This window comes from Nothobranchius furzeri, chromosome 1 (assembly GCF_043380555.1).
Source record: "Nothobranchius furzeri strain GRZ-AD chromosome 1, NfurGRZ-RIMD1, whole genome shotgun sequence".
In the NCBI taxonomy this organism is placed as follows: domain Eukaryota; kingdom Metazoa; phylum Chordata; class Actinopteri; order Cyprinodontiformes; family Nothobranchiidae; genus Nothobranchius; species Nothobranchius furzeri.
The window spans coordinates 63,437,084-63,556,545 of NC_091741.1; the positions used below are offsets into that span (position 1 = coordinate 63,437,084).

The 119,462-nt window shown below is 43.3% G+C and overlaps 5 protein-coding genes across 5 annotated transcripts; 1 reads left to right on the top strand and 4 right to left on the bottom strand.

The window, feature by feature from the left end:
* Positions 1-11,497: 11,497 nt before the first annotated feature.
* LOC139068916 (uncharacterized) lies at positions 11,498-33,975 on the bottom strand. The gene is made up of 3 exons (XM_070549717.1): positions 33,738-33,975; positions 25,772-26,612; positions 11,498-14,025 (listed from the first exon to the last, which is right to left on the bottom strand). Exons 2-3 carry the CDS (start codon positions 26,037-26,039, stop codon positions 12,077-12,079), a joined length of 2,217 nt encoding a protein of 738 aa, XP_070405818.1. The 5' UTR covers positions 26,040-26,612; positions 33,738-33,975; the 3' UTR covers positions 11,498-12,076.
* A 4,257-nt stretch (positions 33,976-38,232) lies between these two features.
* Positions 38,233-67,091, bottom strand: ttll12 (tubulin tyrosine ligase-like family, member 12). Its single transcript, XM_070549736.1, has 14 exons — positions 66,863-67,091; positions 64,894-65,045; positions 62,821-63,019; positions 61,824-61,983; positions 61,531-61,664; positions 61,192-61,268; positions 60,566-60,682; positions 59,089-59,283; positions 58,863-58,974; positions 58,188-58,339; positions 58,002-58,083; positions 57,078-57,146; positions 40,783-40,921; positions 38,233-38,735 (listed from the first exon to the last, which is right to left on the bottom strand). Exons 1-14 carry the CDS (start codon positions 66,983-66,985, stop codon positions 38,584-38,586), a joined length of 1,863 nt encoding a protein of 620 aa, XP_070405837.1. The 5' UTR covers positions 66,986-67,091; the 3' UTR covers positions 38,233-38,583.
* A 1,154-nt stretch (positions 67,092-68,245) lies between these two features.
* LOC139068919 (sorting nexin-4-like) lies at positions 68,246-77,222 on the bottom strand. The gene is made up of 14 exons (XM_070549747.1): positions 77,062-77,222; positions 76,784-76,908; positions 76,538-76,676; positions 74,291-74,440; positions 74,153-74,200; positions 74,025-74,080; positions 73,025-73,097; positions 72,344-72,405; positions 72,191-72,256; positions 72,023-72,112; positions 69,818-69,917; positions 69,352-69,497; positions 69,099-69,213; positions 68,246-69,010 (listed from the first exon to the last, which is right to left on the bottom strand). The coding sequence occupies exons 1-14, from the start codon at positions 77,143-77,145 to the stop codon at positions 68,963-68,965; spliced, it is 1,302 nt and encodes a 433-aa protein (XP_070405848.1). The 5' UTR covers positions 77,146-77,222; the 3' UTR covers positions 68,246-68,962.
* Positions 77,223-79,098: 1,876 nt separating this feature from the next.
* pnpla3 (patatin-like phospholipase domain containing 3) lies at positions 79,099-94,952 on the bottom strand. The gene is made up of 9 exons (XM_070549737.1): positions 94,654-94,952; positions 93,985-94,217; positions 93,831-93,896; positions 87,805-88,014; positions 85,973-86,033; positions 85,710-85,880; positions 81,711-81,843; positions 81,211-81,318; positions 79,099-81,088 (listed from the first exon to the last, which is right to left on the bottom strand). The coding sequence occupies exons 1-9, from the start codon at positions 94,838-94,840 to the stop codon at positions 80,842-80,844; spliced, it is 1,416 nt and encodes a 471-aa protein (XP_070405838.1). The 5' UTR covers positions 94,841-94,952; the 3' UTR covers positions 79,099-80,841.
* A 1,508-nt stretch (positions 94,953-96,460) lies between these two features.
* On the top strand, positions 96,461-115,050 carry sult4a1 (sulfotransferase family 4A, member 1). The gene is made up of 7 exons (XM_070549773.1): positions 96,461-96,760; positions 99,166-99,305; positions 100,525-100,605; positions 100,857-100,983; positions 101,100-101,194; positions 110,903-111,041; positions 114,790-115,050. The coding sequence occupies exons 1-7, from the start codon at positions 96,592-96,594 to the stop codon at positions 114,900-114,902; spliced, it is 864 nt and encodes a 287-aa protein (XP_070405874.1). The 5' UTR covers positions 96,461-96,591; the 3' UTR covers positions 114,903-115,050.
* Positions 115,051-119,462: the final 4,412 nt, after the last annotated feature.

Here is a 119,462-nt window from a genome sequence, read left to right on the forward strand (position 1 = left end):
GAATCCGAGAGGGAGACGAATGGAAGACTGCCTTTAAGACCCCTCTCGGACATTTTGAATATCTGGTCATGCCTTTTGGACTAACCAATGCTCCCGCTGTCTTTCAATCCCTGATTAACTCTGTTCTCAGTGATTACATCAACAGATTTGTCACTGTTTATCTGGATGACATTCTCATTTTTTCCAGATCCCCCACTGAACTCCATCATCATGTCCGAGCAGTCCTCCAACGCCTCTTAGAGAACTGCCTTTTTGTCAAGGCAGAGAAGTGCAAATTCCACTCCTCGTCTGTCAAGTTTCTCGGCTTTGTTCTGGAGAGCGGGAGGTTGAAGGCAGATCCAGACAAGATCAGAGCAGTGGAGGAATGGCCCTCACCCACAACCAGAAAACAGCTGCAACGGTTCTTGAGCTATGCTAATTTCTACCGCAGATTCATTAAGGACTACAGTACCATAGCCACCCCTCTCACACAACTCACCTCCATTAACAAACCTTTTTCCTGGACTCCTGAGGCGGAAGAAGCTTTCCTGACATTGAAGAACTGTTTCACCCAGGCACCCATCCTCACTCAACCAGATCCTCTTCCGCAATTCACCCTGGAAGTGGATGCGTCTGACACCGGAGCAGGTGCCGTATTATCCCAGGTCTCCCCAGTCGATAAGATCCTGCATCCGTGTGCTTTTTTTTTCTCATCGTCTGTCCCCAGCCGAACAGAACTATGACGTTGGAGACCGGGAACTGCTGGCCATAAAACTGGCGCTGGAGGAGTGGCGTCACTGGCTTGAGGGGTCGGGACATACCATCCAGATTTTGACAGACCATAAGAACCTAGCGTATCTGAGGGAGGCCAAGAGGCTTAATCCCCGCCAGTCCCGTTGGTCTCTGTTTTTTTCCCGATTTAACTACCTCATTTCTTACAGACCCGGAACCAAGAACACCAAACCTGACACCCTATCCCGCCTATACGCACCGGACAAGGAGGTTGAGTCCACCACTATCCTTCTGCCATCCTGTGTCCTTGGGTCTATTACTTGGGATGTCTCCACCAAGGTTCTAGAAGCCCAGCAGACGGAACCCGACTCAGGTACGAGCCCCCTAACAGAACTTATGTTCCCTCCTCTGTTCGCAGTGCCGTAATTAAGTGGGCCCACACCTCCAGGTTTTCTATCCACCCTGGCGTGGGAAGAACTCTTGCCCTCATCCGTCTGACGTTTTGGTTGCCGTCTCTCTACAAGGACACTAAGGAATACATAGGCGCATGCCAGGTTTGTGCCCGAAATAAGTCCAGCAACCAGTCACCTCATGGTCTCCTCTGTCCCCTCCCTATTCCATCACGCCCCTGGTCCCATATAGCATTGGCTTTGTTACCGGGTTACCCGTCTCCAAGGGTTTTAATACCATACTTACCATTGTCGACCGTTTCTCCAAATCCTGTCATCTTGTACCCCTTAAACATCTCCCAACTTCTGCAGAGACTGCCAACCTCCTCATCTCTCAGGTGTTCCGTCTTCATGGGATCCCCTTGGAGATTCTCTCGGACCGGGGTTCTCAATTCCTGTCACGAGTATGGAGGGAGTTTGCCGCCCATCTGGGGGCTCGACCGACTCTGAGTTCTGGCTTCCACCCACAAACCAACGGCCAGTGCGAGCGGATGAACCAGGAGCTGGAGGCCATGCTGAGATGCGTCTGCTCCAACAACCCGTCTGGATGGAGCGACCAATTGGCATGGATTGAGTATGCACACAACTCTCACATCTCCTCCACCACAGGTCAGTCTTTGAGGCCTCCTCCTCCCCCTTGGCTGGGCCGCCGGGTGGCGTCCCTTGAGGGGGGGCATTGTCATGGTTTTGCCTTCTCTCTGCTGCTGTTGCTCTTCTCCTTCATTGTTTGCAGGTGAGCTGGTTGGGGAGCCGCAACTGCAGCTAATTACCATCAGCCTGGCCAGAGGATTTAAGGAGCAGCCCTGCCACGCCTCATCGCCGGTTGATACTCTACTGTTGGGTACATCTAGCCACGTCCTGACCTGTGCCGTAGCTCTGAAATGCATTTTACCTGTACTAATCCTGCTCTGCCATCTCGTCTGTACCAGCCCTGGATTTTCTCCACCTGCCGTAGGTGTGCCTTATCCCAGCGTTGTTCAGCTCCCCTGGCCTCCCGCTCTCCACTGCTCACCTGCCTTCCTGGATCCAACATCTCCTCCAGCAATCATCTCCACCCTGCATCAACCTGACTTGCCTCTCCCTCCTGTCCTCACCCTGCTCTACTCTGTAAGCCCGTTCCTCTGATTGTTATACATTTCCTGGTTCTCAGCTTCTAGTCACTCACACCGCTGTTCTTCTTTTAGAGTCGGAGTCGCCTCGTTTCCTGTCCCGTTTGGATCAGCGCCCTTAGTTACCCCTTTTGTTTCTTTTTCTATAATAAAAGTATTAAATTATTATCTCTTACCTTCTCCGTGTGTGATTCTTCATGTGGGTTAAGAAATTACCACCCATCATGACACTTCCAAAGTACCTGACAGCCATCAGGGACTTCCCCACGCCTACCTCGACCACGGTCATCAGGAGCTGGTTTGGTCTGGTCAATCAGGTGGCCAACTATGCACAGCTGCGTGATATAATGGCGCCATTTAAGCCCTTTCTGAGCCCTCAATGCAAATTTGTGGGGTCACCTGAGTTAGAGGCAGCATTTCAGGCATCCAAGCTGGCCATCGTGGACTCTATCCGGGCAGGCGTAGAGATCTACGACATGGAGAGGAGCACTTGTCTCCGCCCAGACTGGTCCAGGCGTGGCATTGGATACTTCCTCCTCCAGCAGCACTGCACCTGCAGCTCCAGTGTCCCTGGCTGCTGTCCGGATGGATGGAAAATTACTCTGGCCGGCTCACGTTTTCTCTCCTCCGCTGAACAGCAATACGCCGCTATTGAGGGGGAGGCCTTGGCTGTAGCATGGGGTCTGGAGCAGACCAGATACTTCACGCAGGGGTGCGACAACCTGGTCGTGGTCACCGACCATAAGCCCCTGGTGAAGATCCTTGGGGACCAGACATTGGATGAGATAACCAACTCTCGCCTGTTCAGGCTTAAACTGCGCACACTCCCATGGCGCTTTGATATTGTACTCTTGCCTGGCAAGAGCAACTGCGCTGCCGACGCAGCCTCCAGGTATTCCTCGCCCTCTGGCTCTGATGAGGGCCGCTGCATGGGTGCTGTCACGGCTGCCAGCCTGAAGAGGGAAAAAGCAGCCAGGATCACTCAGCTCTGGTGATTGACTGGACACCGCACCTCCTCCTCCTCTCTTCCAGGCTGCTGAGGAGCACAGCTGAGCTGAATCCTCCTGATGAGCCACACCTAGGATAAAAAGGCTGTGCCTTCAGCAGTCTGGGAGGCAGCAGTGCAGGGGTTCTGCTGGCCTCCAGGCCTCATTTTGTTTTCAACCCCTTCCAGTAGAAGAGTTTTAACTTTTATAGTTTTAACTCTGAGTGATCCAGAGGGATCGTTTTAAAGGTTAACTCTGTGATACAATTTTATTGACTTTAGTTTTAAAACACCTTCTGTTCTGGTAAAACTTTTAACATAAGTTTTAACCAGGTGTTTTATGTGAATGAATTGTTTTAGAACTTTTATCAACTTTGTGGATTTAGAAACACCTTCTGTTTTGGTGAAACTTTTAATAAGTTTTAACCAGGTGTTTTTAATGTTGGTAACTGCTCTTTTAATGTTAACCTTTTTGAGAGTATTTTTGTTTAGCATTATCTTAATAATGCTCGCCATCTGTTTGCTTGTGTTTTTAATACCTTTTTGTACAAATAAACCCATTTTAAACTCCTCCGCCAGTTTTTATGTTATCCCCATCCTTCACATTTTACCATCTCATGTCGGGGACGTAACAGGTGCATGGAATGTGACCGATAGCGAGGAGTCGGCGCATATGGCGTCCATTTGCAGCGACGCACTGGAGTCTGCTGCCATTGCATGGCCACTCCTTGCACAGGAGACGGCCGCGGACGCATGCCTCTCCCACCTCCTGCACCTCATTGAAGACGGGGGCAGCATTGACCCAAAGGATCCCGCGCTGGCTGACCTGTCTAAGGTCTGTGAGTCAGTGTATGCGCAAGATGGGGTCCTGCTGTACTGTGACCGTATCGTTGTCCCCACGTCCCTTCGTCGTGCGGTACTTCAGCACCTCCACGCCACCCATCAGGGCAAGTCGGCAATGGAACGACGGGCCTGCTCCATCGTATACTGGTGTGACAGTGTGAGTGTCCTGTCACAGTGTCCCGATTGATCATGCGCCCTGGCTACTTGGCCAAGGGGATGTCCCTTTGGCTGACTGGTTAGAGCGTATGACTCTCACCCGGGAGTCTGGGGATCGAATCCCACCCGGGCCCTCATTTATCCACCTTGCCACACTGACCTGGGATGTCTAACGACATCCAGTTGACCAGGGAGCGATGCACAGACTGTAACGGCAATGTCCCCCAACAAGCGGCCACACCTTCCATGCCGGCATCACCGCCATCCACGCCATTTGAGGAGGTGTTCGCAGGCTTCTTCGACAACAGGGGTCACCACTACCTGGTCGTTGGCGATCGTCTCTCCGGCTGGGTGGAAGTCATGAGCTCTCTCACGGGCACCAATCTCGGGGGCTCCATTGGGCTTATCCGTCACTTAAGGGCTTTCTTCGCCACATTTGGTGTGCCCGAGGAGTTGTCAAGTGACGGAGGCCCGGAGTTCTCAGCAGGGTGCACAGCAGACTTCCTCTGCTTATGGCAGGTCAAGCACCGCGTGTCCTCGGTTGGGTTCCCCCAGTCTAATGGAAGGGCGGAGGTGGCTGTCAAGACAGCGAAGCGCCTACTAGTCTCAAACACCGGCCCGACCGGGAGCCTCGACCATGACCGCTTTCTGCGTGCGATGTTGTAACTGCATAATACGCCTGACCCCGACTGCGACCTGTCGCCCGCGCAAATCATCTTTGGTCGCCCCCTCAGGGACTCGCTGTCATTTGTTAATAGGCTAGAGAAGTTCTCCAACCCTCAAATCCGTCCGCTCTGGCGTCAGGCATGGGCGGCAAAGGAAGAGGCCCTCCGGACTCGGATGGCCCATACCACTGAGTCTCTGAGAGAACACGTACGACCGCTCCGCCCTCTCGTAGTCGGGGAGGAGGAGTTCCTCCAGAACCTAGTTGGCTGTAGCCCGCGGGCATGGGACGGATCTGGGGTGGTAGTAGAGTCACTAGGACACGACCAATACCGTGTCAGGGTCGAAGGATCTGGCCGCCTCACCCTGCACAACCGGCGCTTTCTCCGCGCCTTTACCCTGGCCACCCCTCGCACTCACCCAGAGAGCACTGCGCCCCTGCCTGCATCCAACGACGAGACACACGACTTAGGTCCCACCAACCCGGGGTCAGCGGGACCTCTGCCAGGTCACACACACCACCCGAGCTCCAAGGCACAAACCCCGGCACCGCCCAGCCGGTACCTTGACGCGACTTCGTGTCGGCCGAGAATCCTCCAGACGTAGCCAACGGGGATGCTGCCCCAGCGGCGCAGACCCCGGAACAGTGCCCATCACCCCACTCTTCCCAGCCAGTGGGCTCCGGTAGGGTAAGGCGGCCACCCAAGCATTATGTACCTGAAACTGGCCAGTGGGTTAGGTCATACGTCCACTGCGCCGGTGTGTCACACGGCTTCCTGGACTGGGGGGATGCAGAGGTCACCACTGGCCACTAGGGTGTGCTGCGATCAAGCTTCGAGGGAAAAGGTGTATTCAGGGATGTGCCTGAAGTCAGGTACAGGTGACTATATCCCCTGCAGGGACGTGCCTGAAGTCATGTACATGTGACTATCCCTCACTGTACATACTGCTGCATCTCATTTGGATTGCTGCTGCTCAACCATCACACTGCTGTCTATCCATGCTGCTGTTCGACTTGTATCTGTAAGTCTTCACCCGCTTGTTAAGTTAATGCAATGGTCACATTGTCAGTATGCATGCTAAGCCGCGCTGCATTTATTTACCTATTTTATCGCATTGCTTAGCTTTGGTCTTCAGCCCATGCTGCTGCTTCACGCTGCCGTTAGGTTCTGCTCACTCAGCTTTGTACGTCACCGCAGGGCTCCATCCTTGTCAATAAAGCCATTTGACATTGAGGAGTGTATTTCTTCAGGGGTGAACTCTCCGTCCGCTCTCGCTCGGTTCTCTGTTTCAAGTCACACAAGTTCTGTTGAGTGTATGTGTGTGCGTGGATAGAATTCATGTCTAAACATAACATACAATCTCGGTTGACTCTGTTGTGGTCATGCTGTGGGTTTTCTATGGTTATATGACAGAGTTCATAGCAGTCAACAGTGAGTAACTCCACTTTATGTTTGCTCCAAATTCAATTACCTTTTATTTTTCAATTCCTAGTGATTTTGATCATATTTGCAACTTTTAAACATTTTGTGACTGATTTGAGTTCATTTTATGCTTCGTTTTATCTACTAATCTCTGATTCCTACTATGGTATACACATAGCTACATATAGTAGGTTTGATTACTAACAACACTGATTTACATTTTAGTGTTCCTTCTTTATATTACTAGTAATTATATTATTGATGCTGTTATTATTCTGTTAAAGATATATTCAAGGATATACATTTCTGCATTATTTCATTGCAGCTGATTTATTTTCGTCATTTCTATTATGATCTATTTTATTTTGGTTTTTATCAATTATGAGCTACAGATTATTTTGCCCTTCTGTTTTGATAACATTTTTGCTCAAAAGAGTTGATTTTCCCTTACATATATTATAGGGTTATGTTGATTTTGTTCTTTTTGAAACACTTTTCCAGTATACGTAGTTTACTGCATTCATTTCTTTCACCTGAACGCCGTTCACATACTTTGCTTCACACAGCACATAGGGTTCACAATCTGCTTCACATAGCACATACAGTGCTAGGTTTATTTTTATATTTTACATCAGATGCAATCTATGTGTGTCTACATTCAAGTGACCTGCATGTGTGCTCTTCTCCTCTACTGGGTTTCACCTGTGGTCGTCGCTTCCTGGGAGGACCTCTCTACACCATCGCCTGATTCGGCTGCCTGCTGCCTGAGGGTCCGGTTCACGTGGGTCTGGCCGTCCTGTGGTTCCTGCCGTGGTTGCTGGAGTTCTACGGTTTGCCTGGATTATTTTCCAGTCCCTGCTCGTCTGCTTCCTTCCAGAGGATAGTGTTAAGTGGAATTACCCTTTCAAGTTTGGGGGTTACATGGACTATTCTCTGGTGTGGGGGTTTGCTTTCCTCACTCCTGAGGCCTTTGCCTGAGAACTAGCCTTTGCTCTCTCGACTGAGTCCTTAGGGCCTCTGAGATTGTTCAACGACCCGTGGTTTCCACCAGGAGCCCGTGTCCTTGAAAAAGGGGTTAGGTAACGTCCAGCAATGGTCAGTTTTTAAGTGCTGTATGACCATTCAACATCTGGTCAAAAAGGAGACACAGGGCTGCATGTGTCCCCTCTAAATCAGCTTGCCTTCATCCCACCAGCTGGAGCTCAGAGCCTCCAGCTCCGAACACAGATAAAGTGTCAGTAACAATGTTCCGCAAGATTCAAGCTTGAACTTATCGTCCTACATGATTCTTCATGCCTCCAAATAAGTGAGCACTCGCAGCCCGGATTAGTTGCTAAATCAAAGAATGACTAAATCTTATAAGCTAGATAAGCAGCAAATAAATGTTTGTTTATTGCTACTTATATTTATAATAAAATGAAATGCTTTCATTAATCTGTGCTCAATGATTGAAGGTTGAAATGAATGTTATGATTACATTGATTGATTGCATGTTTATTTGACAAGGTCATCACCATTGGCACTCACACAAGAACAAGTTAGGTGAAGTTAAACCCATGACACATAAATAGCCTTTACCCCAGATCAGAGCTTCCGGATCAAAGAAGGCGCGTTTCGGAGTTGTCTTGGTAACATTCCTCAACTAGTCAACCTCTGGTTGGCTACACAAATCATAACATAAGAACATTAAAACCAGATTACTCTGGTGGTTCCTCAGTTCTAGAAAAAGCTTCAGACCGGCCATCTGAAGCAAAACCCTCTTTAACCATCAAAGCTTTTGACACGTCAAAACCTTTTTGAACCTGCGAAGCTGATAAAGCAAACAGTTCATGCAGAAAAAGCTGATATTGTTTAGACTCCTTCAGAGTCCCAGACGCGCAGTTCCATACATTATGACCCGAGACATCTCTGGACTGGAAAAGTCGGTGCTGTGGTCAATCTACTAGATCTTCGGTGCCAGAGGTCATCCGACCTCTCTGACCTTCGGATCCACCAAGAGGGTCTCTGAAACGGGTGAAGTACACACACAAATAGTGTCTGATGTGCTTTTGATAATAAGCAACTTCATAGCTTAACGCAAACCAAATTCTTTTACATCCAGAACTCAGCTCTCCTAGCTACAGAAGTTCTGACTAACATCGCATTCACACATAGGTTTCATACATCACATCTAGTTCCATCAATCACAGTAAATGCTTAGGTAACTTGTCATGTTTTAATTGCTGGTAAAAAAAATTCTTACTTTTATAAATCTTCTGAATCAAAACAAAGTGTGTACAATCCCATAATAAATAAAGAATCCTAGAATCTTCTGATAAGCACAGTAAAGACCAAGCAGGGTTGATATTCTATATTTAGAGTATCACAAGCACAGTGCGTCACACAGACAGCTGGTGTGATCAGCTCTGAGAAGCATTGATCACAATTTGCAGATCACTTTAATTTTTATTTTTCCAAGGAAATTGGCCGTGGATTCTTCTTCTGTCTGCATTCTAGAAATCAAAACTAGGAATCTAAGTGAAAAACTTTGAACGATTCTGGGAAAAACTTAACGGTTGGAATCTAATGAGCTTTGAAAGAAAAGCGTCTGGACTTCTTTGAGTTGCTTGAAGACGTTTCACCTCTCATCCGAGAGGTTTCTTCAGTTCTAAGGTCAAATGGTGGAGAGTCCCAGATTTAAACCCAGTGGGAGTTTCCCCCCGAAGAGGGAACAAAAGACCCCCTGATGATCTTCTACATAAACACATGAGCCAAGGTGTGAGGGTGGGTGTGGGTCCTATTCAGCCAGAGTTTTGGGTGAGCTCATTGTGAAACCTGGCCCCACCCTATCATGTGAATTCCTGAGGTCAGATGGCCCAGGATATGCGTGGGCGTTGAGGCATCTGGGAAGGGATCTCAAAACTGGAATATAGATGGCAGACAGTTGGTGTTGTAAACCACCGCCTCTGTTCAAAGATGGTTGCTCACAGTGGACATAAATGGCTTCCTTTATTCCTCTTTCAAACCATCTGTCCTCTCTGTTCAAAATGTGAACGTTGGCATCCTTGAAAGAGTGACCTTTGTCCTTTAGATGCAAATGAACTGCTGAGTCCTGTCCCGTGGAGGTGGCTCTTCTATGTTGTGCCATGCGCTTGTGAAGTGGCTGTTTGGTTTCTCCGATGTAGAGGTCTGGGCATTCCTCGCTGCACTGTACAGCATACACCACATTGTTCAGTTTGTGTTTAGGAGTTTTGTCTTTCGGGTGAACCAGCTGAATAGGACACACACCCACCCTCACACCTTGGTTCATGAGTTTATGTAGAAGATCATCAGGGGGTCTTTTGTTCCCTCTTCAGGGGGAAACTCCCTCTGGGTTGAAATCTGGAACTCTCCACCATTTGACCTTAGAACTGAAGAAGCCTCTCGGATGAGAGGTGAAACGTCTTCAAGCAACTCAAAGAAGTCCGGACGCTTTTCTTTCAAAGCTCATTAGACTACAATGACCTGGATGACTGAGAACCTTCACAGACATATTAACGGTTGGAACCGGTTCCAATCGATGCCCAACCCTAATTCATCTTTTAAAAATCTTTTTTATATTTCAAATTTTTTATCTTGTGAAGAGCTTTGTGAGATGCACTATATAAAAGGTCATTTTCTTTTTTTTCCCCTCTTCCTTTCTTTACCAAATAATCCACACTTCAGGAAGGTGTTGAAGGCTCTGTCTCCATGAAGTTGCTGCAGTACGAGTCTGTTTAGCAACAAGCAAAGCCACTCAGCAGGCTCTAGGTGGCTGCAACAGGCCCAGCCCGGAAGGTCGAAGCAGAACCAGGCTTTAGGTGGGTACAGCAGCTCTGGGAGATACAAAGGAGTCAGGATCCAAATGGTGTTGCAGACACAAGCCAACTCGACTGTAGTAGCGATCCAGTCCGCAGATGATGGAAATCCCAATTCAAGCCAACAGAAAGCAGATAAATCCAGACCACAATTCCCTGAAGAGCCAGGCAGAAACCTGCAGGATCCTTGTTGAAAATGGTGAAAGGGTCTGAAAAGGCCAGCCAAGGTATGCGCCACTGACAAATGTTCAGAGCAGGACCCAGCTGAAAATGGTTGAAGTTTGTTGATTTTAGGAATGTGGTCAAACAGGACCTGACTGCAGGCCTCAGTGTCGCTGCAACAACGGTTGGGGTGGAGAAACAATCCAGGACCATCTGTCAAATTGCATGAATAAAAACTTCCCAAAAATATTGAAAATGTTAATAACATCAACTCAAAATTTTCAAATAAATAAATAAAAATGGAAAGAAAATATTAACTATAAGAGCACACAAACACAAAAAGGTTTGTCAGGGACCAACAGACAAACAATAGACTGGTAGGACTGCCATCTTGGAAGAAAACATTCTTATCAACCATCTAACACAGGCATATTCAATTCCGGGCCTCGAGGGCAGGTATCCAGCAGATCTTGTTTTAACTCAATTACCTGCTGATTGAAATCAGGTTTGCTAACAGGTGTCTGCAGCAAACCACTAAATTGTGCTGGATACCCGTTCTAATATAGTGTGTAAATAAAAAAAAATTAAGTGGTTCTCTCACATTTGTCTACAAACCTCTGCCAGTTAACACAACTCAAACTGAAAGCAATCATTGGATCATCTGGTTCTGGGTCTCACTGAACCACTGCACTTCCACACTTTCCTATGTCCACCGTCCACTCCTCCGAATTTTGCAACAAAACACTGGTGCGAGATTCACCTGCTAAATATCAGAATGGGAACAGCCGACTGCTACCACCTCAACTTTAGGATGAATTACTAAAATCCCAAAAGGAAAAATGCCATTTGAAGTCACTGACATCAAGACACTTGAGCAAAAAAAATGGCTACTTGTGTTTAGTGTTCTCTCGTTTCCACTGGCAACATGGGTTCCCATTTCCAGTGGACGCAGAATCAGTGGTTACCCAAAGGGACGGGTGAGCATTCTGTGACTGTTTGCATTCAAAACCTAGCTCGTTTGCAGATTTGCTATAGCAGCTTCAACTCAAACAGTGTTGGTATTAGTCACTCAAATGCATACTCTGAAATCGGTACGATTGCATGCAATATTTCCTAAATTTGACCAAGACAGCCATAATTCTATAACTCTCAACATAATTCTGAAACAAAAAGCAACAAACAGCATTATTTTTGCCTTTATTTATTGAAACGGACACTATCCCATAAAATTATAGGTCAATAAGCAGCCATTATAAATGACATTAAGACATTGAACACAGCTGTGAAACAACTGCCTATAAAAATTTGGCAGGTAAGAGCAAATTTAACAAAACACAGCTTTGACAAAAATGATTACAACCTATTATAAGCATGTGTAGTGATGATTTTAAAAGAAAATAGAACAAACAGTTGTTACCTGAAATGTCCTTGTGATTTTAAAATACAAGCTGACCTTACTTTATCATCTTGACATCGAAGTACAAAAAAGTAAGTCAGCCAAAAATGCAGCGGTTTTGTTTTGTCAAGAACTGTGGGTTACAATTGCGTGTAAATTACTATTTACAAAATATAATTTGTACAAAGGAGCATATTACACAACTCAAACCTGTAAAACAAATTTGAGGTAGTTGGTAATACCTCCATCTACTTTCAGCAATTGAGATGCATGAATGCCAATATTAGGAACAAGAACCTCCTTCTCAAGAATACAAAAAGAAGTGTTTGCATGGCTTATTTTATTATGGATCACTAAAAAGTTTTAGAGAGTGCGTCTTAAGTGTTTGGCTCCCTTGTAGAATTTTCTCTCCTTCCTGAGTGGTACATGTTGCTTCTCCCAGTCACCAAATATTTTGGTCCTTGCGTGGCTTGTTCCTTGAATTGACTTTGGGGTAGTCAAAGATGTGCCGTTTTGGGGAGCGAAGGGAGAATATGATGTTGCGGACTTGAAAAAGGGAGCTCGTTGTTTAGGTGAAACAACACGTCTTCTAGGTTGAAGTGAACTCTGGTTAAATTTGACTACTGCTGCATTGTAGACTCCTGGAGGCTTTGTTTTTTTGTTTTGTTTCTCTCTGAGAAAACGCCTCAACCTAGATGTAAACAAGTCATTTTTGCTAGTGGCTTTGGAGGGGTCTGAAGAGAATCCACCTTTGTCTAGACTCAAATGAGATGGCTGAATATTCACAGGACTGTCACCTAGTGGGGTATCTGGCTCTGCCAAACGCTTACTTTTCTGGTTGCTTCTTGGATTATAAACAGTTGTCTTAACTCTTTTCCTTTCAGCAGAAAGATCACTTCTTGGAATGTGTAAGTCATTGTCATCATCTTCTCTTTCTGGCGATACTACTCTCTTCTTTTGAGAATCATTGTTTGCTTTTCTCTTGCTTTCATAGCAGTTTGCAGGCATAACTTCTCTGCTGGTTTTTAGTTTCTCGTGTTCAGATGCATGATCATGTTTTGGCTTAAGGAAATCTGCTAAAGGCTTTTTATTCAGCAGTGTACTTTTAGCCATTTCAGAATTGCCATTGTCCATAGACTCTAAAATAGAAGTTTCTTTTATGTTAGATATTTCCCTGTAATCATCATCAGAGTCTGACAGAATAATTATTATATGTTCGTCATTTGAAATTCTTGGTCTGCACTTTTCATTTTGATTTAGTCCACATTTTTCAGTCCCTTGTGTTAAGTTAGTATTTACATGGTGCTGTTGGTCTACAGGTAGACGCATTTTGTCCCTTTCTTGCTTTTCCATGCAATCAATGTCACTTTCAGAATCAGAATCAATGATAATTATACTTTCTTCTTGTGGGTCTTCTTGAGGTCTTCCCCAAGCTTGACTTTCTTGCAAACTTGCCATCTTATAGCTCTTTTTTTCAGATCCACAATAATCAGTTTTTGGTTTTACAGGTTCAGAAAATCTTTTCTTCAAGTCTCTGCAAACAGTCAAATTGTTGATTTCTGGAGCAGGCGAGTAATCAGCGCCATTGTCGGTTTCACAGCAATCTTCATGTTCTGAGCTTGAGTCTTTCCTTTGCATAAATGACTCATAACAACAGGAAGATGGGACAACAAAGGAAAGTTGACCACATTTGAAAGTTTGATTCTGTTCATCGGGGGTGTCAAAGACTTCCATTTTCAAAAAGGCAGAAGCAGGGACTGCTTTTGTAACCCTGCAAACTTCATGTTCACACTTGTATTGTGAAATGTATTCTGGGGTAGGCTGGTAATCGGCTTGCTCAAAACTAAGGTTATCAAGATTTAAGGGTATGACATCCCAAATGTCATCCTCATCATCAGTCTGGCTTTCAAACTCATCTTTCAAACCAAAACAGGAACCTAATTGTCCTCCAAAATCTCTCTCGCTGTGACACTTGGGACTCAATTGATGTTCAAATTCTTCACCAGAACATGAAGAGTTTTGACTGAGTGATTGTTTTGATACATGTACATTTCCTTCAAAGGCAAAATGACAATGTTGTTGGTCTTCAAAATTTTTGGTGATTTTTGAACTCTCTACACCTGTTGAATCATCACTCCTAACATCTTGTTTTTCCAAATCCTTTCTGCCATGTAGCTGTGATGAGTTGCAACTAAGTGTTGAACTTGGACATTTCTCTGGTACTTTGTCCCAAGTCGTTGCAGAAATGTCAGACGGAACCAACAAGCTCTTTGCCAAAGTGACAGTTTCTTCTGGCAGGATTTGTGGACAACCTGTAAATAGGAGGGAAAAAAGAATGTACTGACTAAATTCAAATACTGTTGTGAATATGAAAAGGCACACTAAGGCTACATTCACACTGCAGGGCGTCATGCTCAATTCCTATTTTTTTGTGAGGTTGTTCACATTATAACTGTATTGCAACATCAAGCAATCTTCAGTGCGACCAATTCACGATCCTAAAGCACCCCCATGTGCAGAAGACAAGCCTCACAGTGGGGTTTGAACCAGGAGAGGTGGAGTTGTGATGGGAAATACTTCACTGACAGAGTTCAACCACTATTTCAGGATCATACCTGTCAAGTTTCCTGTTTTGGCCAGTAAACTCCTGTATCACTTTCCCTAAAAATGTCCTGCATTACAGATGTCCTATATTTGTATTTTTAATACATCAAATACATCAGGGGTATTTGCCTGATCCTGGATCAGAGGGCTTTGAACCAATGCCTCAGAAAGTACAAGTTTAAAATGCTCACGCTCTCATCCAATTTGTGTCTGACTCACCAGGGTGACTGGTTCACCTCAACTGACCTGAGGGACACATTCTTCCACATTCCCGTGTACACCTCACACAGGAAGTATGTGAGGTTTGCTTTTCAGGGAGTGTTATGAATACATCGTGCTTCCCTTCGACCTCTCGTTGAGCCCGAGGGTATTCGTCAGGTGTAAGGAGGCGGCAACTGTCCCACTGAGAGAGAGGGGTAGTCGACTGGCCATTAATTTGGACAACTGACTCCTGCTGGCACAGTCCAGGGAGACCACGACACACACGCTGATCAAGATCCATCACTTGTGTGGTCTGGGTTTCAGAATAAACTGGGAAAAAAGCACTTTGTTCCCCTCACTGAATTTGGACTCAGGGGTGTTCACGGCTTGTCGCCGTACTTGAACACATGTCCTGCCTTGCGCACTTCCACCTACACAGTTCGGTGCAATTCGCATTATGCTCAGACTACTGGGTCTTATGTCGTCAGCCATTTCAGTGGTACACCTTGGCCGTCTGCACATGAGATTTTTAGCACTGGGTGGTTGCCCTGGGACTTTCTCCAGTGTGCCACAGAGCATGCAGGGTGACGGTTTCTTTTTGCTTTTAAGCAGAACGCTCAGTATTCCGTTCTTCTCCCTGCGCAACCAAGACACTCCACTAGGCGTGGACCTGTTGACGCACAAGTGACAACGGGAACTGCTTTATGCATTTCCCCTAGGTTGGATGGACCTTAAGATTCTGTCTCTTATGGTGGTGATACTCCTGGCTTTGGTGTCTGCAAAGCAGGTTAGTGACTTACAGGCTCCCTCTGTGCACCTGTCCTGCACTCAGTTTGCGCCAGGTGACATGAGGGTATCTTTGAAACCTATCTTTTTTCCTAGGTGCCTGTCTGTTTATTGGGCCCCTTTATGAGGGCTGTCTGTCCAAGACATTTGTGCTGCAGCAAGTAAGGCCTGGTTCATGCTTCTTCATCAGCTCCGCAAGGGACAGACATGCACGGATTGACGGAAGCGTTTTGCTCTCATACTTCTCAGTCTCCTGGAGAGTGTTGCAAAGCAATTCCCCGGCAGGACAACAGAGGGCGTAGCGCTGTTCTGTGGTATCATGTCATGTATCAGTCCAAGATAGTGTGTTTATATTGTGTTTTTTGTATAGAAGACTTTTTAACACGGACAAATTTGTCTCTCATTCTCCTCCACCTCTTCATGCGCTCCCCACCTCTAAACCCACGTTTCCTGTCATTTCCGTCCGCAAATAAAACGCTTGCTGCGCATCTTTTCACTCCTAGTTTTTTCATGAGGCATTCTTCAAGCTTCTCCGTGTCTGCTGCTTGTTATCCTCGGCTCTCTTTATGTTTTTGAGGGCGCAATGGCAGCGCCCTGACCAATCAAAAGCTTGCGTTGTCCGTCTCGACTGACGGATGTTTAGAAAAGAGAGCTCGACTCCGTCCGTCCTTGCGGAGCTCTCCGGCAGGCAAGCAAGGATGTTGCGTGTCTCCGCACTGACGCAGACGGAGAAGCATGAATCAGGCTTTAGGCTTCTTCACTTCATTTGCATGTTTCTATAAGCTTCACATCTCAGCTCCTACTTAAACCCACACAATTCTGGGTGTAGAGTCCTCAGCAGGCCAAGACATACTTTAGGCCTAGGTACTGTAGGTTGGTGACCGCTGGATAAGCTGTCTAGCACTACGAGAGTCTCCATATCCCATAGTGAGACATTGAAACCAATGTTAAAGAGGGACTGCACACCATCAGAAAATGTAACTCCACCCCTAGTCAAGATTTGAAAAATGGCATGAAAGTGAGTGTTGCCAGGAGGCACAGATTGGCATGGCCAAGTGTGGGGAATTTCCATCCTGGGAGGGAGAGGGAGTGGAAGGAGACTGTACCGATGACGTGAAATTGTTCCAGCCTCAGTCAATCACAAGTTTAAAATGCAGTAGCCGCAGTTCTGCCACGGGAGCCGCACTAAGACGTTTTTAGACATAGATTTAATCATGTTTACACAAACATGTCTACAAATAAAATATTTCTGTTTCTGTTCATTTTTTTAAGACCCGATTATACAGTTAATTCAGGATTTCCCCCAGAAAATGAGTTAAGCCTCGCGGCTTCGGCCGTCGGGGCGGGGGAATTGCGCACCCCGTCCTGCAGCGCTCCTCTGTTAGAGCGGGGGTGAGGTGGTTGCACACATTCCAATGCTGTTTCTCACCAGTATGAGCTGATGGAGGGCTCTAGTTTTGCTGCGCCGTTCGTGTCAGCGGACACGGTAGGGTCGGGGAGGGGCATGATGCTTAGCCTGGCAGGTGGGCAAGCAAAGCCAGGCGGCCCGCCAGGCTTATAAAGCGCTGGGGAAAACCCTGGCTAATTAGCAAATAAAAGTTATTTTGGGGTTTAGTTACTCATTAAGAAAGAGAACTTTAGGTCACTGTCGTAATCCAATTTCTCTGAGTAAAATGAGTGAGTTGTCTCACCAGACAACCCTTCTTGCTGGGCAAAGTGAGAAGAGGTGTTTATTTTAAATGACGCGTGTGCTGGGATGCTTGCTACTTCTAGTAGCAGGTGACATCACTGGCCAATCAGGACAGGCATATTGAGATAAGTGCTTCTGAGGAATCCCTGGAGGGGTTCATCCCATAATGACACATCTCACTCATATTACTCAGAGAACTGGGGTTATGACAGTAACCTAAAAATATGTTGCGAACAAAAAGGCTTCACCTTCTTCTGGAAATGTATTCTTAAAAAGATTGACTGAACTCAACCAAACCCCTCAACACTCATCACTGTCTGGGACAACGGTTGAATCATCCTTGTTAATTAGGCCCGAGCAGTGAAGCTGCGAAGGCCTATTGTATCTGCTCCGTTTATTAGGCCCGAGCAGCGAAGCGCTGCGAAGGCCTATTGTATCTGCTCCGTTTATTTTTCTTTTTTTTTCTTTTTTTTTCTTCCGCGTCTTTGGGTGGCCTTTAGGGGGTCTTAGCATATCCAAAAAGTCACCAAATTCTGGCCCAATATAGAAAGTGCGTGAAATTTACGTATTTCACTGTCAACATGAAAGTTGGTATAAAAATGTTTCAACAGCGCCCCCTGGAAAATTAAAAATACCCCTCCGCATTGACCTTTTTTCATAGTAGAGTGATGAAATTTGGTACACCTGTAGAACTCAACAATACGCACAGAAAAGCCTCTTGCACCCATGGTCAATATCAAACAGGAAGTCGGCCATTTTGGACTAAAGTGGCCATTTTTACCCCGTTTTGGCCATTTCTAGGCTCTATATTTGGTTGAACAGTTTGGTCATTTTTCGCACGATTGTCTCAAAAATAGTGTGCGATCGAACAGAAGCGATGGACGATTAAAATGAGAAAATAAAACTGACTTTTCGTAAATACTGAAGGGGCGGGACCAGGCCTCAAAGTTCGAGCACTCGCCAAAAAAATTCAAATATCTTTAATTTCATAAATAAAAGAATTACATTTAAAGTAATTTTCTATGGACAATCGTCATCGCCCCCCGAAGACAAATGAATGGTTGATTGATGATGTCACATAAGCCCCGCCCCCTCAGGCCTTAAAAGGTCAAGTTTTACTGGGAAATTGTCCAAAATTCGCCCTTTCAACTAATCACCCCATATTTGTAGCAGGTAACTGTAGACAAGTTGGGATTGCTTGGCGTCACTTTATGGGAGTTTTCTCCAGAAGGCGGGGCTGTGGCGGCGCGGCGAAGTCAGGCGTACCGACGTGGCCTTACGTTTGCCTCCCATTTCGTCATTTCTAAAGATATCGCCACAAAACCTCTTGTGAGTGATCCTAGTCCAGCCCCCCAAAAAATTTGATGTGAACATCCGGTGGGCGTGGCCTATTTTATGAAATAGCGCCCCCTAGGACCATTAAAACTGTCAGCCCCAAGCCATGCTTTGACTGAGGATTTCGAAATTTGGTACACTAATGTGGTGTCTCAGGACCTACAAAAAAGTCTCTTGGAGCCAAGTGCAAAGTTGCACAGGAAGTCAGCCATTTTGGTCCAAGTACGTGATTTACTGGTTTTCGCACACGTTGTTTGGAGAGTGATGCTCCATCGCCCTTTTCACCAATCGCCTTCAAACATCTGCTATATACTCTTAAGACATAAAGTAAAAAATTCAACCGTCGGATTTTAAATAAGTATAAAGGTGTGGGCGTGGCTAAGCCTCAAACTTTGACCTGTCGCCACGCCACTCTTTTTTTCACAGCTCCCTATTGGACTCCTTTTACGCAATCACCAGCAATCTCTGGCAAATAAAAGCTGACAAGTTGAGGTCACTTGGTCTACAGTACTGGCAGGTTTTGAAAAAAGGCGGGGCTTTGGGAGCATGGCGAAATTCGCCATCACGCCATGGCAATACGTTTGCCTCTCATTTCTTCAATTATCGTGACATCGCCACAAAATGTCTGGTGAGTGATCCTAGTCTGACCCCCAATAGAATTGGGCAGCTGAGATTTGTGGGCGTGGCCTATATTCTGAAATATCGCCCCCTAGGACCTTTAAAACTGTCAGCCCCAAGACAAGGTTTGACTGAGGATTACGAAAATTGGTACACTCATGTAGGGTCTCTGGACCTACAAAAAAGTCTCTTGGAGCCAAGCGAAATTTCGCACAGGAGGTCGGCCATTTTGGTCCAAGTACTCGATTTAGTGGTTTTCGCACACGTTGTTTGGACATTGATGGCCCGTCGCCCTTTACACAGATCACCTTCAAACTTATGCTATGTACTTTTAAGTCAAAGGGGAAAAAAATTCAACCGTCGGATTTTAAATAAGTATAAAGGTGTGGGCGTGGCTAAGCCTCAAACTTTGACCTTTCGCCATGACATTACTTGACTTAATAACTCCCATGTGCATGATCAGATCTAATTCAAACTTTGTCTGTGTGATCACTGACCACATCTCAAGACAACGACAATGTGGACAGCTGACATCACCTAAGCCCCGCCCCCTGACAACAGGAAGTCTATTGTTTTATGGTGAAATGGCCATATTTGTCCCCTCTAATTTAGTGAAAATGACACTCAGGTCATACATTGTCTTCATGATGTTTTAATGACCATTCAGATCTGATAGCTTTCCAGAAAGGGAGGGGCTTTGATGCCATGGTGAATGCTGGCGTGACGCCATGACCTTACATTTGACTGTAACTTCCACAAACGGCCTCCGATTTGCCCGAAACTGAATATGGCAATGAACAATCATGCCCTTTAGCCAATGAGGCACAAACGGTTGGTGAATGTTATATAATGTCACCAAAGCTGACCTCAATGGGACTTTTCTGTAGTTGGTCACAGCGCCACCTAGATAACGTTATCCTTCGATAACTTTAAAAAACATGGTCAGAATAGCATTAAAGTTGGTCACTGTCATCACACCACCAGTGTGGTAAAGATAGAGGATTCCCTAGTGGTGAGACATAAAATGTAATGGTGAGCTCAAAGGGGATGCTGAGTCAGGGTGAGGTGCGGACAAGGTGGCCGTTAGCCGTTTCTGGTGTTGGGGTGGTCGACGTTTGTGTTCTGCGGACGTGCCCTGGTGCCCAGGGCTGCCGGCCAGGCCGGAGCGGCGCGGAGCTGCGAGGGCCGAACGACGCTGCTTGCAGCTTTAATTTTTATTTTTTTTCTTCCGCGTCTTTGGGTGGCCTTTAGGGGGTCTTAGCATATCCAAAAAGTCACCAAATTCTGGCCCAATATAGAAAGTGCGTGAAATTTACGTATTTCACTGGCGATGTGAAAGTTCTTAAAAAAGTGGCTGAACAGCGCCCCCTAGAAAGTGAAAAATACCCCTCTCCTTAAAGCTTAGTTTATTGTACAGTTATGAAATTTGGTATACTTGTAGTACTCAACAGTCCGCACAGAAAAGTCTCTTGCACCCATGGTCAATATCAAACAGGAAGTCGGCCATTTTGGAGTAAATTGGCCATTTTGACCCCGTTTTGGCCATTTCTAGGGTCTATATTTGGTTGAACAGTTTGGTCATTTTTCGCACCATCGTCTAAAAAATAGTGCGAGATCGAACAGAAGCGATAGACGATTCAAATGAGACAATAAAATTGACTTTTCGTAAATACTGAAGGGGCGGGGCCAGGCCTCAAAGTTCGAGCACTCGCCAAAAAAATTCAAATTGCTATAATTTCATAAATGAAAGAATTACAGTTAAAGAAATGTTCTATGGACAATCGTCATCGCCCTCCGAAGATAAATGAGTGGTCGATTAATGATGTCACATAAGCCCCGCCCCCTCAGGACTTAAAAGGTCAAGTTTTACTGGGAAATTTTCCAAAATTCGCCCTTTCAAATAATCATCCCAGATTTGTAGCAGGTAACTGAAGACAAGTTGGGGTTGCTTGGCGTCACTTTATGGGAGTTTTCTGCAGAAGGCGGGGCTGTGGCGGTGCGGCGAAGTCAGGCGTACCGCTTAGGCCTTACGTTTGCCTCCCATTTCGTCATTTCTAAAGATATCGCCACAACACTTCTTGGGAGTGATCCTAGTCTGGCCCCAAATAGAATCTGATGTGAACATCTGGTGGGCGTGGCCTATTTTCTGAAATAGCGCCCCCTAGGACCATTAAAACTGTCAGCCCCAAGCCATGCTTTGACTGAGGAGTACGAAATTTGGTACACTAATGTGGTGTCTCAGGACCTACAAAAAAGTCTCTTGGAGCCAAGTGCAAAGTCGCACAGGAAGTCGGCCATTTTGGTCCAAGTACACGATTTAGTGGCATTCGCACACGTTGTTTGGAGAGTGTTGCACCATCGCCCTTTTCACCAATCACCTTCAAATTTCTGCTATATACTTTTAAGACAAAGGGGGAAAAATTCAACCGTCGGATTTTAAATAAGTATAAAGGTGTGGGCGTGGCTAAGCCTCAAACTTTGACCTGTCGCCACGCCACTCTTTTTTTCACAGTTCCCTATTGGACTCCTTTTAACCAATCACCAGCAATCACTGGCAAATAGCAGCAGACAAGTTGAGGTCACTTGGTCTATAGTACTGGCAGGTTTAGAATAAAGACGGGGCTTTGGGAGCATGGCGAAATTCGCCATCACGCCATAGAATTACGTTTGTCTCTCATTTCTTCAATCATTGTGACATCGCCACACAATTTCTGGTGAGTGATCTTACTCTGACCCCTAATAGAATTGGACAGCTGAAGTTTGTGGGCGTGGCCTATTTTCTGAAATAGCGCCCCCTAGGACCATTAAAACTATCAGCCCCAAGCAATGCTTTGACTGAGGATCACGAAATTTGGCACACTAATGTAGTGTCACAGGACCTACAAAAAAGTCTCTTGGAGCCAAGTGCAAAGTCGCACAGGAAGTCGGCCATTTTGGTCCAAGTACTCGATTTAGTGGTTTTCGCACACGTTGTTTGGAGAAGGATGCTCCATCACCCTTTTCACCAATCACCTTCAAAAATCTGCTATACACTCTTAAGACATAGATGAAAAAATTCAACCGTCGGATTTTAAATAAGTATAAAGTTGTGGGCGTGGCTAAGCCTCAAACTTTGACCTGTCGCCACGCCACTCTTTTTTTCACAGCTCCCTATTGGACTCCTTTTAACCAATCATCAGCAATCACTGGCAAATAGCAGCAGACAAGTTGAGGTCACTTGGTCTATAGTACTGGCAGGTTTCGAATAAAGGCGGGGCTTTGGGAGCATGGCGAAATTCGCCATCACGCCATGGAAATACGTTTGTCTCTAATTTTTTCAGTCATTGTGACATCGCCACACAATTTCTGATGAGTGATCCTACTCTGACCCCTAATAGAATTGGACAGCTAAAGTTTGTGGGCGTGGCCTAATTTCTGAAATGGCACCCCCTAGGACCATTAAAACTGTCAGCCCCAAGCCATGCTTTGACTGAGGATCACGAAATTTGGCACACTAGTGTAGTGTCTCAGGCCCTACAAAAAAGTCTCTTGGAGCCAAGCGCAATGTCGCACAGGAGGTCGGCCATTTTGGTCCAAGTACTCGATTTAGTGGTTTTCGCACACGTTATTAGGAGAATGATGTCTTGTCGTCCTTTCCACCGATCACTAGGGCTGGGGGTAAACGATTATTTTTAAAACGATTATTCTGACGATTATTTTATCGAATAGTCGACTATTCTAATGACTATTTAGAAAACTAATCTAATGATTATTTTTCTATTGCACAATTAACAAAAACCAGAAAATCTCAAATAAATTCCTCAAAAAAATTGATAAATTCTTACTGTAAGAGAATAAACACTACAGGCCTTCCATTTTGTATAACACTGCTTTTATTGTGTTGCGGTTGGTTATGTTCTGATGACGTGTATAACTTGGGAGTGCAGGCTGCTGCCTGAGAGGTGGTAGAAGATGGAGTGTCTCCATGCTTCTTTGTTTTGGTCACTTATGTGCGTGAGGCGAGTGGTGTTACGGGTTAAACCAAACTCAGGTGATATTTTACACTAAACCGAAAACCCACAACACTCTAAATGTAATAAAAGGGAGATCTACACCACAAAAAACATGAACTCTAAACCAAAACGTAACAGCTCATCCCAACGCAAGAAGCTGTTAGCGAAGATGCTAACAGTAGCTTTACCAACGTTAAGTTCAAGTTACCAAGTTTAAATAAACCAAAAACACCCAGCAGCAAACAGACCAGCACGGAGGAGAGACTGCTACCACCAAAACAGCTCTCCTCATGTCTGAAAGAAGCTCCTTTATGAAGGGAGAAACGCTCCCGGTGATTTTCTACATCTGCGATAGACACGAAGCAGCGCATCTGACCCCGGAAGTTGTTGTCCGTTGCCGGGAGACGAAGGCGGGCAAAACAGGAAAGGAATCTAGTAGTGGACGGACATTGTTCCGGGTCTTCGGTATTTGGCGGAGATGTTAGTGAAGGTGGAGAAGAGGGCGAACTAGAGGAAAAACGGGCAGATTCCTCCTCTATTTACAAACTCCTGGGGATGCAACAAGTGGGCGCGGTGCGTCGACTTCCGGATCTGACGTCGACAAATTTTTTAGAATCGAGCCGTCGACTTCGTCGAGGCTTCGCTACAGCCCTACCGATCACCTTCAAACTCCTGCTATATACTCTTAAGACATAGAGGAAAAAATTCAACTGTCGGATTTTAAATAAGTATAAAGGTGTGGGCGTGGCTAAGCCTCAAACTTTGACCAGTCCCCATTACGTTACTTGACTTAATAACTCCCATGTGCATGATCAGATCCAATTCAAACTTTGTCTGTGTGATCACTGACCACATCTGAAGACAATGACAATGTGGACAACTGACATCACCTAAGCCCCGCCCCCTGACTACAGGAAGTCTATTTTTTATGGTGAAATGCCCATATTTGTCCCCTCTAAATTAGTCAACATGACACTAAGGTCATGCACTGTCTTCATGATGTTGTAATGACCATTCAGATCTGATAGCTTTTCAGAAAGGGAGGGGCTTTGATGCCATGGCGAATTCTGGCGTGACACTGTGACCTTACGTTTGACTGTAACTTCCACAAACAGCCTCCAATTTGCCCGAGACTGAACATCACATCACCAGTGTGGCAAAGGTAGCGTATCTCCTAGTGGTGAGACGTGTAATGGTGGGCTCGGAGGGGATGCTGAGTAAGGGTGAGGTGTGGACGAGGAGGCCGTTCACGGATTCTGGTGTCGGGGTGGTTGACGTTTCTGTTCTGCCAGACGTGCCCTGGTGCCCCCAGCTGCCGGCCAGGACGGAGCGGCGCGGAGCTGGGTTTGGAGAGCGTCTGGGATGGAGCGGAGGGGGTGCGGACGGAGGGCGAGCAGCTTCGCTGCGAGGGCCGAACGACGCTGCTTGCAGCTTTAATTTACCTTGTTACTGCTTTTTAGAGTGTGTTTTCGGCACATGATTACTGCTGATTTTACATTTTTAAACACAGCTGATTGATTTGAATAAATGAAGAGCTTCTCTTGGTGTAATGAAGTTATCTCGCTGCAGCAGAGCTGAAGTAGCCTAGTGAACTAGACCAAATTCTTGCTTTGCAAAGAATGGTCTAGGCATGCTCCATTGGAACCTCAGCAGCTCCTACCAGGACTCTGGCTAGCCAATCACAGCTCTCTAGAGGGGTTTCAAACACATAAAGAGCTGTGATTGGTCCATAATGGTGGGCCAATCATAGTGCTCTATCTGCTTAGTGAACAAATCACAGAGCTTTATCCGCTTTGTGGGCCAATCAGGGCACTCTATATGCCTGGTGGGTGGGATGATGCAACAGAGTGAAACAAGAGTATGTCACATTCATTGTCCAGTGGAATGCGGAGATCATTTGAAAGACAACGGTAGATCCCGCCCCACAACCGAGAGCCGTCAATGGAGCTTGGCCATACTAAATAATACATTTATTTAGTCTGGCTTGCCAGGCTAGAGCTGAAGAGGAAAATCTCAGAACTCCAAGCTAAATGCGAGGATCTTGGAAGTGGTCGAGAAGATAAAACATTTGATTGGAGTCTAGCTTTACTGCAACTGTGGCTACGACGCTAACCAAACTTTCGAGCGTTTGTGCCGCTTAGACGCCATGTTTCCTGCTTCCGTAAGCTACACAACTTGCACAGTGACGTCCTTCGCCGACTGGAATTGATAAGGGGAATCGTTTGCAAAAGTGGCGAACAATTCCTAAGAATTGAAACAATGGGAACCAGTTTTTAAGAAGAAACTGTTTTTGATTCCCAACCCTAACACCCCATGTTTTCTTCTGGCCAACTCGGGGTCCTGTGCCTGTCGATCAGCTAAGTTAACCCACACTGTACTGAGCCGTTTTAGGCTGAGCAGTGCTATTGGACAATTGGCTTTTGTGTGGCCAGACAGGCCAAACCACTCCCACCCATCTAGTCGGGAAGAAATAGTCAATTGCCTTCGTAACTTTTATAACTCTGTACTGCATGATTCATGCGAGGATCATTCTCTGTAGTGGATGCAAGTACATCATGAAACTAGCTTTACATTACTGAAGGTATTTAACAGGAGGAAAATTATTGAGATATACAAGATATATCGAAATTCAGCTAATGGATATAGATACAAGTTTTGGTCCATGTCATCCAACTCCATCTCTTCTGTATTGTGATTTCTAATGCAATGCCAGATTCTTGCCAATTATGCATTCTTTGTATATTAATGTGTTTTATGTACACTTGGCAACTTAATTTATAAGAGCAATGATTAGCCTGTATGTTGAATGTCTGTGTTGTGCAGATGATTTACCTTTTTCTGTAGGCCCTGGATTCAACTCGGCAAAATGAAGACGTTGCTGATCCATGTAAGAAGTGGAAGTTTGGTGGAGTTCTTCTCTTCTATCTTGTGGCATGTTGTTGTCAGCATGAGGGAAAGACCCCTCTCCCTTCTGGGACATGGAACTTGCCCTAAATTTGGCAATCTTTTCAGCAATTGAGCCACATATTTGATCATTTGTACGCAGCTTGGTGCCTATATGTGTTGATAGGTGTTGGCCAAAAGAGGGCAGGGAGACCATATCTGGTGAGATAGTGCAAAGAGCTTCTCCAAAACTGTGTTGGTCTAGTGATTTTGAGGAGAAAAAATAAAATAAAATCACACTTTGAAGAATCTATAAGACTTCACTTGAAGACTCTTCATATGTTCTTTATTTGGAAGAACAATACTGGTGTTGGATTAGCTTTAGTTTTCTTTGGTAGATGTGATGAGCTGTTGAAAAACAGTTTTTCCCTAAATTTCTTTTTTGTTTAAATATGATTGTTCTCTCAGATAAACTGCATGTTGTAGATCTTATTAGCTTTACTCCTTGTTTCGCAGTGCATCTACTGATTTTAGGTGGTGGGTTTCAGACACTGCAATGGTCTTTTGTGGCTCTTGTTGTGTGTGGACTTTCTGTAAAGTCTATCTCCTTGACTCTGAACTAGACTATTAGGCACGGTTATGTCTAAAGTATATCAAGTATGCCACTTCAGTTTGCTTCCCAACTCTAGTCTTGGAATGTGGGTGTTTACAGCTGATCTTAGTAGAAGGGTCACTAAGGCGATGCTGCAGAAGTCTTCATACAATGATCCAAATTAGGCAGCTAGCCCATCTGTGAAAACAAACAAAAAACAAAGAATAGTGAATGATTAAATATATATGTCAAAAAGCACATTTTTTCTAACAACTTTTGCCTTGCATCTTATTTTTGCATTTATCGTCTACCTCTGCACTAGTAATGCCTATGAATTTGTATTCAGTTAAGCCAGGCGCACACTACAAATTTGACAGTTTTTAGCAGATTTTCCTATTGTTCGAGGTCAGGGCGAGTTTTGCGTTGTGCAGTATACGTGGGGTAACGAGACGTAATTAACAGCTTGTGTTAGGGCTGGGCAATTAGGGATGGGTACCGAATTCGGTACTTTTTAAGGTACCGATCGAATTCCATAGTACCGACCGAGCACCGATTCACGTCATTTCAAACGGTGCCTCGTTTCAGTACCCGTCCTTCATAACGAGAACTTGCCAAGACAGCTGCGCATGCGCAAGAGCGATATGTCGTCGCTCACTGCGAACCAGTTGTAAACAGAGCAGCATGGTAGAAAGAACGCACGCTAAAGCTTAGGACCACTTCACTAAATGTGATGGGTAACTGGGTGATGATGAAACCAGCGACAATGATCTAAGTGAGACATCCTCATCTGCTCCGGTAGGTAAATAAAATGTTTAAGATAACGTTAGCTTGATATGTTAGCTTCCGTTTCGCTAATGGTGCGTTCGCTTTCTCCTCGGAACTCCGAATTTCCGACTAGAACACGAACGCGCTCTAAAGTTTGGCTTCACTTTACTAAACGCGACAGGTGATTGGGTGAAGATGAAACCAGTCACAACGATCTAAGTGTGAGACATCATCGTTTTAATCTGCTCCAGCAGTTAAATAAATGGTTTAAGATAACGTTAGCTTGATATGTTAGCTTCCATTCCCACCGTTGTTATCAGCTAATGGTGCGTTCGCCTTCTCCTTGGAAATTCTAACTTCCCAGTAGGAAAAATCAAATGAAAAAAGACGGCAAAAGGAATGTAGATGCACAGTAAATTTAGTTCACAGTAAAGATGTTTGCTTCAGTTTAATTATCAGCTTATAAAACAACAAGGACGATGTTAGAATACAAACAGTTGAATGTTATTTATCGTGATATTTATCAAATATTGCTACATATTGACAAAAATATATATTATAAAAGAAAATTAAAATAATAAACACTCAAAAGTATCGAAAATTGGTACCATTAAGTACCGATATCGATTCCTAGGTACCGGGAATTAGTACCGAATCGATTCAGATGTCAAAGGTACCCATCCCTATGGGCAATAAATCGAAAATGTATCGTTATCAAAATTTCTCACTCTTCTCGGGATAATTTAGCCCATGTCTTAAAATGTGATAATAAAAAAATGAAAAGATGTGTATGTTGCAACATTAATGTCTCTTTAAGAAGCTGTACAACCAGGGTCCGAAATTAACAATCGCCAAATGCGAGCAAATTGCTCCATTTGGTGAGTAAATTTTTGAGCTCTACCTACCACCTGGCGAGTAAATGTTTGCACCAAAATTAGTTATGTTTATCAGTCATCTTCCACGGATTTCTGATACTCCTCCCGCCTGCATGCAACTTACACAAACGTACGCGAAACGTGAACGCCGCATCCAACGTCATTTCCACCTATCCCATTCAATCAGTTTATCAAGTTAGCAGTTAGCTTCGTGTTAAAACTAGCGGTGAAATGTGGCGGTTTTTAACTGGAGTCAGCCAGCCTTCCAAAAGAAAACTCGTCGAACTGGAAGAAAAACCACCAGGACCAGTGGCAACCAGAAGATTTTGTGAAAAGTGGCGAACTGGAGACGGCGGAGTCGTGAGACAATGGCTACATTATGATGGTCACGTAGCGTTGCTGCCTTTCACAGACAACTGTCCCTCGGCATTCTTCAGATATCCCAAAAATGCCCATACTTCCGACTTTGTCTTCTTTGAGGGATAATAAATGTCCAGAGCGCTGCCGTCTCCTCATGCCATTATTTCAGCTTTAGCTTAAAGAACGTTTTGGTCGTAAACAACAAAGTGTGCATGTGCCGCCGGCAACTTCCAGATGATACGGTGGCTGGTAAGGGTCACCGCGCCTACACCGCAGCCACGGTAATCCACCGAGATTATATATATATATATATATATATATATATATATATATATATATATATATATATATATATATATATATATATATATATATATATATATATATTTAAACAAGACTGTTATTATTTATTGTCAACTTTTTTACCGGGGTTTACTGCTACACCGGTTACCGTGACAACCCTAGCCCTGACACACTTTCAGATATTCTTATGGTGCAGCTGTGTTCTCCAGAGATCAAGGACTAGGACCCAAATGAGGCTGTAATGCTTTGGCACAAAGACGGTGTCAGAAGCAGGAGGCCAGACTTCATGGACAGAGAAAACAAGGAGTCTGACTAGATTTCAATGAAAGAGTTCATAAAAACATCTCTAAAAATAAATAAATAAATAGTAAAAATGACAAAAGAGTTGTTTTCCTTATTAATTGATGTTTTAATTTTTTTGTCACTCTGTTTGGAATCAACATAATATAGAATTACATGCTTTAGGTAGATCTAAATCATTTAGAATTTTGGCCGGTAAAAAATATGCTTGGCCGGTAGATTTTCATCATCTACCGGCCAACTTGGCCGGTGAGTAAAAAATTTAATTTCGGACCCTGTGTACAACCTTGAGTCACGCAAAAAATGTGACTCAACATAATACATGTGACAGCCCCATCTAGTGGACAACTTTTGTTTCTGCCCATACCCGTAGTTATCGAGGTGAAATCCTCAAAATATCATGATATTGATTTTAGGCCATATTGCCCAGCCTTAGCTTGTGTCGTTTCCTTTCATTTTTACACTTTACTCTACATACAAAGACAAGGAATGTTAAGAAAACCTGTTTTCCAAGTTTACAGGTCCTTCACAAAAAATTTGCATATTGTGATAAAGTTCATTATTGTCTGTAGAGCTGAAACAGCTAATCGATTTAATCGATTATAATCGATTAGTAAAATAGTTAACATTTTTAGTCATTGATTAGTTGTTTAATAATCACATTTTACCGCATAAAGTCTATTTTTACCACAATCTCACATCGGTTACAATCTGTTCAATTTGCCGCCAGTGTGTGGCAGTAATGAGCCACTGATCTACCAGTGGAACCGTAGAAGAAGAAACGAGCCAATAAGTGCCCTCGTTTTTCATGACGTAACACGTTACTGATGCGCATCTTGCTGTGAGAGATGGCGGAACAAGAAGAAATACGGAAGAAAAATAGAAGCGACAATACTGAAGAGAAATTCTGGACAAATACCTCACGAGTATGGGAGCACTTCACTCTAGATGCCATGAAAAGACGGGTGACCTGCAAAATATCCAAAAACCATCTAGCATGGCACGGAAGCACGACGTCCCTAAGTGAACAATTGAGACGAAAACATGTGGGGGCAAATGCAGCAGAGGAAGCGCCAGCCCAGTAAGTAATAGAAAATAAACAAGCTAAGTATAGTGGTCCATCACTACACGCCGATCAAATTTGGGACTTAGTGTTTTAGCCGAGTTTGTTATAGTGGATGTTAAACATGTTTTTTTTGCCGCGTCAGTCTACGTTGTTCTACTTCTGACTGACTAGATGCAATCGTGAATCTCCTCCGTGTTGTGTATCATGCGCTTGCCAAATTTCTGTTTATAAGAATGTTCTCGTTAAGAGAAAAACGGCACAAACCCATAACTATGTTCCTCATTCAAAAAAGGACAACTCCGCGGAGAAAAATATACAGACGAGCTCTGTCCAGGTGAATATAACGCGGCATAGTTGTATGCTTTCAATTTTTAAATACAGGAGAAATTCAGAAAGTCATTTTTTTTAACTATTAAAAGGCTGTTTTACTATCTAACGCTGTAAAACGCCTCACAACACATTTTTGTCAAAATAAATGATCACTGTATATAGTTAATTAATTCAAATAATATAATATTGATTTGGTGTTGTAGTGTGTGTGCTGCTTTATTTTATATGTGTACTTATTTCAGTCTATTTGTGTTTCTCATGCAGAAAAAAAAACAAGCAACGATGGACAACTACATGGGGAACAAGACACTCACCCCCCAGCAATGCATACCACTTACAAACTCTATTCTAGATTCTACATTATTTTTTATGGAATTTACCTCTTACATTTTGATGCCAAAAAATTATTCTGGACTGATATTTTGCACTGTTTAGCTCATTTTACACTGCTGACTGTGTTCATGTGCAATAAAATAGATTGCAGTCAACTGCACAACTCTCCTATGTTTTTCTTTTTCTTAACTGAAACGTATTCATCACTTGTATAGGTTAAATAGCTAAACAATAACAAACCGATTAATCGAAAAAATAATCGACAGATTCATCGATTATGAAAATAATCGTTAGTTGCAGCCCTGATTGTCTGTAATGTACTGATAAACATTAGACTTTCATATATATTAGATTCATTACACACAACTGAAGTAGTTCAAACCTTTTGTTTCTAATATTGATAATTTTGGCATACAGCTCATGAAAACCCAAAATCCCTATCTCAAAAAACAGCATATCATGAAAAGGTTCTGTAAACAAGCTATTAACCAAATCATCTGAATCAACTAATTAACCCTAAACACCTGCAAAAGATTCCTGAGGCGTGACAATGCTGCACAATGAGAAGAGGTCACCGAACCCTGAGAAAGATTTTGGAGAAGGACCGATTCCAGACCTTGGGGGACCTGCGGAAGCAGTGGACTGAGTCTGGAGTGAAAACATCCAAAGCCACCGTGTACAGACGTGTGCAGGAAATGGGCTTCAGGTGCCGCATTCCCCAGGTCAAGCCACTTTTGAACCAGAAGCAGCGGCAGAAGCGCCTGACCTGGGCTACAGAGGAGCAGCACTGGACTGTTGCTCAGTGGTCCAAAGTACTTTTTTCAGATGAAAGCAAATTTTGCATGTCATTCAGAAATCAAGGTGCCAGAGTCTGGAGGAAGACTGGGCAGAGGGAAATGCCAAAATGCCTGAAGTCCAGTGTCAAGTACCCTCAGTCCGTGATGGTCTGGGGTGCGACGTCAGCTGCTGGTGTTGGTCCACTGTGTTTTATCAAGGGCAGGGTCAATGCAGCTAGCTATCAGGAGATTTTGGAGCACTTCATGCTTCCATCTACTGAAAAGCTTAGCCTCCATGCCACGCCGCATTGAAGCAGTCATTTCTGCAAAAGGATTTCCGACCAAGTATTGAGTGCATAAATGAACATACTGTAAATCCTCTAATATTAGCCTGTATTTAATTAACTGCCGGGTATCATATTTTGGCCGGTGTCTGAGTCGACGGAGGTGAATAATGGCCGGTTTTTTATTGTGGCCGGGTGGAATGTGGTAACAAGCAAGTACGGGGACGGTTGTGTCATCCGTCTCACTTTTGATTTGCCAGTGACAGACCGCGAGGGTAACTTTAACCGTGCGGAGACGAAGAGGAGGCGAAAATTTGATATCAAGTTCAAAGAGAACGTGCTGATTATGCTGCAGAACACTCTGGGGAGCAGTAGCAGGGGTTGTATGAACTAGTCACTAGTCGACATCACCGCTCTATAGATAGGACTTTAAACACATTGTTTAATAGAAGCTGTTTATATTAAAGTCCTATCTTTACGCACAGGCGCTGTTGACCTTTCAGACCGCAGCAACACAGCTCTGTACAGATTTGTCCATAGCGGCTATAAAAATTATTCAGCAGCAATACTGAAAAAAGCGGATAGAAAGCACTCTCCTCTGCATGAAGCAAAAACACCAAGAAGGGCCTCCTATGAAGTCCGCAATGTCCATCTGTCGTGCTAATGCTGCAGCTTTGAGACGAATGGAGAAGGTGAAGACGCTTCTGCTCGCTGCTCTGTGACCCACTGCTCAACTCGGTCTTCAAGCAGCGGCCATCTTGCCTTGTTGCCTCTGAAGCTACGCTGTGTTTTCTTCACCTGCAGCAGCTGGTCTTCCAGCTTTCTCCACTTGCAGACCATCAACTCTTAATTTTGTATTCTCTCGCTGCTGCTCTGTTTCCATGCTCAACGGTGTGAGCAATGGCTTTGAGCTTGAACTCTGCATGTAAGGTGTCTCTTCGCTGGTGCCATGGCTGGTTACCGGTATACCTGTGTAGAGCAGTGCCACACCTTTAATTTGGTGAGGGTGGGCGGTGCTACGGCTTTGTTTTCCTGCAGGTGTGGCTGGCTTCACTTACGTCCTTAATACATGTATAAAAGACACATTCGTATTAAAAGGCGCGCTGCCGGTTCAGGGGAAGATTAAAGGGGAAGATCAATGATTTTTAGTGTGAAAAATACGGTAGTTTATTTAATTATCACTCCTCACAGAAGATCACAAAGTGCATCACAATGATCAACAAAGCAGATCATAGTCATACCACAAATGCCCAATCTCATATTTGCAGATAATTACATACAGGGAAATGATTTAGGGTTAGGAAATTAAAAATAACATCAGGGCACCAAAAGGATCGCTTAATTCAGGGGTATTCAGTTCCAGGCCTGGAGGGCCGTTATCCAGCACGTTGTAGTTTGTAACCCCGTTTCAACACACCTGGTTTTAATCAGCTGGTGATTAACAGGCTTCTGCAGAGCCTGACGAGCTGCAGCACAGGAGATTCAACCACTGAATATTGTGTGTTGGAGCAGAGAAACCTACTAAAACGTGCTACATACCGGCCCTCCAGGCTCGTAACTGGCTTCCCCTGGATTAAACATTCAAGTTGATTTAACTTTATACCACAGGTTTGATAATTTTGGCGCAAACCGGTGTCTAACATAAAGTTAAGCCAACTTTGATTTGGTAATCCTAATGATATTCTTTAAAGCTTTCATGCGCATTTACACTAAACTTTTAACTCAACTTGTACTTAAGAAGAGCAGATTGAGAATCACTCGTTATTCCAACAAGCATTGCAACAGCGGAAGGATACAGAGAACGTTAGTTCGAGTCGGTTTTCATGTGTTCACTTAAGGTCTGAACGAACACGCGTTACAACTAAGTTTTAAAATGGTGTAAAAGAAAATACGAAAAACACTTAAAACATGTGTCCAATGGCGCCACTCACCGACTTCTGCAGTAGTCTCCTAGACTGATAAACGTGTTCTTCTCCAAGTAGATCTGTTTCACAACCCGACGCGGCAAGGATAAAACCCCCATCAGATTAAAAATATATATCAAAAAGTGGCTGCTATCCACATAGTTCAATCGCGGTCGTATTACTTTCGTTTTCCAACCTCGTCTTTCAGCGTCACTTTGTAACTTTCACCACTATCCAAAGAAAAACGTGTGACGGAGGGAGACGTTTATAAGACAACGTGAGCTCTGATTGGTGGGGTTCTACAAAAGGCGTGTCTAACGATGCATACTGGAGCCATCTGTGACCATAGATATAATATATATTAGCTAGATCCTTAGTCAATGGACCCGACCCTGATGTCCGTACGCGTCGGCCATCTTTATTTCGGACAGCTGCCCTCCTCTACCACTGGTGTTTAGTGGTGCATGCACTATTTAAACAACTCTTTAACTTTCTCAATTTTCAACGGATTTCATACGGTTTGATTTTTTTTAGAAACATTAGAGACGTGGCTATGAAATATATCAGTTTTGGCAGGAAACTCCCCTTATTTCACTCCACTTTCCAGCCGTTTCCCCCTATCCTGTCAATTTCCCGTAGACTTACCTTTTTAATGTCAACAAGATCTGCTTCTGATGAACTAGCTGTAGTTTGTAAACTGAGGTCAACTTATAAATATAAGTTTTAAGATACCTTATAACTTACTATATCAACTTGTAAATAAAAACTCAAAAACCTGATTTACAGAAAATAGTAAAACAAACACACACAAAAAAAATACATAGAAGCATGAAACAAAATTTAAAGTCAAAACACCCAGTCCAAAAAGCAAAACAACTCTAGAACCTCAATGGCTGGGAAAATATTTTATAAAAAGACAAATATACAAACTATATTTTATTTAATTTGACTTTAATATTTGCAAGTAACATGAACCTAATATATACTTGCTTTGGCAAGTTATCACTTTCAGCCTGCAACCCATTTAAAATGAAAGTTTGAGAAGAGGGAACTGGGATAATTGTGAGTTAAAGTAAAGGGCTAAATAAACACTTCAATGAATGAGTAAATGAATGACGGACTGACAGTTATGAAAAACTTGTTTATTACAGATTATACATCTTTTTTATTTTGAAAATAACAGATCTAAGACAGATGCTAAAGCACATTGTGATTTCCTAAAAGGACAGCTTTTGTGAGCTTCTGTCTCACACTGAAAGCTAAGAGTGGCTAATCTTGCAATGTGGTGCATCCTCAGCTTAAAGAACAGGGAGACAATAGATGTCAACAGTGTATGGGAGTGAGACTCAATTCTGTACTGTGTCTCGCTGATGTGCTCCCCAATCAAAATGTCATCAATGTAGATGACCTCCAGTGGTTTGATAGGCTGTGATCGTCTGCCCACTGCTGCCTGGCAAATTGCCCACTCTGCTGCTCTGATGACCCTCACAGTACCTTCAGATGGGACCACAAGACCCCCGTTGTTCTTCAGAGTCAGCTAATGGTAGCTTTGGTCATCACAGGCAGATGCAGCATCCATCACCAGGCTGGTGGCAGACTTCACAGGACAGCTTGGTCATGGCTCGCTGCACAACAAATCCTGAAATTACAATTACCAATGTAACTGGAGTGTGGTTGCCTTCATACTTTACACAGGCCTATAGAACAACATGATGTCAGGAGAGAAATCAGACAAGAGCTATAGTTTGACTACCTAAAGGCAAACAAGTAATCATGATTAGTAAGTGTGGAATGTATTCATTGTATTTATTTATCAGGGGGATTTGATAAGCCAGCAGTTTTTCAAAAGAATACAAACATCTTTTGTGTTTTTCTTCTGACCGCATTTTTAGGTTATTTTTGAAACACAGGAAAGGTTTTTTACCTTGCTGACAGTTTTGATCGTGACGCCACTGAGCGTCAGCTCTGAGGAAGATCGCAGACACTTCTTAGGGCAACATCCCACTGCCTCCTTTCTCCATCTTTGGGAAATCTTAAACGAGTGACAAAATGTAGGCAGCTTTATAAATCATTGTAAATAGTTTACAGCCTTTTCCTTTAACATGAACATAAGACAAACAAACAAAAGGTGTCAAGATAGAAACATGCAATGAATGATTAACCAAGAAATCTTGAATTCAAGCAATTAAACTTTTTAAAATCACAGTTATCTGATAGATCTTAAACTTTGCCATCACTGTTATATCTAAAAAGCAGTAAAAAGCAAAGCAGATGATAGTATCAGCCTAACACAGTTGAATGTTTGTTATTGTTAGTGCATCCATAGGCAGCACAGAAGTCAGGCGTGCTTGTTGGGTTTCACGTGTTTTCCTGTAAAAACAAAGCCAGCAATTACCGCTATTTTAATATACTTCAGTCTAAGTTTTTTACATTTTTTTAACAAAGTAAGCCGCCTGGAAAACAAGGGCAATTTTACCCTCAGCTTCCACTGAGGTCAAGTCTATGTATCATACGGTTTGTAATAAGGCAAACCGTTTGTAAACCCGTTAATATTTAATCTTGTTATAAGTATTTTTATTTGAGCCGTGCACTCACCCTCAGCTAGAGAACGGTTAGCAGTCCGTCGACGTCGACCTGGGGATCTAGCGACCAGCCGGAGCCCACTGATTCAGGCTTACTGTTTTTTTTTTTTTTGAGACAGCGACCTCTAATGGACCAAGGTGTAACTGCAACTGCAGATTCAAGGAAGCAGACTTGGGACACCGCAGATTGACTCCTGCTGCAGATTCAAGCTTCTACCGTTTAACAGTTACATATAAAAATGTGTAATTGCTGGTGATGCTTATTAAAAATTGTTTATTCAGTGAAGTAGTTCTCAGAATACAAATCTGAAAACTGCTGAGTAACTTTTAATAATAAAAGCTTTTATCATATTTATTTAGTTATCACAACATGCCCTATAGGTTATAAATTGTAAGTCGCTTTGGATAAAAGCGTCTCCTAAATGAATAAATGAATAATAAAAGCTTGAGCAACTTTTAATAATAAAAGCTTTTATCATATTTATTTAGTTGAAGTTGTTTGTATAAACAAAACACAAAAATAAAAACTTTTTCCAATTTTCCTGGTTCTGGACATCCTTAGATGAACCACCTCATAACTCCTTGATGGGCCAAAACACATGTGGCTCACTAATTCAATGCAGAATGCTGTGGAACTTGCCTGGCAAGCCAGGCTATATATTCGTTCACTAGGCTAGTGGAACTTTGCAATGTGCGAACTGAATACATTTTATTAAAGTAAAACGTTATTGAAAACCCAGCAGCATTTGGTCCTATTGGATGGTCCATTGTGTTTTTGGTTTTCTTCCTTACACTTACTCTCCGATCGTACTTCATCTTGGAATGCTGGCAAACAGTGGGCGCCGCTGTCTCAAAAAGAGTACAAGCCTGAATCTGCAGTCGGCCTGAATCAGCGGTCTCCGGGTATGCAGCGATGAGCGATACCCTCCTCTCTGTGACTGGAGCTGCCGGCTGTCATCCTAGATGGGTCTCTTCTATTCGCCCCCAGAGCATTCGTTTCTATTAAGGAAGGTGCTCCTTAACCAACTAAAAAACACATTTTATCAAGCTTTTTTCACAAATATCAGACACATGGTATGGCATGATGATTACAAAATAAATAAAAATATAAATTCCCATCAGGTAGGCTAGAAAAGTCAATAGTAATCCTACGTGATCCGTTTTCGCCGGTTGTTGACATCGTATCAATCAAATGTATTTATTTATGAAGTGCAACACACACACACACACACACACACACACACACACACACACACACACAAGGGTGTTCAAAAAAACTGTTGCAGAGCTGGTCACGCTTGATGGCCATAGACCCTCACATTCATTGTTTTTTGGGTCATGATTCTGTTCATAACAAGGGATATGTCTAGGAAGCTTGAAAAAGGCAGTGAGGTTTGGACTCAAAAGGAATATACAGAGTTAGCTGATCTCACATTTATCATCCTACTACCTAAGGAGTCATTGATCTCATTAGGCCCTATTGTGTTGTACAGTGAGATGTTTGTGTCCAATGCAGGAAGTTGTGAATCACACTCAGTGTGAAAAACAGGATATGCACAAGGGCCAAATGAATGGCTGACAACGCTACATTCAGTACATACTCTACTGTTTGTTGTTAAATGTCTGAATGAGTCTTGTGGCAACAATATTGACAGAAGATCACTTCCATGGTTTTGTCACTTCTTGGAGGGAGAGTGCCCAGGCCAGTCATAGCTCAGGTAAACAGAGAATTTCAGTATTCTAACCACATTTTTACTATTATTTCAGCTCAATTAGGAGAAGGCTAGTTCAGTTTGACCTCAGTCATCCAAGTGTATTTCAAATGTCCATCTTTAGTCAGACTAAGCCATTTTCTGACAAAGCATGTAAACACACTGATTGAAATGTTCTGGGTTCAGCTTCAGAGCTGAACTGTAGGTACAAGAAAGGTGAAAACAGAAGCCTCCCTCCTCTGTTTAATGCAAGTTTCCCCATTTGACATGGACTATCATCTCTCAAACCATCTACCTTTTCTGGTCAACACAACACACCTTTAGGTATGGTTAAAAGTTCAATTCAACTAATCTTAGCAATGAAGGCTCAACTTCTACCAGTGACAACCATGATTGGAACAAAATCTGGGAAATAGAAGACAAAACTGGACTTTCACCTGTTTTAGCTAAACAAGAACCACAGGAACAAAGTAAAGAAAAAAGGCTGGGGGCATGGAGATGTAATTAGGTATTATGGAAGCAAACAACACACATGAACAGAAAGAGCAGCTAATACCAACAGTATATGTGAGTAGCCAATCACATGATCTGTGTGACCGGGCATCCCTCAGGCTGATCTAAAAACAGGGTCTGAAACATGTGGTTATAGAAGTCTGGATGGTAGAGGCAGGCCCGGGCACAGTCAGGACTAAAGTTCAGCTCCAGGATCTGTGGCTGCATGATCCGCTCACCTGGAACAAAGTCAAAACATGCATAATATTCATTAATAAATTCAACAAGCCGCACAAAAACAAACAAGGACTGGCACAAGTTTCTGTGTGACAAACTGATGACAACAAAAACAGGATGTGAGGAGATAACAGTTTTATAAGTTTTTCAAAAATGTTCTGTTAGAAACAGGAGGTAAATTTAGAGGATGCCTGAAAATTAGGAATGGTAATCCAGGGCGAGATGTCAAAATATCAGGAATTAAGACTCCAAAACCTGCCGTCTAAAGCTCAGCTGTGATGTGGGTACATTTTAGGTCAGATAAATGGTGCACCAGTATAGTAATATATAGAAATGGGAGGCAGCAGGATGCAGCAGGATTTGCAGTCTAACTCATTTTTATTAATGGTAAATGGTCTGTATTTGATATAACTGATATAACTGACATAAATTTCTGGTCTGAATTTGACCAGAAAGTAACCTTTCATTTGCAAACATAAACCCACCATCTGTCTGGCCTCCAAATCCAGAAAGTTCTGCCAAGTTCCTGTTACCATACAGGAAGACAAAACATTTTCACCCAAGGTCTCATGCAGGAGCCAGACTGCTGCATCCTCACTCTAAATAAAAGTCAACTTACTCGAAGTTCCTACGTGACTTTAAAACTTATAAATTGGAATAATCATATGTGTTGAATGAACAAGATGTTTAAATCAAATGTTTGAACAATCTGTGCTTTAATCAATATCTATACACATTATAATAAGACAATTGGTCAGTTTCCAGCTGACTCCCAATTGGGCTAAATCGGGGAAAAAGCATTTTTGAAACCATCTCCTCCTTTGACCTTAAGTCAAAAGTCTGTGACGCTGCGAGTGATTACAGTCACAACAGCCCTTTTAAGAGCTACTCCACACCCCAGACTCCAACCCTGGTTGCATCTCATGGCTGGTGAAGCTGAACTCAAAGGAAACTACTACTCTTTAACCCTTTTCAGACTGACATTCTGGAATATGTGTGGACAATTCAGTCCGGTCTTTAACCAGAACTGTGTTTTCAGACACACCACTTTTGTACTGGAACTTGTCCTTTCGGCTGCCTTCACACAGCAGGGAAAAGTTCCAGATGTCTGGGGGGGGGGGGATCAGACTTATGTTAAACATAATTCTGCGCACACGAAGACGCATAAGAGACCTGGATGATGAAGCTCAATGGTTAAAGGAATCACGGAAGCGGTGTGAAGCGCTCCGTCATGCGTCTAGACGGTACCGTAGGAGGCGAGCTGCCATGGTTCGCCGCATGCTACAGGAGCGAGCTATCTAGGTGCGCACAGCGTCCCCCGGTCCCCTCCTCCCTGTCCGGAACTCGACCTCACCAGTCTGAAGCAGCCACCTTGTCCGTGACAAGTCCGGACCTGTTACTAGGGGCGGAAAACGTTATCCGGATGTGTGCATTCAGACATAAAGGTCTTACGGACAGAGTCCTGAACATTTCCGTATTCCATGGCCTGTCTGAAGGGGGCTTTAGAGTCTCGTGGTCTCGACGTCCGGTGGTCTGTATTTGACATAGTGCCTTTGTGAGTCCTGGAGCCCCCCCCCCAAGGCGCTTTACAACACAATCAGTCATTCACGCATTCACACACACGCACACACCCTAGTGGTGATGAGCTACATTGTAGCCACAGCTGCCCTGGGGAGCACTGACAGAGGCAAGGCTGCCGACCACAGGTGCCATCGGTCCCTCCGAACGCCACCAGCAGGCGAGGTGGGTTAAGTGTCTTGCTTAAGGACACAACGACAGCGACAGACTGAGCAGGACTCGAACCTGCAACCTTCCGATTACGGGCAGCCACCGTCGCCCAATGATATGCAAACATCTTGTCTCTAACTGGCTAGCAGCAATGCAACTCTTCCAATGCCTTTGTTAACTTCTTTCTTGGGTAAAAATGGCAACATTAATGTTTTATCTCCACAAATAACACAAGCCTGAGTATGTTCAGCCATTTATAGGAGTTGCTGATCCAAATGGTTATCTTCTACTAGAAATTTTAGCCATGAAAGGAAAGCTCACCGTTTTGCCCCTGACTCCACTTCAGCATCAGGTCTACAGCGTAGATTGCCCTGGACGACTGGTATGGGTGGATCCCATATGGAGCAGGTCGAGATGAAGCTGTCTCGAAGAGTTCCTTAAAAGCTTTAAAAAGCTCCACCTAAAACAAAACAAAACAAAAGAAACATTTCCATGTCCTTGAGATGATGCTGCAGGATGTTTATTATTAAGGTTCCACTTTTAATGAATCATGGAAGCTGTTTTGATTTAAAGAGACAATGTGTCTGAATAAAATTATGCCCAGTTGTTGAAAAATATTGATGGCTTTGTAACATATAACCATAAAAATTGGGTTACATAGGGCGCAAGTCTGCCATCTTTGGGGGACGCCATATTAGACACCATAATAGACTCTTGGCCAGCTCGAGGTCCTGCGCCTGTCAATGACGTCACACTAGTTAAGTGGCTGGATGTGCGACTTACAGAAGTTACATTATAGCCTCCAAAAACATTTAGGTAGTAAGAAACACAAATTTATTTAAAAAAAATTAATAAAAAAATAAAAATAAAAAACTGGTAAACTCTTTCCAAAACATGTGAAAGAACAGAATTGAAAAAGAGATGCAATATATTTTGGCCGAGTGGTATTGCCATATTGCCTTTCTTCATTCAAGATGGCGGAGTAGGAGTCTTGGCCTTTCTGTGCTCACCCTGCTCAATGCGCTAAAACAGCAAAAACAGCAAAGCAGCTTGAAGTCTAAGCCTTGAACTCTCATCAGCAAGTTCAAATTTTGTCTTTTCGGTTCGATAATGCCTCCGAAAAAGGCACTTCAATCTAAAGAAGTGTCCTCACAAGCAACAGATGACGACTCTGGCGTGTGCGAGTTGACAACCGTGTCTCTGGAAGCTATCCTTCACAGTCACAAGATCCATCAAACATTGATCATTACTCACAACACTTTGATTTACTTTGTAATCAGGTCCTGGATGTGGTTGCCCTTCTCAAGCTTTGCAAGTCTAGGCCTAGGAGGGAGCCTTGGCTCTCTTATGTCACACGGGCATGTAGGCGGTCGTGTAGATCCTCTGAGAGAAAGTGGAAAAAGGATGGCCTACAGGTTTAGCGTGAGTTGTTCAGAGCATCTCTGGTTGCTTATCAGGATGCTGTGAGGGCTGCTAGAACGGCCTATTTTGCAGACATCATTGAAACAAACTCCAAGAATCCCAAGATTCTCTACAAAACACTGAACTCTGTTCTGGTGTATCAGGAGCCCAGCTTCATGTCACTTCAGCTGCTGGAAACTCTGAAGATTTTCACAAATTCTTTGTTCACAAAGTATCGGGCATTAGAGCAGCTATTTCTGGTAACTATTGACCCTGCTCTCCACTTGCTGTTCTTCCGTCTCGTCTCTGGAAGGCTGCCTTTCCATGTCTTGGCCCATCACTTGGTCAGATTATCAATGGGAGCCTCAGCACAGGTGTGGTCCCAGCTGCTTTGAAAGTAGTTGTTCGGCTGACCCTGAAGAAACCTGGTGCTGATGTCTCTGTGATCGCAAATTACAGGCCTATCTCTACCCTGCCTTTTACATTAAACTGCTTGAGAAAGTCGTTTATCAGCAGCTGGTCTCACATTTAGCTGACTCTGATCTGTTTGAGGTTTTCCAATCAGGGATCAGGTCTGGCCATAGCACAGACTTGGCTCTACTGAGGGTCCTAAATGATATCTATCTATCACTAGATCAGGGTACATCTGTGGTGCTTCTGTTGTTAGATCGGACGGCAGCTTTTGACAAGGTTGACCCAGTGATTCTGCTTGATCGCTTGGAACGATGGGTTGGGATCAAAGGGTCTGCTCTGGATTGGTTAAACTGGGTGATGTTTTTTCTTCTTGGGAGGGGCTCCACTGAGGGGTCCCGCAGGGATCGATCCTTGGTCCTCTTTTGTTTGCCATTTATTTTCTTCCTCCGGGGTCAATCTTTCGTAAACATGGCCTAACGTTCCATCTCTATGCTGACGATTGCCATATTTACTCTCCATTGTGTCAAGAGAAAGGTCACTCTATCCAGTCCTTTGTGTCCTGTCTTAACGAGGTGAAATCTTGGCTAAAGGCCAACTACCTGCATCTGAATGAGGGAAAGACAGAGCTCATTGTTTTTCACCCCAACAGCAGGGCTGTGGGTCGTTATGTTGATCTTGGCCCTCTTTCTCCCTACTCCAAATCAGTTGTCACCAGTTTGGGGGTGAAAATTGATGCTGGACTTTAATTTGATGCTCACATCAACTCTGTGATCCGGTCCAGTTTCTTTCATCTGAGATGCCTTGCAAAAATCAAGCCTATGCTGTCGACAGCCCACCTGGAGCGGGTACTCTATGCTTTTGTAATTTCTAGGCTTGATTACTGCAACTCCCTATATGCAGGACTGGGTCAATCATCACTGCGTCGCCAACAGGTTGTGCAGAACAGCGCAGCCAGGTTTCCAACTGGGCCCAGGAAACAGGACCACATCAGTCCGGTTCTGGCCTCCCTGCACTGGCTTCCGGTCTGTTATCGTTCACACTTAAACTCCTCGTCTTTGTTTACAATTTCTTCCAGGGTAGTGCTCCACCCTATCTGGCCACGCTCCTGAACAGACATTCCCCATCACGCGCTCTGCGCTCCTCTGACCAAGGCCTGCTCGCTGTCCCTCATTCTAGGTGTCGTACCCGTGGGGACCAGGCTTTCTCAGTCCTAGCCCTGTCACTCTGGAACCAGCTGCCACCCTCAGTCAGGCTATCCCCATCTCTGCCAGCCTTTAAGAGTCACCTAAAAACCCACCTCCTCCGCTTGGCATTCCCTGAATGTGTTTGAGTTAGGCCTTCATTTATGTTGATTTTAATTCCCTGCTTTCATTGGTGTCTTTATCTCTTGTTTTACCCATTTGTTTTCTACTTTAATGTTTTTACCTTTATTTTCTCATGTACCGTGTTCAGCGCCTTGGGCTTCCCGACAGGGTCGCAGAAGGCGCTTTATAAATAAAGCTTTGATTGATTGATCAAAGTCTGAGGAGTCGCACGGAGGCTGCATGCTTTCTGCTCCACAGGTAACAACATTTACCATAATGTTTTTGTAAACTAGCAACAGTAACGGCAATAGGGTGAAAACTACCATGAAATGTATCTACTGCCCCCTAGCGCCAGGAAACTACACACTACCATTTTAATAACTGACCAACCAGATTATGTTATGGTCTTTTGTTATTTTGTTTTGTTTTTTAATTGATCTCTTTGTTTTTAGCCTTTGTTTTATCTTTAAGGAAAGCCCATTAATTGTTATTTTATTGTGTTTCCTCTCTGCACAGTACTTTGATGTGGTGGTCTCTATGTGTAAGTTCTGTAAACAAGGACTGGAACAGATCTATCAGACCCCTCCAACTCACCCACCCTTCTCGTGAACCTTCTACCATTAGGAAGACAGCTCTGGTTCAAACACCAGAACTGCCCTGTTCGCGCTCACAGCCGCATTCCTCGGAAGGATGTGTAAAGACAAACTGACAGGTGGGGGCTGACCCCGGCCCAGGCCGAGCTGACCACATGGTAAAAGCGGCCTATGTGAAGGCTCCCCCTGCCCACGTCCAACACTCTTTAAACAAGATGTTACAAATAAGTTACAAAAAAGTCAAAATGTAAAAGTAACTGAAGTAATATGATTCAACATTTCCAAACATTATTGTGGAACGAGCCTTGTGAACCTGGCCCTTTTGAAATGCAGAGAACACAACGAATGCCATGACAGTGCTCTCAAAGGACAGGAAGATGGGACTGTGTGCTAACCTCAGATCCAACCGCCCCCTCACACGCCCGTTGATATAGAGAATATTGTGGCTTTTGTCGCTCTCAGATACAAAATCACAAACGTGGGCAATGTTTTGCTATTTCACCTGTTACTCAGTTGGTTTTCCCCTGACAAGTTGCTTAAAGGTTTCCAACAGTATGTTACATGCAGCACACGTCAGGGGAAGACTCTGGACAAATGCTTTGGCTCGGTACCAGATGCATTTAAAGCCCTCTCCCTCCCCCCTCTTGGCTCAGCAGACCACAACACCATCCTGCTAGCCCCTGCTTACACCCCAGTCATCAAGAGGATTAAAAAGGTGACCAAAAGCATCCAGCAGTGGACAGTGGAAAGTATTCTCACCCTACAAGGATGTTTTGAGGCCACTGACTGGGTCAGCCTTCTTTCTTCCTCTGATGATTTCAACGATCAAGTCGACACAGTATCATCATACATCTCCTTCTGTGTAGACAACATCATCCCCTCCAAAAAAGTCACCATCTACCCCAACAACAAACCTTGGATCACCAAGGAGCTAAAGGAAATCCTTAACAAAAAAAAAAAAGAGGATTTTCTTCACCGGTTCTGCACAGGATAAGAAAGAAGTCAACAGGGAGGTCAAGAGGGCCATTACAGCTGCTAAACTGAAATATAAAAACAATGTGGAAGAAAAATTTACCACAGGGGACCTTCGCTCAGCCTGGCAGGGGCTCAAAACCATGGCTGCTGTGAATACTGTGGTCACCGCCTCCAGAACCATCCAGGTGGAGGGCAGCAACCCCACCTACCTCCCTGACGACCTCAACGCTTTCTACACCAGGTTTGAGACAGACAATATCACCCAGGTTGAAGAGTCCAGATCCTCACTCAAACCTGCCAGCTCTGCACTCGCCTTCCAGACCGAGGACGTGGTGAGAGCCCTCAGGAGGACCAGGGAGAGGAGCTCACCTGGCCCTGACAACATCAGTAGCAGAGTTCTGAGGCATTGTGCAGAGCAGCTAGGAAGTGTGTTCCAGACTCTATTTCAACAGTCACTTGACAGTCACACCGTCCCCCAGCTGTGGAAACACTCCACAGTTATCCCTGTCCCAAAAAGAAGCAACCCAAAGTCTCCTAACGATCTTCGTCCTGTGGCGCTCACCTCCTTGGTGATGAAGGCCACGGAGAAGATCATAAAAGAGCACATTGCGAGAGCAACTGAGCCCCTGATGGATCCACTCCAGTTTGCTTATCGTGCACGCAGAGGCGCCAATGATGCAAAAATCTTCATCGTGGACTCCATCCACAAACATCTGGAGCTCCCTGACTCCTTCGCCAGACTTCTGTTTGCTGACTTTTCATCAGCATTCAACACTCTGCAGCCTCACATCCTGGCTACTAAACTTTCCTCCCAATTTCATTTAGATGACCAGTTAACCCTGTGGATACTGGACTTTTTAACCAACAGGACTCAGAAAGTTCGGGTCAACAACTGTCTCTCCGGTCTCCGTTCCACCTCCACCGGCTCCCCCCAGGGCTGTGTGCTCTCCCCCCTGCTCTACATCCTCTACACCGACGACTGCAGATCCACACATCCCAACTGTCACCTGGTGAAATACGCTGATGATACAGTCCTCCTATCACTGCTGTCAGGCTCCTCACAACACCACGGACCTGCTCTTCAGGAGTTTGTAGAGTGGTGTGACAGCTCCAAACTTGAACTGAATGTGAGCAAAACCAAAGACATGGTGATGACCTTCTGCAGGAGACAGAGGGATCCGGCTGCTTCAGTAACCACCATTATCCATGGGAACCCAGAGGAGGTAGTGGATGAGTACAAGTATCTGGGAACCACCTTTGACAACCTCCTGAAATTCTCTGCTAACACAGAAGAGATTCTCAGGAAGTGCCACCAACGGCTATATCTCCTTAGGAAGCTCAACTCCTTTGGAGTCAGCTCCTCAGTCATGATGACTTTTTACTGTGCCTTCCTGGAAAGCATCATGACCTTCTCCATCACTTGCTGGTTCTACTCCCCTTAGCCTCCAGAACAGGAACAGACTGCAGCACACTGCATCAGTGTGTTCCAAAATCGCTGGCCTGCCTGTCAGAACTCTTGCTCAGGTTTTCTATCAACAAGACCTGAGACAGGCAGCCAAAATCCTCCACTACCCCTCTCATATTCTTCACCCCGCATTTCAATGGCTCCCTTCTGGGCGACGCCTATGCTGCATTTCCTGCAAGACTGAGAGGAGGAGACAGAGCCACCTTTGTCCCCAAAGCCATTCTGCTCTTTAACTCCAGCAGATAAGACCATCCCCCGATAAACCCTCTCCTTGGGCTCTCCATTTATTTAACTTTTATACAGATGACACTTTAGTCACTTTATTCACTTACTCTGTGTTTTTTGCATATTTTACTGTTTTATCCATCTTCTTGCTGCTTTATTACTTCCTTATTGCCTATTTATTCAATGTTTGTATGTCCAACATCATGCTGCTCTGCTGTTATTTTTTAATTGCCCCTCGGGGATAAATAAAGTTTTTCTGATTCCGATTCCTTTGTAAAGTGTAAACCTGAATTCACCCTGTATGGAAAATCAGGATATGTGATATGATGTTGAAATGCGTGTTTTTAAAGGTCATGTTCTATGTTTCTGTGTGTGCCTGTGTAGAGGAAGTGGTTAGGGGTGCAGAGTTCCAATCCAATCCAATCCAATTTTATTTATAAAGCGCATTCACAAGGCATTACAACCAAACAAGGCGCTGTACACTAAAAATGTTGGTTAATTAAACCGGCATTATACAAACATGTCGAACACAGATAAAAGATAAAAAGGAAATACAACAAAATTCCCAAAAATAACAGCTAAAAATCATTAAGACACAGGGTGAAGTAAAAATAGGAAAAAAAAAACATTTTACAAAGAACCTCAATAATACGGAAGTCGATAATTGTGGAGTCAGTTTATAAACAGTGCAGATGTCAGTGAGGTTCATAATTATGTTGTATAAGCTAGGTTGAAGTAGTGAGTTTTCAGGCGTGATTTAAAAATGCTAGCTGTTGGTGCTTACCTCACTAGCAGTGGTAATGCGTTCCACAGCTTCGGTGCACAGACAGAGAAAGCCCTCTCTCCACGGCTTTTTAAACGTGCATTGGGAACAGCTAGGAGGAGCTTATCTTCAGACCTGAGAGCACGCGGCGGGTTGTAGTAATGGACAAGTTCACACAGATATGGAGGAGCTTGATGGTTCAAGGATTTGTAAGTCAGAAGCATAATTTTGAAGTTTATCCTGAACTGCACGGGCAACCAGTGGAGAGATTTCAGAATTGGAGAAATGTGTTGTCTTCTGTCAGCTCCAGTCAGCAACCTAGCTGCTGAATTCTGGACCAGCTGAAGTCTAGAGAGAGCTGCTTTACTGATGCCATATAAGCAGGAGTTGGAGTAATCCAGCCTTGAGGTGATAAAAGTGTGGACCACCGATTTCAGAAGACGTACACTCAGGATGTGCTTTAGTTTTGAGATGCGTCTTAGTTGGTAAAAACATGATTTAACTGTGTTATTGACCTGGGCATCCATCTTCAGAGCCTGGTCCATTTTTACTCCAAGGTTGGAGATTACAGAGGATACATTAGGTGAGAGATAGTTGAGGTCAGGTTGTTGAGTTGCCGTGGTACTGTTAGGACTGAAAACGATTATGTCAGTTTTGGAGTCATTGAGATGGAGGAAGTTGTCAGCTAGCCATTGCTTGACCTCAAGGATACAATCAGACAGAACTTGCGTTGACTGAGTTGGCTTAAATGAAAAGTAGATTTGACAGTCGTCAGCGTAAAGATGGTATGAGACAGCGTGCTTTCTGAAAATGGCTCCTAAGGGCAGTATATAGAGGTTGAACAGTAACGGGCCGAGAACTGAGCCTTGTGGGACACCCCAACGTAGAGGCTGTGACTCTGATGAACAGCCGTCCAACATGACCCTAGCAGACCTGTTACAAAAGTATGACCTAAACCAATCCAGGGCAGTACCTGAAATACCAGCCCAAGTGTGAAGTCTTGTGATCAAAATGTCATGATCGATCGTGTCGAATGCTGCAGATAGATCCAAAAGTACCAGAACCACATGGAAACCTGAATCTAAAGCCAGAAAAATGTCATTAAACACCCGAACGTGAGCAGTTTCAGTGCTGTGCTGTTGTCTAAAACCAGACTGACAGGTGTCCATTACCTGATATTCATTTAGAAGGTTCACCAACTGTGCATAGACTACTTTCTCAAGGACCTTAGATAAAAACGGTAATTTGGAAATTGGTCGTAGATTAGAGTAATCGGTGGGATCGAGGCCGGGTTTTTTCAAGATTGGTTGTAGAACAGCGTGTTTAAAGGCACGAGGAACTTCAGCCAATGTCAAGCTACAATTTGTGTAGCGTTTGTGGTTAAGAGTTTGTGGTTAAGATGCTGAACCAGACCCAAGATGATGTCATTTCCCATTTGCTTTTGATGTTTACAAAGCCTCCGGTCAGGGACCGTACAAATAAGGAAGATATGAAGAATTAATTGCTGTCTTAGGTAGGACTTCTTTAAAAACAAGGTGCCGAAACCCAATGGTGAGTGTCCATTGTTCTGGGTTTGGACAGGGGGTGAAAAGATTCAGATGAAAACATTGTGAACGGATCTTTATGGAGATAAAAAAAAAAATTAGCAATTCTCCAATACCATTAGAGATGACCAAGAATCCACAGGACCATTGATAGTAGCTCAGGACCCTACGACTGTGGAGAATACATGAGAAGGTGTGAAGACTTCTTCTGGCCAGCATGGTTCTCCTGGGCTCAGCTCCTGAAGTAAAGATAAGCCTATGGGGGCAAGAAGGTCCCAGCTGCTGACTACACCACTAAACTCACCATTAAACCATTGCGAATGGGATATTCCTTTTCCTGCCCAACAAATACAAATGTTATAGCCATTACTATGTTAAGTAAAAATGTAAATTCTACATATTGTGTCATAAAATAAATATATTTCTATAATTTTACAAATAAAATGTCACAAAGCCTTTATTCCACATTATTTAGTTATCTTTTTCCAGAAGAGTTGTTTTGACAGCTGAGTCCAGCTGAATGGCCATCCCAACTAGACATTTGAGATTGCCCCATCCAACTCCGCCATATTAACTGGCCACGCCCATTGAACATCCGAGCCCACCCCATATCGGTCCGTGATCTGCAGCTGGGGGTATTTGAAGGGGATTCTCCAAAAAAAGCGTTCTCCTTTTTCTAATAACTTCCTATTGAATATATTTGGCTTTCCAAACTGTGAAATGAAGAGAGACCCATGGGGTTATTTTGTTTTTACTGTTGAGTCCTTGAAGGGGCGTTCTGTAATCAAAGCAGTGAGAGCAGGAGGGCTGACGCCACAAGGCCCTTCAGTTACAGTCAAAACATTTGGTTACAGAACAGAGAAACCCATCTGCGGGGTGAAAGTTCACAGCCTCCTCATTCAAAATGAGGATTACCAGGACTTGTCAGAAATAATCAACATCCTAGAACGTTTCAAGACCCAACAGGGTCATCTCTGTGGCCAGTCCTAAATTATGAAATAGCCTGACCCTTCATGAAGACTGCTTATAGCCTTGAGCATTACACAGATTTTTACAATCTTGACTGAAGACACTTCTTTTTAAAACAAAAAACAAAAAATTAAATTAAAGAAACAACAACAACAACAACAAACACACACACACACACACACACACACACATATATATATATATATATATATATATATATATATATATATATACATACATACATATAAATATATACACACACATATATACATATATATATACACACATACATATATATATATATATAAACATATACATACACATAAATATATATGTATATATACATATATATATACACATACATATATATATATATACACACAATACATACATATATATATAAACATATATATATATGTATATATATATACAATACATACATATATATATATATATAAACAAATATACATATATATATACAATACATATATATGTATAGATATATATATATACATATACACACATAAATATATATATAAACACACACATACATATATATATATATATATATATATATATATACATACACATCCATATACATATATACATACATACATATGGTATGCCGTTCAGGAAACAATTATATATTTATACCAGAATACTTCTGAATATATGGACTGAAGTTTGAATATATGGACCGAAGTCTGAATATACGGACTGATTTTGTGCATTTTGTGCTAAAGGTGCATCAAAGCCGTGAGACGCACAGCACATTCAGCCTCGTCAGCACAGACAGAGGAGACACATAAAGAGACGATTTATCCAACGCTGTTCACATTCCCGCAATGACAGCAGCAGCACCTGAACAGCCAGTTGTTCAATGGTTAAACGCACCGACAGGCAGGAGGATGGAGCTGGACATATATCCAAACAGAAATATAGATCATTAGCAAACTCCGAGCGGGTTGGAGGAGTCTGATCGCTGCTGCAGTCAGCTCGATCTCCGACGGGGACTTCCAACTCGCGAGGGGGGTGGGGGGGTGCATTCATCCACCGGCTTGGAGTACGTAGAGCACCGGTCGTTCTTGGATTCTCCAGAACTCAGATTGCCACTCCACTTAACCTTCTCATGCTTTGAGACCACAGACTGGGAGGTAATGAAGGCCACCTCAGACAGTTTAGATGAGTTCACAGATACCGTCACCTCCTACATCCACTTCTGTCAGGATGTTGCAAGCTCTCGCATGCCAAAAATAATGGAGGTAATAAACGAAGTCATAAGGAGAAGCAAAGATTAGCTCGAGCTCGCTTCGTGCGAGTGGAATCAGGCAGAAGATAAGGAGGAGTGGTCCAACTGAACAGGAAACAGCAGAAGAGGTGGTACCAAAGAAGGCCAACTGAAGAGACATCTCAGGAAATGAAAGTCCTCTGTGGAAAGTTCTGGACTTTGGGTGGAGAAGGAGACCAGCTTACAAATATGACATCATATGGGTTTGGCTGTCTTGTTTGGCTGTCTTGTGTTGAACTAAGATATGAAACTGACGAATGAACACATTGTTTTGTTGTCTTGTATGTATGTAACTGGCAAAAGATTACATTGTTTAGGCTGTCTCATGACTGTTTGAGATATTGCTTGGCAGTTTTTTAGAATGATATAAAGAGAGACAGAGCAGAGGTAGAGAGTAGCAGGAGCGGAGACTTAGAGAGTGTGTGACAGTTAAGCCCTTTTCAGATAGACATTCTGGAACATTTGCGGACAATTCAATCCGGTTTTTAACCGGAACTGTGTTTTCAGACACAACACTTTTGTACCGGAACTTGTCCTTTCGGCTGCGTTCACACAGCAGGGAAAAGTTCCAGATGTCTGACGGCGGCGGGGGGTGGGGAGAGAGAGAATCGGACTCATGTTAAGAAGAAGAAGAAGAAGAAAAAGAAAATATCGTTTCTATAGCGCCTCTCAAGATAAAAATCACGAGGCGCTTAAGCATAATTCTGCGCACACGAAGACGCATAAGAGACCTGGATGATGAAGCTCAATGGTTAAAGGAATCACTGAAGCGGTGTGAAGCAGTGTGAAGCGCTCCGTCGCGCGTCTAGGCGGTACCGTAGGAGGCGAGCTGCCGTGGTTCGCCGCATGCTACAGGAGCGAGTTATATAGGTGCGCACGGCGTCCCCCGGTCCCCTCCTTCTCCCCCTCCCCCTCCTCCTTGTCCGGAACTCTACCTCACCAGTCTGAAGCAGCCACCCTGTCCGTAACAAGTCCGGACCTGTTACTAGGGGCTTCGTCCGGTTAAATTATGGAACACGTTATCCGGATGTTTGCATTCAGACACAAAGGTCTTACGGACAGAGTCTGGAACATTTCCGTTTTTCATGGCCTGTCTGAAGGGGGCGTCAACACAAGTCGACCAGTTCTTCTCAGGGAGATTTTAGTAACAGCATCCTCCTAAGGGGATTGGTTAATCTTATATTTACCCTTTTTTGTATTTTTTAATTTTGAAATAAATATTTTGGGAAAAGAATCCTCATTCTCAATTCTTAAAGGTCTCTTTTAAAACTTTGAGTGGGAGCCCCGACCAGACCTCCAGGAGAGGTAAGCCACCTTGAATTGCTTGTTCCTCTGCTTCAGGACTTGTTTTCAGGTTGTGACAGATTAAAAAAAGATACCTTAGGTAAGGGAGCTAGTCTCCCCTCCCTCTTGGTAGCGGGACACCCTAAGGATTATGGATCATGACGGTTCGTTGGTACAAACAGGCTCTGCTTTGCACGAAAAAAGTCTTTGTTCAGCGTGGGAAGGAACCATTTCAAAGGGAGGATTAATTAGATTAATTGATAAGTCCATGTTAGCCTGATCAACTAACAAGAATCATTTTCTAGTTACCACCACCCACATTGCTGATAGGACCCAAATAATAGATGCCTGGATGGCCTCCAGTATTAAACTTCCGCCCTAGTATTTAAAACCACTAAATAACGGGAGAGTTAAAAGAGTGTTATTACAGAAGAACAAGTATGACAATTTTCATTTCATCTGAAGCTAGAAAACGAGTTCTAAATTAGGGAGTCCAAACCAGGGTCAGTACAATAAAACTCACCTGCGGCCCCAACCTCCCTGAAAACGCAGCGTATTCAAAGGTTCTAACGGAACCAATAAAAGTACACGCAAGGACAAGGACAGCATCATACCATCACACACCAGGGCGAGTTATAACAATGACAAAGCCTGGTTTACCCCTAAACTCAAACAGCTGTGGTTAGAAAAGAGAGATGCATTTAAAAGGGGGGAGAAGGACTCCTACAGAGACACTAAATACAGGTTCAGCAAAGAATTGCTCAAAGCAAAACATCAGCATCATGACAAAATGCAGCAGCAATTGGAAAAGTGTGGAAAAGTTTCAGGAACATCACCAACTACAAACCCAGAACCCCCGCCTCCACCGATAATCTGCTCTTGGCAAACAACCTAAACAATTTCTATTGTCGGTTTGATGAGCCATCAGGCAGGCCTCACTCCTAGTTCAGCCCCAACATTGGTCAGCCACTCCCCACTACAGAGCCATCACCATCACTGTGGAATCCCCCCCCCCCCCCCCCCACACACACACACACACACAAACACACACTCCCCACCCATGAGGTCTTCACATCACATCACACACCTCCACCACAAATCTACACATTCATGAAGCAGATGTAAAGAAGCAGTTCAGGTCTCTTAACACACGAAAAGCCCCGGGCCCTGATGGCGTGGCTCCTGCCACTCTAAAGCACTGTGCTGAAGAGCTGGCCCCAGTGTTTACGAGCATCTTCAACTCCTCACCGGAGGAATCTCATGTGCCTGCCTGCTTCAAGATCTCCACCATAGTCCCTGTCCCCAAGAAACCAAGAATCACTGGACTAAATGACTACAGACCCGTGGCTCTGACATCTGTGGTCATGAAGTCATTTGAGCACCTAGTTCTCCCCCACCTCAAGACCCTCACAGCCCCCCTCCTGGACCCCCTGCAGTTTGCATACAGAGCAAACAGGTCTGTAGATGACGCAATCAACATGGCTCTACAATTCATCCTGCAGCATCTGGACTCCCCAGGTACCTACGCCAGGTTATTGTTCGTGGACTTCAGCTCTGCATTCAACACAATCCTGCCAGACCTCCTCCAAGACAAAATGTCCCAGATGAACGTGCCTGACCCCATCTGCAGGTGGATCACTGACTTCCTGACAGACAGGAAACAACAAGTCAGGCTGGGGAAGAATGTCTCGGACCAACGGACCATCAGCACCGGCTCACCACAGGGCTGTGTTCTTTCCCCTCTGCTCTTCTCCCTGTACACCAACAGCTGCACCTCCAAGCATGAGTCTGTCAAACTAATTAAGTTTGCTGACGACACCACCATCATCGGACTCATCTCTAATGGGGATGAGTCCGCTTACAGAATGGAGGCTGAATGGCTGGTGTCCTGGTGCAGCCACAACAACCTGGTGCTAAACGCCCAGAAGACAGCGGAGGTTGTTGTGGACTTTAGGAAACACACACCCCCCATCCCCCCCTTAAACCTGTCTGACACTCCCATCACGATGGTGGACTCATGTCGCTTCCTGGGCACCACCATCACCCAGGACCTCAAATGGGAACCCACCATCACCACCATCAGAAAAAAGGCCCAGCAGAGGATGTACTTCCTGAGGCAGCTGAAGAAATTCAACCTATCACCACAGTCAATGAGGCCTTTCTACACCGCTATCATCGAGTCCATCCTCACCTCCTCCATCACCGTGTGGTACGCTGGAGCCACCACCAGGGACAAGAAGAGGCTGCAGCGTGTCGTGCGCTCTGCAGAGAAGGTCATTGGCTGCAAACTCCCCTCCAATCAGGATCTGTACACCTCTAGGACAATGAGGCGTGCAGGTCGGATAATAGCCGACTCGTCTCACCCTGGACACAGTCTCTTCGACTCGCTCCCATCTGGCAGAAGGCTCAGATCCATTCGGACCAGAACCTCTCGCCACAAAAACAGTTTCTTCCCCTGTGCAGTCGGACTTTTGGATGAAAATCCTAGGGCAGCCCACTCAAGTTGACTGGTCCCAGTCACGTGACCTGATGCTGTGCTTGAAACATTCAGCAAACACTCAGATTAGTACCTACACGGGGTAGATAGCTGCTTCTCTAATTCTTGCCACTTTTTACATTAATAATTTTATCATGAGTGTTTTATTACTTCCTATATTTGCTTACCTCTTAATTAATTTTTTTTCTATCTTACCTTTTGCACCAAAATACCGCAGCAATTTCCTAATGTTGTGACTTGGCACACATATGGCAATAAAAACTTCTGATTCTGATTCTTCACTCTTTCACTCCAAAGGCCCAACAACATGAGTACTTTTGACTCCGATGGTCAGTGCCACCCCAGATCCAGTGTTATGAGTGTTAAACAGAAAATGACAGGGAGAGAAACGATGTTTAATATCATTTTTGTTGCTGAAAATAACACAAAAGCATCGTTTGTACCATCTGTCAGTCAGCTGATGGTTTCGGTGTACCCATCACTAGTGCTGCAGGAGCACATCTGCACACCGCTTAGGGCAGGCTGTTTAAACCGTTTTTAGGAAGATATATATTCAAAATATCTAAAAATCTATTGTTTCTATCAAAAACATTATAAATAATCCATAATAACCTTCTCAAAATACACAATGATCATTTCTGCTGTATTAAAGTGTAGCGGAAATCCACATTTTATATCCTGATGTTAAACTTTGTATGGATTTACACGGAAAAGAACCAGAACATTGTCACACAAAGGGTTCTTTCACATTCAGCAGAAGGAAATAAAGAAACCGGGGAATTTGAAACCGGCCCGCAGGTGGGCATTCTGGTTAACTCCTACATTTTTCTCCCAGGAACATAAATTTTACCAAGTGACTTGTTAAGCCGTACATTATCAGGACTTGGTCTGTCTTACCTCAACCTGCCAATAACTGACTCTTCCCCAGGCCGGGTGCTCGTAAAACTTCTCAAGGGTCATTCTGGAAGATTCCAGGATCTCTCTTTTATCAAAACCCTTGATATTTTTCTGTTTATCTATAATCAAAGAAGGTGTTTAGGTTGTTCACCCTTAAAATAGAAATCGTGCTCTACGTACTCCAAGCCGGTGGATGAATGCACCCCCCCACCCCCCTCGCGAGTTGGAAGTCCCCGTCGGAGATCGAGCTGACTGCAGCAGCGATCAGACTCCTCCAACCAGCTCGGAGTTTACTAATGATCTATATTTCTGTTTGGATATATGTCCAGCTCCATCCTCCTGCCTGTCGGTGCGTTAAACCATTGAACAACTGGCTGTTCAGGTGCTGCTGCTGTCATTGCGGGAATGTGAACAGCGTTGGATAAATCGTCTCTTTATGTGTCTCCTCTGTCTGTGCTGACGTGGCTGAATGTGCTGTGCGTCTCATGGCAGTGATGCACCTTTGGCGCAAATTGCGGACCTTCATGGAGCGTGTGTCCAACGTATCGGGAGTGGCTGAGCTGGGCACGGACTCTGGATGGCTGATGTTGGAGGGACAGATATTTTTTTAGAACTCGGGAAATTTCGACTAATAAATGACCCAAAAAACTACCAGTGCGCACCGCCTAGAAAAAAATATTTAAAAAAAGTATGCCGAGAGTCACAGAGTTTGAAGTGGCGGTGCATGTTGCTGCAAACTGAACCCACTTGAAGCACAGCTTTCAGTCCATATATTCAGACTTCGGTCCATATATTCGGAAGTATTCTGGTATAAATATTTAATAATTTCCTGAACAGCATGCCATACACACACACACATATATATACACATACACGTATATATACACGTGTATATATATATATATATATATATATATATATATATATATATATACACACACACACACACACATATATATATATACACACACACACAGGTGTTTAAATCTGTACTTACTTCTATGTCTTTCCATGGATATTGTGGGTACTGCTTCTCAAACAAGGGGATAAACTCGTCATAATGCACCTGAACACAATCATATTTAATGTTATTTAAATGAAGTTTAGAAAAAAAAACAAATTAATAAAAAAGGACTTTACAGTAATCCAGTGGCTCCTTAAAGAGAAAGTCACCCCCAAATAAACATTATTTTGCTGATAATCAATATAAATGAGTGTCTAATTGTGCTGTAGACATGTGTAGTCAAAAATTTGGCACTTCAGTGCATCTTAGTTAAAATCTAAATATTCTGCCCAGTGTGCCCCCCAGAAAACTTGCTAGGCCTGGTGGGCCTTGAGAGCAGGGGTGGGTGTTGGTGCCTGTGAAACGTGGGGTGCACACGGTTTGTTCCGCTGCAGCCCATGATGGGGGGAGAGAACACGAATCATTCTGCTACCGGGCATCATTTGGACTGCGGGGGAGGGGGGTAGACACCTGGCCTGGCGGGGGACCAAGCAAGGCCAGTGCTGGGGAAACCCTGCCGCCTAAAACTGTCAGTGTTGCACACTCTTCAGGTAAAACAAATCTGCTCTACATTTGAATTTTAATCTGCCATCGCTACTGGCTAAGAGGTACCCTGTGACTTTAGCTGGTACCATATGATTACACAATGCTCTGTGTGTGTGTGTGTGTGTGTGTGTGTGTGTGTGTGTGTGCGTGCGTGCGTGCGTGCGTGTGTGTGTGTGTGTGTGTGTGTTAGCTGCTCCACCCTCTTAGTCTGCCAGGCAACGCCTCCTTGTGGCGCATTTGTCAAACAGGAAATGGGAGTGGACCTGGACCCTGGTATGGGGTGACTTGCTCTTTAAATAAATTCTAAGCAAGCCAGGTCACATAGTGATTACAGAAGGTGATAAAATAATGCAGGTAACAAAAGTACAGTACCTGTTTTAGCTCCGCCCCCTCTGTATAGTTCATAACAGTGAAGTGCTTTTGGTAATCGTCAAACTGATCCAAAGAGAAAGGTCTAAACAGAAGGAAAATTAAAGTCTCATGTAACTTAAAGGACTTTTTTCACACATAAAGTAGCTGATGAGGTGGTTCTCACGCTGGTAGACCACGGGGATTTACCTATTGGCAAAACGAAGCCAGAACACATTATAGGCATACAGACGTAAAGGCTTCACAGATCGCAACATCAGCATGTAGCGAATGTCAAACTTCACCAGTCCCACTTCTTCTCTGCTGAACAGAACCGGGTCCTCAAGGTACTTACACACCACCTGAAACAAAGAGGTCACAAGCCTTGAAAACGTCAGAGGAGAATGGGCAAACTACAACAGCTACAACATTCAGATGGCCTGGTCAGAACTTGGTGACACCAACATGAAAGCATGGATCCATCCTTTGCATCAAGGCTTCAGGCTGCTGCTGGTGGTTTCACGCTGTGGGAGAAATGTTCTTGGTCCACTTTGGTCCCCTTAGTGCCATCTGAGTATTGCTGCTTCTGAGGACTACTTCCAGCAGGATAATGCGCCATGTCACAAACCTCACATAATCTCTAACTGGTTTCCAATGACCTCCAAAGTTACCAGATCTCAATGGAGTCCAGAAGTTTTAAGATGTGGTGGAATGGGGAACTGTGTGATTATGTCATGTCTACATGGACCAGAACCTCAGAGAAAAGTCTCAGATTTCTTGTTTTTTCTATGACATGAAGAATCAAGATGACTGTAATGGGGGTAGGAGGTTTAACCCAGCATCAGAAAGGCGGACCTAATAGACTGACCAGTAAATGTCCACTACCTTTGGTGTACTCTCTCTCTGTCTGATGATGTAGTTCAGATTGCTGGTGATGTGTGTGTCCAGCCCACGGGCCAGATTCCAGGGCTTACAGATCCAGTGGTTATCTTCTCCCCTGAAACACACACATCCGTTACCAGCTTCACCTTCACGTCTGATCCTTGGCTCCTGCTCATCACAACATGGCTGCAACTAACCCTCACTTATAACCTCAAGGGCAGAAGCCGACCTGTTTTGTCTCAGCCGATAACGCTTGATGAACTGCGGCAGCTCCGTCTGCAGGTTGAAGGTCTCTGGAAGCCACTCAGGAGTCGAACCACCTTTCACTCTGTGAGCCAGAGCAGCCAGACAGTCCTTCACTGTGACGATGCTCTCACATGGAAACTGGTTAAGCAGGACTTGAGGCCGTTCTTCACTTAATTTCCTAAAACACAAAGCCATAGCGGGTTCTCAGAGTCGAGTTGAACTGGTGATGGGTGAAGTCAGCTGGAGGGGCTTGTCCCCGTCTAACAGCTTAGATCAGCTTACGGGGTTATTTTAGATTTAGCTTCTCTCTTGTTATAGCTGGTGCCTTTTTACCCTGGGGATGGGAGCTCAGGACATACATTGCTGCTGCTGTCTCCTACCTCGACAAAAGCTCTGCAATCATGAGACCCCTCCTCCTCCCTCAGATCAGCCCCAGTGCAGCATAAGGAGCTGCCACTGGAAAGGGACTGAGACTGACTGACTCTGTGCCCTGGCTTCTTGTTGGTTCTAATGGTGTTATAAAGTTGTTTTTAATGGGTAAAAATAAAAGTGTGTTTAGATTTTAAAACAGGCGAGGGATCAAAGTGCTGGCTCCCTCTTGTGCTCCAAACTTGTGAGTATGGTCAGTGGACCTTGTGTTATGTTGAGGAGCATTTTGGATGTCTGTTTTAATTGAGAATCCCCATTTCAAGCATTTCACCACTAGCCTTTTAAACACAATTTATCAACCTTTTAATGGAGCTTTGTGTTTTAAAATCCTTATTTATAATTGTTGGGTAAAAAGCTGATTTTCACCATCACTTCTTAATAGTATTGTTTGTTTGTTTGTTTGTTTTTCAAACAGAGTTCATTAGCCTTATTCACATTTAACGTGGTAAATACAGTATTGGATGCATGGAAGATGATTTTGTCTGGGAACCATCTGGTGTTATTAACCGGCCCCTGCCTCAGGGAAAAGCCGACCTTGTAAGTCTGCAGTTCTGTTATCACAACAAACTCCCTAGTGAGGACGGTGTTTCTCTGAACCTGGGAAAGTTTGCTGTCTGTGAAGGGGTGGGTGTGGTCATCTTTAATGTGCTATGTCATCTGTGAATAAAACCTTTTGAGGAGCTCCAGCTCGTTGAGAGATTAAACAGACCTCCCGCAACTGGTGTGTTTCTTTTTTCTCTCCGGTTTTGCAAAATCTGATTATTGATTATTTGTGTTTATTGGTAAATGGAATTAATAACAATAATATCTCTAACCCCCTTGTGTGTTTTGGACTTTCTTTGAGGTACGCCTGGATTGAATAAATAAAAATACTTAACAATAATGAAATCCGTGTTTGAATTTTACCAACCTGCACACGCCTCTGTGTTACGTGTCCTTCATTTTAATGTAACATTTCAAGAACAACTAAAGCCTCCTCAGAGGTGACTCCAGATGTTCCTCAAAGGCTGGACTGTTGATCTGGTGCTAACCTGTAGTCTTTGATGTGATTATAACTCCAGATAATATCAGCCTCCTTCTCCTCGTCCGTCAGATGGAAGCGTGGATGCGTTAGGTTGTTTCTTACTTGGGACATTTCTGTGAAGACTCTGAAAGAGAAAACAGTCCAAGTGGCTCTTCAGACCCTCTGAGGTGTCACCATGTTGACCAGTAACATCAGGAACCTGAGTGTTTATACAGAAAGCGAAACAAGGCATTCGTTTCCTGTCAAGAGTCCTGACGGTGGCTCAGAGGTTTGTCCAGTAATCAGTGGGTTGTTGACTCTGTTTATCTCAGCTGTTGTGTCCTTAGATGAGACCTTTCATCCTCTCGCAGTACACAACGCACACTGGTGGTGTGACTACCACCACCAGGCAAGGAGGGGAAAGTGTCTTGCCCAGGGACACAACTGACATGTATAGAGCCTGGGTTTGAACCAGCAACTCACGGATTACAGAGCAAACTCCTAACCCCCTGAGCCACTGTCCCCCTAAACAGGATTCCAGAGGCCATTTTCTTCTACAGGAGAGAGTCTGTGACTGTAAAGCTTTCTGTTCCTCCTGAAGAGACGACAGCTTCAGTCTCACGTTTACGTTTCTGGCTTCTAGGTGAGACTCACTTGTAGATTTTGTCCTCGGGGAAAGCGTTCGGTTGGACCTCCACAGGAAGAAGCTCCTTGTTCTCTTGCATGATGGCCTGAAGAAATTAACCCAGAGAACATTAAAGAGTCCGAGATCAACAGTCAGAACAGAGTGATGCCATTCATGGCTGGAAATATAAATACATTAAAAGTCCTTAAATCAGATTTCAGGTTCATCTAAGTTTCTAAATGTTCTTCTAACCAAACAACTTCTAATCTAAGTGGCTGATAACACAGATTACGTAACCTCAGGTTGTTTCTTCCGTTTGACTTTCATTATGCTCAGATACACAAATCTGCAGTGAAACATGTTCTGACCTGGTAGTAGACATCCGGAGGCTCTTTGGTGACACTGCTCACCCCTTCCAGATCATCAGGGATCCAGGGTAACAGCCGGCATCGCCTCAACAGCGAGTCTGTCTCTCCGTACGCGTAATCGCGAGTGACCTCATCTGTGGAAGTGGTGGCAAACCGGAAGCTTTAGTTACTCGCTTTTATTTCCTTCAGCTTGTAAAAAGAAACATGCTGGTGTCTACCCTCTTGTTGAGTTTTTCAGAGGGTTGATAGATCCCAGCTCTGATACATGAAGCTGCTTTTGTGTGTGCTTTCACCTCCTTCCAGCAGGTCCTGCAAAGGCCAGAGTAGAGTGTAGGCCAGCTGGCCCGGGATGTGGAAGAAGGGAACCATGCTGCAGCTGGGCTGGTCCGAGTGCTGAACCTGGGCTCCAAACTCATCCATGAGGTACCACACCGGAACCTTTTCCTCAGCTGACTGAACACAAAGTTCAACGTAAAAAAAAAAAAAAAAAAGAGTCAAAAGCTTAAAGCACACTGGAAACAAGCTCCTTCTGGTTTGACTTCAGATTGGCACAGCGGGAAAAAATAAACCATCGACCCATAAAATCCAGGATGTTTGATGATTTACTTTATCAAGTAAAACGTCTGAAATCCTTTTGATGTTTCAGAACAAAAGAAATTTACAGATCCATTAATCATACTGATACTACGTTAGATTAATTAAATTAAAATAATGGGTGCAATTCACTGTTGAGCAGCAATACATTTGAGTTATCATTTGGGGCAGCAGTAGCTGAACAGGTTGAGCGGGTTGTCCAGTAATCAGAAGGTTGCAGGTTCGATCCCGGCTCCGGACAGAGAATTCTGCTGTTGTGTCCTTGGGCAAGACACTTAACCCACCTTGCCTGCTGGTGGTGGTCTGAGGGACCAGTGGCGCCTGTGCTCAGCAGCCTCGCCTCTGTCTGTGCGCCCCAGGGCAGCTGTGGCTACATCGTAGCTCATCCCCACCAGTGTGTGAATGTGTGTGTGAATGGATGAATGATACACTGTAGTGTAAAGCACTTTGGAGTCCTTACTCTGAGAGGTGCTATACATGTGCTATACATGGCGCTATACAAGTTAATGAGTGTGTGTGTGTGTGTGTGTGTGTGTGTGTGTGTGTGTGTGTGTGTGTGTGTGTGTGTGTGTGTGTGTGTGTGTGTGTATTCTACTTTAATATTTGTTTCTGTAGAAACCTTTTGGTGTTTACCCCAAAATGTTCTGTAATCTGTTCATTAATAAATGAAAGTGTGTGAGGTGTTCTCCAACGTACCCCCTGAGACAGCTGATAGGTCTGGTTGTACTTCCACATGTTCTCCATTATCAGATCGACCGTATCCAGGTCAGGGACCTCCCCGTGGAAGTCCACACCCATCAGCGCAGCCATCCTGGGAAGCAGTCCAGGGATCTGCTCCAGCTGCTGCCGGGCGTGTTCCACACGGTAAGTCCACGCATGATCAACCAGAAAAATGCTACCAGGGTAGAAGAACAGCAGTTAGTTCCCTAACTTAACTAGTTCGTCAAAATCTATTGAATCCAGACCCACATTTTAGCTCATAAGTTATTGACAGATTTTAGTTTCCAGGTGTTGGATGGGTTCGAGATTTTCTCGTTGACAGAACACAGCGTGTTCAGGTCAATGGTTCTGTGTCAGTGCTGTGGAATTTTATTTTGGGACTTAATGAGAACACAGTCCATGATTCAATCAAAAGTGTTAGTTTTCAGATTATTATGCTTCATGCGTGATGCTAACTGTCTGCAATAGGAACACGTGTAGCAACTGTATGATGAGGCGTGTGACTACTAGAACATAAGCTTTCTTTGTGTTTAGAGAGAGTGTCTTCCATATGACTATTCCTTCCTCTTCTGATAAACTGGGGGGTGATTAGAACACAAAGTATGGTTTGTTTCTCTCTCTGTGTTCAGGGCCAGATCCAGTCCTTATCAAAGCTGAGCAGGCAATGCCTGACTCCTGTGTGAAAGTAAACACTCCCCTCTGTGTTTAACAAAAACTGCAGGGGAGACAGGCAAGCTTCAGAACTCGCTTCAGAACTCGCTTCAGAACTTGCTTCAGCTTCAGAACAAGCTTCAGAGCTTGCTTGTTATCCTTACATCAGCTGGATACCTAGTAACTCAGCTGGAGACATCAGCTGAGTTAAAACTCAGCTGATGTCTCCAGTTGTACCTGTCGGATCTCGAGGTTGCTGGGTTGAGAAAAGACCGCATCAAAAAGGTTTTAATTCTAATATTGCATGAGAATGAGGTGACAATCAACAGAGGTCCTCCCCAAAGTCACCTCCGGAGAGTGTCCTGCCCAGCAGACTTCCCACTCAACTTAAATGTGCATTACGTAGAAATGAAGTAAAAATTACATCCTGTGGTAACATTTTTTACTGCAACCACTTTAAACAACTCTGGAGCTTTTTGCCAGCCATAGTCAAATTACAATTGTCAGCGCTGCAGCATTAGTTTGCAGGAGACAAGGCAACCCCACGCTCACTTATGGTAAACAGTAGCTACGTCCCTTCTACCTTTGCTTTGAAAGGAGAAAAACTGACAATCCCTGCAGCTGGAAATGAAATGTGTTTCAGTATAACCAAACCTTCCTTCCAAAATGACTAATACATTACTCTTTTGAGATTTTCTCACAGTAAAATTCTCATTATATTCTTACATACTGCACCTTTAACCCCACCCCACACACACACACACACACACACACACACACACACACACACACACACACACACACACACACACACACACACACACACACACACACACACACACACACACACACACACACACACACACACACACACAAGGTAGAGAACAAAAGGTGACCTTATGGTGTTGAAGTGTTACAAATAAAGCTGCTTTGCCTGAAATGCTCATGTGCTGTTTCCCAGTAATGGATTGTTATTATGGTTTCCAGTAAGTGTTTGTCAAAGACAGATAGCTTTTTCATGTGTGAGTGAACTGTGTTTGGATATTTCATAACAATTTGTGACAGGATCTATTAATTTTCGTTTCGAGATCCAAGTTTATGTCAACTCAGGAGGAATGTATTAATCATCTCGTTTTCAGTTCCAAGTTCAAGTCCAATTTTGGACGGGTCATTAATCATAGGGTATTTAAGTTCGCCTTACTAATCGGGGGCTCTTACTCCGAAAGGCTCTCATGCGTTGTAGCTGTTAACCACTCTGTACATGAATAAACTGCTCCACGCTGTTTGAAGACACATCTCTGACTCTTCTTTGATGACAGACAGAACCCCAAGAGATGCAGATTCATATTGTTTTCAGAAAACCAAACCAAACACTATTAAAACCCAGAATCTCCCGACCTGTTGTGATCTGAGACCTGCAGCCCGGTCTCTCTGGTAACCACCACTTTACTGCATACCCCTCCGGGATTCTTCCTCTCCTCATGTTCTCCAGCTTCCTCCTCTTCCAACTGCACATGCATTATTCCAAAAACCTCTCCGGCATCATAAATCTGTGACAGACAGAAAGGATGAATGAGACCTACACATGGTAGGTCATTGCTGCTCCTACACATAAACAATAATACAAATAATAAAACCTCTAGTCAGCTCAAAAAGATAATGGTAGTTTTTTTTAAACTAACTAAAATATGATTTTTTAAATTGGGGTGAGGATGACCATAACCTCTGAAAAAAGTGAAGAAGTTTTTCATTGCAGCATGTCACATCCTTTTTCAAGTCATGTCCTTAAGATGTCTTATATAACACACAACACAACGTATGATGAAGGATCACTGATTTAGTTACATTATATAATAAAAGATTACATATATTCATTCACCATTGTCAGTGAGTAATGCTTAACATATGTTCACCTACTGCCATAAATAATTGATGCTTAATGCATGAAATATCATAAAATGAAATATCAACTGCAATAAGGTAATTATAACCTGGCTCATATGATTACAATATATGATGCTGAACTGTTGCTGACCTAATGTCTGTGCAGGACTGACAGAATAACATGTGATGGATTGTGAAACAAAACAGAGGAAGTTGGTCCGTTGCAGAAAGCTGTTTTGCAGACAATAGATATGGTGCATGGCTGTCCGCACCTGTCTGAAAAGATAGAGAAACCACTAGACCAATGACAAGAAAGTACGGTGCTCATTTTCCCTAGTGACTGTTTTAAAGTTGGGTCCGGGAGAGTGGGGTGTCAAACTCAAATTCACACTGGGCCAAAATGATAAAACTAGCAGGCAAAACCCAATATTTTTTGAAAATTTGGCAGTAAATGTGCACGTTTTCATTTATCTCCAGATATGTGTTGTTGAACCTTTAGATACGGAAACAAACTTTAGTTTTGCCTTAATAGTCAATCTGGAATAACCAGTTTAACATTATACACATTTTGAAATGTTTCTTATGTCTACCTGAGTGCCTCACTTCTTTCCAGAAATATTTTGTGTTTAGGAGTTTCAGAGCCAGACACTCAGCTCTCATAGCTTGGGCCTTTTTACTAATAAAATGTACTGGATAGTTGTATTTTGCATTTGCAGCCCTTTTACGCTCAAACACAAGCCCGTGTCTAGGTCTCCCCGTTAGCGCCCACTCTTTGGAGGCCTTGCATGCTTCAGCATGGTACACAGACATACTCCCTCCAGCCTGGTCTTATCTTTGTTCTAGTTTTATGTAAGTGAAAGGGAAAGCCAGCCTCATGTTGAGCGTCCACTATGTCATCATACAAGTTACCTACTGCTGATGTGCTCTGGATCTTTACAGTCAGCCTCTCTACAGGTGGCTGCTACACAAGAGCTTCTCAGTAAGCAGCTGATAGTTTATGAGAGAGGGTAGGCCAGTCTTGTATTTTCACTGTCATGTTATTCAGACATAGACACACACTCCAGATTTATTTTGAACCCAAATGGGATCTGACCAGCACTTAAACAGCATATACACATACAGGATAACAAATTCCTTCTCATTTTGTTTAAGCTGTATAGCTAGACACCAGTCCACACCAGCAGACGCTTTTATCCAAAGCGATTTACAATTTATAATCTATAGGGCATGTTGTGAACTGTGGGGGGAAACCCCGAGGAAACCCACGCTGCAACTCCACGCAGAAAGACCGCAGCCGAGTTTCGAACCTTCGACCTTCGTGCTGCGAGGCAACAGTGCTAACCACTGCGTCACCATGCAGCCAGTGGTGGACGTCTAACTAACAAACAATGTGCTTCAATCTGAGATTATGGGCAGTTATGAGTTCGTAACAGTTTTCCGAAGCTGCAGATTTTGAGCAGGCACTGGGCGGGGCAGCCCTTACCTCGTTGGTGATCTTATGATGGAGGCTTCTCCAGTAAATCTGAGGGATCCGGGATGCCTGAAGGGCTCCAGCGTGCTGCGCAATGAAGACTTCGAACTCATCTTCATCAGCTTTATCCAACATGATGAAGACTATCGATAAACTTGGACAAATGATGCTGTGAATCAGAAAACCCGGAAAAAGTAGGAACACTGTCCTCCTCTGTGGTGTTTTTAGAGTTGAGTTCAAACACACACAGGGACCACTACGCCCTCTAGTGGACAGAGTGTTGTGGTAGGCGAGGGTTTTAAAATTCCTACAGTGTGAATTTAGCTTTTAAACACTGCAACGGCATGTATGAACAAGTAACAACACATAATAAACATTCAGATGGGACACAGAAAAAATCTAGAGAACTTAGTTCTACAGGTCAGCTCAAAAACAATGCTCACTCTCCTATAAAACTTTGCTGACGACAGAAGTCTGAAGTCTGAACAGTACAACTTTATTTTGCACTCACACAAATACAGATATAACTGGAAGTCCGGGTCTCCATTAGGGAAATCCAAATTCCTCTCTTGAGAGGCTGATATTCTTTTTTTGTTACAACGCACAAACACACTTACACCACAATTATAACTATTATTTTATCTTGTGGCAGTTACTTCAAAACCTGCAAGATCAGGGGTCTGCAACCTGCGGATCTGGGGCCACAAGTGGCTCTTACACGCTCCGCGGGTGATCTCATCCTTCCAAGCTCGGGCCTGAGAGCTTGAGGGCTCTGTGCAGTATCTCAGCTGTTCCTAGAACTGCACTTTTCTGGACTGAGATGTTTGATATTTTACCTGCTTTAGCCACTCCTCCAGTTTTTTTTTTTTTTTTTGCCCCGAGTGCCCTGATGACCACGGGCACCACAGATGTCTTCACTCCAGGCTTTCTCAAGTTCTTCTCTGAGGCCCTGGTACTTCTCTAGTTTCTTGTGTTCCTTTTTCCTGATGTTGTCATCACTTGGTAGTGCCACATCAACCACAAAAGCTGTTCTCTGTCCACCACCATAATGTCCGGCTGGTTCGCCATCACCATTTTGTTGGTCTGGATCTGGAAGTCCCACAGCTCTTTTGTTCTCAACCATCTTAGAGGGTGTTACCCACTTGGACCTTGGGGCTTCCAGACCATACCCTGCAAAGATGTTTCTGTACACGATGCCAGCCACTTGGTTGTGTCGTTCCATGGATGCTTTCTGCAGTTATGTGGTGGATTGTCTCAGGGGCTTCTTTGCATAGCCTACACCTTGGGTCTTGTCTGGTGTGGTAGATCTTGGCCTCTGCTGATATATATATATATATATATATATAAATTTTCAGAAAAATGCCCATGTACGAAAATAGGCAAAAAAGTCAACAATTGGTTGTTTTGCAACTTTATGCAATAAATAGAAGCAAACAATTTACACAAGGGATTGTGATACACAGCAAATAAAATACAACGTTGCTCTGAAACAAAACACCAGGGACAAATAAAAGCCCTAAGGAAACATAGGAATTCAATCATTTTATGCTAAGTGAATAAATAAAAACAATATAAAAAGAACTTTAGTTTTGGAATATTAAGCCATTAAAACAAAGCATCTTTCTGATGTTTTTGTTTCCATTCAGTGGAAAAATACTTTAGGTAATCAAAAATGAATGATTTTCTTATAATCTAAGAATAATAACCACGTCAGAGTGGGTCGAGTGATCCGCGAGGACTAAAATAGCACCGCACTGGACTGTATTACGTCACGCCACTGTCCGAACTCTGGGGTGAACCTAGCCTAGGAATCCAGACCATAGCAGAAGCAAACGATGGAGGCTAGGGTGAACCAGCTTCTGTCTCAGGTTCTTCTGTGATTTGTTGAGCGTTGTCTGGAGAAAATAAATAATGCTCTTTCTGAATCGTAGCCGTTCATTCATGGTGTAACGTATAACAAACCTTCCCACCACATTCATGACTCTCTTACCTACAAAAGTTCCTTCATAAATATAAAGCTCAACGGTAAATTAGCTGATATATTTTGATAATCAGCATTTGATTATTGTGACCTCAACAGAGGAGCTAAATTTTCCACATATAGTTTCAAATTTACATTTTAAGAAAACATTCTCTGGCATTGCTCCAGACTTGTATTCCCTGCAGGAAAGAGCAGACACAAAAACTGAGTTCTAGAGATTCTCACACTAGTCCTATGACGTAGAATTGGCAAAGGGCTCCTTGGTACCTTCTTGCACATGCTGATCTGCATGAGTGCGTAGCTGATGAGTGCTTCCTGTAGATCTTTGTCCTTCTGTTCCTTAAACTGCAGGATGTCTGTCACTGCCCTTTCAGCGTGCTCGCTGCAGGAACACAAATCAAGACCGACAAACCAGAAACTCTTAATGCTGAAGCTCCACACAGATGAACAGTTGGATAGAACGTGACTGAAATAGGCTCTGAGTGTAAAGAACTGGTTGATATAAGGATCGGTGGCTCACTCGCACTCGGCTGTTTTCTCTTTGACGGCTTCTTCACCCTCTGATGTCAGCTCCTCCAGGAGGTTCAGTCTGGCCTCCCTCTGCTCAGGTGCTTCTTGCCCAAAAATCTTGTTAGTTATCCCCTTAAAGGAGAATGTGCGTACTATCTGAGGAGATGAAAGGAAGCACCAAGGTCACTAAAACCCACTTCCAGATAAGTTCTTTAAAAAACTTGTTTTCTCTGCTGGATCTGCTTTAACCTTAACTGTATTTAGCACAATGCATCAAACTTTACTTCCTCACTGAAAACTAAAGTTTTGCACCACATTTGGTCACCAACTTAATTTCTATTCCAATTTTTCAGGACTGCTGTGCTCACGTGGCTCCTTAAATTACACTCGTTTTAACCACGGCTGATGTTATGGCTGAAATCTAACAGAGAGCAAAGCGTTAGTGAGTAAAACGTGCATGATGATAGTTTTGTCACCCCTGTAGCCAGCTCCTCACGTTGCTGCTTCTTTGAGATGAGGTCCTGGGAGGCCATCTCCAGCTCAAACTGGGTCAGCTCGTGTTTTCTACACACTGCCCTGAAAAGGTCAAACACACGACCAAGTTGAGTTTGTGTTAGTATCAAATTATTTCTGGGATTTGAGCCCTGCTGAGGTTTAGTGTATAGGGATTGTCTCCGGTTTTCCTGAGTCACCAGATGTGCTATATTAAGTCACTGGCATCTGGGTCGAAGTGACCCAAGGTAAAGCCAAGAAAACATCTTCCAAGTTTGGAGAACAAGGCTGACTGCCAAAAATGTTCTCTCATGTGTTGGCATCTAGTATGTCTTCCAATTCATGTGTATGTGAGAGCGTATTACAGGTATGGAATACTGTGGACTATGGAATACTAGACTATGGAACACTGGCAATCTGGCGAACTCTGGTATTCAGAGGTGGTACTGCAACAACTGGACTAATTTTCCAGCCTCTAGGATGTTGGTTCACTGCCGACACGTTCCAGAGAAAATCATACAGGATAAAGACTAATTTCTATATGTTTATTTTACAACAGAACTTAAAGTTAGAACATCTTGTGGGATCAGAATCAGCCGCTTGACTTGTGGCCCCCAGACTCTGGAACTCTCTCCCCCTGAGCCTGAGATCAGTGGACTCAGTGGTCTCCTTCAAAAAGCAGCTGAAGACTCACTTGTTCAAGCTGGCTTTTGTATGACCTTCTTCACCACTCTCTCTTTATTCTGCTCTCCCCACCTATTCCACCTTCCTAAGGATCCACTGATTTCCCTCTTTCCTATTCACTCTCTCTTTCTAAACATTTTTTAATCACAATTGCCTATTTTTGCTCATTTTAAATACATTTTTAATCATTTTCTAAATACTTTTTTATATTTTTAGATTTTTTGTTTTTGTGAAGCGCCTCATGATTTTTATCTTGAGAGGTGCTATAGAAATGATATTTTCTTCTTCTTCTTCAAGTTTGCTAGGGACGAGGTGCTCACCCGTAATCTGAAGGTTGCAGGTCCCGCCCCGCTCAGTCTGTTGCTGTCGTTGTGTCCTTGGGCAAGACACTTAACCCACCTTACCTGCTGGTGTTCAGAGGGACCGGTGGCACCTGTGTACAGCAGACTCGCCTCTGTCAGTGCGCCCCAAGGCAGCTGTGGCTACAATGTATTTCATCACCACCAAGGTGTGAATGTGTGTGAATGTGTGTGTGAATGGGACTGATTGAGTTGTAAAGCGCCTTGGGGGTTCTAGGACTCTAGGAAGTGCTATATCAAATACAGGCCATTTAACATTTAACACAGTCCCAACCTTATCTTGCTGAGTGGAGTTTTTAAACACAACAGTGCCCTCTAGTGGCTAGTAGATGTAAACATAAACACAGTGTCATGCCCGACAGAATAAAAATTAGGTTATCTTTTTAAATATAGTTTTAAAAGGAGAAACTGTACAGCTATTCTGCACACCTCTGAAAGTGGAGGTATTTTTTTATAAATATAGCTTTTTTTAATGTTCCATATTCTAACTTACAGTCTGATGTTAATATTCATTATAAAAGGCTCCTCTGAATGTTTGTTTGAGGGATTTTTCACTGACTGTCTTCGCTGTCTGTACGATGAAGTGAGCCGTGAGCTGCAACGATCTCTGGCCTCCATCTACTATAATTTATTTATTTATCCTCTTTAGCGGAAAATGTATCACACCTAAAACCACTCACCCTACTTCCGTGATTGTGGCTGGAAGCAATGCCTCTTGTTCATGAACTTGTGCACGCGCACACACGCACACACACACACACACACACACACACACACACACACACACACACACACACACACACACACACACACACACACACACGTTAGGAGTGGCAGCAGCCTAAGCAGGGAGGCCCAGACTCTCCCCAGCAACTTGGGCCAGCTCCTTCGGGGAATCCTAAGGTGTCCCCTGACCAGCCAAGTTGAGACACAGTAACTTTATCCATAAGAGCTTTAGTACGGCTGGAGGAACAAGCACGCACGCAGCATTCATCTTGTAACCCTCAGCAGAACTTCCCCTGAACTCTACACTACACCTCTATATATGTTAGCAGTGCTCTGCTGCCACCTAGTGTTCAGGTCAGTAAACAAGATTATTAGATACAAAGGAGATGCAAGTTTTAAAAGATAAAAAACAAGTCTTACCTCAGAGCTTCAGCATAGAAAAGATATTCTTTCAGCTGGTCAGCATAATGCTCCTCCTCTTCTAAAATGTCATCTATCGAAGCTGCATATCTGTGAATATATGAGGTGATCAGTCTGAGAAGAAGTGAGCTCCACAGTGTTGAAGTTGGAATCACAACAGGTTCATACGCATCGATGTGATGGCCAGCGCTCTGCAGCCCGTCTCCCATCTCTTTCTCTATGACGCTCCACTCACTGCAGTGAACACACACCCGTTTAAAAATGAGCCAATTAATCACACACTAGAACATGAATCTGAAGTAAATTATGTTGAAGTCAAACCTGAAGATCCTTCCATAGTTCCCATGGACTTTGTAAACGGCATAAAGTCTATCAGCAACCCTCTACAGAAAAAGGAGACGTCATATAAGATGTATCCACATATGAGAATTCTTTATCAAATAGATCTGTGATGAAAAATAACCTTATTAACAGTTGGGAATATGTTTTAAGCGCCTTCTGGTGTTAACTGTTTTGCTGCCATCTTCTGAAACGATTTAATGATATAATCAAATCTTCACATGGTCAGAAAATAAAAACTTAAACTACCATTTATATCATGATGTCACTAAATCCAATGTTGATGGAAAGACTCAGCCATCAGTCATCGCCATGACAACGTGTTTCAGCACAGAGGACCTAACACAAAAATAAACCCAGCAGCAGTGTGTGTGTGTGTGTGTGTGTGTGTGTGTGTGTGTGTGTGTGTGTGTGTGTGTGTGTGTGTGTGTGTGTGTCTCAGGCTGTGGCAATGTTCATTTGTGAAAAAAAAGATCATAAAAAGTACTTTTATTTGTGACATGCAATGAAATGATGAGCTGAATCTCCTTTCCCAAATCAGCCAGATGCAAGTTAATCTTTAGATTGGTTTTATTTTTGGAATCCCAAAGTTAGCCTCCACAGATTTCAGGTAACAAAGTCATGCAGTTGTGCATGAAAGGACAGGTGAGAGGAGGACACTACCGTTCGTGCTCGGAGCAGCTGAGACGTGTAAGACTGAAGCTCGTCACTGTAGTGTTTCACCTCCATAAGGTGTCTTTATTGGACAGAAAAGGGACAACAATGACATAAGATGCTGACAGTTCTAAGTAGAGCTTGTAAAGCTTCTATTCTTCTACATTTATCATTTTTTGGTTTCACATTTAATGGTTAAAGAACTGAAGCCTAAAATTATTAATTACCTCATTTATAATTTCAGCATTTTGATCATGGAAATGCAAAAAGTGTCAACATTTGTTTTTACTTTCACTATACTTACCTTTTAAAATGATCTTGTCCTGTCTATAGATTAATGTGACGGGCAATTATTACTAGAAAACTCCTGAAGAAATTTTTAAAAAGGGACATTCCAGCTGGCAAACAATAGTGGCCATAATTATCTCATTCCCCTGACTTAATAGGTCATTCTTGTAGAAATTTGAAAAGGGACCTGCCAGATGGAGTGTGAGGGTGCATGCTGCCATTCGAGCCGCATAAATAAATAAATGTTGGGATGACCACTCAAACATCACCCCAACATTTATTACGATATACCACACTCCCCACTGCCGAGCCAGTAGTTTGGATGTAACATTTGCGGGGGTGCATGCTGCCGTTCATTAACGTCCGCTGAAGAATGCTAATAAAGAGAACACAGTAATAAGGGACCCTGTGTGTAGCAGGCAGGTCCCGTAACTAAAAACAAAGTATTTGATGAATGATGCAAGTCATTAAGCAAGTTTCATAAACAGTAAAATGGCCAATTACAGAACTAGAATCGAACTGAACCTAAACCTACTCAAACCTGATCTTGGTCCTCCAGGGCCACCATACTGCATAGTTTAGGTTTACACACCTGATTTTAATCAGTGGTGATTAACAGACTTTTGCAGAGCTTAATGAGCAGCTGAACAGATGGTTTCATCAGGTGTGTATGAGCAGAGAAACAACAAAAACACGCTGGACGACGGGGGTACTAACTTACTTATTTGGACTTCTGACCCTGAAGATGGCATTCAGAGCTCGGAGTCTGGAATCTGCCTGTAAAAGAATGACACTTAAACAAACATAACCTCCTTAGTACAGAAAGTAAAGCTCCACCAATGTCAGTACCTTAGCCTGAAATCCTGTCTCATGGACCAAGTCCTTCCAGCCTTGTTCCTATCACACACAGCACCGGGAAACACACTTAGACCTCGGTCTACAAGCCTCTGAGCAGCAGAACTGACCTGGAAGACCCATTCCTTCTACCTTGGTAAGAAAGTGGTGTAGGATTTTGTCATTAGAGAGGACTGAATGAGAGGCCACACGAAGCAGGAAGTTCTCCAGCCCGACCCTGCGACGCTCCACAAAGTCCGGGTCCATGTTGTCTGCTGAGAGCTTGTGCCAGACAAACTCTGCCTACAAACAGAAACAAAAGAATTTATAAACTAAGTTTCAAACATCCAGTCGGGGGGCACGGACACAAGCTAGCTTAAAAAGGAGCGTCTTTATTTCAACCAGTCCACATCAGTTGCAGGTCCATCCATGCAGCTGGAGGAAACATCTGAAATCAGAATTCCCGCCTCACTACCAGCTCATTCTGTCTTTATAGAGCTTAACATATGGTCCGCATTACGGTGAGACCTTTAGCTGACACACTAGCAACAAAGATGGCTTGACGACATTATCACAAGAATTACACCCAAACAAACAGTGCTCTCTTGGGTGTTGCTGTCTGCATGCGGCCCTGGAATCAACAGGGTTATAGAAAACGCTACCATGTTGGGCCTGTGTTGACCCAGCCAGGCTGAACCCTTATGAAATTAAAACCTGCAAAATAAAAACTTATCTTTTGATGCAACAATTTAATCTTTTTGACAACACCTGAAACTTGACAAAAAACTGCTTTCTTCCCTTGCTGTGCCGTATCTTGTCTATGATCATTTTGATCTAAAATCCTCTACTCTGATGAAGCTTCAATATTTTTATAAACTGCTCAAAAAATGTAAAGATTGCTTAAGTAAAACTTTTCTTCCCAGTAATAATACTGTGTTGTGTTTCTCATCACTGTGGAACCTCTACTACAAAGAAAATGTCCCATATGATCCCCTGCAAAATGTTACTGTTGCTGTCTTGTTCTGAGCTTCAACTGCTGCCATGTGTGCTCCAGTCACAATATGACTGGCCCCTGATTGGCTCCTGGCTAGGGCTGGGTGACATGAAAATAAATTCCTATCCCAATATTAATTTTCATATTGGTTGATATCGATAAATATCCCGAGTAGGGCTGAGCAATATCTTGATATTTTTTTAAATATCAATATAATTACAAACTAGAAACAAGATGACTTAGTAACGTTTATATTGACCTAAATATACATCCAGTGAATTTCTAGAGTTGGCAGGTGCAGCTACCGCTAGCTTGCTCCGTCTCTAATTGGCCATTACATGCATTCTCGTGCATCTGATCGACCAGGAAATTTCTAGGCCAATGTTCTGTCCTAAACTCTACATTTGGCTCTTTGGTTTATAATGATTTATTCGTGTTTCAGCGAGCTTCTTCACCTTGGCCGCAGACAGAGCTTCCTGTCGATGGAGAGACGAGCCAAACCCCTCCCCCACGTAATCAGGAAACAGGAGAGCAGGGTTGTTGGATCAGTCCCGACTCCCAGCAGAGAATGCTGCTGTGTCCTTGGGCAAGACACTTAACCCACATTGCCTGATGGTTGTGGTCCGAAGGACTGGTGGTGCCAGTCTTCAGCAGCCTGTGCGTCTCAGAGCAGCTGTGGCTAGCTACACCACCACCAGGGTGTGAATGAGTGTGTGCGCGGGTGAATGACTGATTGTGTTGTGAACATCGACATACATAGGTTGTGAAGCGCCTTGAGGGGTTTTATGACTCTAGAAGGCACTATGAACACACATCTGTGGTCTCTCTCACAGATGTGTATTGATTCATCATCACTGCCTTCTTATTATTACTCGATCAGGTCTTTCTACGAATTCTGCCTTTCATGAACCCATTGTTTACCTTTTTAAATTCCTTTTCTTTTTCCATTTCCTAGCATTTTTTAATTGCAATTTTGACTTCTCTCATTATAATGATATTTCTTTTAAATCTTTTCAAGTTTTTATTATTATTTTTTGTTCTTGTGGAGCACCTTGTAATTTTTAACTTGAGGGGCGCTATGTAAGAGATTGTTTCTCCTCTATTGCACGTTAAAAGGGGGCTTTAAGTTCATATTTATTTAATTTGCAGATGCTTTCATTCAAAGTGACTCACATGCTACCTTGCATGCAAGCTTTGAGGTCTGTGGGTGAGAAGAAACTTAAGTAGCCAGAGAAAACCCAAGGTGACATAAGAACATGAAAATCCCTGTGCTGCAGTCGGGATTCAAACCTGCAACCACCTGTTCTACCATTCATACCTCCTATGCAATCCCAAATATTTAAACGAGGCATTGTGAACATTTGGGTGTGTTATTTCAGTGTGTGAGGAGTAACATCTGAACTCACCCTCTTCTCAGGCAGAGGGGGCATCACGATGTATGGGTAGGAAATTATGAGGTAGTTCCTCAGTAACTCGAATTCACTGTATCGCCTCCACACTGAATCAGGGGAGGAGTTCCGACCGTCAGCAGTTGGTTCCAGTGGTCTTCACGGCAGGTCCAGCATGGGACACACACGATCATTTTGAGACAAAACAAAGTGAATTCATGCTTATCGCATTCACAACAGTATTCCTGAGACACCTGTTCTCACCTGGTCTCTATCAGGTACACGGTGAAGGTCTCCAGCATGCTGACTGCGTTTCTGCAACTCCGCTTTTCAGCCTCTGAAACACAGATCTCCATCCTGCGTAGGAGTCTCGAGCCCTCTCCCAGAACCTGGTCAGAACATCCCAGTGACGTCACTATCAGCTGTCCATCAGCAGTACGTAGCTAGCTAGCTGGCATCGGTAACTCTGCCACCAGATAAACGCTGTTTTGCTACTTTCATGCTAAAATCTATCAGAGAAAAACAACAAGCTGTTTTCTCACCGCGCTATTCAAACCCCCGTCCGGTGCTATCCGATCCGGTTCGCTGAGGGGAGACCCCGAATCTTCCTGTCCGTCCTCCGCCATCCTCTCGTATCACGCAGCGGCTGAGCTGCTGTTTAATGTGCGCACTTTTTATCCGCATTACGGTATGAATGCCCGAAAAACCAATGAAAAACAAAAATATGTTTATAAATTTTAAATTACTAAATGGTAAAGGGACATGGGTTAATTCCAAGATATTTTGGGGAAATTTTATTGAAATCAACAGTCCAAAATGCATTTTTTTCAGCGAATATCAGGCTTTACAAAATGTTTTCTTGTAGCCAATTTGTATGAAGGGGAGTTCGCAGCCAATGACCTTCAGCTTCTTCAGGTGGTAGCTCCAGCATACCACACCATGATTGAAGAGGTGAGGATGGACAGTTTCTTCTTCTCTGCAGTTGGACTCATGAACGACAATCCTAGGACTGTCCACCCCAGTCGCTTGGTTTCAGTTACATGACCCTGTGTTGTGTTTGCACCTGAACTGATGCACTCTGATCAGTACCTACACTGTCTCAATAGCCATTTCTCTAATCATTGCCACTTTATATTGTTATTGTATCATAATTATATTCTCACTTTCTATATGTGATAATATCTTGTTTTTCTTTCTTTTTGCAAGCAGCAATTCCCTAATGTTGTGATTTGGCAATAAAACCCTTCTGATCTGATTCTGAAAAAGAAAAGAATAGTATAACAAAATATAGAATATGGAGTTGTTGGAAGATAAGGCGTTACATTATTACATTGCATTATTATTGCCTTAACATTAATATAATTAGTATATTATCAATTTACATTAAACTAAACCCCTTATTGCCCCAAATGAAGAAATGCAAAAGTGAATTTTTTTGTTGCTTTTTTTATGGTGAGGAAGTTAAAGTGTTAAACATTGTTTTGTAGTTAAGATCCACAGACCACACCACAAGTCTACAGCAGCAAACACTTTGTTTTAAACTTTAACTTAAAATTTTCGAGGCATCAAACTAGCAACATGACAACTTTTGTTTATATAATTTTAAGAGATGAGAATCAATGCTAGAGAAGAGAGAGGAGAATGGACGAGCTGTGGTTGGAGGGACAAATCACAAAGAGGAGAGTGGAGGGAAAGGTCACAATGGGTCCAGGATGCAGCAAAGGTATCCTACAGACCAACACTGATGGAGGGATGAATGAATGGACAGATTTAAGAAGTGCTTTAGGACTGATCAAATGGTTCGGGAGTTATTCAGAAAGGTCTGGAGTCATTTGTTCCCACGGGAATAGGAATAGACAGATCAGAGAACATAGGCCAGGGTCAAAGGTCAAGGAATGTCAATAAATCAAATCCCACATTCCTAAGTGACAAAGCCCCCCGTCCTTTCTCTGTCCCTGATAGGTCACTGGTCCATCACAGGGCCAAACACAAACAACGAACCAGTCTCACACACACGTACACAGTGAGCCAAGTGTAAAAGTGTTCAATCTAATAAAAAAAATTTTGTTCTTCATTGTACAGAGTGATAGGGTTTGTTGTTACCTTTGCTGATATGTTTCGACGTTCACTACCGCCTTCGGCAGAGCAACCGCCGGATGTTGATGGGGTCACTTCCTTATATCCCCGGGAAGCAGAGGACGATATTGCCCTCTGTTGCCCGCACACAGATCATAATCACACAGCAATAGAAATTCAAAAGATGGATCAAATGAGCAATTGAGATAAGGAGACGTGCACCCAGGACCATGACCAGGAACGAAGGAGTCTACACGCTGGACCACTCATGGGACACGGTGATCAGCTGAGAGGGCGTGGGCAGCAGAGGGCGATATCATCCATTGCCCTCTGCTGCCCACGGAAATAAGGAAGTGACGCTATCAACATCTGGCGGTTGCTCTGCCGAAGGCGGTAGTGACCGTCTAAACATGTCAGCAAGGGTAACAACAAACCCTTATCACTTTGTACAATGAACACCAGAAAATGAAATTGGAAAACCAACATAGTATGAACGTAACAAAGATGTTCAAAGTGTTTAATCTGTTTTACATAAATTAGGTTTTGGATTAGTATAGCTTCTGTTTAAATAGCTTTTAACAACATTCTGATTAGTATTTACTTCATTCAGAGCAAAATTACTTTTGGTCTGAAAGAAAAGAGATGGGTTAAATCTTTCATCTGATAGACTTGTAAAAAAAATGAAACATCTCAGTCAGAGAAATTCAAAAATATATTTGTGTTAGTCTTAAATAAGATACACATCCAGTTGTAAAACTGTTATATATTAATAATAAAATACACATTCAATAACAAATTAGAAGAAAATAATACAGCAGTTTGAATCAACGGGTTATTATATTATTAAACATTAAAGGGGAAAATGCTCTTTTCCAGCGCTCTTATCAACATTCAGAAAGATTTGTTTGATTCTATCTGTAATCAGATTACTCATGAAAATAATATTACTGTAGTTTTTTTCATCTGATTCAGCCTCATTTGATATTCATCGGCTGAAAGCAGACTGCCTGGGTATGACGTCATTCCTAACAAAAGCAAATGCTGCCACCTAGAGGAGAAGTGGGATTAGTTCAGCAACACTTATAAGTGTTGCAGCTGTTTTGTATCAGTGCGTACATGAAGAAGAATGCACCAACCTCCTGGTCTGACTCAGTGGCTGACTAGAAGCCCTCTGAAGAACTTGTGAATATGGTCAGCGAGTCTCTTACTGTAAAGGTCTGAAAGAATCACTGGATAAAAACAGCTAACGTTCAATAAAACACCTGATTTACTAATTAAAACACACTCCGAACCCTAATGAAAACAGAATAGTCAGGCTGAGGAGGACGGCATGGTTCACTTCCTCCAGCTGGATTTGAAATGACTTATTTCTGGAAATAGTTTCTCAACTTTACTTCAGACTTTTTCTCCAACTATGTCCTTCTAATGCAGCCTCGTAGCCTTGAGCTCCGCAGATAATCAGGAAGAGGCAGAAAACTTGATGGATCCAGTACTTTGTAAAGAGATGTCTTGTTTTAATTATTTAAACTGGGTGGATTGAGTTCATAAAGCCAAATTAACATGAGTGTTATTTCACTGAAATAAAGATAATCATCAGAGTGTTGTGTGATCAAACGTGTCTGGATTTCAGACTGACTTAAATTAGAATTAACTGAAACAATGAACTTGATTTAAAAACGTAAATTTTTTAATCTATTGAACCAGAATGATATAGATTGACCTCATTTAAAACAATCATAAGTGAAGAGAACGAACTGTAATAAATGACAGCCGAATTTAACTTGTTTACTCTGCAAACTGCTTTAGAGCGGAGATGTCCAAACCTTTCAAACGAAAGGCCAATTTTGTCCTTGCAGTCAAAAAGCCTGTTTCTTGTGAAGTTGCTAAAAGATTTTAGGGTGAATTTTTGAACTGCTAAAAGTAAGCTTCATGTTAATAAAAATGAAAATATTTGGGATCCGCACAAAATCACTCTTGAGGGCCACAAATGGCCACCGGGCCACACATTGAACAGACCAGGCCTAAAATCGGGATTAAACAGAAGTCACGAATATTATATTTGTGCACATTTACAGCTAGCAGGTAAGTAAAGATGTGTTTTTTCTAAATGCAGCTTTTTACCAGTACATTAAAAACAAATCAGTGATCCAGAGGGAGCTCTTTCCAAAGTGTTCCAGATCGCTCTGGTCCTCTTCACTTGATGCAACCTGGGAGGTGAGAGGTGTTCAACCAAGTCCTAGATGGTTTCACTGCTCGGCAGGACTCAGAGGGTCATCCTGCGAGCCCACAAAGAAGCAGACTTGTTGGGGGAAGGAGGGAGCTGTGAGAGAACGCTGGTCGTGGGGTGAGGAGGAGGAGGTTAGCTTTGGGTTTTCCCAGTAACTGCTGTGAAGGTCCAGGGAGGAAACGGGAGGAAGGATGTCACACTGTAGGGGAGTTTCACACTTTGAAGGCAGCGGCGGAACGCTCAAGCATTTCCTCAGGGTTCGATTGCTGCAAAGTAAATAAAATGTTTATAAGTTAGAATTAGTTCAACATTTAGTCAAAGACATGAAATGGCCTGGTACGGCATCAGTCCACGTGTTAGTAGCACTAAGCCTGCATTGATAAGTCACCTTGTAGAGTTGGTGGGTTTCACCTTCCACGCCTGTTGGTACACATCGCCTGCTACACCTAAGAGCCAGCGAACATCAGCAGGAACCTCTGGGATCCACTCCACAAACCTGGGAGAAATCAGAGAAATCAGCCGTCCGTAGATGACTCTGATGACCGCTGCACGTGCTAGAATACCACATGAGTGTGAAATCGTTGTTAAAGTCTGAGAATAATAAGCCTGCCCTGCACCCAGACAACCTGACCAATCAGCATGAACTTTCTCACCTGGGTTGCAGCGACACGTGTGTTTCGGCTGCAGTTTTCAATGCATGAAAAGAAATTGGACCCTAGGTTAAATCTCCATGGTAATAAAATGATGAACTGAAAGAAAGCACCCTAAACTTAACTTTAAACTGCTGTGACCTCAATTAAACCCAGGCAAGCTTTAATAAGTGCAACACCAACAGAGTGAGCTCCATCTAGCTTTGACACGGAACTACTGATGAAAGCTTCAGGTTACCTCTGAGCCACAGAGTACGCTGACTGGACTGGAAGAGTGTACGGCATGAGCATGTAGGAGGCCACTCTCAACGGGAGCATCCCCGACACCTTGGAATAGAGACCCGATTTGTCTTGACAGGCTTCGCAGAACACTGTAGGACACAAAAACCCCATCAGTCCACCCCACCGTGTTCCTGTTCCAGCAAACAGATTATGATGGGCTATTCTACACATTTTCACTGGAACAACCACAACACACACATAAACTCAGTGACAGAATCTCTGTCATGTTGAGGATTTAGTCCTAAAGACCAAGTTCACTCATTCTTTCACTACATTTCTGTGGGAAAAGTGCTCTGGTGCTCTTGAGCAGGACACGGCATGACATGTCTTGATATTCAGACATCTCACCTCTGATTGGCTAACAGAATTGCAACTCTTCCACTGCCTCTGTTAGATTTGATGTTTTATCTCCACAAATAACTCAAGCCCGAAGGAGCTCTGTCACGTAGGGCTGTCGCGGTTGAGGAATTCCCCCTGCGGTGATTCAGGGTGGCTTAATATTGCGGTGTGCGATATTATTGCAGCACTTTTTTTATTGCAGTACTATCTAAACATAATGTTTACACATTTAAAAAATGTTAAAAATTGCCGTGCCTTCTTTTATAACACTTTACTGAATGCAGATCAAAGGGAAGTAACAACACAGATCGCAGTAACGTTTGTTTCTCCGACAGTCGGAGTCCGACTGAACTTTAAAACAACAAAATGCAGGAGAAGGTTAAACTTTTAAATGCAAATTTGGCCGCAGCATCTAACAAATAAGAAACAAGTCCCCAAGGGCGTCAGTTTGTTGTCAGAATTGCTGGGGACAATAACCATACACTTGAGTGGGGTTTAAAAATTGCTGGGGACAATAAAGTAGGCTAGCACAGGGGTCGGCAATCCGCGGCTCTGGAGACGCATGCGGCTCTTCCATCCATCTGATGCGGCTCTCTGTGCTTGTAAAATAATGAATGGATATTTAAATAAAATGCTTTATATTTTACTGCATTAATTTTACATCTGTATGCCAATTCCAAATGTAAAGATTGTCTGCGTAAACCTGAACAGGTCCAACCCAGTCTTACTGTGAGACTGGGTTGACGCGTCATGCTTGTGCGTAATCATAGGCGCTTCCTGAGCTGAAGGATGTGAGATTCTGGGCTTCTCCTCAGACAGGTTCCTGGATGCGTCGCCACATTGGAGACAGGAACAAGCACTATTCAGCCAAAGTTTCATAATCAGGTTTGGCAGTGTGTGTCCTGTCACAGTGTCCCGATAGATCATGCGCCCTGGCTACTTGGCCAAGGGGTTGTCCCTTTGGCTGACTGGTTAGAGCGTATGACTCTCACCCGGGAGTCTGGGGATCGAATCGCGCCCGAGCCCTTGTTTCATTTGACTGTTTATTTTGATGGATAAACTCAAGGATGTTGCTTGGTTTGAAAGAATTACCCCGACGCAGGACGCACACTGATGCGCATGGATGAGCTGACATTTTAATCGTTAACGCACATCGCGGAGGTCAAATATTCCCATCAGAACATCAGAGCTTTATACTGGACACTGTGTTCAGCGTGGCTCGGAGCGCCCACGGTGGACAGTGAGCTGAAGATCTGGGGTTCGCAGCGCAGCACAGAACCGGCGCATGCGATAAGATTTCCTCCCACTGAAACAGTCTGGAAACCCGGTCTCTCTGAGGGATGTGTCACTTGGAAAAATGTTCTTTTTATGAAATTATGAAACTTTGGCTGAACAGCGCTTGTTCCCGTCTCTAATATGGAGACGCATGACGCGTAGAGACATTTGATTACGCACAAAGTTTATGTGGAGCAGAAGCGGTCGGGCCACGGCAGGTGAAATGTTCCTAGCCTACATGAAGTGAAACTGTTTAATTGTAACATTAATGTGTTACTGGACACGCTGGTCTGGTTGGTTAGACCAGTGTTTGAAGTGGAAAACACACACACACACACACACACACACACACACACACACACACACACACACACCAATTAAAATAATGCTGATAGCGTGGACTAGAAGACAGGTGACGGTTTACGTATTTAAATGATGATCAGGCTGCTGTAAAATGTAATCTCCATCCACATCCAGACACAATTATCCTCTATTCTTTCTCTAGTTGCTCTGCTCTTGTCTGGGCTGATCAGCTGACGGAGCGCGCGGCGCACCTAACTAGCGGCTGATGCACATTTTACGCATTTGGAGAGGTGGGCTGGATGCTTTGCTTTTACTGGAAGATGGTCCACTTAACGCACGGGTGTAGACTACATATTAATGACAAATAATTGAAAATTAAATTGTGAGTTTTTACTTCATATTTTATAAATAAAAAGGACGGGGGAACACATTTATGACGTCTTTTTAAACTAAATTTTCTGGCGCGACCTGCCTGCTTCACTTAAGTCACTGCTTATTAAGGTTCGTCCAGAATTACCGTGGGAAAAGGGTAATGATGGCTCTTTGATGGGAACAGGTTGCCGACCCCTGGTATAAGATCTGAGCTGGTAAAACAAAAATCCTCATCAGCAGGCGTTTTTGAAATTGGGGGGGACACAGATGCCAATCACAAATTTTGCCGGGGACATGTCCCCGGCGTCCCCGGTTAAAATGACGCCTATGCAAGTCCCCATTTTGTTTAGTTGTGTAAAATCAAGCATAAAAAATTACATGTACCGGGCGCGGGGCACTATCATTTCACTTTCACTTTCACACACACGAATGACGGTGATTTATAGCTCGGTCACGTCCTTGTTACCCACAAGGAAAACCAGCATGTTAACCATATACGGTTTGAGAGAGGATCTGAGAGGGGTGGCAACATTTCCAGCAACACTGAAAACCCTCTCGGATGGTGCGCTCGTTGCACTAATGCACACGTACTTGCGTGCGATTCTGGCGAGCAAAGGGAATCTCTCCCGGTTGTTGCTCCACGATGTCAGGGGGGGTTCTTTAGGGTGGATGCATTCCTCCTGCAGGTAGCGAGTGAGCTCCAGCTCGGCTCAAACTCTCTTCGGGACGGTTGCAGAAGCAGTGCTTGTCCGGGACTTCAGCAGGTCTCCGAGCGTTTATTTATTTATTTTGCCGCTGGTGGCAGCTCTGTCTCGGCCAAGGACCCTGGCTGCGCAGCAGCTGACGTACTGAAAACCAAAGTGCTCCTAAAGGAGCGAAGTAACGTTTCGTTTTGATACCAGTGCAGCCATCCTTCTCAACATGCATCATTGAGTTGAATCAAGTTTAGTAATCGTGGTGGCCCATGATGCAGCGTGGTGGGTTTCTTCATATTGCGATATTTCATTTTGCGGTTACCGTGACAGCTTACCGTGACAGCCCTACGTCACGTTGTGGAGTTGCTAATGCTAATGGTAAGCTCCTACTAGCTGAGACTTGCTCTGCTCTCTCCTGGATGCCAAATCTTATCCAGTCGCAAGCCAAGATGGGTGAGTCCACGAATGCAAATTTTTAGTGTGGCTTAGATCTGACTGGCTTTTCTAATCCGTGCATTTCCCCGTCTATTTTGTATTGGCGGCTAATGCAGGAAGCGGGTAGAAGATTAGCTAGCATGTGAAATCGAAAGTGGCCGATTATATTTCAAAAATAAAAAGTAAAAAATGGTTTCTGTTTTGACTTTGGTCAGGTAATCAGAGTAAAGGTGAAAATAATTCAGAGATTTTAAAAAATCCCAACATTTCCATTGGTTGTTGGTCTGAGAGAGTCCACCTCCAGCTCTTGATGACAGGATGGTGGAAAGTGACCCAGTAAAGAGATGGTATCATCTTACGGCCCAGCAGATGCAGAACATAGAGATTTAGACAGACATCCCTACCCTGGCGTATGACCACTACCTACTGGTCACGTGGTTGAGCGTTGCTACCAGATACTGGTACTGCTTCCTGTCAAAACAAAACTCATCTACACACTTAAAAAAAAAGAAAGCAAATCTGAGAAAAAACGCCACCTTTTTTTATTGAGGTAGGCAAAGCAATCTTCTCATCCATCCACCAGTGCTTCTGATGCAGCAGGTGGAGTCTTCTCAGCACCCACTCTTTGGTTGTTTCAGCAGGATTGTTGCAGCAGCTGATGGAGCCGTCCGACAGGCCTGGGCTGGGGACCTCAAGCATCAGCAGGTCTAGCAGCACAAAACAGGACATGAGAGACAGGAGACGGGTGCAACAGGGATGTGGCTGGATAATTAGTTTGTTATCATGTTAGTGAACTCACTGTTCTCCTCCAGGAAGCGTAGAGCATCCTTATAACCACTCTGACACATCTCTGCCAGGACCTGTCAGCAAAACCAGAACAAAATAAAAGTTTCTTCCTCCAAACATCAAACGTCTGGATTAAGTGCAAGAAGAACACCTGGAATGTATCAGATCTCACACGTCGGGTTCCTTTGATATTTTTGAAGGGAAGTCTGTCATTAAATGACTTTGTTTATGAATGTATAAGTGTAACGGTATAAACGGCTGATTTTTAAAACATTTCCCATGATTGTTTCATTTGCTTTCTCCATGGACGCTTCAACCAGAAAAACACTCTGGTGTGCGTACTGCTCTCAGACCGTGGACTGGGGCCTCATTTATAAAGTTTGCTTATGCACAGAGGGGGTCTGAAAAATGCATAAGCCATTTTCTACGCAAACTTAGTGACTTAAAAAAAATTTTGAAGGGAGAAGATGCACAACTTTAGGCAAGCAGTGACCGTAGTTTAGGGCTGGGTGATATGGCCTAAAATAAGTATCACAATATATATATAAAATGAAAACATCTTGCTTTAAGGATGTCACACAACATTCATTTGAAGGCTACATCTTCCAATTACCTATTGGTGTAACTGTCTGACACGAGTCACACGACTAAGTGAATCCAGTGTTAATCAAGTTAAAACTTTAACGTTACACCTGCAGCCCTCTCAGGCTTCCCAGCAACCGCTTCGTTCCAGTGGGACTAATCCAACTGGTGAGATGCTATTTGTTTTATATGACATGATGTTTGAGTACCATATATGTCATTTCCTGCCTAAAGTCTCTTTGGGTTAAATTAAATGTGTTCATTGAAAGTTAATCTTGAATAAGAAATATGTGCGTGATCCCTGAACACCGTAATGCAGTTTTGGATGGCATCATTAAAGTGACGATTGCCATGTTCCTCTTGGCCCCATCAATCCATTTGTTTTTCTTTTTTATGTCCGCCGTGATCGATCTACCACCAACTACTCGGTGCATCTGGAAATCAATAAAACATTTTTCTGTGCCTCTACGGCATTCACAACCACCTTGGTTTCAGTCTCTTGTCAAAATGAAGTTTTTATTGACCAATTTTTTTTCTATCGCATCACATGCCTATCGATCAATATAAATTATCCTCCTGAGACCTGAATTTATATTTGGTGAGATATAAAATAAAATAAAAATATTGACAGGTTTCCTAGAAAAATGGAAATAAAAGATATTTTAAACTTAAATACAAGATAAAATGTTTCTAAACAATAAAAAAAAGGTCTGAATCGAAGACAATACGATATTCTAGAGCAAGAAGCCAATGTTTGTATATGTGGATGTAGGGTCAAAGGAGGTTAAGTTAGTGAATTACTGTCCAACCCTAGTCCAGACAGAGGACTAGTGCCTATACCAGTCTAGACAGTGGACACCAGTTGGATTTCAGAGGCTTGAACATAGAAGAAGGATTAAGGGAACTATTCACTGGACAAGTAGAAAATCCACTGACTGTCTCCCCAACCTTCAATAGTGTCTACAGTAGTGATTCATCACTAAATTAAACAAACCAGCTGTGTTCATGATCTAAAACATGTTTGAAGCAGACTGCAGCACCAGGTATGTCAGCTCAAAAGTCCAACAGAGTGGACTGGCAACTCTGAAGTTGCAAGTGGAATATTCTGGATATTCTGGAGGGCGATAGGGGCTGGGTGGCCTTTTATTAACACCGTAAAAGGTCGTTTTATCACATACTAGATAAAGGAAATGATTTAAAAATATGAAAATGTTGAATTGCGTCTCTGTAAATTAACCGAAAGTGTTTAACATCCTAGCCTACCTTGGGTTCTGGGGGAAACAAGGCCCTGCTGAGGCGGTACAGATTGCCCATGTTCATCTGAATGCTGGTGTTAGTGAAGCGCAGCTCATGGAAGCTGGTAGAATTGTCCCGAGGACAGATGTCACTTTCACCGGAGAATGGAGAGATGGTGATGGTGTTCTTCAGCTCAGACTGCGGCAGGTTGTCACTGATCCCGCCATCCACGTATCGCTGCACACAAACCCAGGGGAGAAAAATGCGTTTTCACACTTTTATTTAAACTGTTAATTAGTTTAGACTAAATCTAAAATTAAATTAATGAAACGAGAGTTTATTTAACAAAAAAATGCAGCCAGGATCAGCAATTACATCAAGGGTCACCAACTGCTGTTGTCCCGGGTTGTTTTACATGATTCAGAATGTTTTCTTGGAAAACATTTTATTTGTTTTTTAAGAGCATCTTTAAATATTTTATGTTTTTAATGGCATGAAACATCCCCTTGTCTTCCAGTGAGAGAAAAATGAACAGAATTCAAGGAGACAGGAAAAAGCCAATTGCTCCAGCTAGAAAGTGGGTTAGTGCAGGAATGTGGGTCAGCGCTCTGAACACACACGCTTCAACTTATGTATGATGTAATGATGCAGCATAAACCCGATTTACACGATTCGTTTGCAGGATCCAGAAAGTTTTACAGTCAGAGACAGCATAATACAATTCTGTTTGAAAAATAATACTTTTGGATCAAATTCAAAAGTCGTTGAGTCTGCGTTAAACAAACAGTAAAACAGCAGAACACTCAGGAGGATTCCAACATTCCAGGAAAAAGTGAGTGAGTGAAACATGTGAAAGTTCACAGACAGAAAATAAACGTTTTGAGAAACCCACTGAACGAGGAGGCTGGGCTGGGGGCCTGATGTTTTATTTCAACCACGTGACCCATGTGTTCTGCTCAGGCATCACGTGTTTCTGGAGGACAGCTATCATTGTCGCACAACATGCTGACTGTTGTTTTCTGCATGAAGGAGCTAAGAGACAAAACAGGGTGGAGGAGATCAGGGATAAAGGTCGCAGATGTGAGGTGGTGTCAGACATAAGGAAAGTAAAAGCTGTTGAACACCAGTTAACTTCTGATTTCAGAAGAATTCCTCACAAACACAATGAGACCAGCTGAGAAGAAAACAAAGACCAAACAGAACTGCATCAATCTGTTCACAGATATACAGCTGCCAGACTTTATCACCATGGCAACAACAACAAGAAACCCTGTGACTGACAAAAAACATCTGATGTATGATAATTTTTATATAAAGACAAATGTCCAGATAAGAGTTTCTGATAAAACCCAACTGAACTGATCTTTCATGAAGCACGAAGCTTGGATATTTTTGTGACCTGTGAAAACTTTCTGGTCACAAACTCAGAGGCAGAATGGCTGCAGCCCTCGTGAGATGTCATTAAACAGAAAAAATAAAAGTACCCTGTCCAGAGATTAAAACCCATTAAATTGTGTGTGACCTGAGTTAAACTGACTTTATATATTTAAACACATTGTTTGGTCTCCAAGAAAATCAATCAAACTGTGTTCCAGTTTTCAACACGGGCTCTATTTGTTGGTGCGTGCGTCTAACCTGCTCCTGTGTGTTCAGTCATGCTCACAGCTGATAAGAGACATTAAACTGCACTCTGAGCAGAGAGGAAGTACAAGTATCTGATAGTACTCGATGTACACAATCTACTGATAACACCCATTGACAGGGGAGGTCCAATAAGAAAGTTCTGAGCCATGAAAGCAACCTGAATCCAGCTGATGGTCTCTTGTTCTGTGAGGGATTTGGACTCTGTGGGTCTATTCAGGGTCAATTACCCGACGGTCCACAGTGTGCTGTTGAATAATTGTTGAATCACCTGATTTAGTCTTGTTAGCTCACTGCTAACCCATTTAGCTTCTGGTTCAGTCATCTTGTTTGTTTTGACTGTAAAACTTCGCAAATAGAACCCTAATCAATTTACCGTTTAAAGCTTGAAATATATATTTAATAATGTTAAAATCTAGCTTACAGCTGGCTGAATTTAAAGGTGCTGTATGTATGATTATACTGAGAATTTTACAATGAGAAAATCCCCAAAAAGTTTAATGTTTCAGTCGTTTTGGAAGGAAGATTACACTGAACGATATTTTATATCCAGCTAGCTGCGGGGATTTTCCGTTTTTCTCCTTTCAAAACAAAAGAAGGAGGGATGTAACTACTGTTTACTAGAGCTGTAGCGAAGCATCGATGACGTCAACGACTCGATTCTAAAAATTCGTCGACGTCAGATCCAGTAGTCGACGTACCACGCCCACTTGTTGTGTCCCCAGGGGTTGCTTTTCTTCTAGTTCGCTCTCTTCTCCTCCTTCACTAACATCTCCGCCAAACCAAAGACCCGTGACAATGTCCGCTACCAGATTCTCTTCCTGTTTCGCCCGCCTCCGTCTCCAGGTAACAAACAACAACTTCTATGGTCAAAGGCGCTGCTTCGTCTCTATGGCAGATGTAGAAAATCACCGGGATTAGTGTTTCTCCCTTCATGAGGAAGCTTCTTTCAGACATTAGGAGAGCTGTTTTTGTGGTAGCAGTCTCTCCTCTGCGCTGGTTAGTTTGCTGGATCTTTTTGGTTTATTTAAACGTGGTAACTTGCGTTTAACGTTGGTAAAGCTACCGTTAGAGTTTTTGCTAACATCTCTGTTGTTTGGATAAGCTGTTAAGTTTTGGTTTAGAGCTTATCATTTGTGTGGTGTAGATCTCCCTTTAAGCTACATTTAGAGTGTTGTGGGTTTTTGGTTTAGTTTAAAATTTCACCTTGAATTTAACCATCCAGTTTAGAGTTTGTGAGATCCTTACTTTAGTCTAGAACCCAGAAAAAAATCTTGGCCAGAAACTTTTCCCAATGGGACATCTAAATCCTACTTATTTGTACTTTTGTTTTAATTCCCCACAGGCCGTATTTGTTTTGTTTGTTAGTATTCCCAACCTGTAGGTTGAAAGTTTAGTGTTTTTGTAAATAAACCTGATGTTATTGTCCCTTCCTTTTTGCACACGAGACAAACTCCCCGGGAAGTGTTGTAACACCACTCGCCACACGCAAATGAGTGACAAAAACAAAGGAGCATAGAGAACAAAACTCCGTCTCCAACCACCTCTTAGGCTCAGCAGCCTGCACTCCCAAGCTCTACATGTCACCAGAACACAACCCACCACAACACACGAAAAGCAGTGCTATACAAATGGAAGGCCTGTAGTGTTTATTCTCTAACAGTACCAGTTTATTAAATCTGGGGTATTAATTTGAGATTTTCTGGTTTTTATTATTCGCGCAACAGAAAAATAAGCGTTAGATTAATCATCTAAATTGTCATTAGAATAGTCGACTATTCGATAAAATAATCTCCCAAATAATTGTTTAAAAATTTATCGTTTACCCCCAGCGCTACTGTTTACCATCAGTGAGTGTGAGGTTGCCGTGTCTCCTACGACCTAATACTGTAGTGCAGACAACTGTAATTTGACGGCAGCCGGCAAAAATCTCAAGAGATGTTTAAAGTGTTTGCATTGGCCAAATTTTACCACAGGATATAATTTTTATTTCATTTCTACATAATGCACCTTTAACTACCAACAATATGAAAATATTTTATTTGACTATATAAATATTTACCACTATAATAATAATAATAATACATTGAACTTATACTGCGCTTTTTAGGACACTCAAAGACGCTTTCATGCACTCTCACATTCACACACTGCTAGTGATGGTAAGCTACTTTGTAGCCACAGCTGCCCTGGGGAGGTCTGACAGAGGCGAGGCTGTCATTTGGCGCCGTTGGCCCCTCTGACCACCACTAACGAAGGCAAGTTGGGTGAGTGTCTTGCCCAAGGACACAACTGCAGAATACCCCTGGCGGGAGCTGGAATCAAACCCATGACCCTCCAATCATGAGGCAACCCGCTCTACCTCCTGAGCTACTGCTGCCCCACAAACAGTATGACAGTAATACAGAAATAAAATTGGCTCTTGCCACCTGTAGATCCTCCACTAGAGGGCAGTAGATGTGTGTAAGACAGATTTTTGGGAAAAGCACTATGAAAGTACTATAAAAGTAATTAAGTACTAATTGTAATACTTTAAGGTCAGAGGCGGTTTGATGTAAATATTAAAGAAATCAAAGAATCAAGAAGCCTTTTTGTCAAGATAAGTTCTGTTTATGTTTCAGTACAAATAAACAAATAATTAAAAGCTGGCCCGCTGATTAAAGAGTTGTAATGGGGTGGGGGGGTGGGGGGGCTTAAATGTTCAGTATTATCGTGATACACAAGAACAAACATTCAGCTTCAGCTTTTTTCAGTTCCCATTTCAGACATTAGGATGGTCAGCTGTTTTGATGCTTCCAGCACGCAAACACAGCCATTTAATAGATGATAACAGTAATAATAATAATAATAATAATGGAGTTGAATCCACTCTAGTTCTGAGGGCTGATACAGATTTCCAATTATTTCACAGCTCTGCCTTTCAGATGCTGGGTTACCTCAAGGGGTGGTCATAAATAGAAAACTTTTTGAAAATGTTTGAATAATTAGAACATTTTAAATCCATAAGTAAAAACATTTAATGAAAACATCTGTCTTTGCTAGTATGAAATAGCATTTAGCAATGATAAAGTCGTGGATTTTAATCTGTGTTCATTAAAGCTAGTGAACTATTTATGACTCAGATCTGATAGGGTATTCCCTAGTAATAAAAGACAGAGTTATTTGGATTGCTGGGTGAAGTCCAGTACAGAAGTCTACACAGTCTGAAACCCGCAGCAGATGAATCAGGAGATAAAAAAAAAAACTCTGCTACAGTCTAAACAAAGTTTAATCACGTTTTTTAGTGTTTTATAACAAGTCAGGTACATAAATAAAGAGGACTTCATCTCCATTGGTTAGATGAGAGTGATGCTGCGTCCTGGTTTCAGGTTCTGCCATGTTGGCTCCTGTCTGATGATATCAACCCGTCTATATTTATAATAATAACACAGGAACATGAAGTAAAAATTAAAGCAGAAAAAAACAAAGCACCCTCTAGTGGTTAGTTCCAGTGCAAGCTTTAACAGTGGCGTGTCCGGATCTTTTAAAACGGGGTGGCCCAGGTGAGGCACAACTTTGTGCATGGGTGGCACCAATGGTTATGCTTTTTTTTTTTTTTTTGTTTTACCCCCAAGCCTTTTGTGGACAATGAGAAGTCTATTTAAAGGTAAATTAGTGTGGTGGCACCTGGGGTGGCCAATCAGATTCCAAGGGTGGCATGTGCTACCCCAGGCCACTCCCTGGACACGCCCCTGAGCTTTAAGCCCCACCCACTCCATGGAAAAGACTGAAATATTTTCCTAATTAAAAACTAAATATTCACCCCAGATTCTGTTTCAGGGGTTCTGTCTCCTATTGAACCTGGCTGCTGAATTCATGTTTATGAGACATTTAGCTGGAATTAGTTATTATAGGATTAGAAACACCTGATTGATGCAGGTGATTAGGAGGAAGTTTCACGATTACATCTCCGGTTCTCAGACTCTTGTTCTGAAAATACGAGTCCATCAATCAACCTTTGTTTCACAGGACGACCTAAAAATCCTGCCGATCAGAATCAACCATTATCCTGAAAGATGTGAATCTGTGATCAGCTAATTTAAAACTCAAAAGTCTGATCTATTATTCTGTCTGTGAATCCAACACCGCTAAGTGTGAATCCACAAACTCACCATCATGACGAGCTAATTCACACTAACAGATGTTCCACTACTGAAATCTTTACTTCCAGAATCAGAATATGTTTTGCCTGCTCTAGTTTTTCAGTATAAGATGACATTGACATGTATGAGCTCTACAAGACCAGGAAATCGTTATCAGCCCTCAAAAATACAATCGGTGTATCTCCACCTTACATGGCTCTTATTTATCCCAGTAAAACATTCAAGATTTACTGTGACTGGTTACTGTTTGCAGTGTAATAAATCACCTACCACTCCTCTGAAAGATGGAGGAATCAGCCCACAGTAGATGGGGATGAAACAGCTGCAGACGAGAGCCTGTGAACATAACGCCAGGTCAAAGCAGCAATGATGAGAGCACCAGAACATTTCCAGCATCGTGTGAGAACATTGATAAGCTCCTGACCTGTATTAGCTCCTCTTTGGAGCTGAACTCAGACACCAGCACATTCTCTCCATCTGACACCCTGGTGAGAGAAACACTCAGCCTCCCTGAAGCCAGGACGTGGGCGTCAGACGGCAGGTCCCGGTTCAGGCCAGACCTCAGAACCTTCACCAGGTTGAAAGTTGGGTGAAGTGGGCCCAGGTTTCTCTTCCGGGCTTCCTTTGCCACCTCAATAACGTCCTCGCAGCATTTAGCTAAAAAATAAACAGGGTAATTGTGAGAAAGAAAGTACACACTATGACTGGATTCCAGCAGCTGGATCAATGATATCAGGCGTCAGCGACCTGAATGAACCTGTTCCTATGACTGAGGTCACTGCAGGTTTTTATCTCTGTGTGCTTTAGGTCCATGGGGACCCTTGTCTGATATCAACTCATGCTTATGCTGGAAAGTGTAAGTTAAAGCGCCTCTGACACACACACACACACACACACACACACACACACACACACACACACACACACACACTTTTTTTCTTGACAAAAAACAAATCACCCACATAAACAAATCAGTAAAATGCCAGCCTGCCTCATCTGCTCCACGACTCCAACAGTGGAGAGTCCTATTTTACTGTTTTTAAAGTTGCTGAAATAAGGGAGCACCGGTGATGAGCAGGTGTGTGAGTCTTACCTATGCAGGCCTGGCTGGCGAGCATCGAGGCGGTCAGAGCCCCGGCAGAAGCCCCGTACAGCCGGGTCGCCCCCTTGACCAGGTAAGGAGCCTTCTCCAGCAGGCAGCTGGCCACCCCGATGTGGTAGATCCCCAGAAACCCGCAGCCGGCGAAGGACAGATTCCAGCCCCCATTTAGGTCGAACATGGCGGGACATGCCCCGTCAGGGGAACCGGACACAGAACAGGTCTGGTAAAGGGACCGTTCCGCTCACTGCTGCCTGCGGAAGGTCGCAAAAGCAGAACTGACACTGTTTTATAAGCAGAGCTTGACGCGTTCACGTACGGTCGTAAATATGAAAACTATTGAAGTAAACTAGATTTTTATTACTCAAGTTTTGTTTTTATCTAAACACGAAAGCAACAGCTAATATATGTTGGTGTTGTTCTACACTGTAAAATGCTTGAATGGGTTTGCCCGTTTTGTTTTGTTACTTTCTTTCTGTCTTTTACTAAATACAGTTGTACCTTCTGTGTTTCAGAACACATAGTAAAAATGTCACGACTACATCCTATTTCTTTAACATCTGGACAGATGTCGGTTCTAAAGCGAAATTCTGACTTTACAAATTGACGAATCTCTGGAAAGGTTCTTTATAAGGGAACAAGTGAGTTTGAAGAAGCACTTGAACGCACCCTACTCGTGTAATCACAAATCGGAGGGATTGGTTTAAATTACCACTAACTAACAAGGTTAGTTAGCTGTTTTAGAACATTACGATACACCAATACGACGCATGTGTTCATGTGTCGACTGTTAACACACCAACAATTTGTTTGGGAACAAAGTGTTCCAGAAACAAACACGACGTTGAAGTTAGTTTACATCTTGGCACGTAGCTAAAGGGCAATTCCACAGAATATTTAATTTATTTTATCATCGAGTTTAATACATAGACTTCAATACTTAGACTGTTGACGCTTGGTTGTGGTTGAGATTATTCCACACAAATAGTTGAATCTTTAAAACTCAATTAATGTTACAAATTTTAACTTCGCCTAAATAATTTAAATGTCTGGCTAAAATATACATTATATAACTAAATATGAATTAAATATTTGATGAATTAAGAGATATAACACAATTTATAAATTGCTATAAACCAAAACTTAATTCAGCCCAATTTTGTAAACTTGTGTAATCTGATCTCTTTGTTTTGTAGTTTTACGTGACTGTTTTCATTTTATCCAAAGGCTTATCCAAGACCTTATTATCTGTCTTCCAGATGAAACAAAGAATAAGAAAATATGTGGAAGTTCAACAGAAAAACATTTTGGGGGAATTTGATCATAATTTTTGCTCTTTCTTGAACAGTCAGAAACAGAAAGCTCTAAAGCTCTATAGAGCTGATCAAAGAAAATTCAGACGATGAAAATCGGTGGAAACGCCCTTTAGTTATATGTCAACTGTATAACCGAATCATGAGCGAATTTCAGCCATGAAAGAAGATCCGATAAACAGCAGCTTTGATCCAATCGCGTGACGTTCACTAGTGCTGCGTCACACGAAGCACAAGCAAAAATGCAAATTAAACCACTTTTCTTTAGTTATGGTTGTTATAACAGTGTGTAACTACAGATATTATTATTTATTAACCCATTGTTATTATTATTATTATTATTATATGGTGCGTATTAAAGTAGGACTGGATGTTTATGTCTCCACTGCGGCCGCGCGCCGCACCCACGTGAAAGTGGTCCTGATGCTGCGAGAACGCGCATTACATCACCTCTCCCGCTCAGGATTCGCTGACTGCGACAGCCTGTGTGCAGCATCCTGCTTGCACCAGTCCCTCCATCACAACCAGTTTAACCCTCTCGGTGTGTTTATCAGAGGACAGACTGTTGGGAGGTGAGTGGGCCCGGTTCTTCTAACTGCGCTGGCGTCCGATTCCGAGGATGGCGGAGAGCGAGGCAAACACGCCGAGCACGCCGATCGAGTTTGAAAGCAAATACTTCGAGTTTGATGGAGTGCGTCTTCCACCGTTCTGCAAAGGAAAAATGGAGGAGATCTCCAACTTCTCCCTCAGAAGCAGCGACGTGTGGATCGTCACCTACCCGAAGTCAGGTAAACAGGCCTGCGCAGGAGGTGCGCATGCCTCTGCTGCAGCTGCTGCTGCAGCTCTAAACCATAATTATGCTTTATTTATTAGAGTTTAACATGAATCAAATGCACAAACTAGAGTTGTGATGCTGATTATTTTATCAAAGCTGCTGATGCTCCAGCTGATGTTAGTAATCCTGCTTCTATCAGCTGATCCAGGTTCTGGAGGCCTCTGTCAGCATTTAGCTCAGATTGCTCTTAAGTTACCCAACAAACGAATGAGTCAAATAAAATAAATCCATAAGTTCTGTTTGTGCTACATACTTCACCACATTCTAATCTGGTCCTCATCAAGATAACACGCGCACACACACACACACTCACACACATACTGGGGGCTGTGTTTATAGTGTCCTTGTGCAGGGCTGCAAGCTGCCTGGTGAGGGATCTGCGGGTGGGAGACAATGACCCCTGAGACGTCTGAAGAGTGTTGATGATGTCCTTATACAAACTCCCTTTGATGCTGAGAAAACCAACACAAGGCAGTCCTTAACAGAATTTTTAAGCTGTTTTTCCTACAAAAGTTATTTATAGATTTACAGTCATGTAAAGCACCACATGAACAGAGACTACATTTTAGAGATTTCAGTATAGTTCTAACATAAGTCCTGTCAGGAACTGGCCCAGTGGTTTGTAGCTAGCGCCATATAATTGATTGAAGTTTCATAATAATTAGTGAACACTTACAGTGGAGGAATTTATTAGAATGGATGACAGGGCAGTGAATGTTTATCCAACCATCCATCCATCCATCCATCCATCCATCCATCTACTCATCCATCCATCCATCTACTCATCCATCCATCCATCTACTCATCCATCCATCCATCTACTCATCCATCCATCCATCTACTCATCCATCCATCCATCCATCTACTCATCCATCCATCCATCTACTCATCCATCCATCCATCCATCCATCCATCCATCCATCCATCCATCCATCGGTCCAGCCCCCTGAGGTTCTAACTCTATGTTTTTGCTCCTGGAGAAATCTGAACATAAAACCCAAAACATGTAAAGATGACTGGTTCTGAGATCCAACCAGAGAAATCCAAGGAGAATTATCATGATGAATGATCTGCACTTGTTTAGCACCTTTCAGAGTTCAAGGACTCTAAAGCAAGTGTGTGTGTGGGCTTGCCTAACAAATGAGAAAGATAGTCAGCAGCACCCAGAAGTCCAAAACCCTTTATTCATTTTAGTGTTTATTTGATTGAATTAACTCCTTCAGCTAAAAATTGCCCCCCCCCCCCCCCACACACACACACACACACAGACACACGCATGTTCCTATTAATCCTTGTGCACGGTTCTCTGAATGTGTCTTGTTTGGTTCCTGGCAGGTTCTGCACACACTCTTCATCTGGTTTAAGATTTCTGAGCAAAGTGAGAAACGGACTAAAAGTGTCCCATCATGTGATGCTGTTTTATCTTCTTGTGCATTCTGTGCCTGGTAGCTATCAGTACATCAAAAGAATGTGGAGACATTTGGTAAAGTTTTCACATTGCAAGGCATCACATGGCTCTGTGATGCCATGAAATGATATTGTGGAACTGAAACAAATACAATTAATTTGTTTTTAAAGCTAAAATCTGCACAGAGAAGACAGTGAACAAATGTTAACTTTAAAAAAAAACTAAAACTCTGACATCTAGGAGGACTGCATGTTTTACCTTTGCTGAGTGTGAAACAGAGCCAGCTCCACATTACACAATAAAGACAAAATAGATGTTTTGGGGTTATGGTCTGACAGAAAATGTGTTTTTATTTGACTCAGTGTCAGACCACCAAGACTTAAGTGTTGTTGGACACATCATTCAGCTACTGATGCCAAGTTTCTTTTTACTGGATTGCTTCCCACTACATACAAGATCCTGAGCAGAATGTGGTGATCTTGACCTGAAACAGAAGCTTCTCTTCAGTTTTTCCTCCATTCTGCCAGCTTTGTGTTGTGTTCTTGTACAACCCAACGTCTGGTGATGTCTATGTGTTCCAGACTTCAGGCTGTAATTGACTGCAAAGGATTTGCAACCAAGTATTGAAATGTATAAGTTTGATTTATGGTTCTTATTCTGTCCCATTACTTTTGGTCCCTTAACAAGTGGGAGGCACATATGCAAACTGTTGTAATTCCTACACCGTTCATCTGATTTGGATGTAAATACCCTCAAATAAAAGCTGACAGTCAGCAGTTAAAGCACATCTTGTTTGTTTCATTTGATATCCATTGTGGTGGTGTATAGAGCCAAAAATGTTAGCATTGTGTTGATGTCCCAACATTTATGGACCTGACTGTGTCTCCGTGTTGTTCTGCAGTCCACATGTCCTAAATGTCTCTGGCTATCTCATTTTGCTTTGTGTGCAGGCACCAGTTTACTACAGGAAGTGGTGTATCTCGTGAGCCAGGGAGCAGATGGAGCAGACCCTGATGAGATCGGCCTCATGAACATAGACGAACAGCTGCCTGTCTTAGAATACCCACAACCTGGGCTCGACATCATACAGGTACGAGTAAAGATGGCACTCATCTGACCAAAACTCACACCAAAGATAATGTTCCTGTTGATATTTAAGCTGGACTTGATTTTTGATGATCAGAGAGAAACATTTTAAATGCTGCAACGTCTCAATGGGGACACTTTAATCACACACACACCTCGTTTCTGATTGGCTAACAGAATGTGTTCAGCCATGTTGCAAAGTCTCTATCACCAAGACACTCTCCGCTCTCTCTCTCCTCGCTGCAAAACTTTGCAAGGAGAGAATTTTGATTTTCTGTAATGATTTACGACACGATTCCTCAACAAAATCAAAAACTTAACCCAATTTATATTTATATAGATGTTAATGCAGAGTCTGGCCAATACCTTTAACTTCACGAAATTAGCTTTGTTGTTTTTTAATGCTGGATATTCATATATTGGTGAATAATAAGCACATTTTTTTGAACAATTTTGCTGTTACCGGTCTGTCGGTGTGATGCATCAGAATGGTGATTTGGCATTCCCTGGTGGTGATATGTGGAAAGTGCATCTGAATCCAGCCCAGTCGTCATAACTGCAAATTTCAGACTTAATTGTTAGAATTATGAGCTGCTCTTGCCCTCCTATGGGTGGGCGCAAGCCAAGATGGGCAAGGCCATGAATGCAAATTCACAGAGTGAATTAGATATGTGAGGATTTTCAAATCCTAGCATTTCACTGTCTATTTTCTATCAGAATCCAGGAGATAAGTGTTGAAAACTGTTTTACGTTTTATTAAAAACTCAGAGTGACTGATTATATTCAGAAATAATCATTTAAAAATATTTTTCAGTCAACCACACCTTCAAATACTTCATAGTCCCCAAGGGGCAATTCATTATTCAGCTGAGTTTACAAAATCTACACACATTACAATAGACACTCAGAAAACACACACTAAAGAGAAGCTGGTTTTTTATTTTCACTCACTTTTGTGGAAGCAATGAACTGCTGTTGTGAGCTAATTCCTGTGCTAGCAGGACTACTTCCATATAATCTACAAAGTTGTAATCAAAATGAAAATATGAAACAGAAAAAAATTTCTTTACAGCTGTAATATTAGATTTTTATAGCATCAGCTTTTACAAACTTTCCATTGAACAGTTTTCTGATAAAACACATTTCAGGTGGATGTTTGATCAGGTAGACATCTATAAGGACTGACTAAAGACTGTGGACTGATTCCCTTTGTGCTTCTACAGGAGCTGACGTCGCCTCGCTTTATTAAAAGCCATCTTCCCCACAGATTTCTTCCAACAGCCATGCACAACGGGGAGGCTAAGGTCAGCAGGGCTGCTCATGAACACATTTACTGCTTCAAGAAGTTTAATGAAAACATTGATGGATGTATTTTAAGGAAGGTGTTACTTTGAACTGACAATGCAAAGGAGAAGAAGTTCTAATTTGAAACTGTGTCTGTTGGGATGTTTGAAGTTAGGTTAGCTGTTTGTCCAGCAAGCTAATCTACAGGACTGTGTTTTAAACTACAGCTCTGCAAAAACTCATTTTGATGCTTTATTGTTTTGGTTCTTAGGTGATCTACATGGCCAGAAACCCCAAAGATCTGGTAGTGTCCTACTACCAGTTCCACCGCTCTCTCAGGACCATGAGCTACCGGGGGACCTTTCAGGAGTTCTGCCGGCGCTTCATGAATGACAAATGTGAGTGTAATTTATCAAAGGGTTTAAAGACATTTACTCTGCTTCATCTCACTGATATTAAAACTTTTTAACTTTACTGCATCACTCTCAGACTTCTCCTTTCCTTCCTTTCTCAGTGGGGTACGGATCCTGGTTTGATCATGTTCAGGAATTTTGGGAGCATCGTCTGGACTCAAATGTTCTTTTCTTGAAATATGAGGACATGTACAAGGTACAGAATTTGTCTCCTGTGCCAGGGTATGTCAGAAATGTATTATGCTTGTTCTTTTAAAATACTATTTGTCAAGCTGACTTTCACATGCATGCTGAATGTGAAAATTGTCTCCTAGTCCTATTTCCTGCATCAGCCACAGAAAGAAAATAGACAGGGGAATGATAGGGTCATAAAAGGTCAGTCCCTTCTACATCACAGGGCAGTATTAGCATTCATGGACTCACCCACCTTGGTTTGTAACCGTGGCAGGCTGTGTTGATTTAGCACGTCTCAGCTAGCAGACTTATATTTGTGAAAATGTTGCATTTTTCACCCAAGAAAGAAGAGGGAATGAAGACACCGGTGGAGTTGTGTTGCTGTCATTTCCCACCCCTCATTCCTCTGAATTCTGCTTCCTGAAACAGGACGCCAGAGCGTTTCTTCCACAGAAATAAACTCATTCTCAACAACAGTGTCAGGCTAAGTCTGAGCTGAGCTGATTTAGTGGGAGTTTGAGTGTTGCATATCTTTAGACCCAAGCGCGGAGTGACTAACGCTGGGCGAGACTGGCACGCGGTTTGATCTAGGAGCCGGGGACACAACGCGTCTGGAAGCGTGAGCGCACAGCGGTTCCAAAAGTAAACAAGACTGACTTACTGGAAGTCAGCAGGCTGGATGGCTCTGGCTGATCCGGTTAGAACAGGCTGAGTAATCAGGCTAGGGTTGGTCAGAACTCAGAACACGGTTTTGCGAGAAACAATGACTGAGTGAGCTGGTGTTGTGAGGTACTTCCCTTTGTATGGCATATGACGTAGGCCAGAAGTCTGACACTGGGAATGCTGGGTAGTGGAGTTCTGCTGGCGGGAGTGAGTCGATCTCCCTCTGGATGGGGCGTGTGGGTGTCGTGAGAGAGCGGGCATGACATGACCCCCCTCCCCCCCCGAGGGACTGCTCACTAAATTCCAGAGCGACAGGCCCAGAAGTCCAAAATGAGAGAACTGGGTTACACTGGGTTAATCCTATTCTCAACAGGGTAGGGTCCCAAAAACCAAGAGGCGAGCTTCCAGGAGCCCAAGGGCAGACGCATGTTTCTGGTGGACACCCATACCCTGTCGCCAGGCCGAAAGGAGGGACAGATTCGGCGGCGCTGTCCATGCTGGCGAGCATACTCCGTGTTCGCTCGTTTAATGGCCGCCCTAGCCCAGATCCAGGTGAGGCGGCAGCGTCTGACCAAGGCCTGGGCCGGCGGGACCTCTGTCTCAGGTTCCTGGTGGTCATAAAGGGGAGGTTGGTCTCCGTAACATACCTCAAATGGTGAGAACCCCATGGCTGAGGAAATGTGAAGGTTGTCTCTGCCCACAAAAGACATTTGGGCCAGGTGGATGGTTGGGAGGAGGCGAAGCATCGGGGGTATTGGCCCAATTGTTGATTCGTCCGCTCTGTCTGGCCATTCGTCTGGGGGTGGTAGCCAGAGGAGAGGCTGCTACTGACACCCACCAGGCGACAGAACGCCTTCCAGAATTTGGACATGAATTGGAGCCCCCGATCCGAGACAATGTCCTGGGGAACCCGTGGAGACGTACCACCATCTCGGCTGTCTGCTTAGCAGTGGGCAGACGGGGAGGCACACTAGGTGGACAGCCTTGGAGAATCGGTCGACGATCGTCAGTATGGTCTCGAGATGGTTGACAGTGGGTAATCCCATGACAAAGTCTAGGCCGATGTGAGACAAAGGTCTGAGTGGAACTGGGAGAGGCCGTAAATTCCCAGTGGAGGGTTGGTTCAGGGACCTTGAGCAGGCACAGGTGGGGCATGTGGCCACATATTTCTGGATGTCCTTGCTCATGGAGGGCCACCAGATAGCTCATTGTAGAAACTGGAGAGTGCGGGTTCTCCCTTGGTGACCAGAGAGGCGAGAGGCATGCGCCCATGTTAGGGCCTCGAGGCAACAAGCGGCAGGCACATAGAGTCAGTTGGGAGGCGTATTGGCAGGTGCAGGGTCGTTGGGTAAGGCGGCTCGGATGGCGTCCTCCAACGGCCAGTGGAGGGCAGCCACAAACCTTTGAGTTGGCAGAATGGGAAGCAGCTCTCTGATGGGGTGGACTGGGCGTAATGTCGAGAGAGAGCATCAGCTTTCAAGTTCTTAGAACCGGGGCGGTAAGCCAGTTGAAAATGGAAAGATTCGAAAAACAGTGCCCAACGAGCTTGACAGGGATTAAGTTGTTTGGTGGTCTGTATGTGGATACGGTTTTGGTGATTCGTCCAGAAGGTAAACGGTTCTGTCACACCCAACAACCACTGCCGCCACTCCTCTAATGCCCATTTAATTTCTAGGAGCTCCCTGTCTCCCACTCTGTAATTCCTCTGGGTTGGGGAGAATTTACGGGTAAAGTAGGCGCAAGGGTGGAGCTTAGAGTCTGAGCTGTGTTGGGAGAGAACCAACCCGGCTCCTATTTCTGAGGCATCCACCTCCACCATGAAGGGTTTTGCCGTGTCGGGGTGCACAAGGATAGGAGCGGTGGTAAACCGGTGGACCAGAGTGTTAAAAGATTGTGTGGCCTTGGGGGTGAGGCGGAAAGGATGCGTCTGGTTGGATGACTTGGTTAGGGCAGTGAGAGGGGCCGCAATGGTGATGAAACCGCAAATGAAATGCTGGTAGAAGTTGGAGAATCCCAGGAAACTCTGGAGGTGTTTTATGGAAGTGGGTAGAGGCCACTGGGCCACTGCTTGGACCTTCTGAGGGATCATTAACAGACTACGGGATGAGATAATGAACCCCAGGAAGGAGGTGGTCTCTTGATGGAAAGCACACTTCTCTAGCTTGCAGTAGAGCTGATTCTCCAAAAGCTGGGAGAGGATGGCTCAGACATGTGAGATGTCTTCCTCATGGGTTCGGGAGTAAATCAGATTATCGTACAGATAGACAAAGACCCACCTGCCCAACATATCTCGCAGAATGTCAGTGAATAAACGTTGGAAGGCCGCAGGGCTATTGCATAAGCCAAAGGGCATCACCAAGTACTCCCAGTGGCCGGTTGGAGTGATGAAGGCAGTCTTCCATTCGTCGCCCTGTTTGATCCTGACTAGATTGTAAGCACTGCGCAGGTCCAACTAAGTGAAAATGGTGGATTGAGACACAGCGTCCAAGGCGGTGGTCATCAGAGGCAGGGGGTGATGATCATGGTCCGTGATCTTATTCAGGCCCTGATAATCGATGCAGGGTCGAAGGTCCCCTTCCTTCTTCTTCACAAAAAAGAAACCTGCTGCCCCTGGCGAGGTGGAAGGGCGGATAAACCCGCCCTGGAGAGACTCTGAGATGTAGGCGCCCATGGCCTGGGTCTCTGCTGGGGACAGGGAGAACAAGCGGCCCCGAGGTGGAAAGGTGCCAGGCAGGAGTCAAATCTCCAGGTCATATGAGCAATGAGGAGGAAGGATGGTGGTCGGGCATTTAGAGAAGACCTGGGCGAGGTCATGGTAACAGGAGGGGAACTGTGACAAATTGACATCCTCAGGAACAGGACAGTCAGGATCGGAGGTGGACTGAGGGGGTTGATGGGTGTGACAGGACACACCCCAGGTGAGTACCTGACCAGAGGACCAGGAAATCTGGGGGTTGTGGCATAGGAACCAGGTGTGGGTACCAGACGGCGGCGCCAAGAAACCAGAGTTGTGACGCCTATCTCAGAGGCCCCTGCTCTGCACTCCAGCTTGGAAGTCCAGCCTTCTCAGCTGCCTCCAGAAGTCCAGTTCTCTTCAGTCCAGCCAACATACCAGCCACCTTCAATCCAGTCAGCACCTCCGACTCCAGACAGAGGGACTGAGCTTGCAGGTCACCCGGTGGAGCTCGCTCGCCTGCAAGCTGAGCTGACCCGGCTTCGACTCCTCATCAGCCTCCAGGAGTTCCAGGTGGAGACCCTAACCATCCTTGTTTTCCTGACCTGTCAAAGAGGCTCCGCCCCAGCCGGCCCTGCCTGGAGTCGGAGGTGCTGACTTGACTGAAGGTGACTGGTATGTTGCCTGGACTGAAGACGACTGGACTGGAGATGACTGGAACATTTACTGGACTGAAGGTGATGGCGGAGCTTGGACTCGCTCCCCACGCTGTGGACCAACTTTCTATAAGCTTCAACTGGTCCAAAACTCACACTGGAGCACACTGCCAGCCTGGTGCCCTCGAAGCAGGAATAGTTCTGCAGCTCCTCCCAACTCAACCTCCCATCCGGACTCGGGAGAGCAGGGTGGTACGCTGAAGCTGAGGCTCAGCGGCGAGGCCGTCTGCAACGAGGAGTCCAGTTGACAGCTCAGGAGGAGCCATTGTAGAAGGCACTGCCAGGGGAGAACTTCACCTCTGGATCCTTGGGTGGTCGGTTCATTGTTTCAGCATCCGTGTGCTTCACATTAAAGATTCCTAAATGTTCTCACCAGCCTGCCTGTCTTATTCACCTGCAATTGGATCCTCACCTCAATCACTCAACTACTCTGCAGCACTGTGACACCCAGCTGCCTCACACTTGGCTGTGAACCTCCCAGCAAGAGTTGGAGCCCATAGCTTGATGAGGTTTGGAGGACCATTTAATTAAAAGAGATGAAATCCTCCGGCCATTAGACACAACATACTCACACCTACCCCCAACCCCAAAGCCCAACTACATCAAGAAATTCTGTTCATAAAGGTTGTGAACCTGTGACAAAGAGCAGCCCTGGAGGAGTTCAACCCTCACCAGGAACAGGTCCAGCATTCCACCAGCAACATAGACCAGAACTGCACTCCTTTAGTGCAGGGACTGAATTACCTCAGCAACCAAATTTTTAAAGATGAAAATTATAATTAACTTATCACATTCATCACTGTAAAGTAATCATAAACATTATGTGGAAAGCATATAACTTGAAATGTTTTCCTACAAGTGATGGCTACCTATCAGACTGTTATGTGCATAAAAGTGACTCATCCTGTTATTTGCACTTGGTGATACTAGAAGTTAGCCTCCCAGACTGAGTGGGGAAACAAAATGAAACAGCAGATGTTTAAAGGTCACATGAGAGTATTGCAGCGATTACAATATCAAATTAAACGGATAAGGGAGTGGATGGTGCATGACATACTGCTGGTCCCATGTCAGTAGGGTGGGGCAGCCCCTTGGGCCTGATACAAGTGATGACTTGGAGCAGCCTTTTTATCCCCCCCTACAGCAAGTCAGCTCATTTTTGAAAATTACACATGAGAGCAAACACATGTGTTCTGGGGCCATCCTGGGAAAATCTCATCATGGCGCTAATAGCCCTCAAAAACATCTGCAGGGTGTGAACTTGTTGAAGAGTATGAGGATTCGGGACACTGTCTCTGGATGAGGTATCTCTCCATGTCACAATCAGAGGTGACATCAAGCTGCACCAAATGGCTCAGCCCACAATGTGATGTTAGGAGTAAAGCTGATGATGTTGCCGTGTGAGCACATGGTGGCCTTCTGTGGTAAAGGAGAACCAAGATTCACCACAGAACATAATACAATCCCACTCTGCACCCCTCCAAGCACAGCCATCTTTGTCCTACTACTGCTGATGTTCTCTGACTTGATGCAATGTTGAATAATGCACTGTATTACCAAGCAGGGGACAGGCAAGAGACCCGGGCCCAAATGGGTTGGACTAGTCATCATTTCAATAGAAGATAAACAGAAATAAACTACGTTAATGGTAACAATAACTGTAAAGGTAAACATAAAGAGTAGCGAGAGTAAATTTGTCTTCCACTAAGCCTGAGACAGCATAACTAAAGGGTTAAACCCGGGTAACCCAAACTGAGAGCAGCATGCTGGAAACATCTGGAACATAAATATGGAGCTTGATCTTTCAGAGCTTAATAATATTTTAAATTCAATTCTGGTGTCAACATACTGATAATACAGAACTGGAATAATTACATCTGGAAATAAATAGATGTCATTTTTCTAGTTTTTCTGTTACATCATGTGAATGAGAGTTAATGGAAAGACCCTGGACTAGAATATCACCAGGGTTCCTGACGTTAGTGCCTGATAAAAGCTCACTACACACACCTCCGCCCACTTTGTTCCCACTTTTGACCTTCTGGTTTCCACTTTGGCAGGGAGCTCAATGCTGATGATTTAATCCACTGGATTACACTTTTAAAAGGAAGATAAACATTTTATTATACTCATGATGTAAGACACACGTGGAGCCGTTGTCTCTGCATGCAGGGTCAGCTGCAGGGAAATGTGTAGTTAAAAAATGAGATAAGCTTTTTATTATACTTATGAAGTAAAGTAGCTGGTAGTTTTACTATCATTGTATAATATTAGTAACATCACTGTTGTCTGCATGACAAGTTATTTTCTCAGTGACTTGAAATTTTCAAGACAAAATTATGTTTTCAAAATAAAACTTATCTGGGACTTATGAGGCAGCAGAACCAGCAGCTCTGTAAACAAGCACACACACACACACACACACACACACACACACACACACACACACACACACACACACACACACACACACACACACACACACACGCACGCACGCACACACACACATTTGAAAGCTACCATGGAATGAGCAAGGCTGTGTGGGTACCAAGCCCTTTGAGAAGTCTTTGTAACTCAACACCTGGGCAGGTGACCTGAGCTCTAAATGTGCAAGTTACACTTATCGTGCACACACCATACCTAGGAGATTCTTGACCCCTCTCTCCATAGCAGCTTCAGACCCATCTCTAAACTTCCGTTCATCTCCAAGATCTTGGAAAAGGTTGTGGCTAAACAGCTCACAGCTGCTCTTGATGAACATAACATCTATGATAGCTTCCAGTCAGGTTTTAGTAGAGCTCATTCTACTGAAACAGCTCTTCTTAGGGTCTCTAATGACCTTCTGCCTCACAGTGATGCAGGGGACTGTTCTGTTCTGGTCCTGCTGGACCTGACTGCAGCCTTTGACACTGTTGACCCTCACCTGCTACTGGAGAGGCTGAGGGACTGGGTAGGACCATCAGGATCTGCTCTGGAGTGGTTCTCCTCTTATCTGTCCGAGTGTTCCTTCTCTATGGTTGTCTCCAAGTTTTGGTCCTCCACCACCTTCCTCACCCATGGTGTCCCACAAGATTCTGTGCTGAAGCCTCTACTCTTTCTACTCTACCTGCTTCCTCTTCAGTACATTCTGAGCTCTATTAAAGAAATCTCCTACCATCTTTATGCAGATGACATCCAACTGTATATCTCTTTAAGCCCCATGAGATGTCTAAGCTGCAGCTGTTACACACCTGCTTAGACTCTATCAAAACCTGGATGGCTGGGAGTTTTCTTCAGCTGAATGAAGATAAGACTGAGATCCTCATCTGTGCCCCAGACAAGCTGGTTCCCAAAGTCAGAGACTCTCTTGGTCAGCTTGCTTCTCACACCAAACCCTCAGTCAGGAATCTTGGTGTGACCTTTGACCCAGCTCTCACCCTGGATTCTCATGTCAGTTCTCTTGTTCGCTCTTCCTTCTTCCATCTCAGGAACATTGCTAAGCTGAGTCCCATTCTGTCCCACGCTGAACTTGAGACAGTTATCCACACCTTCATCTCCTCACGCTTAGACTACTGTAACTCTCTTTTCACGTGTCTGAGCAGAACCTCCCTGAACGTCTACAGGTGGTTCAGAATGCCTGTGCTCGGCTTCTGACCAAGTCCTCCAAACACACCCACATCACCCCACTTCTCCTCCAGCTTCACTGGCTGCCAGTCAACTTCAGGGTTCATTTCAAGAACCTGGTTCTGGTCTATAGGGCCTTACATGGACAAGCACATCTTACATTGGTGATCTTCTTAGTCCCTACACCCCCAGCAGGTCCCTGAGGTCCAGCGATCAAAGCCTACTGGTTGTGCAGCACCAGGCTAAAGACCAAAGGTGACAGATCATTTGCTGCTGTGGCCCCCAGACTCTGGAACTCTCTCCCCCTGAGCCTGAGATCAGTGGACTCAGTGGTCTCCTTTAAAAAGCAGCTGAAAACTCACTTGTTCAAGCTGGCTTTGGTTTGAGCTTCATCAATTACCCTTTCATTATTCTGCACTTATTCCTCCTTTCCCTGCATCCACTGATTTCCCTCTTTTCTATTCATTTTCTCTCTCCCTTTCCTTACATTTTTGAATCAAAATTAATTACAGTTTTTGTCACTTTAAACATATTTTTAAAATATATATATATTAATTATTTTTTAAATGTGTGTGGTGTGTGTACATAACAATGTGAATTTAGCTTTCATCATTTTCATTTTATGCAAAATCTGCTGATTTTAGAAGCATTAATGTCAGTATATCGGTATCGGCAAATATTGGTTATTGGCCATAACAGTGATCTTAATATCGGATATTGTATCGGCCCTAAAATTTCATATTGGTGCATTACTAACTGAAAGTGCAGACAAGACAAAGGAGAGGCTGTTTTCCAATTTGATAAACGCACAAAGGAATGAACTCTCGAGGGTAAAATAGAGGTGGTGCATATCTGAACATGTAGAGAAACTTTTAAGGAAACTGCAGTTAAAACAAATTTTTTTTTTCTTTTTTGATTGCCATCTTCCTACCCTTCTTGCATTGAAAAGTACTGGTTCTTTACAGGATCGCTTGTTGCTTTCTAGTTTGTTTGATTGAAACGAAATTGGTGACGATCCTGTAGCTTTTATCTCTTGGCGTGGAACAGTCTGCAGAATCAAGAATCTTCAAGGCCGATTCTATATTTATTTTCTCTAGGATACAGAAAATAAGCATGTGTGTCTATATCATGTCATGTGTTTTGATTAGCACAGTTTCATTATTAAGATGTGACTTACTTGAATTAAGAAATCAGGGGTGAAAAGTTAAACTTCATCCTTCTTCCTTTGAAACTTTTTTAATATGTATGCATATGCGTAATGTGCATAAACAGGCAAGTAACTTGTGTTAAGTTATAGATGCTCATCCATCCATTTTCTTCTGCTTATCCGGAGTCGGGTCGCAGGGGCAGCAGCCTATGTAAAGAGGCCTAGACTATCCCTCTCCCCAGCCACTTGGGCCAGCTTTTCCGAGGGAATCCCAAGGTGCTCCCTGGCCAGGTGGGAGACACAGTCCTCCCGGTTGGACGCGCTCAGAAAACCTCACCAGGGAGGCATCCTAATCAGATGCTCGAGCTACCTCAATGGCTCCTCTCGATGTGGAGGAGCAGCGGATCTACTCCAACCCCCTCCCGGATGACTGAACTTCTCACTCTACCTCTAAGGGAGAGCCCAGACATCCTGCGGAGAAAACTCATTTGGGTCGCTTATATCTGCAATCTCATTCTTTCGGTCACTACCCAAAGATCATGAACATAGGTGAGGGTAGGAAAGTAGATCGACCCATAAATTGAGAGCTTCACCTTCTGGCTCATCTCTCTCTTCATCACGATGGACCAGTACAACGCCTGCATCACTGCAGATGCAGCACCAATCCGCCTAAATTATAGATGTTTATGCATTTTATCTTATTTGTTCAAAATAAATTTTAAAAATTGCTTGTATTGGTAAACCAAATTTAAATGTAGTCTTTCCTTGTGTTTGCTCGTGTTTAATTATGTCATTTTAGTAACAGAAAAATTTGCTGCTGCCTGTTTTTTGCCAGGACCTCACTAAAAAAGAGGGTTTTAACCTCAGCTGGAGCTTCCTGATTAAACAAAGGTTAACGCTTTCTATTCTCTTCCCTTATTTTTCTAGGATCTGGGGACGATGATAGAGCAGCTGGCCCGGTTCCTCGATGTTTCCTGTGACAAAGTCCAGTTGGAGGCTTTGGTTGAAAACTGCAACCAGCTGATCGAGCAGTGCTGTAAATCCGAGGAACTCTCCATTTATAGGGGTGAGTGAGAGAGGACACCAAACAGCCTCTCATTTGTAAACAAGGAGAAGATTTCATATAAGAAATCTGATTTTTTTAAAATTACATAAAAGGAGTTTCTGTTGAAGCTGTAAACTCTATAACAAGCCTTTTCTTAATATTGTTTTAAGTTTATCATTGAACACCTTCAAACCTTTTTTTTATCTATACACTTTTGCATTGAGATAAATAAGAAAATAAAGTCACATCTACATGTGTAGTTTATTTAACCTGCAGGGTTGACGGAGTTCTCTGAGGACTGACAGGTTGTCCTCTGACTCAGGGCTTGCAGACTGTTTAAAGTTTTAGTTTCACTCTCGTCTGACCAAAGTACATCCTGGAAAATGTTTGGAAAGAATCCAAGACTGTTTACAATGACTCCAGTTCAGTAATAAACTTGTCACAGCTGTAAGATGTTCCTACTGGATCATCACCATCAGAACACAACATTGTCTTCTTTGTTTGTTGAGACAACACACGATTATAGTAATGACAAGCTTAACTAATTTGCTGAAGGCCGATTTTATGGGATGAAAAAATTATTTACTCTTCTTCAACTGCTTTTGAGAAATCCAACCCATGTGCAGAAAGAATGAAAAATGGTTTAAAATGAAATCTGAGCATAAGAAGTGGAGTGTTTTTCTTTATTTTTAGCATGACATGACAAAAAGTGGGAAAAGAAGTGAGTTCAGGGTATGGTCTACTCTTTAAACCAACTAGATGTGATTCCTGGAACAAGACTAGATGGATTCAGTCAGAACCTTTGGATAAGATGATTTAAATCTTCAGTATCAAGCTGACTAAAGACCCAACAGGAGGTCAGACAGGATTCCCCTTATGCATTTTATTCTGTTTCCTCTCTAAAGCAATGAAGGCAAATTATTATCAAAAGATGAAATAAGGAATTCCTAAATTCCACCAAAACATCAGTTTGATGCTTTATAAAACATAAAAACATTTTATTTTACCTTCATTTAACCTCACTCTGCCAATTTCACCCACACACCTTCAGAGTACTGTTACTTATGTGTTTTTAACTTTTCTGTGTATTATTTTTTCTTATTCTTAACTTTGTGTTTGTGTTACTTTTTAATTAAAAGTCCTTATTAAATGTTTGATTTTTCCATCATTTTGAACATTGTAAATACAACAGAAAAAAATAATAATGTATGATTTTATCTCAGAGTCAGTGTTTTCCAGAATTTGATTTATATCGAAAAATGTCTTCAGTTTCCTGGATATTAATTGAGTTAATTTAGAAAATAGAAGTAAAATTCAGAAGCTGCAGTAGTGGGCATTAATGGTAATGATGGCAGTGACAGTGATGATGTTCTCCTTTATATGTCTGATGCTTAGTCTGCTGGGATATGTAGGAATCATCCCTTCCTATCCGACTTGCCCTTTAACAAGGAAACCTGGAAGTTTTGACCCTCTCTGCATTTTCACGTCCTCAAACAAAGCAACTGAACTGAAAGTTCCTGTTTTGAGCCACTGTTTAACTCTCTCAGGCTCAAAATAAGTTTTGATAAAAGGACGAACAACAAAGTCCTTCAGGGGTACTTCTGAGTAAAAAAATACTCATGAAATACGTATGTGGAGTAACCAGGTGTGGGTTTTAACGTTGCAAATCTGCAACGCCTGCCTCCAGAGGGTTAAAAAAATACAAATCTAACTAAATCCAAGCACATTAATCAGAATGTGGTAAAATTGTTGCGGTCCACTTTGTGAGTGAATGATTTTAATGAAAGAAGAATTATTGATTATCTCTAGTTCACTGGTTTTTAGGGAAATTTCTTTTGAATCTGTGGCCTTATTCCCCAGAGTTAAAGTGGGGAAAAAGGTTAGCTTAGCATAAACAATATAAGTGAATGGTAACAGCTAGCATTTTGTGTAAAATAGTCAAGAAAATTACTCAGTAATGATTCTAATTTGTCTTAGTGACTTCAATAATCTAATAAACTGCAAATGTAAATAATACGTAAGAAGAAAGAGTCACAGGAGCTGATTTAGACTTGGGACTAGACAAAAGGCTGTAATCCGCCGCTGCAAGGCGCAAGAACATGATGCAGCAGCCCTAAAGGCCTATACTTCCTTAAACACAAATGCATGAGCTAAGTTTTTACTGCCATGGTTTGGGACATTTCTAATGCACGACAAAGGTTCTTGCCTGTGTAGTAGAGAGTTGGGAAAACTTATAGCAATACCGTGTTTCACAAAACTCTTATTCAATGTGGAACGTAGAAGACAATGACTTACTGCCCTCGGTATTCCTCCAACACTAGTGGAGAATATTAATCAATATCTGGTTTGGGAGAACATACTAGCTAGCTGTCTTTTTCATACTAGCTAGCTGTTACCATTCACTTACATTGTATATGCTAAGCTAAAGCTAGCCGAATACTGCCAAATTAGGAGAATGACTGGTCTGGTTACAAAATGCTTTTTCCCATTTATCTAACTCTGGGGAATATGGCAACAGACTAACACTTGGGGGGTGGAATACATCTATTTGCTGCTGCACGCATGGCCCAGTTTCTCTTATAAATGAGATCTTTGCTGTCATCTGGACTAACCTGGTTAAATGTGTGTTAACTAAAAATGTAAGCAGGAACTCAGCTCATCACCATTTAGACTCCTTCCTCCACCGACCCCAGCAGACTCAGGGTTAGAGACGAGCATCTCAACAACTCATAAGCTTCTCGCCTTTCACCTCCTTATTTGTTTCAACACAAATATGTAAGTCAGCATTTTCACACAAATAACCGGTCTCACCAGAACCGTGTTGTGTTTGTGTTGATTTTTGTTTTTAAGAGGAGCATTTAATTATCTCATTCAGTCAATTAAAACCTTTTATGTAACGGGGACAAACTTTGCTGAGATTACAAATCAGTTTTTTAAAGAAACAAACAGAAACACAAAGATGGTTTCAAGAATAAAATGAATAAATCACCATAAGATCCGCTCAGCTTGGCAGCCAGGCGAATCTCCATCTAAACCTTCCAGCTTTCTTTTAAAGTAGTTCAGTCAGACCTGAAGTTTAGACACTTCTGAAGAGGAGTGGCAACATTTAAATGCCTTTTTACCTCCAATTCGGACCTTACTTTTTGGGGAGAAGTAAATAAAGATTAGCTGATCTGAGGTTTTATTCACCAGAAAGCTGTTGGATGTAGGTCTGGAGATGTGAAGGAAGGCATCGTAAAGCACCTGTAGATGTCTGAGCCCTCACAGACAGATATCAGCCAACAGGCTCACTTTGACAATAAGCCAGGATTTACTGAGATGGGTCTACTTTTAGGGATTGTTTACCCTCAGGCTGAAGACTTTAGCACCACTCTGTGGCATCATATGGAATCACAAACGGTTCAGTCAAGATTTCTGCCAGACTGAAACACTGATTTTATTTGACATCCTCAGATTGTTGTTTGCATCTTGTGTTTGTTTCCTTATATTTTAAGTTTTTGTGTTATTCATATTTTATTTATACCCCTCTTTCGTGTCCCCTCCTTCCATCTTTTTTGTTCATCCAGTGAGTTGAAATCTGCTCTCTGGCCCACTCTTGATTTTACAGAGCTGACTGTAGCCCTCGTCTGTCTCTCTCTCTCTCTCTGCAGCAGGTGAGTTGAGTCAGGCTGAAACCAGCTGGATTACATCAGAACAAAGGCTGAATCTTTTTTAGGGTGAGGACAGAAAACTGCAGCGTGGAATCTGACTGTCCTTGCTCTGGTTGCAGGTCGTGTAGGTCTGTGGAAGGACGTCTTCACAGTGTCCATGAATGAAAAATTTGATGCAGTCTACAGGCAGAAGATGGGCAAGTCTGACCTAACCTTTGACTTCTGTCTGTGAGGACCTCCTCACCACGGACTACCACTGCAATCTCTACAAGTGCTCACATCCTGCCGAAACACACAAAATGTACCAATCACACACTCCTCCATTAGCATGATTGTACAATCTGGCAGTGAGATGACTCTGTAAGACAATGGTGCCCAGCTCAAGTCCTTGAGGGCCACCATTCTGCAGGTTTTAGATGTCACTCTGCTCCACATCAGCAGATTTGAATCAACTAGTGATCAACATGGCCTGGCGTGCCAGACTTGCCCTCTATCTATTCTTCACAGGACTGAGGCGGAGAGCACCATGAGGGGTGGGACTGCCAGCTCAAAAATAACCAATCAGATAAAAGACGGAAATGATGACTGTGTTGCGTGACCCTGTGTTTTTTTTTTTTGCTGTAGTCAAAGACTGAGTTTGTCGATGACACAAACATCTTTCTTTAGAAGAAAGGCTTTAAGCTCTTCTTCTTCTTGTGGTTTTACAGACATGTTCAAGTAATTTAGGACAGAGGAAAGAGCTGCAGTGAACCCCGTTTCAGATGCCATCTTCATTGTTATGAAAAACTGAGCATCGCTGTGTGTGACGTACGCTGCTCAGCGTTGATTGGCTCGGTTAGAATTTTCAGAGCGTGGGGTTATTTGAATGGGAGCGTTACCAGACCCTTTGCTTCCCATTGGCATGACTGGCCAGGCTATGATTAACAGACTTCTGCCTTCTGCAGACCCTGGATCAGCTTTAAAATGTGTCCCTTAATGCAAACTATACATCAAATATCCCTCATTTGTGGCCTCATAAAATCCAGGAATGACGGGAATGACCCTGGATACTGTTTTTAATATCTGCGTTTGAATTTTCCACTTCCACAAGAACAGTGATAATGCACGTGCTCGTCATAAAATTAGAATATCATAATAAAGTTGATTTATTTCAGTAATTTTATTCAAAAAGGGAAACGTGTTTATCAGATTCATTCATCACACATAGACTGATAAATTTCAAATGTTTATTTTCATTTTGATGATCGTAACTGACAACTAATGAAAATCACCAAATTCAGTATCTCAAAATATTAAAATATCAATTAAGACCAATGAATTGAAAAGGAACTTTGGCCAACTAAAAAGTATGAGCGACGGTGGAACAGGAGTTAAGTGCTCGCCCCATAATTGGAAGGTTGCAGGTTCAAGCCCCGCTCAGTCTGTCGCTGTCGTTGTGTCCTTGGGCAAGAAACGTAACCCCCCTTGCCTGCTGGTGGTGGTCGGAGGGACCGGTGGCGCCAGTGCTTGGCAGACTCGCCTCTGTCAGTCCGCCCCAGCGCAGCTTTGGCCACATCGTAGCTCATCCCCACTAGTGTGCGAATGTGTGTGTGAATGGGTGAATGACTGATTGTGTTGTAAAGCCCATGTTACTCTGATATTGGCCTTCAGCTCTTCTGAATACTTGGGTCTGGCGTATTGCATCTTCCTCTTCACAATACCCAATAGATTTTCTATGGGGTTACGGTCAGGTGAGTTTGCTGGCCAATCAAAAACATGGATTCCATGGTCCTTCAGTGACGCCCCTCAGGGGTGGCCCTAGAAAATTACTAGCCCCCCAGGGAAGACCAGTGTTCATTTATCATATTCATGTTCACTCAAACCTTAAATTAGTCTTATTTATTCAAGACAGAAATTTAAAACCCAATAAACAATTATACAATTAATGAGTAAAGAAATTATCTGAATTAAATATGTTTCTGCTGCTCACCATTTAAAAAAAGTTTATATCTTCATAGATTTTTGTGAAGACAGCAACAGGGGATTTAAACAAAAAATAAAATTCTAAAATCAATATTGAAATAACATTTCACATACCGGTAACTGAATGTATTTATCTGAAATGTGTGTGTTTCTCAAGTTTGAGTTAAGTGTTTTGGATACATATTGCTTTTGAATTAAAAAAAAAAAGGAAAGAAAGAAGCAATGCATTGCATCGCCACAGGCTAAACTCTCCAAAAGAAACAATTAGGTGTGCCATCCCAAAATCTTCTTTGGCCCTGTCCCATAACTTTTTCTGGGGGTGCCCCTGTGGTCCTTAAACTAGGTACTGGTAGCTTTGGAGCTGTGTGCAGGTGCCAAGTCCTGTTGGAAATGAAAGCTGCATCTCCATAAAGTTGGTCAGCAGCAGGAAATGCTCTAAAATGTCTTGGTTGACAACTGCACTGACCTTGGACCTCAGAAAACACAATACAGTAGACGCCAGCAGATGACATGGCACCTGAAGCCCTCATTGACTCTGGAAACTTTACACTGACCCTCAAGCAACATGGATTCTGTGCCTCTCCTCTCTTCTTCCAGACTCTGGGACCTTAATTTCAAAAGGAAATGCAAAATTTACTTTCCTCAGAGAAGATAACTTTGGACCACTCAGCAGCAGTCCAGTCCTTTTTGTTTTCTGATGCTGTCTCTTGTTCAAGAGTGGCTTGAGACAAGGAATGCAACAGCTGAAACTATGTCTTGCAAACGTCTGCATGGTGGTTCTTGTAGCACTGACTCCAGCTGCAGTCCACTCTTTGTAAATCTCCTCCACATTTTTCAATGGGTTTTGTTTCACAATCCTCTCCAGGGTGCGGTTATCCTTATTGCTTGTACACTTTTTTCTACCACATCTTGTATTTCCCTTCACCTCTCTATTAATGTGCTTGGACACAGAGCTCTGTGAACAGCCAGCCTCTGTAGCAGTGTCTTGCCCTCCTTGTGCAAGGTGTCAATGGTCATCTTTTGGACAATTGTCAAGTCAGCAGTCTTCACCATGTTTGTGTAGCCTACAGAACTAGACTGAGAAACCATTTAAAGGCTTTTGCGGGTGTTTTTAGTTAATTAGCTGATAATATGCCAAATATTGAACTTTTCACAACTTTTTAATATTCGAAGATACTGAATTTGGGATTTTCATTAGATGTCAGTTATAATCATCAAAATTAAAGAAACATTTGAAATGTGTCAGTCTGTGTGTAATGAATGAAACTTACACACAAGTTTTAATTTTTATGGAATTACTGAAATATATCAACTTGTCATGTTTTTATTTTATGATCAGCACCTGTATAACAAAGCATAAACAATAAACAGTTAGCAACAAATGTCTGTGTTTATAGTAAACATGTCACTCTGCCAGAGTTAGCAGAAATGTTTCACTTTACACTGTAAAACACTTGTAGAAAAATCCAGTAGGACAAACCTAACCTACCTCTCAACAGGAGAGCTCTTGTGTAGCTGCAGGTCTTTTCCTGACAGACAAGGTAAAGAAGAGTTATGCTGGTTTATTGAAGAGTGTTTAACCTGCAGTAGTACGTATAGAAGGAATAAAAATTAAATTTTTGGGTCTAATTCTAAGTCTGTAACATGTATATTCCAGACCAGTATTTTTGCGTCGCTGGTTAAAAAACAGTTTTGCATTTTGCATCCATGACAAAGCAGATTGATCGATTTGGCAATACATAAATTTTTTGCCCCCAGTGATCTTTATTGATGCTCACTGATCCACTGATGATTCCTCTCCCCACTCTTCTGGCTCCTACCAGGGGCACGTCTCAGTAACAGAAATACCATCATGCTGTACTTTTGCTGATGTAATTTCCCAATTGTTAAAAAAATAAATGAAAATAAAAAACATGGTTTTGAAGCTGATCCTTTCCCACCTAGAGCTTACATTTAACCAGTGTGTTTCCATAGCAACAAGGGGAATCATCTTGCTTGATCCTACTCAGCATCTGGTGATCAAAAGCTATAAGCTCCCATGAAGGATCATCGCTGTGTGTCCTAGAGGAGCCATTTCTGTTCTCTACCTGGCAGATGGTGCTACACATGAAGACAGAGAGATCTTCTTCTGAGTATGGATACATCTCAGTGCAACAAATGTGTCAGGGGCGGATATACTGGGGTGGCATAGGGTGGCAACTGCCATCCTAAAAAAAGCCTTGCTACCCCTGCTGCAGTTGGCCGCAATACATCCAACAGTTGTGGTAATTCTGACATTACAAATGTCCAATTACACCAATCACAACTTTTGAGTTAGACAAAAGATAAAATGATGGCCCAAAACAAAACCATGTATGGTTCTGTATACATATACATTCAACAAAAATGTAAACGCAACACCTTTGTTTCTGCTCTGATTTTTCATGAGATGGACTTAAAGATCTAAAATTCATTCCAGATACACAATATTACAATTTCTAACAAGCATTGTTCACAAATCAGTCTAAATGTGTGATAGTGAGCACTTCTGCTTTGCTGAGATAATCCATCCCACCTCACAGGTGTGCCACATCAAGATGCTGATCCAACATCATGAGTAGTGCACAGGTGTACCTTAGGCCTAGTCCACACGTAGCCGTTTTTTTTTAAACGAATATCCGCCCCTCCAAAAACCTGCATCTCTGTCCACTCGTACCCGGATAACGTTGTTAAGGACATGCCAGACCTGTAGGCGGCAGTACTTTCCCCGTTCTTAACCTCGTCCTTTGTCTGTGGTCTTCTGCAAGGAGCAGTAATTCCGCTTGCAAAAACAAACAAGCAAAAAGCGCTT

Bases quoted from the DNA above. Each gene is read 5' to 3' on its own strand.
- ttll12 (XM_070549736.1), bottom strand. From the start codon at position 66,985: ATGTTGGATAAAGCTGATGAAGATGAGTTCGAAGTCTTCATTGCGCAG. The intron at 61,269-61,530 runs GTCAGAACATGT...TAATTTCTTCAG, and splicing joins CTCCGGATGTCTACTACCAG to GCCATCATGCAAGAGAACAA. The intron at 40,922-57,077 runs GTAAGTACAGAT...GTTTTGTTTTAG, and splicing joins ATCCATGGAAAGACATAGAA to GTGGAGCTTTTTAAAGCTTT.
- sult4a1 (XM_070549773.1), top strand. From the start codon at position 96,592: ATGGCGGAGAGCGAGGCAAACACGCCGAGCACGCCGATCGAGTTTGAA. The intron at 100,984-101,099 runs GTGAGTGTAATT...TTCCTTTCTCAG, and splicing joins GCGCTTCATGAATGACAAAT to TGGGGTACGGATCCTGGTTT. The intron at 101,195-110,902 runs GTACAGAATTTG...TTATTTTTCTAG, and splicing joins AATATGAGGACATGTACAAG to GATCTGGGGACGATGATAGA.
- LOC139068916 (XM_070549717.1), bottom strand. From the start codon at position 26,039: ATGGTCTCCCTGCCCTCTTTTGGCCAACACCTATCAACACATATAGGC. The intron at 14,026-25,771 runs GTAAATCATCTG...TCCTATTTACAG, and splicing joins TCCAGGGCCTACAGAAAAAG to GTTGTCCACAAATCCTGCCA.
- LOC139068919 (XM_070549747.1), bottom strand. From the start codon at position 77,145: ATGGCGGAGGACGGACAGGAAGATTCGGGGTCTCCCCTCAGCGAACCG. The intron at 76,677-76,783 runs GTGAGAACAGGT...CCTGCCGTGAAG, and splicing joins GTGTACCTGATAGAGACCAG to ACCACTGGAACCAACTGCTG. The intron at 73,098-74,024 runs GTAAGTTAGTAC...TGTCCAATAAAG, and splicing joins AGGGTCAGAAGTCCAAATAA to ACACCTTATGGAGGTGAAAC.
- pnpla3 (XM_070549737.1), bottom strand. From the start codon at position 94,840: ATGTTCGACCTAAATGGGGGCTGGAATCTGTCCTTCGCCGGCTGCGGG. The intron at 93,897-93,984 runs GTCAGGAGCTTA...TTATGTTCACAG, and splicing joins CCAAAGAGGAGCTAATACAG to GCTCTCGTCTGCAGCTGTTT. The intron at 85,881-85,972 runs GTGAGTTCACTA...TTGTGCTGCTAG, and splicing joins ACGCTTCCTGGAGGAGAACA to ACCTGCTGATGCTTGAGGTC.